This window comes from Diabrotica undecimpunctata, chromosome 2 (assembly GCF_040954645.1).
Source record: "Diabrotica undecimpunctata isolate CICGRU chromosome 2, icDiaUnde3, whole genome shotgun sequence".
Taxonomy (NCBI): Eukaryota; Metazoa; Arthropoda; class Insecta; order Coleoptera; family Chrysomelidae; genus Diabrotica; species Diabrotica undecimpunctata.
Genome location: NC_092804.1, coordinates 59,440,901 through 59,544,708, shown reverse-complemented (window position 1 = coordinate 59,544,708; position 103,808 = coordinate 59,440,901). Strand labels below are relative to the sequence as shown.

Below are 103,808 nucleotides of genomic sequence, written 5' to 3'. Positions count from 1 at the left end.
CAATACAAGACAGGATATAAAGAAATGCATGGAGGACTAGGCTTTAAAACTAGCAAATACTTGAGTATGTTTGAGACTAAACAAACCTTGTGTTGGTCAAAGGAAGTTAAAAAAAATAAAAGTAAAGAGATTGGTCACAGATCTTTTAAACTGTATAGTAAACAAAAAGGAGGTAAAAGTAGCAGAAGCAACAATTTAAGCAGAGACATATACAAATCCATACGATCAACTTGATACCAGCGAAGAAAAAACTAAGATACTTATATAAAATAACAAAACATATAGTAAAGAATGCAAAAAGTTTTAATCAAATTAGTTGCATCCGAAATACAAATACTAAAATATTAGTTTACGAAAAGGATTTTAAAAAGAAACGGAAAAGGAATAGTTTATTAAATGAAGAATTTGACACAAAATTAGTTTAGTTAGCGGAAACATCAACAGCAACGGTTACCAAAATAACAAATGAGCAAGCGGTTCAAGTACATAAAAAAATAAAGAAAGGAAAAGTAGTTAAACCAGTTGATATTCCTGGTGGACAGTATCAAAAGATACACTAGCAAGTTGGCTATCAACGGGAAGTGGAACAAATGACAGGCGAATGGAGAAGCAGTATAGTAGTACCTGTTTACAAAAACAAGAAAAATATACAATGTACAAACTACATCATCATAAAACTCATGCCATGAGAATATTGAGAGAGTAATTATACTTGAAGTATCCGATAATAAATTTGGCTTTAGTCAAGGCAGATCAACAACAGATGCAATTTTTATTACAAGGCAGTTGGTGAAAAAATACAGAAATAAAAAAGCAAACGGTCATATGGTATTCACTGATCTTAAGATAGCATATTATGATAGAGTTCCTTGAGAGATTTTGTGGGGAGCACTCAATAAGGAAGGAGTCCATGATGCATATGTATAAATTGTGAGAGATATGTATGAGGGAGTAACAACTAGTGTTAGGACAGGTATGGGAGAGAATAATAAATTTTATATGAAAGTAGGATTGCACCAGGGCTCGGTGCTTATTCCTTATTTATTCTTATTAGTTTTGGATCAAATAACAGCGAAACTGCATGGCAATATTTCCTAGTGCTTATTGTAGGCTGATAATGTAGTGTTAGTCGGAAATAGTAACAGCGATTTAAAACAAAAAAAAATCGGATGCCTGTAAAGTCGGTTTTACGGGCGAAGATTTTACGTGACAACGTCTTTTTCTCGGTATAATATTTATTGATATGAATATTATTAAATTGCACAATAGGAACAAGGAATTGAATGAAAATAAGAATTGCACAAATTTTAACTATAGAAATATATTTTGTTTACTAAAACATTGTACATGTAAACTTAAACTTAACTAATTTCTATTTGAGTGATTTTGTTGAGGATAGGACGATGATAGGAGAAATATGAAATGAAAGGAAGTGTTTCTGCTGTAATGTGTCTTGAACGCCAAGAACGCTCGAGAAAGACAGAGACACAAGCACGAAAGCACGCACCGATTCAACGCGCCTAATTCTCTAGGGCTGCGCGCGCAGCGGACCGATCATGTTTGAGTGGGAGAGAGACGCAAGGTATTCGCCGGTCCGGCGGGCCTCTCTCTCGTTCGGTGACTCACTGTAACAGACGTGAGCGGGCGTTACACTTTTTCATGAATGACTCCGAGCCACAACCTAATTTAAGACGTTGTCACGTCAAAACTGGAACAGTGGAGACAAGCCCTGAGGAAAAAGGTTTAAGGCTTAGTAGTACAAAAATGCAGTATTTGGAATGTCTATTTAAATGTGAAGTTACTTTTCTCAAATCAATATTACAGAGTAATGGGAAAACAGATGCATGCGGTAGAATTAGAGTTTAATGGATAAAGTAAGTGATGTGCTATGTGACAGAAAAATTCCAATAAAACTAAAATGAAACTTTTTCAAAGAAATTGAAGGTAATACCGAAAAGTATATTTTTCAATAATTTTAACGCAATTATTTAAGGAAAAACAATCATTGCCTCCGTGTGGATGTTGTCTGTCGCCCATCGGACGCGTCCCCAGGTGGTGGATAGGGGAACGCCCTAACCAGTCCTAGGACTGGCGGGTAGGTGAGAAATAAAATACCACCCGTGAACCAAAACAGACTGGCATGGCAACCCAACAGAGTCCCTGGCCCTCCAGGTTGGGGGTTAGGCTAGAGGCTAACAACCTCTTCCTGTAAAAATCATATGTTACGGAACCTCAAGGACTATTAGCCGGACGGAACTTACGACGACGACACTGCAAACGAAAAGTGGAATTAAGATTAGGAACATGGAACACCCGAACCCTGTACCGAGCTGGAGCACTCGCATCTCTACTAGACATAGTGAACATGTACAGAGTAGATGTTTTGGCACAGTAGGAAATGCGATGGACGGGAACAGGCATTCTTGATAAGAGAACCCACTCCATATATTACAGCTGCAATGAAAACCAACACATAGATGGAGTGGGATTTATAGTAAACCAAAGAACAAAAGGCCTAGTTATTGATTTTAAAACCTACAGTCAAAGAATGTGCTATTTACGCTTAAAAGGTAAATTCTTCAATTACAGTTTAATTAATGCACATGCCCCGACCGACGACAAACTAGAAGACATTAAAGAACAGTTTTTCGAAGACCTAGAACAAGCCTACAGAAGATGCCCCAGAAATGACATTAAAATAGTGCTAGGTGACATGAATGCAAGAATAGGACGAGAGCATGTTTTTATGCCGACTATAGGAAGGCATAGCCTACACAACATCAGTAGCGATAATGGATTACGACTGATAAACTTAGCAGCAGCACTGAACATGACCGTCGCAAGCACCTATTTTGAACACAAGAATATACATAAGGTAACCTGGACCTCCCCTGATTTAAGAACAACTAGTCAGATTGATCACATCTTAATAGATTCAAGACACGGAACGGACATAATAAACTGCAGAAGTTATAGAGGCGCAAACATAGACTCAGACCATTGTTTAGTGATCTCAACACTAAGGGCTAGAATTTCAAACTCCAACAAAGAAAAAGAAATAAATAGAAAGAAATGGAATGTACAGAAGCTGAGAGATGCAACTGTTGCAAAACAGTACTGGGAAAATGTTACCAATAGGTTAAGAAATCAAAGTCTAGGCGAAAAAGACCAGAGAGATATAGACTCATTCTGGAACAGGATAAGGGAAGATATTGAGTCAGCAGCACAAGATGAAATAGGAACAGAAACTTGTACCCGAAAAAATCACTGGTTTGACGATGAATGCAAAGACGCAACACAGAAAAAAAATGAAGCCTATGCAAAAATGCTTACCCGCCGAACTAGAACAAGTATAGAGAATTACCAGACAAAGAGAAGAGAAGAAAAGAAAATACACAGAATGAAGAAACGAGACCACTTAAACAAGGAACTTCAATATATAGAAAACCTCAACAGAGAGAAAGAATTCAGAACATTCTATAAGAAAGTTAACATCAACAGAAAAGAATTTAAGGCAAACACAAATCAATGTAGAAGTTTAAATGGCGATCTCTTAACAACAAGAACAGACGTACTAAACCGATGGAAGGAATATTTTAACCAGATACTTAATATAGAGGAAGAAGAAAACCCGGAAGACGAAAGCTGCGAGGTAAACGGAGCAGACAAGAGGGAGGAGGATCCACCAACGATCCTGGAAGTTAAAGACGCTGTAAACAAACTAGCCAGAAACAAATCACCTGGAATAGATAATCTCCCAGCGGAATTATATAAAGAAGGTGGCCACGATATCATAATAGCGCTACAGCAGCTTATAAAAGAAATATGGATACAGAAGTCTCTTTCCAATGATTGGAATATTGGAATACTTTGCACCATACACAAAAAGGGAGATATCTTTAAATGCTATAACCATAGAGGAATTACGCTCCTAAATGCAGCGTATAAAATATTCTCCAATATACTATGCCATCGTATGGCACTATATGCAGAGCGAATAATAGGACAATACCAGGCTGGTTTCAGAGGTGGTAAATCAACAATTCATCAGATTTCAACCCTAAGACAAATTCTAGAGAAAACACTGGAATACGGTGTAGATACGCACCACCTACAAGGCAGCCTACGACTCTGTAAATAGAAGAGAATTGTTTAGAGCAATGATAGACCTAGGAGTACCAAATCAGTTGGTAAGTTTAACCAAACTAACCCTTGAAAAAGTTGAATGCAAAGTACGAATCCAGGGGAAACTCTCTGAATCTTTTAAAACAAATAACGGGCTACGTCAGGGAGACCCACTCTCCTGTATACTATTCAATCTAGCTCTGGAAAAAGTAATACGTACGTCACAAATCACAACTACCGGTTCAATATATAACAAATCTGTGCAAATTTTAGCATATGCTTGTCATCGAATGCCATAGTCTGTGGACTAGTACGTATTTCGATGCTCATCGCCCCGCCTCGAATTTTCCCATTGGGTCTTGGCCTGGAAATCCCTATTTATCGCTCGAACAGCACCTATAAATATTGGCGATTTTCAGGTAAGGCAGGTCAGTCCCTCACGGGCTCTCCGAGAGCTTAGTGCTCTCGGGGCTCTGCTCCTGTTCTATTTTCCATACTCTGTGGCTGAGAGTTATTTTCAACTTTAACTTGGTGTTTTTATTTCGACAATCCTTTGTCATGTAAGAAAATATCTTGTCTTTCTCAAGACAAGCCATCGGAAGACCACAACCTAAATTACCATTTTCGACGAGGAATTTGTTGTGTAAGAAATATCTTGCCTTTTTCAAGGCAAGACACCGAAGATATAAATATTTACAAGTCCATAGAATGGACCCAGTAAATGGACTTAAGTAGAGGAGCTCTCGACGTTTACTCCGAAGCCCTCTACAGGTGTATAGACCCGTATCTGTTCCCCCGAGGTGACATGCTGATGATATCAATATTGTTGGGAGAACGGAAAACGCAGCACGAGAGGCGTACGTAGCATTAAAGGAACCGGCTACAAAAATGGGTTTAATAATAAACAGCAATAAAACAAAATACATGAAAATAGGTACGCAACCACAAACACTACGGCCACTTGTTATAGGAAATGACGTCATCGAAGCAGTTAACGAATTTGTATACCTGGGAACGCTCGTCAATACTGAAAATGACACTACCGCAGAGATAAACCGCAGAATTTGCACGGCTAATAGATGCTATTTTGGGCTTAATCTCCTTTTTAAATCTACAGTTATATCAAGAAATACAAAAGTAAAACTCTACAAAACAATAATACGCCCAGTCCTAACATATGGTTCAGAAACCTGGACTTTAACAAAAAGCAATGAAAGCATGTTAGGATGTTTCGAAAGAAAAATACTAAGGCGCATCTATGGAGCGGTAAATGAAAACGGTGTCTGGAGAAGACGATACAACTTCGAACTCTATAGGATATACCAGGAACCAGATATCGTAAAACACATAAAGATAGGACGTCTGAGGTATGTAGGCCATGTAATGCGGATGGAGCAAACCGACCCAGCTAGAAAAACGCTCCTTGATAGACCTATTGGTCAAAGAAGAAGAGGAAGACCCAGAACAAGATTCCTAGATAACATCGATGAAGACATGAGAAATATGGAAATACGTGCTTGGCGGAGGAAGGCGATGGATAGGGACGACTGAAGAAAAATTCTTGGGGAGGCTAGGACCCACACAGGGTTGTAAAGCCAAAATAATGATGACAATCATTGTCAGAACCGTTCTTCTGTGGCTAAGACTTTAATTAAACATTTTTCTGAAGAATTTAATTAAGTACCAAATATTTGCTGAACTTAAAAAATACCTCCATTACAGTCAATTATGCCAAAAAAGTTTTTTAATTTTCAAATATATGTACACAGAAGTGACAAGTTTTTGTTGCAATATTTGATACAGTACTTGGTTAGCAAGGAACAGCAGTTATTGTTATCATAATTCCCGGGAATAATATTTATTCTTTAAAACCATTTATCATCATTATTTAGCATTGATTTGTTCATCGTTTAAGATAGGCCTCCTCTATATATTTCTACCTATTTTTGTTCTGCGCCTCTGCTATTCAAATTGTAGCAGTTCTTTTAAGCTCGTTAGTCCTTCATGTGAGGGTCTTATGCAAGCCATTTTTTCCACCTGAAGTCTTGTATTCTTACAACATATTAATTTCTTCATTTTACTTCTTAATATTTTCTCTGATATTTTTGTGAGAGTTAAGGTTTGTGTTCCGTATGTGAGAACTGTGAAAACACACTGATTAAAAGCTTTGGTTTTTAAATGGATTGTATAGATCGTAATAAAAGAACGTCTCAAAGTCCAACCAATAGAGAAGAAAATCAAAGAAGCCCAGCTGAGATGGTACAGCCATATGGTTAGGATGCGTAAAGAAAGACTAGTTAAACAAGTTTGGATGCGAGAAGAATCCTGAAAAGACCGATGGGCAGGCTTATAATGACCTGGGACGATGAAATTATAGCCATCCTGTAATTAGCCATTACAGACAAGATTATTATTTATTATTACCTCCATTATAGACAAGAAAGGAGTCACCGCAGAGCAAGCGAAGAACATGGCAAGAACCAAGAAGAATTAGAGGAACTTTGTATACTTTGAAAAAGAGACTGTACACCCAACACCTTAGAGTAGAAGGGTAATTGATTATATATAATAAGTTTTTATATATAATATATTTTTAAAGAATTGCATTTTAAAATTAATATTAAATTAATTTATTTTCAGTTATCTTTGGAAATTCTTGTCAACGCTATGGTGGTCACACAGCTGTATATTTTTTTAGATCAACAATTGAAAGCATCTTAAGTTAAACGTTTATTGATATACATTTAACAACATATACTATTTTATTTTTACTAGCTGTTTTATATTTTTAATAAATGTTGCTTCATGATTAATACTATTTTTTTATTCTTATTCCCAAATGAAGTATTTTACTCAACTGTTTTGTACTGAAAATAAATACTGATAATATATGATCAAGAAAATTCGAGATTTTTTAAAGAAAATTTGTGATATTTGCAGGGAAATTATGAGTTTTTTTACGAACATAAAACCTGTTATAAACCCGTCGTAGTACAGTCATGGAAGACATGGTTGACTGTTTCAGATTCTCTATTACGAATTCTGCAGTTTCGTGTACAGCCCCATTGTATACAGATGTCGTTTGACTGGAGCATCTTCAGCTGTGCTTCAGTCCTTATAATGCATGTCCATCCAATATGTCCTGATATATCTACCCAATTATGCTATGACTTGATCCAGTTTGTTTTCCAGTTCCGAACAGTACTTTTTGGCACTACTACGACCGGCTCTGGACCAAAGTATTTTGTAACTAATCGTTTTCTAGCAAGTTCATCGGCTCTTTCATTGTTGTGTATTCCCAATAAACTTGAACTGTAATCTACACTATGGATATTCCACCAGTCTTTTGAGTTCTTCTAGGCATTTTCACAATAGCCTAGCTGCCTTTGGTGGCTATCTTCTGTATAATATATATATATATATATATATATATATATATATATATATATATATATATATATATGTATATGTATATATGAGTATATATAGACATACAAGGAACAGAATCAGAATCGATAATATGGAATCCGAAGAGTTCATAGTAAATGAGGGTCTACGTCAAGGAGTCGTAGACCCCATACTGTTTAACATTATCTTGGATGACATAATTAAAGAAACTAGAGCAGAAACATTGAAATTATGTGTACATACGCAGACAATCTAGTGATATTTGGGATAAATGAAGAAGCACTCAATCGAAATTTACAAGTATGGAACGCTGCCCTAATTAAACGAAGATAACACTTAACTGAAATACACTTGAACAAGTCGATACTTTATGTTGTGACTGGCTGTATGGCACTTACCTATGCCATTAAAAAAATGTCGATACTTACAAATACTTGGGAGTACAAATAGAAGAAACTGAAATAAGTAACTGAAAGTGCTGCTCGGATGTACCACGCAATTAAAAGTACGTTTTTGTCGAGAAAAAAAAGTATCACAAAAAGCCAATGTGACCATATACAAGACGGTGTTTGTGCCGATTTTAACTTTTGGTAGTGAAAGTTGGAAGCTTACTGATAAATTAAAATCGAAGATTCAGAGCATAGAAATGAAGTTTCTTACAAGAATAATGGGTATAGCCAGGTTAAACAGGATTAGAAACGAGGCAGTCAAAGAACATCTTAAGGTCCAACCAATTATTAAGAAAATTAAAGAGGCCCAACTGAGATGGTATGGACGCATGGTTAGAATAAATCAAGAAAGACCAGTTAAAAAAGCATGGGAAGCTAAAAGACAAACCAAGAGACCAAGGGGCAGGCCAATGAAGACATGGGATGATAATGTAACCTCAATCCTAGAGACACGAGGAATCAGCAAAGAACAAGCAAGAAACCAAGTAAAGAATAAGAAGCAGTGGAGAAAAATTGTACATGCAACTAACTAAAGACATTACACCCGACACCTTAGGGCAAATGGGTTTACGATTATAAATATATATATATATATATATATATATATATATATATAAACGTCTTCAATAAATAGATAAAGTAGCACAACTTTTGTCTTTTTTATCTCCAAATTGACCGAAAACATCCCATTCACTTACGAGTGCACTTTTTTATATTAAATTAAACGGTCATATTCCTTAAAGATGTCTATATGTATATATATATTAGTCAATATATATTAGTCACTACTAATATAAGTTTTTTGTCTGAAAACTACAGACCTATAAGTTTTTTGTCACACTTATACAAATTGCTAACAAGAATAATAACCAACCGCATAACACAAAAACTTGATTTATATCAACCGGTTGAACAGGAGGGATTTAGAAAAGGGTTTGGTACTTACAAACATCACTTACAAACCATCAGAACACTGGTAGAAAAAACCACAGAGTACAACGTACTTCTACATATGGCATTTATTGACTTTCACAAGGCTTTTGATAGTATTGAAACTTGGTCCTTTTTGTCAGCCCTGAGGGATGCTCGAATAGACTCACGGTACACTACACTTATTAAAAACATTTATGAACAGGCCACATTCCACATCAAAATCAATGAAGACAAAAAACTGAAAAAATGCATCTTGGTAAAGGTATTAGACAAGGTGATACTATTTCACCAAAGCTTTTTACCTTAGCATTGGAAAATGTATTCAAACAGCTCGACGGGGGGAAAAAGGTCTAAACGTTGATGGTGTACGTTTTGAGTCATTTGAGGTTTGCGGATGACATAGTATTATTTAGTACAGATATCAAGGAACTGGAGCAAATGCTCAAGGAATTAAATCAGCAGTCAAATAAAATAGGTCTTAAAATGAATCTTCAGAAAACAGAAATAATGAGTAATTTACAAAGTAATATTGTTATTGACAACGTCAGTCTTGAAAATGTAGATCACTACATATATCTTGGACATATCATTAAAATCGGCAAATAAAACCAAATAGCCGAAATAAAAAGACGCATACAATTGTCTTGGGTAGCTTTTGGCAAGTTAAGCTTTATCTTGAAGAATAAAGATATACCAATGTGTCTAAAACGTAGAGTTTATGACAAATGTATCTTGCCTGTATCTTTACAAAGGAAACCTTAGATCAGCTCAGTACAACCCAAAGAGCGATTGAGAGGGCCATGCTAGGGATTAGTGTGAGAGACAGGATTCGAAATATCGACATTCGTGAAAGAACAAAGATTATTGATGTCGCAAAACGTATAGCAAGGCTCAAGTGGCAATGGGTCGGACATGTTGCCCGAGATAATCCCGAAAAATGGACACAGAGATTAACAAACTAGAGACTAAGAGAGAACAGGCGAGGAGTAGGCAGATCACAGAAGAGGTGGGCAGATGATATCAAAAAAAGTCGGGGGCAAGCAGAGGATGAGAATTGCCAAGAGTAAAAATCAATGGAAGCAAATGGAAGAGGCCTATGTCCAGCAGTGGACGAATACAGGCTGAAGATATATATATATATATATATATATATATATATATATATATATAGGTATTTCACGACGAGCTTACACTATCTATATATCTGAAACTACTTACACGACATTTATGAATCGGTTTATGGCGATTACAAGTTACGACGAACTTAAAGAAAATATTTTGACAGACATGCCACTTCTGTTTATACCTGAAGTAAGCAGCTACTGTGATATTTTAAATAGAACATCCTGTATATTATTGCATTTTTAAATTATGCGTACATTCTAGGTAAAATTTGTTTAAGGTACTATAGGTCAAAACTTTATATTTTTTATGTTATTCATATCCAGTCAAAACTTTTGACAGATAGGTAGAGACAAACTTTTTAAAGTTAATAGCTTATTTATTTATAAACACAATAGGCAAAATGGGATCGCCATATAATGGCCCACTGTTAGAGCCTTCAGCAAGATTCTTCTGGGCACCCATATGCTATAAAGTAGTATAAAAGGAAATTTTTTGGCGATAAGTAAAAAATGTATTTTTGTGTATTATAATGTGTTTCCTCGTTGTTTTTTACGTCAATAGACATTTTATGTATACATAATACAAATAAATAACCCAAATTTTAGACCCGTTTACACGGGTTGAGTAATGGTGCAAGTACTTGGTAGAGTAGAGTAACTCTACCTACTCTAGAGTAGTAAGTAGAGTGTATACTACGTGGTAGAGTAGAGTGACTAGCAACATGTGGCAAAGTAACTCTACTCTACTACCACCACCACCGCCAAAATATCCACTCGCCTGCGCACTCTACCCATAGAACGCTGTCAATTCTGGTAGAGTAGAGTAGGTAGGAGAGTGCATAGGGACGCTGTCATTCCGTCTGGAGTTGTGTTTTGTGTAAATAGTGAAAATGAAGTTCACCGAAGATGAACTTCATTTTACTTTCACTTTAAAACTTGTAGAGATGTATGGCGAATACCAGTATTTATGGAATTTAGGTAGTGTACACTACAGAAATAAAAGTATGAGGCAAGCTGCGGAGGATGAAATCTTCGAAAGAATGGCAAAAGGGGGCCTTTGGAGTAAACAAACTCAAGCAAAAGATTAAGAATATAAGGTGCACTTATAATCAAGAGTGTTTAAAAATACAAAAATTAAAAATATGGGGTTCAGGTTCAGCCGATGTATACGTTCCGAACGTGAAATGGTTCACTCCTATGGAAGCAATTATGAAAGGTGCAAAAAGAAACAAGAAAACTGAAGGCTCACGAGCAAATTACAGGTTTTCATTACTTGTTAATAAAAAATACAATAAGAAATAAAAAATTGATTTTTATCAAGATAAAAGAGCTGAGGCCCCGTGTGTATTCCTTCTTTTAAGCCACTCTCTCATATACTCTTTTCTTTGTTACAAAGCGACCTCAGTTACAAATGCATTTGCAACAGTAGCTAAACAATTTTGAATCAATTTTCTTTTTCTTGAATTCATTTTGTACTAAACAAACACTTACTCCACAGTATACTAGCATAAGTACTATACTTGTAACTCTCCTCGTGTGAATGGTATCAAGCCATTTTTGGTAGAGTAGCGAGTAGAGTCGACTCTACTCGCTACTCTACTCTCTTCACAACTCTACTCGTGTAAACAAATCTTATTATGTTTTCAAATTCAAAACCCTTTAAAACATGATGTTTTCTCTTTACATTAAATCATTATGAGGGATCATTTTACACGAAGAAACTGAGTTTAGAGCTAAATAATTTTATCCAGAAAGTGAAGTTGTAGTAATAAAAATACACGTAATAATAGAGACCTTTATTTTTGGGTAAAGGAATTTAAAGCATCTTAATTTAAATCTTTATTAACCTTTAACATCAACTACCATTTAATTTGTAATTTCTGGTTTATATCTTAAAATATTAGTTACCCTTCATTTTTTTATTGTCCAAATAGGCTGAAAGACCATTTATAAAGGAAATAACCAAGTATCACAAAGAATGTAATCTTTACAAATCGGTCCAAAATAAACATTCTGAAAAAAAAGAAATAAAAATTGTAACTGAATAATATGAATATTATTTATATGTAACCAGTTATATGTATTATTATTATAGTAACCAGTTCTTATTGGAAACTATATCGTTAATTACTAATATTAATTATCAGTGTTGTAAAAACGCAAACAAAATAAAACAAGTGCTATTTCCAAACGCCAAATACCGGCAAATAAAAGTCATAGGCGTATCATAAATAATTGTTCGTGATGTATAAAATATTTAATCGTGATACAGGATGGACATAGACAATCCGTTCTTAAATTCAAACAAAGTGAGCAGATCTCCGCCGAGAAGTTCGACTTCAGAAAAACACATTGCTAATCTGCAAATAACTACCATGCAACAACCATCGAGCAACAGAACCTTGTCTAGCGAACAACAAAGGAATGAAAATTGCTCAACCAATATAGTACTCCAAGAGACAGAGTCAACTGAGAATCAACATGAACAACCAGGTAATTCTTTTCTTTCTAATCATGCTTCTTCTTCTTCTTATCTACCGTCACAAATATACATCGCTAATCCACAAGATAGCCAAGAAAACCAAGATCAAGAATGGAAAACTGTTCAAGCCCACAAACGAGCAAGAAATGACAGCCCTGGAGGTGATAAACAACTAAAACAAACAATAATGAGCGATTACTGGCTCAAAGCACCCACACCAACGTCTAATAGATTTGCTAGCTTAGATGAAGTACCTGATGAGACCAACCAAACCAGAACTGATGCAGTTAAAGAAAGTATTCAACCCCCATTCATATTTGTTTCAGATGTAGGTGATATACAACCTCTTCGACAATTGTTAGAAACAATATCCCCTCTGGGATATTCCATCAAATGTCTCTATAACAACCAAGTAAAGATCCAGCCCTCAACTTCTGAATATTACCGAAACATAACCAAAGCACTCAATGAGAAAAATACACATTATTACACCTACCAAACAAAGGAAGAAAGAACATTTCGAGTTGTGCTTCGTAATATGCATCAGACAGCAGATAAAGACGCTTTAGTACATGAGCTAGGATTAATGGGACACGAAGTAACCAACATAGCTAATATATATAAGAATGGATCCAAAATAGCGCTTCCGCTCTTTTATATAGAATTAAAAACTAAGCCAAATAATAAAGACATATATGATGTGAGAGCACTCCAGAATATGATTGTGTCCTTCGAACCACCATATCCCAAACGTCAGGTTCCCCAATGTACCAAATGTCAACGCTACGGTCACACACAAAAATTCTGCCATATGCCTCCAAGATGCGTAAAGTGTGCAAGTAATCATCTTACTTTACACTGTCCACGAAAAGAACGCAGCAATAACGTAAAATGTGTACTTTGTATGGGAAACCATCCGGCCAACTATAAGGGCTGCAGCGTATACAAACAAATACAAAAAGAAAAATTCCCCCAACTCAGAAAGAATCAAGAGACCCACAGAACAGACACCCATGAAATCAATAGTCAAAGAGTAACCCCTGGTGTTTCTTACGCTCAAAAAACTTCAGGAAATAGTCAAGCGGATGAAATCACAAATGAACAAACTAATGTCGGCTCAAAACATTCAACGAAAATTGCCAACCTTGAAAACCTGATGACAAAACTAGTAGAGAGAATGGACACTATGCTTAATCTTCTTATGACTATGATTTCCAAAATGCACTAATGCAACACAGACTTAAAATAGCCGTCTGGAACTCAAATGGCCTAACGAACCACATCCAAGAAATAAAAATTTTCCTCGACGAGAAGAAAATTGATGTTATGCTTATATCAGAAGCTCATCTAACAGACAAAAACTATATCAAAATTCCAAAATACATTGTCCACTACACAAAACATCCAAATGACAAGGCACACGGTGGCACAGCTATTATTATCAAATCTAATATAAAACACCATGAGTTAAATAAGCTCAGTGAAAAGTACCTGCAATCAACTAGCATTGTCATCGAAGACTGGCTAGGCAACCTTACCTTATCTGCGGTCTACTGTCCTCCTGGTCAACCAATCAACGAAAACAACTTTAGCACCTATTTCAGTTCTCTTGGACACAAATTCATAGCAGGAGGAGACTTTAACTGTAAACATCATCACTGGGGCTCTAGGGTAATTACAACAAGGGGTAGACAACTGCTGAAGTCAATAACAGGAAACAACCTACAACACATATCTACAGGAGAACCAACTTATTGGCCTACAGATCCAAATAAAACACCAGATCTCTTAGACTTCTGTGTGATTAAAGGTATCTCTCTTAACTATTTAGCAATAGAATCATGCTGGGACCTCTCTTCAGATCATTCTCCCATTCTAATTGACCTAGACTCCAAAATCATACTCAGAAATAAGCCTCCAGTCCTAACCAATAATCAAACAAATTGGAAAATATTCCGAAGCGCACTAGCAGAACAAATACCAGCGAACTTGCCACTTAAAACAGAATTACAAATTGAAAATGCGGTACAACAACTTACTACCTCCATACAAAAGGCAGGTTGGATTTCTACTCCTGAACAAACAACATGGAAGGAAAGCATAAACTGTTCGCAAAGTGCAAAAAACCTGATCGATGAGAAAAGAAAACTTAGGAAAAAGTGGCAAAACACACACGCTCCTATTGACAAACAAAATTTAAACAGAATTACCAGAAGACTTAAAAATCTATTAAAAGAAGAGAAAAACAGGGGGATCCAAACTTACTTAGAAAATTTGACTCCGTCCAAAGACACCAATTATTCTCTATGGAAGGCGACGAGAAAGGTAAAAGGTCCACAAGACGCCATACCTCCTCTAAAAAATGTCAAAGGTAAATGGGCAAGAACAGACACAGAAAAATCTGAGACATTCGCTGAACATCTTTCTACAGTATTTAGTCCATTTAACAGAGTAGTGCCATTAGAACAAGAAGAACCATTTAATTCTTTTCTTGAGGCTCCATATCAAATGGATCTACCAATCACCAAGTTTAATATTAAAGAAGTAAAACAGATAAAAAAGAATGAGATACAACCCAATAAGGCTCCGGGATTCGACCTCATAACGGGTAAGATCCTCCAGGAACTAACCAATGACTGTTACAGAATAATCACTATGATCTTCAATGCTATGCTTAGTCTGCATTACTTCCCTCTGCAATGGAAAGTGGCACAGATTATACTCATTCAAAAACCTGGTAAAGATCCAAAAGATGTCAACTCATACCGACCGATTAGTCTACTCCCAGTCATCTCTAAGGTCTTCGAAAAACTTCTACTACGAAAAATCAAACCAATATTGGACGAAAAGTGTCTCATACCTGACCATCAATTCGGTTTTCGTAACCAACATGGTACAATAGAACAAGTTCACAGACTATACACAACAATAAGAAGTAGTCTCGAGAACAAGCAATATTGTACTGCAGCCTTTTTAGACGCCTCTCAAGCTTTTGACAAGGTGTGGCATACAGGACTTCTGTACAAATTAAAGAAAAATTTACCTTACCCTTACTTTAAACTGCTTCAATCATACCTTACAGAAAGGAGATATCTGGTAAAATATAGTGAAGCCTATACAAAACTCTACCCCATCCTATCTGGTGTACCTCAGGGTAGTGTGCTCGGACCGATTCTGTACCTGCTATATACGGCTGACTTGCCAATAAGCAATAACCTAACACTTGCAACATTCGCAGATGATACTGCTTTCTTGGCCTCTCATAGCAACCCAATAATAGCATCAGAGAGACTGCAACTACATCTGAACAAAACAAATGAATGGTTTAAACTCTGGAGAATTAGAGTAAACCCCTCAAAATCTACACAAATTACATTCACTCTAAGAAGAGGTACATGTCCACAAGTTAACCTCAATGGACATCCTTTGCCCCAAAAGCATGACGTAAAATACTTAGGTATTCACCTTGACAAACGTCTAACTTGGACCAAACATATATGGACGAAAAGGCTTCAATTGGGAATTTTATACAGAAAACTTTACTGGATGTTGGGAAAAAACTCTCACCTATCGATTGACAACAAGCTGCTGATATACAATACAATAATAAAACCCATTTGGACATATGGCTCACAGCTCTGGGGTTCAGCTAGCAAATCTAATATTATGATAATACAAAGATTCCAATCCAAAACTCTGAGAACAATCGCTAACGCACCTTGGTATATCCAGAATGATGCAATACATAGAGATCTTCAGGTACTAACAGTCTCTGAAGAGTGCAAAAAAACTTCTAAACAATATCAAAACAGGTTGTGGGTGCATCCTAATACCCTGGCACACAATCTTCTCAACAACCAACAAGCGAAGAGATTGAAGCGACATGACCCCTTGGACCTACCTCACCTATCCTGATAGAGCCTACAGCAGTGGGAGTTACGCCTTCAACAGCACCCAGCCATTGTGATCAGTGCCGCTTTTAGTGCTCGCGTATCAGTGTATGTGCGCATCCTACCGGTAAAAAGCCAATTTGTGTCGTGATGATTTGGTCACTGGACCTTACATCTCTCTGTCATGTAAAGACAAAAAATTTTACTTATTGTTTTCACTGCAAAACAGATTGTAAAAATCTTAAATGTTAAGATTAAAAAGTTTAAAAAAAAAATAAAAAAATTTATATGTGTCATATATACTTTATGACATCTGTTTTAAGCTTAAGATATAAATAGCTACGGATATTTTCGTCATAGTATTAAAGGTGATTTCAAGAACTGATAATCCTTAATAAATTTAAAAGGACAAATATACATACAAAAGTTTACAAAACAGTAAACATTGAAAAGTAAAATAGGGTTTCGGGTCTTTCCTAATATTAAAATTTATTTAAGCGATTGTACTTAGAGGTAAGTAGTAAAGATTGTGATTTTAGTCAGAAATGTTTGCATAAATTGTTTAGAATAAGAAAGTGGGTAAATTGTTTTTCTATACAGTCAAACACAATAGATTTCGACATTGGTTATTCCAAATGGGCTATAATGAAGTAAATTTTGCGTCAAGAATAAATCGGTAAATATTTTGTTTGTATAATAGAACTTAATGAGGTTAGAGGAGAAAAGAACATTGTGATTGGCCAAGGAGAAGATTTTAAGGAATGCGTAAAAGAGAAAGCCGAGCAGGGATTTGAAAAAAAGAAACATAGGAGTTTGGTACGAGATTTAAAGGAGAAAAGGTGTTTTTGGTTTCTTCGTAAAATTATAAAAGAAAAATAAATATTATTTTTGTTTGTCGGTAAAGTAAAGTGAGTAGAGTAGTCCTAGTTAGCAATACCTTAAAAGTATTTCTAGATTCTTCATTCAAAAACATACAAAAAAAAATGTTAAAAATTCAGCGGTTAAACTCAATTTAGTTTTAAAACCGCAATGGGTAGGAGAGAAGCCATACACTGTATGCCGTTGATTACTCAAAAATGTTATGAACTACAGAAATACGTATTTGTGGTATTCATTGACTATCGAAAGGCTTTTGCTTGCTTAACACAACAAACAATGATGAACTCAATCAAAACAATTTGATTTATAGAAAAGATCTCCCGATTATATTCAAAATCTATATTGGAATCATTTGGTAAAGGTACGGATCAACAACTCACTCACTATCAACTCAAGAAATGCAAATGACAAGAAAGATACGTCAGAGTTATATTATATCTCCTCTACTACTCAAGGTAGAGCAAATATTCTAGACAGCGATTATATATTATGATAGCATTGATATTACGCCAACAAGTAAATGCCAACAAGTTAGGTTACTTCAGATTCTCTAACAACAATGTGATTAGAATGAACACGTTCGAGGAAATACAAATTATGATGGAGGAAATAGCAGAGAGCTCCCAGTACACCGTGTCGGCCTAAAAATAAATACGACAAAAATAAAAAAATGATAAACACAGACGTATCGTTAGAAATGGTAGTGAGATAGAACAAGTCAGCCTAGACCAAATTCTGAAATTTGACAAAGACAACCAAACTGCAGAAATCACTAGAAGAGCAAGACTGGCAGAAGACGGATTTGGAAAACGTTGGATACTTCATGAAGCTAATTCCCAGTGATTGTTTTGACGCCGGCTGTTCATCGTTTAGGTGGTCTAACTTCACTGGTTTCACCTCAGCCATGCTTTACGCTCTATAATATCCGCGATCCCCGTCTTTCTTCTTATTTCTTCCTTTCTAACCCTATCTCTGAGAGTCAGTCTAAGTAGCAAGCCTTTCATTCTTCTTTAGACTACTCTGAGTTTGGTTGCTGTTGCCTGAGCTGAGGAAAGTGTTTCGGCGTCGTAAGTCATGGTTGAAAGCACACATTGGTCGAACGTTTGTGAAATATTAATAAACTAGCCATAATAGAAAGAGCAATGGAAAAGGCAATGATAGTTATACGACTGTCAGATAAAAATAGGAACGATTGAGTAAGATCAAAAACAAGGGTCGAGGATATCACAACAAAAATTGTTTCAAATAGATCTTTCCAGATCACACTGCTAGGTCAAAATACAACGTTGTAACACCAGAACTCAACATTGTAGACCATTGTAGACAAATTGGAAGTATGTTGCTCGGAATTGAGACCGATGGATGGAGTTGGGAGAGGCCCATGTCCATAAATGAACAACAGAAGGCTAAATAAGAAGAAGAAGTAGAAGATATTATGCCGATGACACTATAATACTCTTAGAAAAGTTCGTGGATTTACAAAAACATCTGATTCATGTCGACAGATTAAGAAAAGTATTAGGCCCAAGAATTAATATTGATAAAACATAAATTATGATCCATACCAGTCAACAAAATAATCAGACCCAGATATTCTTCTTCTTGGTGTGCCTATCGGTAAAGAATGTTGGTGATTATCATGGCAAACTTTATCTTATCTATAACAACGCTGAAAAGCTACACAGATGTTGTGTTGAACCAAGTGCTAAGATTTTTTAACCAGGATATTCTTCTTCTTCTTGGACTTTGCCTTCCAAATATTTTTTTCTTCAAGATGATTTGTAGAGAGGCTTATCTGATTTCATTTTACATAATGTGTCCAAAGTACTGTAGCCTTCGAGATTTGATGGTGTTCGGTATCTCTAGGTTCTTCCGCATTCTTTTAAGGACCTCTTTAATTTTAATTCGGTCTGTCTACGAGATCTTAAGTATTATCCGATACAGCCACATCTCAAACGCTTCTAATTTTGTGTACATATCTTTGTTTAAGGTCTATGATACAGAAAGCGTGTTAAAGCCAATATTATTTTATTTTCAATAGAAGAGGGGCACCATTGCTGCTCTAAATTAGAAATGAAGTATTAAAGCTTAGATTTAAGTATAAGTAGATTATTTACATTACTTAAAGATAAACACCGTAATAGTATCGAAGTCAAAAATTTTATCGTAAAGATTTTTCTAAATTGTCTTTCAGAAGACCAAGAGTAGATACATAAAAAAAAAGTGATTACCTGTATATGCAAACCAAAATAAGAGATAGTATTTTGGCAAACAAAGCCAAAAAGCTATTACAGTTACACCACCGAAAAAGTAAGAAAACGTTGGATGCTGTAAAAAAAAGATACAATAGATAGCAGGATGTTCAACAGTGGCGTTTGCAGTCTAGTGGTAGACCTTCACAAGGTATTCTCCTTACCAAAATTAGTACACAGTGATATGTACTACATAAGGCAATTATCGTGTTACAATTTTAATCTCCATATAAGTGACACGATTTACACCATTATGTGTATATGGTATGAAGGAGAATCAGGAAGGGGAGGTGACCAGATGGACTCATATATTTTACAAGCCCTTAATACAGATATGCTATCAACTATAAAACCTAATCTTGTTATCTGGAGTGATGACTGTGTGGGCCAAATCAAAAACCGCATGTTGGTTTTTATTTATTTTTATCTAATAGCATCAGGGCTATTTCAGTCTTGGTTTCACGAACTTCAAGGCCCTTACAAGTTCTCAGCATGGACAGGTTTTTTACTTTGAAGAGGCTGCCACAAAGTACATCAACACAAAAAATATACGAATTTCTCAATTTTTTTGTCTTAAGACTGATAAAAACCAACCTGGATTTGTGCTAAGTAAGCAAAAGTTTAACGAATTATGTGCTGGGAGAAATTCTATGTTCTCAAAAAGATATTTCTATCACAGACATAGCTTCCGTACAACTTAACACCTTACCAGGAGGGATTCGATTGGCCGAAAAAAAGAAAAAGGATCTCCAGAACATGCTAGAGCTTATTGATGAACCTAAGAGGTAGTTTTGCCAAAAATTGTGTGAAGGCACTTAGATCTGTTAGAAGAACTATATCAATGTACTTAGATCTGTTCATAAAATAGTAATAAATTGCATAAGATTGTTAAGAATTATTGAAACATTTTGAAACATTTTTACATAAGCATATGCAGTTATTGTAATATTTTAAAACATTATCTGTACAAATATAATAAATTTTGGGTAAACTGTAGTTGTTCGTTCACAAAAAGTTTTGTTTTACTAGCATTTCATGTATTTTATATACTGACCCGCAAAAGTAACCAAACATGTAAACTTTTATAGTTTTCTTGTTTTAGTTTTGTTAACATGCCCTGTATAGTAAATAAAGATATTTATCAAAACAAAAGTTGCTTTAATCCATTCGTTTGTGATTTTAAATGGTTAAAAATTTTGTCATTTTTTGTGGCTGAAAATAAAGTTTTTGCAAAATAAAGCTTTTTAAATTGATTTTATTCCTTTTTGGTGTATGTTGACAGCTTTTTAGGAGAGAAGTGTTTTTAATAACAAAGAATAATTTGTAATAAGGCCAGATCAAGTAGCACAAGCTGTTGAGCTTTATAATAAAGGCTGTTCCATTCGATATATCCAAAACATGCTTGGTGTTCTGGTAATTACAATAAACGAAGCTTTAGAAAGATTAATGGAAACTTGTTCTTGCTTGAGAAGACATGTAGAGGGAAGACCAAGGTCCATAAACGCGGAAGATCGGTTTCTTAAACTACAAGTGCTGCGTACTTTATTGGAAGCAGCTCATCGAAGACAACGCTTGGAATTCTGTCGTTCTCATGCAGATTGGGAAATAAAATATAGAGAAACATTCTGTTTACAGCCGAATCTTGTTTTTCGAGATATTTAGCTGATTTAACCGACAAAGAGCGTGGAGAAGGCCTGGAGAACGCTATATCTAATGTTCCTTAACTGCTAGAATACAGTTTGGTGGTAATGGTGACGGCATTTATTTGGAAGCACATGAGGATCTTGTTATGTTAGGGGCAAGTGGCCTTAATGCTGTTAAGTAGGTATATTAGAGAGTATCTGGAAGAATCTGTATTACCTTATATGCATTTTGTAGGTGAAAATTTTTTGCTAGTGGTGGCGCAGCCGCATATAGTCAGGATATCAATGCAGTATTCTATAGATATGTTATACAGCTACTAGCCTGGCCTCCAGTCTTAAACCGAAGGAGCATTTGTGGGAAAATTTGGGAAGAATATTAAGGCAAAATTATGAAGAGTTTGAAACTATGGCAGCGTTAAAACAGACGCTAATAAAAGAGTGGGAACAAATATTACAAAATTAGATTGCTGTTTTGATCTAGTCCATGCCAGAAATGACGATAGTTGTTAGTTATTCGAGCTTGAGAAGGAAATACTTGATTTTAGTATTCATATTTTAGATACATTTTATTTTTGAGTGGAAAAATATCTTTAAATTTTGATTTGCTGTTACATTAGTTAATATTTTGGAATTTAAAATTAATGGGTAAATCCCAGTAGTTGGCTGTATATCATAGTTAAAAAAAACTAATACAGTAGTAAACTTCAAATTTGTATATTGTTATATTTCAATCTGAATCAGATCATCCTCAGTGCATTCTGTTAGTACATGTAGCTAGCACAAAATAGAAGTGGTGACATCAATATATGGTTTACATAATATAGTATTAAAAAAATTCAAAAATAATGCGACACTAGGTCGATTACGTGGAAATCACCTAGAGACAACGGAGAAGACGTTATTATTAGAAATCAAATAGACTATATGCTTGTTAACAAAAGATATCGAAATAGTTTCAACAGTATTAAAACCTACCCAGGCGCTGATATTCAATCTGACCACAATCCTTTAGTGGGCGTGTATAGAACTAAGTTAAAGAAAATACGCGGAAAAACTGTAAAAAAACATGACATGAGAAAACTGAAATGTAGCGAAGTAAAAGAAATAGTCAGCAAAACATTAAATAGAAAATTTAAAGAAATCGATAATACAACGGAAAGCACAGAAGATAAGATAGAATCCCTTAAGAAAACAATAGACGACATTAAAGACAATTTTATGAAGAACGAAGAAGGTAAGAATAAGACATGGATGACGACGGAGATTCTGCAACTAATGGAAGAAAGAAGGAAAAACAAGAACGATAACTCCATGTATAAAACATTACAGCGAGAGATACAGAGAAAGATCAGAGAATCCAAACAGAAAGAACTGGAGAAAAAATGCCAAGAAATCGAAATTCTCCAAAGTAAATACGACGACTTCAACGTGCATAAGAGGGTAAGAGAAATTACAGGTAAATGTAAAAACAGAAGAATAAGTAAACTTGTTAATGACAATGGAGAGATAATCGTGGACAAAGAGAGTATCAATGATACCTGGAAAAATTACATAAGAAATTTATTTTTTGATGAGAGAGAGAACCAGCCCCCAATACCTACGGAAACAGGACCACCTATACTAGTGGCAGAAATAAGAGCAGCCATAATATCACTAAAAGAAGGTAGAGCTCCAGGACCAGACGGAGTACAATCTGAATTTCTTAAACTTTTTGATGATGAATCTTTAAGAGTACTATGTAAAATCTTCAATAATATCTATGACACAGGCAATATCCCAAAAGATTGGCTACTTTCAGAATTTATTACCTTACCAAAGAAACAGGGAGCAAAAAAGTGCGGAGAATATAGGCTAATAAGTCTAATGAGCCATACATTAAAACTTTTTCTTAAAATTATACATCGTAGAATATACAAGCTATGCGAAGAGAGAATACAAGACACACAGTTTGGATTCATGAAGGGCGTAGGTACAAGAGATGCACTGTTTAGTCTACAAGTATTATTTCAAAGATGCAGAGATATGACTTGCGATATTTACACCTGCTTTGTGGACTACCAAAAAGCATTTGATACAGTTCAACACCAAAAAATGATGGATATTCTAACAAAAGCCCAAATGGATGATAAAGATCGGCGTATAATACAAAATTTATACTGGAACCAATCAGCCACAATAAGAACGAATTTTGGAGGTGAACCAACGGAAATGATCCAGATTCTACGAGGCGTTAGACAATGTTGTATACTTTCACCTATATTATTTAATCTATATTCAGAGGAAATATTTAGTGAAGCCTTGGAAAAATGCGAACATGGAATACTTCTAAATGGAGAACGTCTAAACAACATCCGTTATGCAGACGACACCGTTATTTTTGCAGACAGTTTGAACAGTTTACAGCAACTGATAAACAAAGTAAATGAAGTAAGTGAAAGATTTAGACTTCAAGTAAATATAACAAAAACTAAATTTATGATCATCAGCAAAAATAAAGTTAGAGACGCTCAACTACTTATCAATAATACACCAGTGGACCGAGTAAAACAGTATAACTATCTTGGAACAACAGTAAATGAACAATGGGATCACTCACAGGAAATAAAATGTAGAATAGAGAAGGCTAGGAGTGCATTCAATAACATGGCCAAACTCTTTAAAAGCCACAATCTTAATCTGGAGATAAAAGTAAGGCTCCTACGATGTTATATCTTCTCAATATTGTATTACGGAGTTGAATCCTGGACACTAACTGAAGCAATGGAGAAAAAACTTGAAGCCTTCGAGATGTGGCTGTACAGGCGAATTCTAAGGATATCATGGACAGACAAGATAACCAACGAGACCGTATTACGAAGAGTGGGCAAAGAAAGAGAGGTGATGTATACCATTAAAAGGAGAAAGTTGGAATATCTCGGACATATAATGAGAAACAGCACTAAATACAGATTACTGAAGGTAATCCTACAGGGTAAAGTATTCGGAAAGCGAGGAATTGGGAGAAGGAGAATATCATGGTTAAAGAACCTGAGGAAATGGTTCTCCACAACAACAACGAATCTATTTAAAGCATCAGTCAATAAAATAATTATAGCCAGAATGATTGCCAATATTCGGAACGAATAGGCACTGAAAGAAGAAGAAGGTCGATTTGATGACATTGGATGTAAATTTTATTACTTAAAAAGCAACATGGTTCCTTGCTCGACTGGAACACGTGACGTGGTTCATGTCAGTTCCAACGACACAGACCAACAGGCTGAGGTGACAGGAAGTAAAATTCAGGATGACAGCATTGACATGACTAGGTAGTAGTCGATTTTTGGGTATGATCGGAAACCAATATAATTATTGAAATATATAATTTGTAATAGTACTATTTAAATAATAGTATTTATTCTTTTAATGTGCAAATCTCTATTATTGAAGAAACAAGTAAGTCATTAGTTTCTAGATATTAACCTCGCGAAAACAGAGTACCTATCTAAAAGTGAAGAAGACATAGAAGATATACAGATTGACGACAACGTAATAATCAAAGAAAATGATAAATTTAAATACTTGGGGTTTATAATCACGAAAAAGGGAACCATGACCAAAGACGCCATGAGTAAGAGAGGCCTAAACGATGAAGAATGGGACAGAATATATATATATATATATATATATATATATATATATATATATATATATCTACGGCATAAAGTGAACTCAGCCCATGTTAAAATTCAGGTTCAGGTTAAAAATTTGAAGTTTATTAGTTTTATTTTGGAATTTGTTTTTTATTTTATGGTTTGTTATTGAACATATAATAAAAATTAAATTAAATTAAATTAAATTCTTTATTTTCTTTCTGACATAGTTTGTATAGAATTAGTCAGAAATATACATTTCTAAAAACTAAAGACTAAACTAGACTAAACAAGACATGAAATGAATTTAAAAGCTAAATAAAATACAGCTAATATCTAAGATCTAAAAAATTCTTCGACTGTATACATTTATTGAACTAGTGGACTTTACAACTGTAGGTAAATGATTAAACACCTGTAGCCCGTATACCCTGGGCGATTTAAATTTAATGTTACCTTTTGAAAATGGTATATAAAGTTTATTACAATATCTAGTATTGAAATTATGCATATCACCACTCGTTTTAAACTGATGTAAGTTATTAAAAATAAAAACACATAATTCAAAAATGTATAGACACGCCAATGTTAAAATTTCATATTTTTTAAAATATTCTCTACAACTAGTTAGTCGGGAGACACCAGCGACACAGCGCAATATTTTCTTTTGTATGACGAAAATACCATTTGCATAACCAGACATACCCCAAAAACATATCCCGTATCTTAGCCTGGACTCTACGAGTGCATAATAAATCATAATTAGCTGATTTTCCGTCAGAACATATTTTAAATTTCTAATTAGATAGTTAATGGAACTCAACTTCGAAACAACCGCTCCACAATAAAACTTTCAATCCAAACTTTCGTCAATCGTTATTCCCAAAAACTTGCCTGACGACACCGTAGCTATTTGCATGTTGTTAAAAATAAGCTGAAGATTTTCCAAGTATTTTTGTTTATTGTGAAAATGTATAACTTGCGTTTTTTCTGCATTAAGATGCAACGAGTTATCGCAAAACCAAGAATATAAAGATGAAAGAAAATCATTACATTAATGTTGTAGGATTACGTTGAATTTGTTAGATAGAATAATTGACGTATCATCCGCATATATAGTGGAATTTACCGCTCTGTTCACTTGTACGATGTCGTTAATGTAGACTACAAAGAGAATTGGTCCTATTATAGATCCTTGGGGAACACCCATGTTTGTAGTAACAATACTAGATCTACAACTGGTCACACAATCCTCGATCCTCGTCTGCAGGCTCACATGTTGTTGTCTATTGTTTAGAAATGACATAATCCACTGTAAAGAGTTTCCTGTAATACCTATCTGTTTTAGTTTTTTAAATAATATTTCATGGTTGACACAGTCAAATGCCCTACTAAGATCACAAAATATTCCAATAGGACATTCGCCTGCATCGGTCAAACTGGTTAAATGAGCATAAAATGCATGGACTGCCGTATTAGTAGATTTATTTTCTTGAAAACCATGTTGATTTATAGTTATGATATTATTGTTTTTTAGATAACCATTTAATCTCTTTAAATATCCATACTCAAATACCTTTGAAAATTTACTGGGAATTGTTATAGGCCTATAATTGCTGACCAGTTTTGGATCTCCTTTTTAAAAAAATGGGAACTACTTTGCCTGTCTTCAAGTAATTAGGAAAATCCCCATTGCAAAAAGACAAATTGGTGAGATAAGTTAAAGGATTGATATAATAAAAATAATTTATTGGAATTAAGGTTTCTCTAATAATTTTTCTTTTACTTAAAATAAGCTTAGTGTACGGTTACTTTTGCGAAGCAATGTAGTTATCTAATAACTAAGACCTTAAGAAATGTGATATACTTACATTTTCATATTTCTTCTTGCCGCTGGAAGCATATCATCAGTTTCTTTTAATATATGACGACGGCAAGTCAAAAGAGCTTCGGTGAAGTATTTTTTTAAATTAATGTTATCAGCCTTAACGAAATAAGTTTGTAGTTCTCGTTCATTTAATGCCTCTCTTACGGCAAATATTACTTTTGTTTCAAAATCCCAAGCCCGTGTTGCGTAGAATTCGAACATTTCAGTTCCTTTGTTTATTCTCATTTGAATATTGTACAAACTAAAACATACACATAGTTTGTAATATAAAAATCAAAAATTTAGTTTCTTTATAGGTTAATGAATTGAATAAAAATTAATTAAGCCAATTATTTATCACCTGAAAAATGAGTTCATAAAAGAAATAAACTGGTACAATGGAGTATCAAATAACTTGATAATATTTATCGGTTTATTTTATATTGGACGTGATTTTGTTTTTTGCCATCTTGATTTTAATGATACCGATTACGAGATGATGGTCACTTGCGATGTCTACTACTTTTATTACGTACATCAAGAAGATATGATCTCCATCTCCATTTTTTTTGATATGGCGATGTGGTCTGTGCGTACATACATAAATCTATTTGGAAACACCGTTCCAGAGATCAGTGATCGATGATTTACTATATTATAACTAAACAAAAAACAGCATTGACATTCTTTGACGTTAGAGTAAAGAGCGAAGCTAACTGTGTATGCGATCACTACCTGGTAATAGGAACTATAAACCTATCAATAAGAGAGAATTAGCAAAAAGCAAATAAAATAGAGCAATGAATATCGACTATTATAACCTACAAATTCTAGAAAAGCGCTTTTCTCGTACTGCGAAGACAGTGTACTTGTACCAAAGTAGATCAGATGGAAAACTTTTATGACAGCAACTGTTGCTGGTACTGGACATTGAATTAAGAAGCTATAATGAAGAGTACCACAAAAAAATCAAATGGTTAATGTTAAAAAATGAAAAAGAAGGTTTATCCGGGTAACAATAGCAGAAAAAACGAATTGGAATATGTAAGAGAGTCCTAATATAATTTGGATAAATGCTAATGAAAAGTTAAAGCAAAAGCTAAACAATTTATACTTAATGCCAGGACCGAAGATATATAAAATATTCAAACAAAACAAAAAAAGCAAAGATTTTAATCAGATGGGATGTATCTGATATGAAAATAATAAAATAGATGATGAAGAAATTCGATGACAGTTTATTAAACGAAGAATTTTGCAGAAAACTAGTATAACTAACTGAAAGAGTAACAGCAATAGTCACCAAATTAACAAACGAGGAAGTTGCTCAAGTCCTTCAAAAAATAAAGAATGTAATAAAGTTGTGCCAGATGATATCACTGGAAATGTGCAGAAACCTTTAGTAGAAACAGAAACAAATTGGCTAAGAGGTTTGTTGGTTTGTTTAATCGAATTATGGAAGAGAGATAACTGCCAGATAAATAATAAATATATATATATATATATATATATATATATATATATATATATATATATATATATATATGCAATAGCACTAAAGGCCTTAGAGGCCCATGGCTTGAAAAGTTTGTTCTTTCTTTCTTTTCCCTTCTCTTTATGTACTGAGATCTTCTCTGGCCCGATATATGATTTTTCTCCATTCCTTCTTGTTATTCATTTTTCTGTTCTGGCCCTCTTGTCCAATTTTTTTTATATATTTTTCTATCTCTTCTTTCCATTTATTTTTTGGCCTTCCTTTTCTCTTTTTTGAAACTATAGTGTAGTTTAGAACCATTTTTGGAGTCCTCGTGTTCGGCATTCTTTCTAGGTGACCTCGCCATGTTAGTCCCTGTGCCTTTATGACTCCTATTATATTAGGTTGATTATATAATTCCTTTAACTCATCATTTGATCTTCTTATCCATAAACCGTCCCGTATTCTTCCTCCATATATCTTTCTCAGGATTTTCCTTTCCCATATCTCCAGTAAATTTTGTTCATTATTTGTCATTGTCCATGTTTCACTGCAGTATGTTACTATTGGTTGTATAGTTGTTTAGTATAATTATATTTTTGCCTTTCTTGATAAAAACTTGCTTTTCAACATTCCACTAAGAGCTTCTTACACTTCTATTTCCTGCTATTATTTTAGCTTGTATTTCTTTTTTGTTGTTAGGTTTACGTAATATTATTGCAGCTAAAACCTATTACATCTTATAGGTATGTAAATCTTTCTAGCATTTTGAAATCGTATAATGATCTTTCTTCTACTTCTACTTTAAAGTTTTGTCCATCCCTGAACTGATCATCTGTCCACTGCATACATTGTTGTTTTATATGTAAAGTCCCATTTTATTTACTGCTTTTACTATTCTCTGTACTATCTACTGTAGCTCTTTTTTTCCTCTTGCCAGTAACACTACATCATCCGCAAATGCCAAAACTTGGTGTCTTTTGTGATATAGGAGTACTTTTCTATTGATTATTGATTTTCGCTTCTCGCATTATGTTTTCTAGGCATAAATTAAAGAGTTATGATGACATAGGATCGCCCTGCCTTAATCCATGATTGTTTACTTTAACTCTGTTTTCTGTATTCTCTAAAGTAAGATGTAGCATGTTACTCAACTTTTTGCTAAGTCCCAGTTTCTCAACGGTCTCTTTTAATTCCCTCCTCTTAATTTTATCTGCTTGTAATTTCATAGATATTCAAGATCAATTCAAGTTCATAGCTTTCTGCTTGTAATTCTCTGATTACAAATGCTTGGTCCGTTGTGCTTCTCCCTCGTCTAAATCCGCACTGATTTTCGCCTATTATATTTTGAACTTCTTTTTCTAGCTTATCTTTTATGGATTTTGATAGAATTTTATATATGGTATTTAGTACCGCTACTCCTCTACAGTTCTTCGGACATATTATGCGAAATGAATCCAGAGCCTTCAAGCCATACTGCAAGGAAAAATATTTGGAAAATGAGGTCCAGGAAGAAGAAGAACATCTTGCTTAAAGAACCTCAGAATCTGGTTCAATACAACATCTGTGCAGCTTTTCCGCGCTGCTGGAGATAAAATAAAGATTGCCATGATGATCGCCAACATTCGTAACGGATAGGCACATCAAGAAGAAGAAGAAGACTCCTCTGTAATTACTGCATTCTGTTTTGTCTCCTTTTTTGTTAATAGTCAAATAATGCCTTCTTTTCAATCTTCTGATATTCGTCCTTTTATCCACATCCCCCTTATGATCTTGTATATCTAATCATTTAGCAGTTTTCCACCATATTTCATCATCTCTGCTGTTATATTATCGCTTCCAGGGCATTTGTTGTTTTCCAGATTTTTTACGATTTTCTCGATTTGTTCTTTGCTGGGTGAATTATCTTCTATCTTCTAAGTGTTCGATTCTTGCTTCTGCTTCCATACATTCCCTTTGGTTTGACTTATTATTGCCATTTACTAATTCATCAAAATACTCTTTTCATCTTTCGACTATTTCTGCTTCACTGCTTATATTATTTCCTGATTTGTTTTTAACGAATATGGGTTTGTGTTGAAAACCTCTTTTTTCATTTCTAGTACCTTGATATAGGTTTTTTATTTCTTTATTTCTGTAATTCTCTTCTATTTATTTAAGCTTATTTTCTATGTGTTTTGTCTTCTTTTCTCTCAGCACCCTCTTTACTTTTTGTTTTTGATTTTCTTAGTTCTATTTATTTTTGGCACTTCATGTCGAACCAGTCTTTCTTTTTTTTATTCTCTTGTTTATTACATTGTTTTGCTGCTTTGTTCATTACTTGATTATGTTTTTCCATTTGTTCTCAGTTTTCTCTTCTATTTGTATCTTTTTGAGTTCTCTTTCCATTGTTTTCTCGTACATTTCTTGCTCTTTCTTTGTTGCTAATCGAATTGAGTTATTTATACATTTCTTTTCTACTATTTTGTTTTTGATTTCTGGTATCGGTTGCTTAATTTTGATGCCGACCATGTAATGATCTGAGTCAGCGTCTGGTCCTCTGTATGTTTTTATCTTTTTTATATATTGCTGTTCTTCTTTTTCGATGCGCACGTGGTCTATTTGGTTTTTAGTCGTTCTATCTGGCGATATCCATTCTCATTAGTTTCATTGTGTTTACTATATTTTTTTATTGTCGGTCTAAATACTTCTTCCTTCCCTATTTTGGCATTTGCGTCGCCTAAAATAATTTTCATATCATATCTGGGTATATTTGCGATTGTTCTGTTTAATTCACTGTAGAAACATTCTTTGACATCATTGTCTTTTTCTTCTGAAGGCGCATATTTATGAGGGTGATTTTTTGATATTTTACCTTGAACCTGATACTACATATGCGGTGATACTGGTTTAAACTCTATTATTGCTTCTTTTAGCTCTTTTCTTATCATAATACTATGTTAAAATGGAACTTTTTGATTTCGCTCGCTAAATGTTTAAGTTTGCTTTTTCCATATGTGCCTCTTACATTCCATATTCCTAAAAGTAAGTATTCTTTTCGACATTTCTTTTCTTGTGTTTTGGTCCGGTCTTCATTTTTTCCTCTTTTTTCTTTTTTTTGTATTATCGCTAACCTTTTTCTGTGCTTGTTTCGTCAACGTTATTCCAGTAGTACAGTTAGTTTCTAGTTTTTTGATGTTGTTTTGACTATTGCGCCTTGTTTGTTATTCCACTTCCGTTATTTACCCATATTTTTTTTACTCCAATCTTGATTTAATTTCCTTTATTTCTTTTTTCTTGAGCAATGTTTCTAATTGTTTTCTGTATTTCTCGTTCTTTTATGGTTGCATCTTCGTTGATATATACTTTGTACTCTTTAATTTCTTTTAACTTGTTCTTTTTTCCATTATTTTTCTTTTTTCTTCTTGGTTTTCTAATTCAATTAGGCATGTTTTTTCGTCTAACTTGTGAGCATTTCTTATTTTAACCTCTACTGCTATATGTTCTTTGATGAAATTGTTGATAGTTCCTTTTAATCCTGCTTGCTCATATGCGTCTATCCTTAGGCCGTTCATAACTATGTTATTTATTCGTCGGTGTTTTTCCATAACTTTCATGTTTTTTGTTATTTCTCTGAGTCCCTCCTTGATCTATATATTTTCTTGTTTTAGTTCTGCATTTTCTTTTCTCAGCTCTCTGTTTTCCATAATGAGCTTTTTTATTGTTTCCTTGCTTACTTTTTGATTTCGTTTTATTTCCTTAATGTCATGCCATTAGTAATTGATCAATTTTTGTTTCCTTATTATTTTTCTCTGGAGTTTTTGTTGATGTTCTCGAGAACTTCTTGCTCTTTCTGCAAATGTTATCTTCTTCCTCGCTGTCTTTATATCTGTCCTTCCTTTTTGACCCTCCTTCTGAAAGTGTATCATCACTGTCTAAATTTTTCAGATATTTTTCCATTTTCCAGTGCCAAACCCTCCAGCTCAACAGTTCAGAGAAGACAGCGGTTACCGTATTTATTTTAGGTTTATTAACCGTTGTTATTTTTTTGTGTCTACCCCGAAAGTCTATTAACAACGGCAACGTCGCAATTTCAACGGTCAGAGTTTCGTTTCTATGCCTTGATGTTAATTAGGCTTATCAATTATAGCGATCTTACTTTTCATAGGCCTTGGTGTTTTCCGTCGTTATTTCACCGATTTTAAAGTATTTTTCTTAGCACTGTCCTTCATTAAATGTCTTATATTGTTCACTGGATATTTTCAATAATTTATTTCCCGTTACAACTCTCAGAAATTGAATTTATTGCAGACGACAAATAAAATATTTGTTTACGTTTTGGCTACCATGTTGCCATCCCCAGATGAATAAAGAAAGAGTATATTAGTAAATGTTTACAAAAACAAAGGAAATGTACAACAATGCACAAGCTACAGGACCAAAAAACTACACCATGAAAATATGGGAGAGAGTAATTAATAGACCGATACGTGAAGAAACCGAAATATCTATCATTTAGTATGGATTTATACAAGGCATATCAACAACAGACACAATTTTTATAATAAGGCAACTGATGAAAACATATAGAAAAAAGAAACAGAGGCTCGTATTGTACCACTATTGATTGATCTTGAGAAAGCATACTATAGAGTTGGGAGGCTCTGTGGTTCACATTCAATAAGAAATGAATTCCAGGTGTGGGAGAGACTTAGATTTAATCTAAGGGGAGAGACTAATAAATTTCATGTTAAAGTAGAATTGCATCAAGGCTCAGTATTTGGTCCTTATTTATTTTCATTGGTTTTGAATCAGATAACAAGGTAAGATTCCCTAATGTTTAATTTATGCTGATGATGTAGTGTTAGTATAAAATACTAAATGGGTTTTGGAATAAAAACTGGGAAAGTAGAAAAAAGCTCTTGAGGAAACAGGTTTAAAAGTTAGTAGGATATAAACAGAATATTTGATATGTTCGTTTAAAGATGAAGATACTGGAGGTTGTCAGAACTAGATAGGAATTTGAAAACCCAACAACCGGCTTACTCACTGAATACGCAGCAAAATTACCGAAAATTATTTTAATAGGAGAAGTAGACTCGAACTGTTGACCACTTTAAAAATCACCCAGTCGAGTTGCGACGTTCATCCATCTCTTTGTCCCCGAATACTTTTTCTGTCTGCTCTATGTACCGACAAGCAAAATTTCGATAGTAATTCTTAGTCTGGACGAGTTATATTACAAATAAGATAATACCTTTGGTTGGTGAAATTATTGTAAAAAGTAATAGTTTTAAGTACTTGAGTAGCTGATATTGCTTTTTTTAGATACACTTGTTGGTATTTTCTCTATTTTACGAGAATGGTGCGATGCGTTGTCAAGAGCAATGATACATTTGTTTTATATTATTGGTCAGACTATCTTTTCTTTGTCTATTTATCTAAAATCTTTTGAATTCAAAAGATTGACCTGTCTCTGGATATGGATCTGACCATATCTTCATGACCATCTCAAATGCCTAGAGGGCTTTGGAACAAAACAAAGTATTTTATCCTTTTCAAAAATTTAAAGTATTTGTAAGTTTTAAAATTTGAAATATGTAGAATGTAATAAATTACATAAGGGATTTTTTAATTTCGTTGTTAATCCTTCCAAAAAAGCTTGTTTAGATTTGTTTGTTTTACACCACAATGTCGTCTCTGTCTAATAACGTGTGTTTCTTCTTTGGCGTTGGTATTAAAAAGTTTTTTTAATATCCTATAAAATTTGGTCTTCGTAAAATTCTTGGCAAATCAGTGTCATCGTTCACCTCCTTTAAAACCATACCTACGGTGAGTATTTCGTTTCTCATAAAAAAATTATAAATCTGTCTTCTAATAATTGCATTTTGCAGCGAACTGATGAATAATTTTATATTCCTTAATCACCCTAAATACACTTTACTCCAATATCTAACCACTTATCTGGGATTTTCGGTTGTTTCATATTTAAATGCATTTAAAATACTTTCTTTCACTTCAGCGCTAAGAGGACTTTTTGTAGTACCTATGTATTTTCAACTAATTCATTAGTACAATCAATTGACGACATTTTTGTTTTCAACAACAGTAATCATGTATACAGTTTTATACAAGTCGTTATACAGATAAAAATAAATACCTTAGTAGTTTTAAAACGTTAAACAAAAAACTAATATGTCCGAACCTGTATTAGTTGCCGACGGCGAGTAGCAATTTTTCCAGCAAAATAGAGATGGTTATTTCGTTTAGTTTTTGAATATTCTCAGACAATTTTTACTTGGACATTATCTATTAATTATATTACTAACATTATACTGTTACTATTGGAACGAGTAGATAAATTTTGAACATCTTTAACAGTTAAAATACAATTTTATCGTTGTTTACACGCCCTGCATCGATTATTGAAATTTAGTTTATTAAATACATATTTATATAAATCACTGTAGTAATTTACTGTATAGTCCATTTCCATTATATTGATAGCACATTATGTATGCAAATCCCTAAACTGTTGATACGGGTGACTCAATGAAAAATAGATATTTGTCAACAAGTTTACAGAAGTATATAGGAAAACAATTTTAAATTGAGTATGACCACCAGGTATAAAGGTTGAAGCAGAATAGAATACAATAGTTTTGAGGATTACTAATCCCTAAATAAAGTTGCCAGTGTCGGAGTGATGGAGATTAACAGGTACTAATGAATTTGCAAGAAATGTAAGATGTTTATTTTATTGGTTATATATAAAATAATTTGTGGCCGTAACAGGGGCCGATTTATAAAAAAATGAATATTATTTTAATCAAATTCCATTTCAGATTCCCTGCTTTCTTCAGAATCTAAGGAATCTTCAACTCCAATGTTAGTTATTACCGGTTCCAGCATTGCATCAGTCATATTATCCAAATTCCACATTTTATTTTCTTCCTTGTGAGCATGACTAACAGCATTTTTCCAATTTTCTGGAGTTACTTTTGATAAGGAATGTTCTAATAATTGTTGTAAGTCTTCTAATTTAAAAGTTTTGTTGTTGCGTCCGACTTCACCCTTTACTTGAGATCATATATTTCTATCGGATTCAGATCACAGTGGTATGGGGGTAGACGTAAAATAATTACATCACGGTTTAATGCCACTTCATCAATTATATATTTTTTATAAGCTGCTTTATGTTGCCTTACAATAGGTAATAATTCCTTTTTTGTCGAATTCTTCTTGCACTCAATTGCGTGTTTATCCAACCATTCGATTATCTCTCCTTTTTTCCATGTCGGTGTTGGAAATTTTTCTGCTAGTCTTGAATGGTAACTAGCATTATCCATGACTATGACAGAATTTTTTGGAATTAAATTCAACATTTACTCAAAATATTCTTCAAAAACGTCAGCAGTCATTTCCTCGTGGTAATCATTGGTTGATTTTGAGGCAAAACTTAATAATCCACCATTGACAAAACCGTATTCGTTTCCAATATGAGTTATTATGAGTCTGCGTCCTTTTCCAACGGAAATCTTGTTTATTCCAGTAGAGACACCTTCGATGAATGCCTAACGGGAACTTTTCACATTTGTATTAACCCATAGATATGGTACAGTATGACCTTCATTTAGCCAAGTCTCGTCCAAATAAAAAATTGTTTTCCCTTCTTCTCGTTACTTTTTAATAGTTCTTAAATAATCTCGTCTCCAACATACAATGTAATATTTTTCAATTAAAACGGATTTTCTTCTATTCTTTTGCCAACGAAATCCCATCTCTCTCAATAGTCCCCATTATTTCTTGTTGCTTATGATTGGTAACTCTTCGTTTTCTCTAATTAATGTTTGGATTTTGTCCAATGTTGGAAATTCTTTGTTAAAATAAAAAATCGGTTGCCTGTAAAGTCGGTTTTACGGGCGAAGATTTTACGTGACAACGTCTTTTTCTCGGTAGAATATTTATTGATATGAATATTATTAAATTGCACAATAGGAACAAGGAATTGAATGAAAATAAGAATTGCACAAATTTTAACTATAGAAATATATTTTGTTTACTAAAACATTGTACATGTAAACTTAAACTTAACTAATTTCTATTTGAGTGATTTTCACCGATTAAGCGCGCCTAATTCTCTAGTAATGCGCGCGCAGCGGACCGATCATGTTTGAGTGGGAGAGAGACGCAAGGCATTCGCCGGTCCGGCGGGCCTCTCTCTCGTTCGGTGACTCATCGTAACAGACATGAGCGGGCGTTACACTTTTTCATGAGTGACTCCGAGCCACAACCTAATTTAAGACATTGTCACGTCAAAAAATGAGTGGACGCTGCGTCTTATCATGTTTTTATGTATTTCTTCAATTTCCAAGGGTTTACTCCCTCCACTCTTCTTGGGAGATGAAACAGTTCCTCCTTTTCTTTCTTTTATTAATCTATAAATTGTTGCTTCTCCAACCCCTGTCATATTTGAACACATGTTAACGATTTCAAGAAACATTACTTAAGGGGCGTTGATGTACAAGTGCATCGTGTACATTTAATATTATATTTTTCTTTCTTAGACTGAAGGCACCTTTAAAACTACACTTAACATGTACATGAACAATGTACATCTACAAACTAAATGGAAGATGCAAACAATTTCTAATTTATATTATTGGCATAAGCTGTAATGTGGCATAAAAACTACTTAAACTATCATTAGTGAAGCCTTATCAGTAATTCCAGGTAATCGTTCAAAGAAGGTATTCTTTTTGTGTCAGGCGATAACTTGTATAGAAAACAATAATCACCTTTAAATTACTGTTTACATTAATTTATTTCCTGAAACATTGAATTCTCTCGTTACTCACCCGTGTATAATTAACAATAATCGTGTGGCATATATACCGACGTTTTTTACGCACAAAAAAGGTATAGTGAGATAAGTGGACACTTATTTTACAGAAGATTTTTTAAAAGATAATGAATTGTTGACGGTATCTTAAAATATTAATTTTTTTTATTTATTTCAAAACAAGTATAGGGTGACGCCAATGGTTTTTTGACCTGTTGAGGATTTGCATACATAATGTGCTATCAATATGATGGAAAAGGACTTTAGTAGATCTCTTTTCTGTAATATTTGAACAAAATATTTATCCAGTAAATTTAAAAAACTTTCTATTATTTACCTAATGCTAGATTAATGTATTAAAATTAATAAATAAACTTACATCGGTTTATATCCCAAACAAAATAATATTAAGTCTATAAATATCGCAGGGATCAGTTGAAACAGGAAGAAATTAATTTTAGCATAAGTTTTACTTTTGGTCATTGTACCACCAGGATACCATAGAATCCCGTTGAAAGGTATATCCGTTTCAATAACCTCCTGGGCAGTAGATAAAATTGTTTCCCAGTTTTCTTTAAACTCTGTTTCTGGGACACAGATGTTGAAAATGTATGGAGCACCCCTAAAAATATATTTAGACTTTAAGAATGTAACAAATTGATTTCATTCATGAAGAAACTTATGTGGTAGAGGTAATTAATTTTGACAAGAGCTGTCATACCAAAGTAGTACCCAAATTTACGGTTGAAAGAAGTTATACTATCCTTATAAATACGACCGCTCAATTTTATGTGGATTAATTTACTTTACAGTAAAAAAATATGAATTTATTCTATATTTTCAATAAATTAACGTTTGATTTGTGGCATTTTGCAAATTTTATTAATAAGAAATTATGTTCTTTTTATTAAGAGCCGTAAGTATAGACAGAAAAAATTATGCGTAAGTAACATCAATATTTTAATCAATTGATAACCGTTAATCAAAACTCCTTACTTTACATTAAGGTAATACCAAGAAAATACCAATAAACCAGCCACAGCGGCATCCACTGGAATAAGATTTGCGTACGATTTGCTATCCATATACATACATCTAATAACACCTTTACCAGCACCGACAAATAGGCCCATAGGTCCTTGTAAATTATTTGCCCAACCAGGTATTGGATCTTGAAATGAAGGAATAACTAAAAAATAATTATTTGCATATTAGGCTAATATAATAATAGAACTCTAACTCTACTGACTAAACATGACGAACTGATGAAAATATTAAATTCAATTGGTCTAGACAGCAGAGATCGCCGTATAATAAACAACATCTATTACGAACAAACTGCAGCTGTTAGAGTTGGGGATCAGATAACAGACGACATAAAGATAAAAAAAAGTGTGCGACAGGGATGTATACTGTCCATATTATTGTTCAATACATATTCAAAGCACATTATGAACCCAGCGCTAACGGACATAGACGAGGGAATACTTATAAACGAAGAACGATTGAACAACATAAGATACGCTGATGATACTGTCATTTTTGCAGACAGTCTTTTAAAGGTCTGCGGACACTTGTCTCCAGGGTGCAGAAGTAAGTAGCAGGTATGGGCTTGGTTTTAACATAAAAAAACCAAATACATGGTTATAAGCAAAAATAGGATACCACCTGGTCAATTACTAGTTAACCAACAACCTATAACACAAATCACCAACTTTTGTTATCTGGGTGCAAACTTAAATGAACAATGGGACGAATCGACGGAAATTAAGATAAGGATCGAGAAGGTAAGATCAGCTTTCGTCAAAATGAAAAAAATCTTCAACAGCCACGATATAAAATTGGAAATAAAAGTTCGTTTACTAAAATGCTACGTATTCTCCGTTCTTCTATATGGCGTGGAGTCATGGACCTTAACTGAAGCATCACTGAAGAGACTCAAAGCATTTTAGATGTGGTGCTATCGACTTATGTTGAGGATTTCTTGGATAGACAGAGTTTTCAACGAAGAAGTATTACATAGAATGGGTGAAGAGCGCGAACTAGTCATAACCATAAAACGTCGCAAACTAGAATACCTGGGCCATATAATGCGCAGTGAATAACGATACAACCTACTTCGGACCATACTTCAAGGTAAAGTGAATGGGAAAAGAGTAAAGAATATCCTGGCTGCATAAACTGCGAAAATGGTTTAACTTAATCACTACCGGACTTTTCAGGACAGCAGTCAACAAAGTCAGAATAGCCATATTAGTCTCCAACATCCGTAACGGATAGGCACCATAAGAAGAAGAAGAACTCTACTAAACGTTATTTATAAAGCAACTGAGCCAAAAGCATGAAATCCAGTTTTAGACATTTTTTAAGTAAATACTATAAAGTACTTGGTTTAGTTCAATCTACATTGTAAACTATTCATTTCAGGCAATGTGCTTTATATATGTAATATATATTGCAATTCAAAATCAAACAAAAATGCATAAAATCCCATTTTAAGACCAAGCAAACTGACATAAATCCATCATATTTAACCAAACTGCAATAAATGCTTGAAAAATTATTTCTGTGAAAGTTTTGTTCAGTTTGCGGAAATTATCAAAAACATGGCAATCACAGTTATATTCATTTTGTTATGCGGAAGAATGTATTTTGCTTATTTAGGTACTTTAGAAGCAGTTGTTTGATTGTACATTTGCATCAGACACTCCATGTTAATTTACTAAAATTGAAGAAATTAAATCTAATATTTGTGTAAAAGATGGTAACAATGGAAGTCGAAAGGGAATGGCTAAAGTGTCTAAAAGATCGGTTTAAAAAAGTAAAAGGTAAAAACACATTAACATGCACTAATATTAAATTATCTGATATAAGACGATTAAGGCAATATTTTTACGCTATGACTGATAAATCAGAGTAATACACACTTTACACTATAATCTATTTCTAATGAGTGTAGAGTAATAAAATCTCATGAAGTATTCAAAAGCGCTACAGGGTAATCCGTCAATAATCCGTCAATAAATTCCGTCCGCATTGCAAAATTCTGTCGTTCCATAAAGAGCAGGTAGGTATCACCCTGTTTTAAGGGATTAGTCCATTGTTATCGACAGATAAACACTGAGCCAGAGGCGCGCTAGTGGGTTAATTGACAAAAGAATATGCATTCTTAAAAATCATATTAAAGGAAATAAAAATGTAATACAGCAGAACAGTGTTATTAAAAAAATATAAAATGTAACAATAAAATATATACGAACCGAAATCGGGAAATACTCACAAACACACACGAATGAACTTTACATATTAAAACACTTGTGGGGAGTTTAAATCAATTTATTCACAAAAACTACAAAAACTTTACTGGATACGTTATTACAATTCTACATCACTATAGTCTTCATCCGAAGAACTGTCATCATCCCCTGGTGTTATAATTATAGGGTCAACCACCTGATCGACCAAGTTGTCCAGTTCCCACATTTTATCTTCCTCTTTTAAAACATGCTGGATTGCTTTTTGCCAGTTTTCTGATGTGATTTCCATAATGGCTTGATCAAACAATACCTTGACATCTTTTATTTTAAATGTGGTATTGTGCCTTGCAACATATCCTTTAACTTGTGCCCATATAAGTTCTATGGGATTTAATTCGCAATGATATGGCGGTAGGCGTAGCACAGTTACTTTATACTTTTCTGCTACATCTTCTACGGCATATTTTATGAAGCGAGATTTATGTTGTTTTACTACGGCTAGTAGTTCCTTCTTTATTGAATTCGTCTCAAACTGAATACCTTTATTTGGCTGCCAGTTAATAATTTCTTGCTTTCTCCAAGCTGAAGTTGGTACCTTCTCTATGCGCCTTGAATGGTAGCTTGCATTATCCATAACCACGACCGAATCAGCTGGAAGAAATTTTAACATTTCCCCGAAGTAGTCTTCGAAGACATCCGAATTCATGTCCTCATGATAATCTCCCGTCCGACACGACTCAAAGCTTAACAAACCTTCTTTTAAAAATCCTTCTTCGATTCCAATGTGAGCAATTATAAGCCTCTTCCCTTTTCCCGAAGGCACTTTAATACCCGTCGAAAGGCCTTCTATGAAAGCTTGGCGAGCACTTGTTACATTTTTATCTTGCCACATTTTTTGGACTATATAACCTTCGTTTATCCACGTCTCATCAAGATAAAAAATTTTCTTGTGCTCTCTGCGGTACTGTTTTATAGTTCTCAAATATTTTCGACTCCAGCAAATGATTTCATCACTTTCCAGTAATAGTGCCTTTCGATTGTGCTTTTCCCAGGAAAAATTCATACTTTTTAAAGTTTTCCATAAAAGTTTTCTGGATATCAAAGGAATATCGTTATCTTGGCTTATCTCCATTAGTATTTTGTCAAGGGTGGGTATTTCCTTTTTAAAATAAAACGAATGAACTTTTCTTCGAATGTCACGTTTGGTGTCTTCACCTAAGATTTTTATTGGTCTTCCTGATTTTCTCTTGCATGGACTTAACTGGCCTGATATCTTTCTTTCTCGCAATAATTTAAAAATCGTGGACTGTCCAATTCCAGTCATTCGGGCACATCGCTCAACACTTTCTTGCACAGACAAACTAGGGTGATCGTGTTTTATGCAATCATATACATTTAAAATTATAACTTTTTCACTAACAGATAGCGGAGAATTTTTTACACCTCTTTTCTTTGGAGTAAATGTCGCCATTTTATAACTTTTTCACTATTTCTATATCACAATATTACTATACGTTTAATTGGTGTAGTAACAATTACTAACTCGAATGTCGAATGTCGAATGATAATAATAAAATAAAAGAGGGATTATAATGAAAGTGTAAGTAAAACCTCATTACGCGTTATTAGTCTTCATGTTGATTTATTTTAGTTCTTAGTAATATTAGGAGGTGCGTCATACCCTTATCAGTTTCTTCTAATGCTTTTATTCGTTCAGTAAGGAAGTGAATTTGTTTTTATAAATAAAAATGTAATTAGCTTTAATGACCATATAATGGAATACGAGTTTGAAGAATAAGTTAATCGAAAAATTAAATAAAATTGGTTATCACAAAATATCCAAAATATGATATTTTGAGGTACATCAATTTTTGACGACGAAGTTGACATCCGTCCATTTGCCTACGCCCATGACGACACCGAAATTCAGGCAAATTTTATGACACTTCATGATTTATTACTCTACACTCATTTGAAACCAATTATACATGATTTATCATGTGATTTGTCATATGATTTGATCATAAAGTGAAATTTACATGTTTACACTGTGCGATTTGTCATATGATTTTGTCATAAGCACTGTCATGCGGCTCGTCATAGCTTGTCACAGGAGAATAGGACGGTGCCTATTCCGCATGATAAAATCATATGATTTTCGGTAATAATACGGGTAACACAAACATATTTAAATATCGCGCCTTATTCTTATGTCAATTCAGCGACATTCCCTTAGACCAAGAGACAACATTCTTTATTTATTTATTTTTTGTTTGTTGCATTAATGTGTGCTATTGTATCGTATTTTTCTTTTATTATTTATTTAGTTTATTTTATTCTTATTTTAGTGTTTTATAGTCTTCTTTATAATTTTAGTTTAGTTTCTTTATTAATTATTTTTAATTTGGTATAATATCAACACTAAATTTGATATACCCTGTCCACGATTATACAAGCCCAAAGGCGTCTAATCTTTTTCTTCTTACTGCTGTAATCTGTACGCAGTTGTTGCCGGCGTATTATTATTAAAAGTCGGGAAGCCAATGCAATCAAAGATTTATTTTCCATTATAATGGTTTCAAAATCTAATAGTTGATACCTATACTGTGTCTAATATCTCTATGACCATAAACAAAAAGAAAACTCAAGAAAACCTCACTCATTGTCACTCAAATCATGTCATAACTTATCATGCAATATAAACACGATTTTTTAAAACATCATAGAAACGAGGAATCATAACAAATCACTCTTAATTATTTTTAATTTGGTATAATATCAACACTAAATTTGATATACCTTGTCCACGATTTCTTCGTAAGAGCCACCTGCGAGCCCAAAGGCGTCTGATCTTTTTCTTCTTACTGCTGCTGTACGCAGTTGTTGCCGGCGTATTATTATTAAAAGTCGGGAAGCCAATGCAATCAAAAATTTATTTTTCATTATAATGGTTTCAAAATCTAATAGTTGATACCTATACTGTGTCTTGTATCTCTATGACCATAAACAAAATGGAAAATCAATAAAACCTCACTCATTGTCACTCATATCATAAGTCATAACTTATCATGCAGTGTAAACAAAAATTTTTAAAACATCATATAAACGAGGAATCATAACAAATCTCATATGATATTGTCATATGATAAAATCATGTAGTGTAAAGTCTACTTAAGATACAAAACTATTCTATATGATGATAACTGCTGGTGCCGTAGAAAGAAATCAAGCCAAACCCTCGCTCTCGCTCATTTAACACTCTTTATCATGTAACACCCATAAAGGGTACCAGACCCGCAAGAGTTTGTCTAAAATTCTTGTCAACAGCTCTAGAAATTAGTGAGTGAAGAGTAAATACAGTTTGTAAAAAAAAACACAATACTGTTGCACTAAAAGGATGAAGAGGTGGAGATAAATAATTTATTGAAAACCTAAAAGGTTGCGAAAGTCACTTTAACTTTAAAATTGTGACACTTGCAACCATTTGTATATACTTAAATGTACAAGGAAAGAGTACTCTAGTTGCAGTCCTCAGAAAAGAAAATGCCACCGAACCTCTAAGAAGCATACAAACAAACTGAATTTTGATGAAACTGTTAATTTTGAGAGCCCAAAAATATGCAAAAAGTTTGCCACCCCTATCCCCGTGCTTTTTCCTTAAACCATTAAACCAACCCTTGTTGGTGGAGGGAGGAGGAACGGAAAACATAGATTTACTAAGAATCTGGAGGCCGTAGAGAAAAATATTTTAAACAAAAAATTTTGCTGAAATAACATTAAAAAATGTATATTAACACTTTTTCTGTAGAATGAACCGTTTCTCAGAAACAACGCTTGAAGCGACCGGCGATTTCAAATCTGTTACGCATGCGAAATCAATTTTTAAATATAACTTGTATCAACTCGACTGTAAAAAGTTGATATCTTTTGATCAGAGTGGCATATCGACAAAAATTAAAATGGAATGTTAAAGATAAAGAGTGTAGAGTGCTTTCTTACGCAATTTTTGCATTTTACCACAAATAGCAAAAATTTTAAAGGTAAGGGAGAGGCTGGAACAGTGGCCAGTCAGGTACAGTGGCCACTTTTTAAATATTTTGTTGTTGTTTGATAGATACAGACGCGCCATCTAGTACAAACGCTAATAATTTTAGTCACATTTTAGTCGCTTACTACGCTTGACCCCTGCACCATCGTTTCCAGAACCATTTTGTATATGAACCTGTTGGGAGGTGTGTTGTAAGTAGGTAGCAGGTAAGTTTAAACATCTTTTCAACCAATAATAATATACATAATAAATGTTCTGTATATTTTGTGGTATACAGTATAGTATTTAAAACTTGCAGGTGATGCAAATTATGATCTATCTTCACAGTAGTAGATTTTAGGTTATGCGTCCTAAACAATGAGCTTTTGGTACAGTGGTCACACGCTTATGCAAGAACAGTTGCCACTGTTTTTGACAAAAAAAGTGCTGGCCACTGTTCCTACATACGTTTGTAAAAAAACAGTGGTCATTGTTCTTTCTGCAAAAAATATCAAAAATAATTTTGTTTCAGATAGTAATATGCCACGAAAAATACCAAACAATCTCGGTATTGGAAAAACCACAGATGAAAATATGAAAAAGCGATTTATGATGTTTGGGAGGGTGGATTATCACAAAAGGCTGCTGCTTTAAAATACGACATTCCACGCACCACGTTAAGGAGATATTTTAAAAAGTGCAACGAAAATAAAAATAATATAGATTGGACTTCAGATGTTCTTGAGGGAGTTCCAAAATTCCTCAAATTATGATATCAATCAAATTTTTTCTTCAACCGAGGAAAAAGAACTGAGTAATTATTTACAGACGATGACCAAGCTTCATCATGGTCTCAATCCGAAAGGTGCCAGACAACTAGCTTATGATTTGGCAATTGCTAACAGGAAAAAATACCAACTTCATGGGAAGAAAACAAGATAGCAGGCAAGTTTTGGTTTACAAGTTTTATGAAATTAAATTCAGAATTATCATTACGATCAGCAGAAGCAACTTCACTAGGTAGGGCAATGGGGTTTAATTGACCAGTCGTTGCAAATTTTTTTAGTAATCTTATGAAGATTTATGAAAAATATGCATTAACACCTAGTCAGGTATACATTGTTGACGAAACAGCACTAACAACTGTGCAAGATACAGCAAAAGTAATAGCCAAAAAGGGACACAAACAAGTAGGTCATATAGTTTCAAATGAAAGAGGCACTTTGGTAACCATGTCCAATGCAATAAACGCTATACGTTATTCGATTCCGCCGTTTTTAGTGTTCCCTAGGAAATTTTTTAAAGATTATATGTTTAAAAACGCACCTCGAGGTCCCAGGGGTGTGCTGCACCATGTGGATGGATGACAGCAGAATTATTTGAACAGTGGATGATACATTTTGTCAAACATACTAATCCTACAAAGGAATCTCCCATTTTACTAATCATGGACAACCATGAGAGCCATGTTTCTTTAGGACCTATTAAATTTGCAAAAGAAAATAATATAATCTTGTTGACTTTGCTGTCACATACTAGTCATCGCCTTCGGCCACTAGATAAAGCTGTATTTGGACCTCTGAAGAAATATTACTCACATGGTTGTCAAAATTGGTAATTGAAAAATCCTGGAAAGAGGATAACAATTTACGACATAGATTTTGAGCGACGCTTATCCACTTGCTTTCTGTCCCAAAAATGTGGTATCAGCTTTTAAAGCTACTGGGGTATTTCCAATCAATGATAACATTTTTAAACAATTGATAAAAGCATAGAAGCGGAAACAGCAGAAAGAATATCAAGGCACAGTGACATTAAATTGTCTGATGTAGATTCCGACAATGTTAGTCTATTTTCAGAAGTAGATAAAATTTCTGGCGAAGACATATCCTCATGAATGGTGGAAGTGAATTAATTTGTTCTCATGAGGTTTCAAATAAAGAAAACTACAAAATTTTATGTTGCACAAGTTTCAGAAGTTTTTTCTTCCGGTCAAGAACACAATGTAAATTTTCTAAGGCGTCACAGAATACAGTTTTCATTTCCAACAGCAAATTTGTTTACTTTTAAAGCGGATTTATCATCTTATAATATTTGTTAAAGATTAATATTACTTTTCTTTTTTTATGAATTTTATAAATAAAAATATAAGAATTGCAAATAATGACCACTGTACCTTACCTTTGTGGGCACTGTATCATCTAGTTTGGCACAGTGGTCACATTTTTTGAAAAAACAAAATTATTTACTCCTGCATAACCTGTATTTTTTGGGGATAACAGAGTACACTTTTAATTTACTAAGAGCTTTGACGTTGTTTGAGTTGATACTCATTAATATATTATGATTTATATCAAAGTTATCTTGAATTTACTCAAAAGGGGGCCACTGTACCAGCCTCTTCCCAATATAACACTTTTTCTGTAGAATGAACCGTTTCTCAGAAACAACGCTTGAAGCGACCGGCGATTTTAAATGTGTTACGAGTGCGAAATCAATTTTAAAATATAATTTGTATCAACTCGACGGTAAAAGGTTGATAGCTTTTAATCAGAGTGTCATATCGACAAAAATTAAAATGGAATGTTAACGATAAAGAGTGTTGCTTTCCTAAGCAATTTTTGCATTTTGTCCCAAATAGCAAAAATTTTAAAGAAAATTATTTTCTCTTTCTACTTAATGTGCTATTAAATATACATAAAACTGCGTATTAAAGAGTTATAGAACAATGTCTGCGAAAAAAAAAAAAGGAAAAATAGGAAAAATTGCCCAAAAATGGTGTGAGTGGTGAACTTTCAAAATCGTTTCTCGGACACTGTGAACCATATAGACTTCTACCAAATGTCATTTTAAACAAAAAGTTGTTTTGTAATGCAATACCTATACCTATATCCCTGCGGAAAAAAGTTATGGGGCAAAAAAGAAAATCGCGTGTGTTGCTGGTTTTTTGCTTCGTTTTTTGAATATATTTTTGTCAAAAATATAAATATTATTTTAACTTTAAAAAGTAACATTTCGATAGAAAATTTAATTTTGAACAACTTTTATGTAGATGTACATGCCAGAAAATTGCATAAAATTCACCCAAATGCACCCTACTGCATAAAGGAAAAAAGATGTGGGGGTTCATTGCCCATATGAAACAATAAAACCACTTTAACGTTGTAGTTCCTTTCTAAAGTACATAATCAATAGCCTAAGAAAGAGTTGATAATATTGATTTTTTTGTAGTTTGTAGGTGGTGCGAAACAACTGCTTTTATATGTACCATGAAAAATAATATAATTCTGTATTTCCTTATGTGATAATTCAATATAGATTTCAGTTTTTAACTATTCTTGTGGTTTTACTGTGACTACCTAAAGTAACTTTTGTCCTTGTAGAAGGACATTTAATAAATCAAAAACGTAAAGATCTATAGCCAAATTCTGTTTAAAAAGTCTTTAAAAAAATAATGGAAAAAAGCTGGCAAGTTTCAGATTTATATTTGTGTTATTTCTTGTAGCGTGACTGAAAGTGATAACTTACCTACTGCAGGTCGGCAGATAACCAAAGGTATCTTTCCAACTTTTTCGTAAACTAAATTTTCAGCTAAGGCTTTAGAGAATGTGTAAGAATTAGGAATATCACCAAGAATTCTACAAAAAAGCTAAAATTATTACTTTATTTAAAACTCTTTTATTTTCATAGTTAAGTTTCAACTGTGCCTTTCTTAATCCCAGCTTCCAGAGGGAACAATGTGGAATAATATAGGCTAATATCTGCTCCTGTATAAATATTTTGATATTTATATTATTGTTAATGTTAATTATTTAAAATAAAACGATAATCAATCACGATAATCAGGGTAATCAATAACCATTTTACATATGTTTATTATTAACTATTCTTATACAGGGTGTTCATAGACGCCTTTAGCAAAAGAAAACGGCAACATCTGAAACACATTCCTTATAGAAAAATGTACTAAACGACCTAGAGCTCTTTATTGTTGCCCTAACATTGGTTAAATTCAAATATCTTTAAACCATTTGTCTTTAAAACAAAAGGACCCCGAGGATCTTGTGTTAGAATTAAATTTTTCAGCCCACGTTTTCCCCTCCGTGTGTGCTCCATTGTCATATCCTTTACCACTCACATCGTCAATAGGAAAATTCCATTTATCTAATGTTACTGTTATTTTTTCATATAAATAAAAATATATTTCGTTAATCTCCACAATTTCATCGAAGTAAGAATCCAAGCGTGGTATTATTATCATTTGTTGTGTTCTACTGACATCTGGTGTACAGTCTAATATGATTGAATAATATTTACTTTCTTGAATAGATAATAATATTTTATTTCTTATTGCATTTCGTAGCATGTCGATTAATTCATTTTATGTGTCTTTACTTAAGAACTGAGTTCTGTATTTTTTTAGTAAGTAATCTGTCAATTTGTGTCTCCATAATCGGGTCAACTGTTCTAAAAAATACTCGGTCCAATACCAAACTCAACAATAGACAATAGACTTCAAATAACTGCATGTATAAAATACCATGTGAATGCAATAATTTCTATATGGGAGAAAACGTAAGACCACTAAGTGTAAGGATAAACGAGGATGAAACATATATCAAAAACAGAGACTTCGACAAATCACAGATATGTACACATGAATGGGACAATTAACACAGGGTACAATGAAAAAATTCATCAATAAACATGAAAGAAATACACATGAAAAAGTGGAAAATCAAAGGAGCAGCCCTTATCTTACTCAATGAATAAAAATGTCTAACAAATCCATCAGCAGAATGTAGCAGGATTTGGTTGTCAATTTTGGAAGAAGAAGGCAAAAATAAGAACATACTAACAATAGCGGAATAAGCCACTCAGAAACTTGTCTTCAATCATAGATAATACATATGCAACAACCTACACACATAAACAATACACGTACACTCTCTGACAAAAAATCGCTTATAGCACGTATTATATATAATGCAGAACACTTAGAAGAATCAGATATTGAAGTTCACGCTCATATGTTTTTAACCAAAACATTGCTGTTGCCTATAAGATCCTGGTCAAGCGAGTCAATTTTCCATTTTTTAATTTTTTTTATTAACATAACCCCGTGTACAACTTTGGCGGTTATATATTCTCTTCAACAAAATCAAAAACGATTTCCGGAGTGGAAATCGAAACCTCAAATTTTTGTAGTTAAAAATATAATTACCATTAAAATCAAGTGTGGCTTAATCCCATATAAACACAATATTTAACCTGCCACATGCCACAAGAAAACAGTTTAAGAACCTTATTAACTCTTAAGTTAATCTCAAAGTTTGATCTAAAGCGTTTGTTCTAAGTTTCAGTAAGAAGTAACTATTTTCAATTTTTATTATTGAAATCATGATGATTTCTATTTTTCGGTAGAGTCTTTGTACATATTTCGGGGCTTTCTATGTTTTTAACTTGGCTGGGCAGGTCAAGTGTCAAGAGGAAGAAATACATCTGGACCAACGCCAAAGGTAAAAGGGAAATGTGCTAAAAGTTAAAGATAGAAAAGTAAATCAGACTTTAGTAGTTAGTCTGTGTGAGTCAGACTGTGAGGAAGGAGGAAATGCTCGTCTGGGAGTAAAGTCATATTAGGAGCGATCATGGTCTTCCACGCGCTACTTAGAACTGGATTCCTATCAAAAACCAATTTTTGGGACCAAAAAAATGGGACACAAGGAAAAGGGACAGGTAGTCTCTTTGCCAACAGTCTGTAAATTTCTAACATTTCGCTTCCAGATTGCTGGATGACAGAAGAGAGTCTGGTTTAGCAGATAGGCGTTCGGCGTAGACTCGGCGACAAGAGGGCGTTTTAAAGTACCTCGGGAAATATCGCCGGGAGAACGAGGAACGAATCCTGCACTAGGTCAGCTAGATGGCATCCTGGACTGAGATATGTTTTGAAGATTCCAGAACCCCCCTCTGTAAATACGAAAAAAAGGACAAATGTCTGAACTATTTTTGTTTGATCAAATTCATAAACTAGAATTTACTGTCAAAGGTCATAATTTATTGTTTTTAATAGGTTAAGATAAACAATAGTAAACGATTAAGGCAATTTTATATTATTCTTACTTTTTATCATTTATACCATCTTCATCCATCCAATTAAGGCTACTCAGTACCTCATGTGGACTAGATTTAGTCTTGTACTCTGTTTCCATAGTTACTTTGTTATTAGGAAAAGCGTAAGATGATGAAACATGGATAAATAACTAAAAAACAAAATTTGTTTAGATTATTTTTTAATGTAATGATATATTTAGTATTATATTTATTACTATATTCAATATGATATTTAGTAAATAAATAACGTATTTTCTTTTTTTTTTTACATTAAATATTATGCTGTTTGGGGGATAAGGAATTTGCACGTGAAACGTAAAAAGCCTTTATCAGCCTGGTGCCACGACTCTGCTTATACAAGAAATGAATAAAGCTTAAGCAGATATCATTTCTTTACAGGAAATGAGGTGGACTAGCTCAGGCATCCTGACGAGGGAATATATTTTCGCCCACTATCGGAAAAGTGAGCCTACACGTAGGGCTCTAATGATAACGTTCTCACAATCATAAACTTTGCGATGTCTTAGAACAGGGTAATAGCTGGGACATGATTTTTCCATAAAGATATACATAAGAGAACTTGGAAATCTCCTGATAATGAAACCATTAACCAAATAGATCATATTATCATCGATGCAAGATACTGCTCTAGCTTATTAGATGTTGGGTTTTTTAGAAGAGCAAACATAGATAGTGATCACTATTTAGTTAAAACACGATTTAAAGAGAGAATATTTCATTTAAAAAAGGAGATCGGAAAAGGAGAGAAAAAATCGACATTAATAAACTAAAAGATCCCGACATTGTAAATGTATACAGACATCAAATAGAAGATCAAATAAGGACAGAAAACAAATAAGAAGAAGAAGAAGACAATAACCAACTATGGGCAAATATATGAGATATTAAAAAGAACGCAGCATATCAAAAAAACATTGACGCAGGTTGTACATGGAGAAAAAAGAAGAGTATAGATGTCTTAGAAGAGAGGAAAAACAAGAGATACAAAGTTTATTCGATAAAAATGAAACAAGAAAATACTACAAATACTTAAATAATAGCTTTCAAAAATTTGTAAAGACACTAACGGTGGAATTCTACATGATAAAAACTCGGTTCTGAACAGATGGGCACAACATTTCAGCGAACATCTAAATATCAACGATATTGAAGAAGGTTACAATATAGACAATCAACAAAACAAAATCTACAACGTCAACTCCACAGTGAAGACCCAATAAGAGAAGAAGTGTCAAAGCCATCCTAAAACTCAAAGGCAATAAAACCACAGGAATCGATGAAATCTGTTCGGAAATGTATAAAAAAAGGTGGGGATCAACTTTTTGCAGCAATCCATAAACTCATAATACTTCGTTGTCCGTTGCATAAAAAGGGTGATCAACTGGAGTGTAAGAACTATAGAGGCATTACTCTGTTAGCATCTGCTTATAAAATCTTTGGCAATGTATTGTTTGAAAGACTTAAACCTTTTACAAAGGATATTTTATTGTTGGTCAAAACCAATGCGGATTTACTACTGGAAAGTCAACTACACATCAAATTCAAGCATAGTGACATGTTCTAGAAAAGTCACTAGAATATAATATAGATAACACACCATTTCTACGTCGACTTCAAAGCAGCGTATGATAGTATGAAAAGAACTGCATTATATAATGTAATGATAGACTTTGGAATCCAACCTAAGTTAGTTAAGTTGACTTAACTAACAATGCAAAATGTAAGCTCATGCGTTAGAATTGAAGGAGAAAACTCTACGTTCTTTGACATTAATAATGATCTAAGATAGAGGGATGCGCTGGCGTGTCTCCTCTTTAATATTGCCTTGGAAAAGGCAATCAGATAATTAAATATTAGAATTAATGAAACTATTTTTAATAGATCGATGCAAATTCTCGCATTCGCTGACGATATAGTTATAGTGGGCAGAAGTATGAGTGACATGGTGCAGTATTTTAAAATTCTTGCGGACGCGGTAAGTGAATTAAGACTTGTGGTAAACGAGGGAAAAACCAAATATATGTTGGTTTCTAAAACCCCCGAAATATTCAACAGAGAATTCAAATTAAAAACCATACCTTTGAGCAAGTCAAAGAATTCACATATCTTGGATCGCTAGTAGACGCAACAAACACGACAAGCGACGAAATAAAAAGACGCATAGCAATAGCAAACAGAACTGTTCACGGTCTCCAGAAACATTTAAAAAATAAAAATATAAAACTTGCAGTAAAGCTAAATATATACAAGACCTTAATAAGACCGGTTCTGATCTAAGGAGCTGAAACGTGGACCTTACCTCAAAATGATGAAAGACTTCTTGGTATTTGTGAGAGAAAAATTCTTAGAAATATTTTTGGGGCCGTAAATCAAAACATGCTATGGCGTCAAAGATATAACTTTGAACTTATACACCCAACCAGATATTGTGAAATTCGTTAAAGTGCAAAGACATATTTGTGCTGGACACATTGCTATGTCAGATAACAAATACACAAAGAGATTAACATTTTCAAAACCAGACGGCACAAGAAGTAAAGGACGATCACGAAGGAGATGGATTGATGATGTGAAAGAAGAACTACAGATTCTAAGGGTCAGATGATGGAGGGAAGTTGACAGGAATCGACAGGAGTGGCAAGTTATCTGTGAGCAGGGTAAGATCCACAGCAGATTGTCGAACCACCTATGATGATGAAATATGCTGTTTTATTATAAATATATCTCCTGAGGTTGGAGCAGTTAGTTCATGTTGTTGATGAGAAATTATATCTACTCAAAATTAATGAAACATAAATGAAAGAGAGTAATATCTCAGGCTTTGGATGGAAATATAATTTATATCAAAATAATTTTTTTCTTATGTAACCAGTATTATTGATTACCTCCCTGACCTTAAGTTTCTTACCTTTAATTTAGTACATTGTGCTGCTAAATCCAACATATACTTTGTACCCCTAGTGTTTACCGTAACTGCATACTTGATAGTATCATCAAACCTCGTAGTAGCTGCGCTATGAAAGATGAAATCTGTCTCTTTGACAATTAATTGACGATCACTTCCAGATATACCCAAATCCACTTCCGATACATCACCAGATATGGCTATACATTTTTTGGGAGCATCTGGATTTTGAGACAGTAATTTACTGTACAGCTACAATAATATTTTAGAAGTTACTGACACAGAAAAACTTTTAAAGGTGTTCGCAACATTAGTAAAAATATTCTAAATCTAAATTGTTGTTTCTTGGTTAGTTAAATATATTAATAAATATTAAAACCTATGTTTATTTTTTATGACATACCACTAGTTTATGAATGTTAAAAAATATTCTAGATGAATCTTTTAGACAAAGTTAACAAAATTCAAAAAAAAAACCGAGAATAGAGGCCGAAATGGTCACCCAACTCTATTGAGATTCAGAAGATGTAAATGGTTCCACTTTACAATCTAGAAGTCCTACTTTACAATTTGTTTTGTCGTTTCGGAGTTCTCAGAGAAATCCATTCAAGAGGTCGAAACTTTACAATTTATTTAATAGATGTGTAAAATGCTAGGAATTGTGACGACTTAAATCACGCCCCATAATCATCATCACCCATATTCGCTATCGTGACTATATTGACAGCAGCTTTAAATAGTGATGTAGTCAATTTTCCGCACCATTGTCTTAGATTTTTTAACCATAATATTCTTCTTCTACCAGGACCACGTTTACCTTTCCCTGCATGATCAGATGTAAAAGTTCATATTTTTCAGGGTGTCCCATAATATAACCGAAGTATTCCAGCTTACGTCTCTTTATTATATTGACCAGTTGTGTTGCTTGGTTCAGGCGTCTAGCAACCTCCTCATTTCTAACTTTGTCGACTCAGCTTATTCGTAGTAGTCGTCTGTATAACCACATTAAGATAATTGGAACGACTTAATACAGATGTTAATTTGTCTTTATCTAACTTCATCTTTAACGCGCCATATATAAAAAATAAGTAATTTTCTTACATAATATATATATATATATATATATATATATATATATATATATATATATATATATATATATATATATATATATATATATATATATAGAAATGTAACCATAAGCTCCCATACTAACAACCGTTGAACGTTGAACTACAACTGCAGTATAATGCAAGCAATTGCAAATTCAGCATTTCCAACAATTCCGGACAATAAACCCATTTTAATAATTTATAACATTCATTCGATTATCATTATTTGATCAATTCGTTTCATTTATGTAATTAAGATTTTAATAAAGTATTATTGTATTTTTTTTTAAGTAGAATTCTCCGCCCCCAATTTGTTCTCAAGTTACCCATTTCTATCCATAGTTGGGAGATCGGTACACTGTATTTCTCTATTTGTCTGCACTCGTTTTTCCATTGAAATTTTTAATGTGAAAATATTATCCATAGTGGAGCGTCCGGCCCTAAATCCCGCTTGTTCTTCGTGTTGTTTGTCTTTAATATCGTTTTCCATTAGGTTTCGTAGTACTTTTGAGTATAGTCGGCCTATAGTAGCAATCACTGCAATCCCTCTATCCATCTTTGTGCCTTTCTTGTGTATTGGAGAGATATACGATTGTCTCCATTCTTCTGGAATGGAGACATAAGACCTTGTTACATAAAATACTACCTTAAAAAATATATAGTTATATTGTACTTACAATATTTTTAAATATATCTTCTAATCGCTCTTGTGGAGTCTTCCCCTTTTTAGTTCTAATAAGGACATATATTTTTTTAACGTTTGTATTTCTGAGTAGCTTTTCCAAAAGAGCTTTACCAATGAATCCAGTTACACCCGTAATAAATATGGTACGTCCATGAAAAGTATCTGCTATACGATCTGGTATCTCGGTCACAACCATTATGTACCTGAAATAGAAAATACGTCTGTTTATTATGTAAATTTGCAAACGAGTAAGTAGGATTTTTCTCAAATATATTTCTAATTTTACTTAATTTATAATATAAGTACGTATACAAATAAAATGTTTTAATCCAAATAAGAAAATGTTGACGATCATATTGGCAATAAAAACTTTGTTTACAGCGGCTCTAAATAAATTAGCGGTGGTCTCTTGATACCATTCTCGGAGATTTCGGAGCCAGGATGTTCTTCTTTGGCCTGGGGCTCTCCTTCCGGCGATCTTATCATGTATTATGAGTTATGAGAAGGTTATACCTCTTTGGATGTCTCATTACATGACCAAAATATTGTAACTTTCGAGTTTTTATCGTTTTTGTTATTTCTGTGCTCTTTTTCATTCGATGTAAAACTATTTCATTTCTTATTCGATCAACTCCACTTATCCAAAATACTCATATTAATATCCGCAAGATACCTGCTTATATCAATATTTTGCCTGATATTCATTAAGGCTGGTATCATTGAATAATACGACCATATGGTAAAACCTTACATATTTGTTCCAATTTCGGCATGGAAGGCCGGAACAACTAGATAAATACCGAAAAGAAAATCAAGAAGTCACAAAACGTTATAGAAGAAGGAAAGAGACAAAAGATTAGAAAAACATTTTACGGATATATAAAAACCAGCCAACTTGTCAAAGATAATGAGGATCCAATTTTTTCAGTGTATTTGGTATTGGCTGGCAACTTTGTTCGAATTATTAAACTCATGAAAAAAAAAATTACTTACCAAATAAAAAAAAATATATTTTTTAGGAATCCCAATATACCCCACTCTCCCCTACATCTTAGTTTGTTACGAAACCTATCCACGATATTTTGATGATGCGTCTATATAGCCATACCTCAAAATTTTTGATCTTCTTTCAGATAGCGTTGATAATTCGTTAGTATGCGTGCAGAGGGGTACAAGTATACATTTGGTGAAAAATGAGAAAAGTATACCACGCTGTAAAAAACAAGTTCATCTGTGGTTGTGCACAGAGACATAAGTCAATAATAACACCATTGTCTAGATATGAGTTGGTGCCCAATGACTCTAAATCAAAATTTTATCATTCATTGCGTGCAAAGGAGTATAAGACGTGTATCTAATAGCGCCACTAGCGCGTCCCGTACGTTTAGTGATAAGTCGACTTTTGTCTCTTGACATCAGTATTCAGTTAACTTGTACCTGTTGGCATGTGACGTTCTAACCTCAAAATAAGTGTTAAGCTCGTATTTACAACAAATTTTGTTAATGTCCCAGTTTAAAATGAGGTCTTTCCGAGCTAATAAAATTCTGGAAATGTGTGGGAATGTACAATCAAATGAAACAGGTAAGTTATTATTATTAAAATTTGTTTTAAAATGACTAATACCTACAATAATACGTAGATTCCGATCCTGAATCTTATCAACATTTTTCTGAACATCAAGAGGAAGCAGATAAAAAACCAGAGCCAGAAAATAGATAGACTAATAGTAACCTAGGCAGTGGTACAAGTAAGTTCTCGTTTGTTGATTTTAAGAAAAAAATTAATACCTATCTTTTTAGGTTCAAATGCAGCTCCATTTATTTCTGAGTTTCCATCTGACATACTATATGGTCTTGATGATGATAGTGATCTTGATCCTTCTTATGATCCGAAGGAAGATTCTGACGTTTTATTATCGGATGAAGATGACATTTTAAGACCGAAAAAACAAAAAAACCTACCGGAAAATGAAATCAAATCAAATGTGGTTGGTGTGAGTAACGTAAATTTAGAAAACACAGTACACATAACACCAGTGAAACGAAGTAGGAATATTCGTATAAAAAATAACGGAAATAAACTTATAAAAGGTGACACAAGAAAAGTAAGGTTAGAAAATAAATCGAAAAGAAATTTAGGGCAAAGCTATAAAACTCGAAAAGGCAAAGAAGTTGAAGCGAGAAAGTGCAAACCACTAACAAATTGTCGTATGAAATGCCAGGAAAAGTTTAATGATGTTGCAAGACACACTTTATTTAAAGAATATTGGGCCATGGGTAGCCATAATAAAAGAGTTGCGTATTTAGCTAGTAAAAATTTCGGTTGTTAACCTATCGATATCATCTTCAGATTAATGGTAATTTAATACCAACATCTAAGTCGTGCTTTCAAAAGACTTTTGGTGAAAGCAGTAAATTTATTACAAACACTTTACTCCAAAAGGGCGCTTCTAGTTCTGGAATAATACAAGACGATAATAGAGGATCCCATAAGCCATGGCATAAATTATCTGATGAAGTTACTCAAGCTGTTAAACATCACATTTTGTCTTTGCCTGCGTACGAAAGTCACTATTGCAGAAACCAAACAAGCAAAAAGTATCTTCCACCTCACTATACAGTTGCAAAGATTTATGGAGAATATCTTAAACAAGAGTCCATACACCAACCTGTAAGCAGAAAGGTTTACGAAAACATTTTTCACAACATGAAAATAGCTATAAAAGCACCAAAAAAGGATACATGTCAAACATGTGACCAACTGCATATAAAAATTAAAGCAAATGCCGAAAATACTGACGAATTTTGTAAACAACTAGCCACTCTTCAAGCCGAAGCTGACTATGCATACAAATCAAAAGCAAATGACAAAATAAACAATACAAATAACACCTCTACAAAAGTGTACACCTTTGATATGCAGCAGTGTCTCCCAACACCTAATCTAGTTACATCCGTTGCGTTTTATAAAAGACAACTATGGACCTTTAATCTTACTGTCCATGATTGTATTACCGGACAATCTTTTAATCATATGTGGCACGAAGTCATTTCCGGAAGAGGTGCAAATCAAATTGGTTCGTGCTTGTATAAGCATCTTTTTGACCTTCCTACGGATATTTCCCACGTTATATTGTATTCAGATACGTGTGGTGGTCAAAATAAGAATACACACGTTATGACAATGTTTTTTACGTTACTACAAAATAGCCGAAATTTGAAAACCATTGACCATAAGTTTCTTATTGCAGGGCATACACATATGGAATGTGACACTGACCATTCCATGATAGGGAGAACTAGAAAGAGATCATCATACATCATACAGCTCTTTATGAGCCAAAGCCTTCTTCAGAACAATGCTCGATTCGCCCCTGTCTCTGGAAACTCTTCTCCATGCTCTAATTCCGATAGACTTCAAATCATTTTCTAGGTTGTCTTGGTACCTAAGTCTCGGTCTTCCTCTTGTTAATTGTCCGATCGGCCCTCTTCGGTCAAAAACTTTTCTGACTATGGCATCTTCCTCTCGTCTGATTACATGACCTATCCATCTGAGGCGTGCTACCTTAATGAATTTTACAACGTCAGGTTCTCCAAACCTTCTATACAACTCAAAATTGTAACACCTGCGCCACAAACCTTGTTCTTTTATGCCTTTATATATTCGTCTTAGTATTTTTCGCTCAAAACGTTTGAGCAATTCTTGGTCATTCTGTGTTAGTGTCCAAGTTTCTGAACCATATGTTAGCACTGGTGTTATTAGTGTTTTGTATACAGTTAGTTTAATTTTTCTAGTCATTTTTGAGGCCATCTGTCTTCTTAAGCCATAGTAACACTTATTGGCGAACACTATTCTTCTTTTTATTTCTTCACTGACGTTGTTATCTTTGATTAGCAGCGACCCTAAGTATATGAAGGTGTCAACACCTTCCAGTTCTAGGTCATCAATTATTATTCGTGTAGGTGTCGGGTTGCCTGACCTAGTGCAACACATATATTTGGTCTTTTGAACATTTATATTTAGTCCCATTCTGTGTGCAGATGCTCTTAACGACCGAAATGCTTCAGTCAGAGATTCTGTGGACCTACCTATGATGTCTATGCCATCTGCGTATCCGACAATTTGTACTGATTTGTTAAAGATAGTACCATTCGTAGTAATCTGCGACTCTCGAATTATTTTTTCTAATGCCAGGTTAAATAAGAGACACGATAGTCCATCACCCTGTCTTAGTCCATTTTTGCAATGGAAGGGTCTTGAGAGATCGTTTTGGATTTTTACCATGCTCTCTGCACCTGTGAGTGTAAGTTCAGTTAACCGGACAAGATCAAATGGAATGCGAAATTCTACCATAGCAAGTAAAAGTTTCTTTCTATTAACGGAGTCGTATGCGGCTTTGAAGTCAACAAATATGTGGTGGGGGTCGACGCCGAACTCTAGGGTTTTTTCAAGGATCTGCCTCACTGTAAATATCTGGTCCGTTGTTGATTTATTAAGACGGAAACCGCACTGATATCCTTCCACTATTTGTTCGGCGTAGGGGAGGAGTCTTTTGTACAATACGTTGGACAACACTTTATATGCCATATTGAGTAGAGTGATGCCTCTATAATTATCACACACCATCATGTCTCCCTTTTTGTGTATAGGACACAGTGCACCTAACTTCCAGTCTGTGGGTGTTTCTTTCTGTTGCCAGATTGCAGTTATCAGTTTATGCATGTGTTTCATGAGGGGGTCGCCGCCATTTTTGAAAAGTTCGGCAGGGAGATTATCCGAACCGGGAGCTTTATTATTTTTCAGTGTTGCGATGGCTTCTCTAATTTCTTCTTCGGTGGGGGGTGGTTGCCGATCATCTTCATTCATTTGAAACATGGGATCCTCAATCTCGCCATCTCCGTGGTTTCCGCTAAGCAGTTCTTCAAAATGGTCCGCCCATCTAGAAAGAGATATGGAACCTCAATAAATCATCCTTATGACTGGATGCAACTAGTGAGACAAACAGGAAAGGGGAAACCATTTGTCGTGAAAGAAATGAAAAGGGAAGATTTTTATGATTATGCTTCGCTGTTTAAAACTTCTTTACAGCAAAAGAAAGTAAACGAAGAAGGCGAAAAATTTGTTTGGAGGAGTGTAAAGTGGTTACGATACAACAAAGAGCAGTGTGGAGTTCTTTATTATAAAACTTCATTAAATCCTTTGGAACCTTTTAAGAAAGTCAACTTTCAGCGAAGAGGCCGCAATACAGTGTCTTTGACTCCAAACCTTTGTCATGAAGGCCCGGTAGCTATTTCTGATAAGAAAAAACGAAACTTAATAGAATTACTACCTTACATCTCTGAAATTTTTCATGACTTCTACAAAAGTTTACCTTGCGAAAGTAATGTATGTGACGTATATCCCGATTCTGTCGAAGATGAAGATGAATTTGATGCAGATTAGTAGTTTGTAATTAAGAACTTTTATCTTTTTTTGCGAACTTTTAGTAGGTATTATATAGTTAGAATATATGTTTTTTTGGTTGTGCAGGTTAATATAAATAAAATTTATTTTTATTTTTGTAACAATAGAGTAAAACTCAGGTTTACGATAATTTCTATTTTGGTGGATAAAGCGTTAAGTAGATTTATTTTGTTGTGTCAATGGATATAAGTGTATTTATTTTCGAAAATCATTGTTACATCAAATAAATAAAGTTGGCTATTGGAAGTGTCCTATGAATAACAATTAATCCACAGAAATTAAAATTTCGGCAATTAACATAATTTGTCAAACTTAAGTTTGAAAAGTACCGCTATCTTAATCTCCATTTTTCTCAAAACTTCAATTTATTGACTTATACCCCTTTGCACAAACACCAACGAATTGTCAAAGATTTCTGCTCTATACTCTTTATACGTACCAAACAAATCACCCAACATTGCATCTCACCCGTCTAATTTTAAAGCTTAGCTACATCGTGACACCTAATTTTTTTGATGTCATTAAATGTCTTTATATTTTCTACACATAATAAGTGGATATGATTTTGCATTAAACAATATTATTACGTTTCGTTCACTGCTATGTTTTTTTGTTACTCAGTTTTCTTTTATGGCTTTGAAATCTGAATACTCAAAGCAAATACTTTAAAACGCTTAAAAGCCTTAAAAATGTGGATTTGACTAGACTCTTGAAAATGCACTAGACGGATTATGTACGCAATAAAGAAGTTCTTCAAAGGTTTAATAAAGAAAGAGAGTTGATTAGGAAAACAGGTCAAAATAAGTGTGTTATGTTTGCTCGCAGTTAATATATTGAGTAAATAGTAGACGCTAAAAATAATAAATATTTAAAAATTAATGGGAAAATCCCAGTAGTTGGCTGTACACACCATCGTTTAAAAAAACATACAGAAGTTAAAACACTTCACCATTGTATTTAGGTATATATTTAGCAGTTGGTCTGTGTCGTCTTAACTGACAAGAACCACGTGTTAAAAACCGAGCAGGGAGTATTAAATTAATTAAAGTATTAAATTTTATCCAATGTTATCGACCTAGAGTTAACATATAATTTAATTTTGAAAAGATGTAAACCCATATATGGATGTCATAGCCACAAATTCATTGTTAGCTTCAAGTTCATAAGGTACTGAAGATGATCTGATTAGATCGAAAACGTTATGCTAATGTATAAATTTTGACGACACTTGTAAAAGTTTTTGATATACCTAAATACAATGGTGAAGTGTTGTAACTTCTGTATGTTTTTTTAACAGATATTTCTTGAATTTAGCAAAGTAAACTTGCGTAAAATCGACAAACACATATTTTAGACTAGACTGCATTAGATCACAATCCAAGGGTAATAAAATTCGAAGTCGTTTAAACTGAAATGAAAATTTTACAAAATACACAACAACGGTTTTCTCGTCAGTGGATATTGATATTAAAGAGACCTAATCGTGGAAAAAATTAAGGAGATAAGAAAATTACATAAACAGTGGCAAGAACATAGGTAGGATACAAATCTTTAAAACTATACAATTACCGAAAACGAAACTAACAGCTAAAGCAGAAGAATTTACAAATATGTACAATCATCTTGATGTCAAGGAAGCTAAAACAAAGATATATAAAATAGAATACAGAGAAAAAACTATGGAAAACGCACTTTAAGAGTTTATTAAATGAAGAATGACAAAAAATCAGTTGAGCTTACGGAGATAGTAACAGCAATGGTCACCAGAATACCAAACAGAGATATTATCTAAGCACAAGGAAACCTAATGCTTAGATGGATAAGTGGAGTGACAAAAAAAGATAAAATTAAGAATAAGTATACCAGGGGAAGTCTAGAAGAGGCACCAATTAATGCCAAAATAAGAAAGCATAGGCTAATATATTTCAAACATGTTGAACGTTAATCACCAATACAAAGAATTGCTGATTTTCAAGTTTCTAAAAGGAGTAGGAAAGACAGAGTAAAAAATTCTGGCGGGAACGCTTAGGCTGGACATCTTGATGAATAAGATTAATATTGGTATGATCCAAAATAGAAACTTATGGAAGCATTTAATTAGTGAAACCGATCTCGTATCGAGATACAGGCAAAGAGACCGTCGGATTTCTGACGAAGTTCGTCCACGATTTTCCCTCTTATGCATTTGAGAGTATTAAAAGAAAAAATTAAGGAGAGTAAAATATGTGGAAACTGTTGGGTTTCCTGGGGAACTCTTCGTTAAAATTGAATTTTCTTTTGGAAAAAAAATTTCTTTTTTAAAAAAGATTACTATTTAAATAAGCCACAATTAAAGGTTAAAGTAAGTTTATCGACGTTTCAATTTCTACTTCGGAAATCGTTTTCAAAATACAAACATTAGTAAATTTGTAAAAATGTAATTTTTAAAAATAAACAAAAAAACAAAATTTGTTTAATTTACTAATGTTTGCATTTTTAGAACGATTTCCGAAGTGGAAATTGAAACGTCAATAAACTTTTTTTAACCTTTTATTGTGACTTCCATCCATCCAATGGCACTACAGCCCAAATCGGGCCTTGGCCTCCTTCAACAGGCTTCTCCAATCATCTCGATTTACCGCTGTTCTTTTCCGTGAACGCGTTCCCATTCAGTTCCTGGCATCCTCATCGACTTCGTCTTCCCATCTCTTTTTAGGTCTTTTTCCCTGCATTCTTGCATTTAATAATTTTCTGGGGATTCTATTCTCATGCATGCGGACCACGTGCCCTGCCCACCGTAATCTCTGCAGTTTAGTGTGTTGTGCTAGAGTTGGTTCGCTATATTGCTCGTATATTTCTCTATTATACCTAATTCGCCAGTTGTTGTTTTCACTTATTGGGCCCAGGATCCTACGTAACGTTTTTCTTTCAAACACATCTAATGCATTGGCAGATTTCTGTGTCACCACCCATGTTTCACAACCATAACTTACTATGGGTCTGATTATTGTTTTATAAATCCGGAGTTTTGTTTTCCGGTGTACGTCTCGCGATTTGAATATGTGGCCCATCGCGAAATAGGCTTTATTGGCCAGCATAAGCCTTCTATTTATTTCCGGTTCTTCTTTATTGCTTGCAACCAGATCCATTCCTAGGTATGTGAATCTATTTACATGTTCTATATCGTCAATAAAGTGTTGTTGCACCGGTCTATTTGATCTGGTTTGTATGAGTAGTTTTGTTTTATTTGTATTTATTGCTAGCCCTACTGCTTCTGTACTCTGTTTCAACTCAACGTATTTTTCTTCCGCTGCATTCACTGTTCTGCTCATTATGTTTATATCATCTGCGTATGCTGCTAATTGGATAGACTTGTTTGTAAGTATGTTATTTCCGCTCACCCTCAACCGTCTGATTACATATTCAAGAACAAGATTAAAGAGCGTTGGAGCTAGTCCGTCGCCTTGTTTCAGTCCTTGCGTTATCGTAAACGCATCAGTGATCTGTCCCTGAATACATACCTGTGCTTCTGTTTCTGTCATTGTCATTTGCACTAGTCGTATTAATTTTAATGGTATGCCAAATTCTTCCAATATATTAGGTAGAAAATGTTCTATCTATTGAATCATAGGCTTATTTAAAATCTACAAAGAGATTGTAAACGTCAATGTCATATTCCCATGCTTTGGCTAGTATTTGTTTAACTGTAAATAGTTGGTCAATGGTAGATATATTTTGCCTAAACCCTACTTGATATTCCCCGATGATTTTTTCCGTGAGAGGTTGTAGTCTTCAATTAATGATGTTTGTGAGTATTTTGTATCACGAACAAAGTAAAGAGATGCCTCTATAATTCTGACACAACAGTTTGTCTGCTTTTTTATGAATAAGGCAGATTATACTTTTCTTCCATTGTTGGGGAATTTCTTCTTCTATCCATATCTCTCGTATTAGCTGGTATAAATGTTGTATCAAATTCCTTCCTCCTTGCTTGAGTAGTTCTGCTGGTATTTTATCTATTTCCGGTGCTTTATGGCTTTTTTGTATGTGGATTGCCGTTTGAACCTCCTCTAGCGTTGGGGGTCTAGTTAATTTATTTTCTTCCTCATCTTCCCTCAGTTCTTGTTGTTATACCTCCTGTCGTGCCTGCTGCTGCCTCTGTTATTGTAATGGTGGTTGTGTCCCTTTGTTTAGTAATTCCTTAAAATATGTCATCCAGGTTCTCTTAATTTCGTCCATATCGCTAATGATTTCACCCTTCTTATTTTTGTAGAGGCTAGTCCTCGGTTTGTATCCCTGTCTTAGATGTTTGATAAATTGGTATGCGCTACGTGTTTCGTTTTCCTTAAACTCCCTCTGTGTGTTTAGTATCCGTTGGTTTTTATACTTTCTCTTTTTCTGCCTGCACAGTTTATCTGCTCTTCGTCTTTTGTTCTCATGTTCTGTTTTTATCTTTCTAGTACATCTGAGTATGTAATTCTTATGTGCTTCACTTCTTTCCTGTATAGCTTGTTTGCATTCTTCATCGAACCATGTTTCTTCTCTCCTTTGTGTCTTTGTTCCTAAGACTTCTTTCGCTGTGTTGAGTATGATACTGCTTATGGTGTTCCATTGGATTTCTATTAAGGAGTCTGCTCTGTTTTCTTCTAGTAATTTTTCATTCACTGTTCTCTCAAATCTTTCTTGTACCTCAGAGACTTTTAGGTTATCTAAGTTTAGTTTTTCTTGTTTTGGATATTTTTCCTTTACCTGTCGGCTGATTTTGCATTTAAACCGTGTCTGTACTAGCAGATGGTCTGGGTCACATTTTGCGCCACATCTGCTTTTTACATCTAATATACTCGTCGCCATTCTTTTTTCAGCCAGTATATGGTCTATTTGATTGATCGTATTTCCATTTTATTTCATTTAAATAGTAATTACTTTAAAACGCCACAAGAAAATAGCTTCAGAACAAAATTTTAAAAAAGATTTCTCCCTTATGCCATTTTACATAATCAATCAATATTGATTATATCTTTAAAAATTGTGGCATAACGGCTATACATATATATATATATATATATATATATATATATATATATATATATATATATATATGTATATATATATATATATATGTATATATATATATATATATATATATATATATATATATATATATATATATATATAAATTAAGGATCACTCAGAAGAGTGGTGAGTTTTTTCGGTCAAAAGGTGAAGAAAAAAGACAAAGTTAATGGCTACTTCATCTATTTATTGAAGACGTTTCGCTTTCTTAATCGGAAAGCATCATCAGTTCATCTAACAAAAACAATATGAAAAAACCACACAAGCATGGAAAAGTTGTTACATGTGTTACCTTAAAAAGATATGTAGCAGTCAGTGATAATAAAGTTGTAAAGACACTTAAGTAAATGGACATTATACGATTATGACGTATAAACAATAATATATATATATATATATATATATATATATATATATATATATATATATATATATATATATATATGTATATATATATTTATATATATACATATATAAATATGTATATATATATAGATATATATATATATATAAATAATATATATATATATATATATATATATATATATATATATAAATATATATTTATAATACAGCTTCGTACTTTCCACATATTATTACTGAATTTATATTCGAAAAAAATAAATTAAAAATTATTTGGATAAATAAATCATTGGAGTAAAAGTTAACGACAGACCTATCAATAACACAAGATATGCAGATGATATTGTAATAATTACAGAAACTATACCCCTGGATATGGTAGCCGATAGTAGCGAGAAATTGGATTAACATTAAACCAGACATAACAAAAACGCACTTAAATATAAAAATAGTTCCAAGAGAAAAAGTTAAAAAATACAGTTAGGTACAGTAGTCACATTGGTTTACAATTAAAAATAAGAATTGTTCTGATGCTATTTACTTGTGGCATCTAAATGTAATTTACTATTTTTGTTAGGAATAAACCGCAATTAAAAAAAATTAAATTTTAAAGTAAAATTTTGGCTTATTGCCAACAAAAATAGTAAATGGCATTTAGATGTCACCAGAATGCCAGAAGATTCGATATGGTTAAAAATACAGGATTGTAAACAACACGGCGCAATGCATTTTGCAAATTTGGTTAATTGAAAAGATCTGCCTTTAATGTAACTAACAAGTATGTCTCTTTCCTATTAATTATTGCAACATTGATGTGGTCTCGTCTTAAAACTGTACCTACATTCCTAAAATTAAAACATAATGATAGGGACAATATTTGTCATTATATTATATGGGTACCTTAATATACCCGAAAAAGACGTAAAACAAATCACTCTAAAATGCACAAACTACACTGGTCACGAAACTAAATTCATGCACTGATATATTGTAAAAATTATAAAACAGTACTGAAAGTGAACTGCTATAAAATGAGCGTATCACTATTTATTGATTTACGCAGTTTGTTAAAAAAAACTATTTAAAAATTAACACTTTTACTTACCCATTTATACTAACAAGGCAAAGGTTACTAAGTAACATTAATTAAATATGAAATTGTCAACTTTAATGAGAATAATAATTAAGAGAGCTTCTTTGGTCAACATAATTTTACTATATTTAATATTCAACAGGGCGCGTATCAGCAAATACTGTTATTGATGTGTATATTTTTGATACCTTTGATTTATTTGTTAATTGTATAAATATTTTTATCATAACATACAAATTATACAGGGTGAGTCATGAGGAACTTTACATACTTCTACCATATGTAGAGTCCCTCAGGGAGCATATCATGTGGCCACTAAAAAATGTCAACTCCTCTTCTTTATTAATTAACAGGGTGATTTGTGTAATTGACCATTTATTTCATTTTACTGTAGTGTTTATACGGCTCATTTGATTTTTTAAATTTTTGCATGATACAGTACACTACTATCAAGCATTCGACTGGTATTAGCTAAACTAAAAAATTCCAGGACTGTCTTTGGAAAAATTAATTTAGGGATTCGTATTAAATATTACACCCTGTATAATTTTTTTTTTAAATGCAATAAGTGATTTTTAAACTACATAAATAGCCAGTGAAAACGACATATGCGACAATGTTGTCGCACTTTTATTAAATTTTTAGTGAACGATCAAATCTTACCAAAAATAGAACAACCATAATGAAGTATCAAATTATAAGGTATTAATTTAAACAAATGTTATAAATTTCAAACATTTTAATTAAAATGAGTTCCTACAACATAATCTAATACGTAGAAAATTAACATCTTTACTGTCACTTTGTATTATCTCTACAATAGAATCAATTGTTTTTCAATTTTAAATTTTTACTCATAGATCGTATTGGGACATTATTTTCGATAAATAATAAATTACATTGATTAAAAAGTCAAACCTCTTGTATGTGTTAGTTTTTGTTGATTGTAAATGATTAAAATTTTATGTCAAATAATAATAGGTACATTGCACTAAATAAAAATAAATCTAAAAAAGTTTAAAATGAAGGTTGGCGTTGACCGTTTGACGTTTCTTGATATTTTATACCCATTGTCATTATTGTCATTATCAATTGTTATTTATGTGTACAAGAATGCATATTTCTTCTGTCATATCTACGTTAAGTACATTGTGTTAGTTTTGGTAGAGCTTTTGTTACTTTCGTTCAAAATGCCACATCAGTTTTCGACCACAGAATATGCAGACATAATATTTGTTTATGGATTCTGTAGTGGGAATGGTAGGGCTGCTAGTAGAGAATATCGCAGGAGATTTCCTAATCGTCGAACTCCCAGTCATCCAACATTTGGGTCAGTTTTTAATTATTTGCGAGAAAATGGCACTTTTCCTAGTGGAAAAACAGAGCGACATGTAGATGAAGCGCAGGAAGATGACATTATGGACGCCGTTACTATGAACCCTACAATAAGCACTAGACAAGTAAGTCGAGAACTCAATGTTACTCAATCAAAAGTAAGTAGAGTCTTACAAAAAAATAATCTATACCCATATTCAAATGGTTCAGCGACTACATGCTGGAGATGAGATTGATAGGTTGGAATTTTGTAGATGGATTAACAATAATCGACCAACGCTATACAAAACACTATTTACAGATGAAGCCCAATTTACCAGAGACGGGATAAATAATTCACGAAATTCACATGTGTGGGCAGAAGAAAATCCCCATGCTATTCGAGAACGTCGTTCTCAGTTAAGGTTTTCGGTTAACGTGTGGATTGGTGTCATAAATAACCAATTAGTAGGTCCTCACTTTTTTGATGGTCCTTTAACAGGGCAGGTCTATTTGAACTTTCTACAAAATATTTTGCCGAATTTGCTTGCCAACGCGAACGTTGCTATCCGAGGGATGTATTTTCAGCATGATGGGGCACCCCCACACTTTTTACTGGCAGTGAGACAACATCTCAATAATGTTTATGGCAGCAGGTGGATAGGACGTGCAGGTCCTATTTCGTGGCCTTCAAGATCTCCTGATTTCAATCCCTTTGATTACCATTTTTGGGGACGATTGAAGCAACTAGTTTACGCAGTGAATATTAATAACCGACAACAATTAATTGATAGAATTATACATTGTTGTAATACTATTAGAAACGATCCCCAGAGTATCCGTAATTCAATACGTCAATTAACATTTCGGCAATTAAAATGTGTACAGGCTGCAGGGTTCCATTTCGAAAATCTATTTTGAATTATTTTTATTTTGTTACCATTATTCTATCTTTTCCAGTTCTAATTTATGGGTTTATCATAACTATATACATATTTTTAGTTTTTTTTTAATTGTTCTTCGTTATTGTTAGTAGTTTATGTTTTTTGTTGTGCAGTGACTCAGTTTATCATTTCAATTAAAATGTTTGAAATTTATAACATTTGTTTAAATTAATTACCTTATAATTTGATACTTCATTATGGTTGTTCTATTTTTGGTAAGATTTGATCGTTCACTAAAAATTTAATAAAAGTGCGACAACATTTTCGCATATGTCATTTTCATTGACTATTTATGTAGTTTAAAAATCACTTATTGCATTTTAAAAAAAAAATTTATACAGGGTGTAATATTTAATACGAATCCCTAAATTAATTTTTCCAAAGCCAGTCCTGGAATTTTTTAGTTTAACTAATACCAGTCGAATGCTTGATAGTAGTGTACTGTATCATGCAAAAATTAAAAAAATCAAATGAGCAGTATAAACACTACAGTAAAATGAAATAAATGGTCAATTACACAAATCACCCTGTTAATTAATAAAGAAGAGGAGTTGACATTTTTTAGTGGCCACATGATATGCTCCCTGAGGGACTCTACATATGGTAGAAGTATGTAAAGTTCCTCATGACTCACCCTGTATACATTTTACCTTTCACTTTACATATTTTCACCATGAGTTTGTTAGTTAGGAAACATTCTTTGAATAAAATCGAAAATAAAACCTTTAAATGATTTTTTTGGACTTTCTTTAACTCTATTCGGAAGGTTTTAAGAAAGGATTTCATCTTCAGTACTTCTCCAGATTAGTGTCAAAATGTAGAAAAGGGCATTTGAATCCAGTTAGTATTAGTACTGAGTTTTAGCATTAAGTATTAGTTATTATTAGGGGTACGGAAGTTTCGCAAATAAAAAACATGAATTTCGCATTTACTTTTCTTATAATTACAAAATTTCGCATTTAATTCGCATTTATTTTTAACTACGAGTAAAACAACAAAAAGACATTAATTAAAAGCGAACATCATTGTAATTTCGACATTCGACTCTTTAAGAGCTGTTCTTCGATCTGTCACTACAATATTATATTTGCTGAAGAATCGTTCTGCGTCTACGCTTTCCATTGGACTCCAGATGGGATCTTCGTTCCTTCGTATCGATCAAAGGATTAATCTATGAAAGTGAGTATATCCATCTATGTACTTTAATTATGTCGTTGTTCTAAAAAAAGGAATTTTAGAAAAGCTTTCTGAGGGTACACTCGGGTTCACAGTAAAACTTGCAGCTATGCATGGTTTAAATAACTGTCCAATGTGTAAGAAAGCCTCGTTTGTGTCGTTTAAAGTCATATGCAGAATTAGTTTATTAAAGGCTTTGTCGTTTGCTTTCATAAGCATTTCCTTCAGTGTATAGTCAATTTCTTCGTTTTCAGTGAGCAATCGAGATGTTTTTACTTCAAAATAACCTTGATAAATAAGAGAAATAAAGAAATTGCTGGTGTGGGAACGTAAAATTCTTCGAATGATATATGGCCCTTACAGAGACAGCGTGACAAATGAATGGAGGGGCAGATACAATAACGAGCTAGAGTCTCTATTAGGAAAAGAAAATCTAGTCAGATATATAAAGGCCAATAGACTCAGATGGGCAGGGCATGTGATACGCAGTAACGACAATCGCCTTATAAACAATTTGTTCTGGGAAAGGCCAGAGGGAAGAAGGTCTGTAGGACGGCCTAGAAAAAGGTGGAAAGATGCAGTCAAAGAAGATCTAGAGAAAATGGGAGTGCGACAATGGGAATTACTGGCACAGGACCGAAAAACATGGAAGGCGATAGTAAACGCGGCAAAGACTCACGAAGAGTTGTAGTGCCATTAATGATGTCTGAAAGTTTTATTGGCGTAATTGTCTTTGAGATATTTAATACTGGAATTTTTATTCTCCCACACATAGAAAAAATTGAGTATGTAATTAAGATATTCACTTAGATACGACACTGCTAAAAACCAAGAGTTCCATCTAGCTAAAACTGGTGCTGGATAAAATTTTGCTAGGAGTTTGGGCACATTTTCTTTCAAATAATTCAAGTAAGAAATCCTGGAAAACTTTTGTCATTTTAAAATTTAACAAAGAGTTTTCGGCAGATCAAATGGCGGGGATTTGTTATGATATGTAAAATCAAGAAAATATTGGTTTGTTTAAAATATTTCAAAGTTCAACAAAAAATTAAAATAATTTAGGATAATATCCAACAAACATTTCGGAGAAGGAAAGTTATTAAATCCTTGAATTACCTGTACCAAACAAAATGTAAGCTTTACATCAATCATTTCTTTGTTATACTTAAGTGACCCGCATAAGTTTAAGTGAAAGCCAAAGAATTGAACGGGGTTTTTCAAAATCCATTAATGCAGTGATTAAAGACAATAGAAGGGATTATAGAAAGAGGTTTTTGTTAGTTTTTAAGATTTATAGAAAAATATTATTTGTAAATAAGTTTTAGGAAATTTATAATTATAGGTAAAAATTTGTTTGTTATCGAAATGAAGAAATGGGGGAATTGTGACGAGTTGTGATTGGCGGAGATTGAAAAAGGTGGGATAAGTGTGTGGGAGAAAGTTTAGCGAGATTGAGGAGAGAGAAAAGATATGGTAGTTGGTTTCCAAGTCTTCAAGAAAGAACAGTGTTTGTTCTCTGTCGGTTCCCGAAATGTAGCAAGCAGTAGTGTTGAATGTTAGTGAGTTTTTGTGGAGTTAGTGTATCTGACAGAAGCTGAAACAACAAAATATTGTAAGTCATATTTCTCTACTTATATTCCAAGAGTCACTGTTCAGGCCAACGAGAGATTCAGTTTATCGTAAAGAGAAGATATTCCAAGAGTCAATTTTTCACTCGGGCCAACGAGAGATTCAGTTTATCGAGAGGAGAAAGGCTATCATAATTTGAATGATTTGTGCTTTTGAAGGAGATCATTAAGGACGATATACTTGCAACAATCTGATGTAAGATTGCTGATTACATAGGGAGCGGTTGAGAGGAGATAATATAATCTACAAGGAACAAGGATTTGGACCACTCATCATCAGAGAGAGATAATTTTGTTTTCTGCAGTTTTTTCTTTTATTGATAACACAATTTTTACACGTAATTTAGAAAGGATATAAATATTTGGATTAGGAGAGTTAGAATAGTTTGGGATTTTGAGATTTCAATTAATATTGTTTGTACCATTAATTTTTGATTGTTCACGTACGGAGAACAAAATTTTGAGAATCCTTATATGAGATTTGTTTATTGAAAACTTTTGAGTGTGAATTATTTCATTATTTTTATTTCAATATATAGTGTTAGATCATATGTGTTTTTTATTGTTCCGGTATTCTCTGGACCTTACCTTTCACATGTAATAGCATAGATATAGAAGCACGAATTGAACCCTGAGATAAAAGAATTAAAAATTGTGATAGAGTCATAATCATATCATTTAAATAATATTAATTATTAAAACAAATTAATTAGCTAATTATTGCTTGGCGCACCAAGACTTTAAATATCACAATAATATATATATATATATATATATATATATATATATATATATATATATATATATATATATATATAAAATATATATATATATATATATATATATAAATATATATATATATATATAAATATAGTATATATAACGACGCTAAGAATACACTTATTTGGCAGGTAACCTTCGGGTGAAAGCGTCAGGTGAAGGATTGGCTAAAGATGGTATAAGCCTGTTTGGCGAAGAACTTTATTCTAAATGTGAAACCTTCATCAGCACCTAAATGGAAAATTTATTTAGTACAAGTGGTGGAAGTTAACATCTAAAACTTACATTGAAAATGTTCAGTTATTCCTTGTAGTGAACATTATCTTAAAATATGTTAAAAAACATTTAAAATTTTTAAATAAAAACATTACAACATAAAAGGGTATTTTTACAATTACAACCCAAAAACATCTAAAAAACAAACAAAAACCACAACTTCATGTCAAAGGCACTTCAAGGGGAAGAATTAGAATAGAAGAATTTTTCTTTTATTTTGTTGAAAATCTTGTCATTCTTCTGTCAACCTCTCGATGTCACATGTAATAAGGTTATATTCACATCTACTCCTCATGCAACAAATATGGAACCCACAGCCGGAACAAAACTTAAAAAATACAATCAGCCGGGAGATGAAATCTGTTCTCAAGTGCAAGTAGTTCTTCTGTGTATGTTATGATAAGTTGCCTCCATATTCCAGTCTGTTACGTCTTGTCAGGTCTTGTTGAAGCAAAAATGAGTAAACACAACTCAAGTTTTTCACATCTTTCTTACAGTTCATAGAAGAGCTACAGTCATGGATGTAGCACATTTCTATGAAATTTTTTTTGAATTGGTTGTCCACCTTTTTTAGTACTTCCACATTGTCATAGTTGGCAATATGTCCAGTATTCTTAATATGTTGGCTAAAAGCTATACTTGTGGGTTTCCTCACAACATCACTCTTGTGCAAAGCTATTCTTTGTGATAGTTTCTGACTGGTTTGACCGACATACACTTCCGAACAGGAACCACATGGAATATAATACACTACATTGAAGTTATCCAGTTTTTACACTCTTTCTGTCAGGTGAGGGAAGTATGTCCCTAATCTTTTATACACTGAATTTGCTATCACTATGTTAAACTGTCTGAAAAGGTTTGTGATCTGTGGTGATAGACCCCTGATGTAAGGCAATCTTCCACAGAAAAGTTTTAGTGGTTCTCGTTCTAATGCTTGTTGTTGCTGTGTTCTTGCCGTTGTCATATCTTGGAAGAGCAGTTTGTTCAGCAGCATCTTAGGATAGTGATTTTTTTTAAGAATCGCATTAAGCAACTTGATGTTCTTATTGTAGTTAGAAGGGTGAAAAATTCTTTTTATTCTGTTTTTCAGACCTTTGATGATGTTAATCTTCTGTTCATCCGGATGATAAGAGTGAAAAGGCACATATCTACCTGAGAATGTTTTCTTTCTGTACCAATCCAACCTTACTGTATTATCCTCATGTCTGGTTACATTAGTGTCGGGGAATGGCACCATATTATTTTCTTCTGTTTCGACAGTAAATTGTAGGTGAGTATTATAGGAGTTAAATATGTTAAGAGTGTAGTTGATTTTGTCAGCTGGGACTGCACATATGACGTCGTCTACATATCTGTAGATGAATGGGAACTGGAAATCAACTTTTTGAATATAGTAGTGAAGTAGGGAGTTCATTACAATTTCTTCCAAAGATGGGGATATGGCTCCACCCATGGGTGCTCTTTTTATTTGGACATAGAAATCATTTTGGAAAGTGAAATATGTATTGTTGTATAAAAACGTAATCAGTTTCAGGAACAGTACTTTGGGAATTGTACAGTTTGGTTCAATCAGATGGTTCAATCTGGATTCAATTTCAGGAATCATTTTTCGTGAAAGACAAAAGACTGACGTGAACTTTTGCTGTACACAGATTTAACTCCTTGAACTCTCCTACAAAAACATCACCAACAAAATTAACTTTATGAGCCCAACACTGGTAATATAAGATATGTGGCTTTATTCGAATTTTTAATAGGTTAAAGCAAGCAGACATGTATCATGACTATGCAAGCAGAGCTGAATCTGATACCAGGCCTTTATCTTGTGAATAATCAATTTCAAAGTCTTTTAATGTATCTATAATTGCCTGTGAACACGTTGGTGCGTTGGCAGTATCAAGGAAGTTAACACTTGCTAAAAAACATTATTGATGTAGTACAGAATCTATGGTCCTAAAGAGAATAAGAAAAATACATCTTCCTTGTCCATCCGAGGTTTCGTCTGCTACTGTTAGAATGGGCTTGTATTTCAGCTGTTGCTTTGTATTGGCTTTTTCAGACAGCCCACACCGTGTCACTACCTTTCTCCTTAAAGTGTCCGCACATGGAGGAGCAGAAGAATGTTGGGTTTCAGACACATACTAACTGTATTCTCCACAAAAGTATCATTTTCTTCTTTTGCTAGTTTCTGTCTCTCAAAGCCACTAGCAGTTGACATTAGTCGCTTAGTTCCTGAAGTAGATGCTATAGATTTTTTCTTATTAATGTGGTTAGCCGACTTCACATGTTTCTGCAGTGTGTCCTTTTTATCACCTTCCAAACGAGTATTACAATACTTACACATTACAATATTTGTGTCACGCAGATATAGGCCATCTGTTCAAATTCTTTGACTCGATCACTCAAAATTGTTTTAGGGCGTCCCATTTTAGGAGATACTTTAAGTAACTTTATTTTATTATGAAAACTTTTTTGATAAACTATGTTCCCACTCAGTAAAAATTGATGGAATGAGCACTGATTGTCCTGGTTGACTAATTTATATGTTTAGAAAATAAGAATTAGCCGACTTTTATCCCTACTCAGATTTTTACCAATACAAAAGACCAAAATGCAGATAACAACAGTTGGCTAATTTTATTTCTCAAAGAGTCAACATTGAAAAATATCAATTCCTTATCTTATCTTTATCTATTTAATGATGAACAATGAAAGATCCTTCTGTTTCAACACGTGTTACAACAATAAACAATCCTTTAAAAAATTACAATAGAAAACTTCCGTAAAATCTTTCCATACCTTCGTAACTACCTACTTATTTAGGGGAGAGTTGAGATATTTCACGGAAATAAACAAAAACTCCGTATTTCGCATTTATCGCATTTATGTTCAAAATTTCGCCGAAATTCGCATCTATTTCTTCTTCTTCATGTGCCGAGCTCGATTATCGAGCGTTGGTTATCAAATTGGCTATAGTAATTTTGTTGACGGCAGCTCAGAAAAGAGATGCAGGGGATCTGTTAAACCTATCTCTCAGGTTTCTAAGCCATAACGTTCTTCTTCGACCTGGCCCTCTTCTTCCGTCTACCTTGCCTTGTATTATTAAATTGAGTATATTATATCTCTCCGGGTGGCGCATAACATGACCAAAATATTTAAGTTTGCGATTTTTAACTGTTTTGACGACTTCCGTAACTTTTCCCATCCGATGCAAAACAACTTCGTTACGAACTCTATCCACCCAACTTATTCGTAGGATTCTCCGATACACCCAGATTTCAAAGGCTTCCAGTTTCTTGAGAAGTGTATCCGTCAAAGTCCAACCTTCGACACCATAGAAAAGAGTAGAGAACACATAACATCTCACTAATCTAATTTTCAGACTTAAAGTAATATTGTTTCCACATAACAGTTTCTTCATCTTAAAGAATGCAGCTCTGGCCTTCTCTATCCGTATTCTAATTTCTTTGCTCATGTCCCAGTTCTCATTTAGATTACAACTATTTGCATCTATTTCGTAAAAACGAAAATTCCATACCCCTAGTTATTATTAGTATTTAAATTTATTATAAAATACAGTAGAATCCGGTTATAACGACGGCCAAGGGACCTGTGTCATTGCGTCGTACTAACCGGAAGTCGTTATAAAGATATGGCAATTTTGATTTTTGTTTTTTACGACATAATATTTACATATTAATGTTTACATGATACATTACAGAAAAAAAGACATTCAAATCAAAATATTTATTTCTAATAGGAATGAAAAGAAATGAAAAAATAGTTTCACATAAACTTTGCCAAATACATATGTATGTACCTACATATCTATACACATATAATACGTACATACATATATAAATATGTATAACTAAAAGTGAAATACCTAGTGGAAAAAGTCTGTAATCTTTGACTGTTTTTGATTTTTATAAAAACAAGTACGAACTGCATTATGCAAACGAGACATAAGACTTTTCATATTGTCGTCATTAAAATTAGAATGCACAAACACATTCAACACTTCTGCAGCTTTGAGAGCTTCATTTACACTCGGAAACGTACAATTTTCTTCCAGGCAGTCATCTGTATTATCGTCGCTATCTTGGCTGTTGACGATAATATTTTGTAGAATATTTTCGTCAGTAGGCTCCTCACACGTTGCGAGATCATCATCAACAGCAGAATATTGTTCAAGTTCTTCATTTGCTATAGGTAGTCTTTTATTCAGAGCTCTCGCCCAGAGAGACAGCGGAACCTGATCATCATCGTCGTTGTCGGCAGCCACTGGGACACTGGGACTATCTCGAACAAATCCAGCATGTTTATAACAGTTGGAAATCGTCGCTGTCGTAAGCTTGTTCCAGGCATCATAAATCATTAGAATGGCATCCAGTATTGTGATCTTCTGAAACTTGGCACTCGTGTCTTCATTTGCATCAAGACTGACGACAATTTTTAGAACCAGATTTTTACGAAAGTTTGATTTTAATGCTCGAATTATTCCTTGGTCCATAGGTTGCAACACAGATGTTGTGTTAGGAGGCAGGAAAGTAAGAGTTATGCTTTTCAAGTCACTGACTGAGGGATGAGCTGGACAATTGTCAACCAGAAGCAGGATTTTTTTCTTATTTTTAGTCAGTTCACGGTCCCAATCGCGTACCCATTTGATAAAGATATCAGATGTCATCCAGGCCTTGCGATTGCTCTCATAATATACCGGCAGAGATTGTACATTTTTAAAACATCTTGGGTTCTTTGATTTGCCGATAATTAACAACTTCTTTTTTATCGTACCACTCATGTTAGCTGCAACCATCACAGTTATTCTGTCTTTCGAAAGTTTTCCTCCCGAGCATTTTTCCCCTCTAAATTTTAATTTTTTATCTGGCGTTAGTTTATAGAATAATCCAGTTTCATCTGCATTAAATATTTCGTCGTCACTAAATTTTTCGCGCAACTTAGGCCAAACTTTGGTTAGCCATTCGTTCACATCGTTCTGCTCAACTGACAAAGACTCTCCAGTAATTTTTCCGCCGACAATATTGTGTCTATTCTTGAAACGGTTAATCTAACTTGCCGAACAATCAAAATTAAAAATGTTTAGCTCTTTACCAAAAAAATTTGCCTTTTGTTGAAGCATAGGCCCATTTACAGGTATTCATCGATTACGTTGAAGTTTAAACCATTCTAAAAGTGCACAGTCAACTTGTTTTTGAGACGACACCCTCACACGTTTCGGTTTTAAAACATTCGCATTGAATAAAGATTCTATCTTGTGTTTATTTTTCTTAATTGTCGATATTGTGGAATGATTTACACCGAATTCCTTTGCAATCGTTATATTTGACTCGCCAGCTTCTAAACGTTGTATTATTATACTTTTTTCTTCAATGGAGAAACATTTTCGTTTTCTAGAAGCCATTTTTGTATGCGTAACCACTAATAATCGTCTGCGAATTACTGTCGAATAATAAACAGTCGCATTCCAGTTAGCGACGTTGTGGTAAAGAAGGTGCGTGGGGCGGAGACAGCTTCTTATCTACGATTTTTTTAATGGGTTGTCGTTGTAACCGGACAATATTGTTTAAAATTCCGTCGTTAAAAGCGGTCGGTCGTTATAAGCGGAGTCGTAATAAACGCATGGCTTTTCATGTTGGCTTATGGTGGGTACACATATGCGAGCCGAACTGTTTGCGAACTGCTCGTGAGCTGTTCGCGAAGAGTTCGTCGAAAATATGTTTATGTTCAGGTTATCCAATACCCTAACTATCTAATAACAAACCAAGAATTAATTTACTTCGTTATTCTAAACATTTCGGTATTTTGTTTACATTATCTGTTATTAATTTCTCTCGCTACTTAGATAAGCCGCGCTCGTTCAGCAATTTTGTTTAACAGAATGATATCATCGCACACTTAGCAGAAACAATTTATAGACACAATTTATAGTTCTGCGAACATTCTTTGTGTTCGTCCCAAAAACCGACATGCTGTGGTTCCTGACGAGCAACGAACGAACAGCTCGCTAGCGGTTCGTCCCGTCGTACAAATTAACGAATATAGCGTTCACAAACGGTTCGCGAACAGTTCTGCTCGCATATGTGTACCCGCCTTTAGATTAAAACCAAACATTATGCCTTATTTACGTCGCTAAAAGCGGTTAGTTGTTATATGCGAAGTCGTACTAAACGGACTACACTGTATAATGCATTTCAGCTAAAGCTAGGAAATTGTAGAAGATTGCATTCTATCTATGGAAATGATAATTTTAATAAAATTTTGAGCTGGCACACACACACGCACAGACACACACACACACACACACACACACGCACACACGCACACACACACACACACACACACACACACACACACACACACACACACACAAAAACTTAGATTTAATAAATGGCACTTTTTTGTGATAGATAAATGCTTTATTATTTTTTTTTAGAAAGTTATTGTGTTCAAGTATGTAGTCAACCATTCACGATATAAGTGGATTCTTAGATTAGTCAGTTTTCCAAACTTAGTGTGTTATAAATAAGGAAGGAAGCATGTGAAAGTAAACTTTTAGTCAACAGTTTATTTTTATCCAAAGTACAAAAGATCTTACAAATAATGTGTATATGTTTATATTAATTCCTAAATTCTAAGTTCATCTGGGTCCTTATCATTAAAATGATCATTTTCTGCAGCACTCTCGTTGTTATTTGTACGCCATTACCTATTATCTTTTAAAATATGAGATCTGGCTGGTCTCTTCAATTTTCATCAAAATTTCTAAGGAGAGTGTCTTTGGACGATTTATCTCCTTTTAATGAACATCCAATTTGTTGTAACGGTTTCAATAAAGAAATTTTTTTCCCTTTTCGTATTATAGACTGGCTGAACCCTATATCAGAAGGATAAAATATTTCCCCCCTTACCGTGGCCATATGATCTTTGTCCTTAGAAAATATAAATCTTTTCGATGCATTTTAAAATGCCACTGGGAAGGTTTTTAACAACAACGTCACTCGTCTTTCTCCAGCCTGATATCTGTCAGTTTTTACCAAGTTTCAGCACCTTTGAGTGTTTTTCAATTATGTCTTCATATTATTTTCCGTTTATTAAAACGTTTTTCTTTTTTATCTCCCTATCTATCGTACCGAAAATTATATCTGGTGGCAAAAAGGAATGACCAACAACAGAAAACGTAAACTCCACTTCCTTAATGTGACCAGGTGCTTCATAAACCAACAAGGAGATTATCATAGACATCATCGTGCTATGTTTGTTCTGTCCACCACACCAATCTGCAAATAGGTGAACTTTTTCGATATGATTTTTAAAGTTAAATATAATGAGAGTATTATGTACAGCAGAGGCAATAACATTTAAATCTTTTGAATGTTCATACTACACTTACACATATGACGTCACATTTGCAGAAATTAGATGGGATATCGAATTTCTAGCCATGATGGTGAAATTATAAAAATTTATTTGCTGCGACAAATAAGCCGCCTAGTCGGGAAGCATTGGTAAGGAAAGATTTTTTTGACAATCAAAAGAAAACATTTGTTTATTATGATTTGATTTGGTTTTCAACAAAAAATAAAAGGCTTTAGCTCTTAACGTATGAACTCTCTGTTCTGTTATAACCTGTAACTTTTCTTCTTCTAAATTTTCTTTTCTCAAAATTTCCTTCGTTCTGAGACACGCAGAATAAGTATCTATTAAGTAAGGGAGTGCCGAATGATATGTTGTAGTGTTTATTAAAGTATGTTCGGAAATATGATAACTTTACATATATTATATCTGTACCATCTGTGAATAAGTCGATAAATCAAAAATATAAACTTTTCAGTATGGCCATTTTAAACATTTTAATAGTTTTGAAGAATAAAAAATTTAAGTTTAATGTCGTTTTTATAGAAATTAGTGGGTAATCATGCAACAAATGACGTACATATGAGCTGTGAGTATATCACTTACGCTTAAAAAAATCTAACTTACCCACTTCTTCACACCAAATTTCTGTGTTCTTATTGAGTTACCGACTTATTGTACTTACTGTACATAAATTCCAGGACAAAAAATTAATCAGTTTTTTATACTTTATTTCTTTATAACACGCAACATCAACTTTAATTGGAAAAGGCAACTAAAAAACTACTGATTATCTGCATCAAACTCTTCACAATCGAGGTCCAAGTCTTGCATATCTGTAGTGCGCAAATTTTGGTAAAAATTATAAAAAACTTCATAAATAAGCGACAAAAGATAAAGTAGGTCTTTCTTTTTCGCCTTATTAATTGGCAGAAGCTTGTCTGTGATATGGAGCAATATGCTTGGTACAACGTGTTTTCCTCTTCTTCGGAAATTTAGACAGATTTAAAAGGATTGAAGACATCTAAACTATGTTTATATTTTACTATTTTAATATTACTATTATATTGAAACCACTACACTGGCTGCCACAGGAACTTTTCTCAATCGGTGTTAACTTTTTAACGATTAATGCTCCTTTTCCTAAACTGCTGAAATCCAACATTTTTTCTTGTTTTATTACCACTACTTTGAATGGTTTCTTCCTTTTGCAGGATCTTACCAGCTGATACCAGTCATTGGCGTGATTGATCTTAATGTGTGTTTTCTTCGTTTCTTTTTCTATAAGAGCATGTGTTCAATTTTTTCACATGCGAAAAATCATGTCATTTTTTCGCTGTATTACTAGCTACCATTCTACCACAATTTAACAATTATTTCCCGTTCTCCAACCCTTCCTACTCACATTTTAACCCCACTCCATTAAAAATACATTCAGTTGTAAGATAGCAAAGAAGAAAGACTCTATTCTTCCCTGTTGTCTCTCGATGATAACGGATACTCTCTCTTGACTGCTGACTGTTGCTAGAAACAGTTGTCCTCTCTTTCGTCTGCTGAGTCCTACTAGGCATACGTATAATCTCTCTATCGCTACCTATCGCTTGGTACAGACTTACCACGCTTTTTCTCCACTCAAATTATCTCTCTCGCTTATAGTTACGCGAAAAATACCGCAAATACTATTTTAAATCGTGTACAGACGCAAATGTGCTATATCTCCTGATCTCAGTGTTAGTACCGCGAAACACGTGTTCAGAAACCGGTAACCGGACAGTTTCCCCGTATGAAGAACAACCGCGACTAAAAGCCTCTAAATACCGCGAGTGTGTGTATGTGCAGCAGAAGCATTGGTAAGACTTTGTATAAACATAATTTGCTATAATCTGTATAACCTTTTACCACATATCCTAATTTATTTGAACCAGCCCTATGTAATACAGTCCTCATTAACTGAAATTATATTCATAATTTCACATATGTACACCCTTTTTGTACAGCATGATCCGTATCACACTCCATGTGAGTATGCTCACTGACCAAAAACTTAAACCACTGATTTATAACTTTGAGATTTGGTAGTTTTGTGAAAGCGAAAGTGAACATGAAAGCGACTTTCTGGTTCTTATTTGGCCTCCGCAAGTATCTGAGTAGAAAGTTACCTCTTCCATATCATATTCCGAGAAAAGGAGGTAAATACAAAATGGTATCTGATTGTCACCTCTTCCAGCAGTTGATTCGTCCCACATGAAACATGTAACTTCATTTATTGTTAAATCGTGAACGGTAAGGTTAAACGTCCCCATTTGTCGCTTATAAAAGACAAGGTTTGCTATTAAAAAGGGGGTTGGAAGGCACTGGTAAAGATCAAAAGTGTATGCTCTTTTTTTAGTGTCTGAAGACGCAACCTCCTTATCCACCTGTTTTGCCTTATAAGCATCATCGTTTGCGAGCTGATGGTGTTTATCCCTCTCTTGTCTCAAGTTGTCTTTCTCCTCTCCTTCCTCAAGAACTTTTAATTTTGTTTCGAAAATGTCACATTTAGAGCAAGTATCCTGTTTAGGTTTTTTAAATGCAAATACCTAATAGTCGTTAAAATACCGGCTCGGATGTTAACTGCATAATCTTAAAACTAAAACTGACGGACTAGTCTTGAATATGTAGTTACTCCCTATTCAAATGTAAAACCCGCTACGGGTTTATGGTTTTAACATGGAATTCATTATAGAAATTTTTTTCATTAATTGTTTAGTAGTTTTCTAAAAAATGGCTTTACTATATAATCAGAATAGCCAATTAACAGCATATTCCCATTAGCGCCATTTAAACTTTTTATCAAATAAAAAATAATTTATACTACCTGGTAAGTATCTACAAAAACATATACAAGAAGTATCATAAAATTTTTATAATTTAATATCAATATTCCTTATATTCTATGGAAGATTTATTATAAGATTTGAGAATTTCATGCTACACTATGGATACTTTGTATACTTGATAATGATTTATAACTACGTGTCCTTTTTTACAATTTATTGTATTTTATAATCATTAAAAGAATCTGACAACTTAGGTACTGTTATTATTTAATCAATAGCACCAATATCTCTTGAAAAACGTTAATTAATCCGTTTTTTTTTTAATCATTAAGATTGTAAAAACATTGAATGCTTAAACTAAGTGAAGAAAAAGAGGTGAAATACTTTTATAATCTTTTATTAACACCTATTTACAATATATTCCCAGAATATAGATCTCTATCGGTTTACTTAACCTAAATCTCCTAAAAATGTCTTTAACATATTTTTTACTTTTCAAATATTATATTCTCGCCCTAAATTCGTAAACATCATACTTTTTTATTTCGTTAAATCTTCTAATACCGTACTCCATGTCTCTCACCCACACTAAACACTAAAAACCAATATTGAAGTTATATTTTTGATTTCGTAATAACCTACAATATTATAACAAACTACAATAAACACAATTAATCTTTTAGATAGATAACTTCTTATTGGGTACTTTATTTAACAAATAAATATTTTATCTGTCAGATAAGTTTATTCATGTCAGTTGGTAGTTCAGATTTCTTTCCTAGATGGAGGCTAGGAGTTTAAATATAAACTAACATAAAGATTTAAATTATTTCGCTTATTAAATATAATCTTAAAATTACAGCACTCATCATCATCTTTGGCTCGACAATCCTTTGTGGATCTTGGCCTGCTCTAAGATTCGTCGTCATTCTGTTCGGTTTCTGGCAATGCCATCTTCTGATTTTTAATAACCATAAGTCGGTTTCAACTCCATCTAACCACCTAATTCGCGGTCGGTCTTTGCTTATTCTTCCTACAGGTGTTCCTGTGGTTAGCTTTTTAGCAATCGTATTTTCTGGCATTCGTATTCTCTGTCCAGCCCATCTAAGTCGCTGTGTTTTAATGAACGTTATGACATCTGGCTCATCAAAGAGCTGATACAATTCAAAATTATATCTTCTGCGCCACTGCCCTTGGTCGTTTATAGCTCCAAATATTTTGCGGAGTATTTTACGCTCAAATATTCCCAAAAGTCTTTCATCTTTCTGCGTTAGAGTCCATGGTTCTGCCCCATATGTGAGGACCGGCCTCAGCAATGTTTTGTATATAATAATTTTAGTTCTTCTTTGAATGTTTCTTGAGAGGAAATGCTTTTGGACTCCATAGTATGCCCTATTTGTAAGATTTATTCGTCTTTGGATTTCTTCGCTTGTTTTATTGGTAGCAGTCAATAGCGACCCAAGGTATGTGAAGTTGTCAACACGTCCAAAGGTATGACTTCCAAAAACTGTTTCTCGTTCCTCATTTGCTATCGGATCCTTTGTAACCAAAATGTACTTGGTTTTGTCTTCGTTGATGACTAGACCGACCTGTTTCGCCGCTGTTTTCCAATTCTAGGAGATATTGCTCAACATCTCGCTTGCTACGCCCTATTATGTCAATGTCATCAGCATATGCTAAGACTTGTATCGATCTATTGTAAATAGTACCGCCATCCCTAATTCGTGTATCTCGGACTGCCTTTTCTAAGGCAATATTAAATAGGAGGCAAGCCAGAGCATCCCCTTGTCTGACTCCATCCTTTATCTCAAAGGATCTAGAATTCTCTCCCTGTATTCTAACACTCAGCATTATATAATTATATAAACAATACTTTTTTCAATGATCAGCTGGTACATAGGTACATGAATGTGAAAGCTGTGTAATGACGCCAATAGATAACTCTAAAATCCATGCTAGCAAATAAGATTTCTCAGAAGAGTGAAAGGCATTATAAGATATAGACAGAGATAGAAAAATGAACATGTAAGACCAGAAGCGAATATCGACTCAATGAAAAAAAAATAATACCGAACAAAATGTAGAAAACAAATAAAAAATGGATAAAACTACTAAATTACAAACTGAAAGAAGCAAAATGTGTAGAACTATGTAAAGACGAAGCAATTAGGAGATTAGGATTTTTTAGAAGATGTTTGGCACATTTAATATTCAATAGTATATTACTTTTAGTATAAAAGTTCTTTTATCTTCGATATAAAAATAAGATGACTGTTGTTATATTGGAAGCAGATGCTTAATCAAAAATAAACGTGTTTGATTGAATATTGTTCGAAATAACTGAAGGTTGAGGTCACTTCTCATGAAAAATTAAACAAGAAAATGTAAACATAATTTTAGAATATTTAGCTCCTCGATATACGTCAATTACGTTTATTGGTAGCAGTCAATAGCGACCCAAGGTATGTGAAGTTGTCAACACGTCCAAAGGTATGACTTCCAAAAACTGTTTCTCGTTCCTCAATTGCTATCGGATCCTTTGTAACCAACATGTACTTGATTTTGTCTTCGTTGATGACTAGACCGACCTGTTTCGCCGCTGTTTTCCAATTCTAGGAGATATTGCTCAACATCTCGCTTGCTACGCCCTATTATGTCAATGTCATCAGCATATGCTAAGACTTGTATCGATCTATTGTAAATAGTACCGCCATCCCTAATTCGTGTATCTCGGACTGCCTTTTCTAAGGCAATATTAAATAGGAGGCAAGCCAGAGCATCCCCTTGTCTGACTCCATCCTTTATCTCAAAGGATCTAGAATTCTCTCCCTGTATTCTAACACTCAGCATTATATAATTATATAAACAATACTTTTTTTAATGATCAGCTGGTACATAGGTACATGAATGTGAAAGCTGTGTAATGACGCCAATAGATAACTCTAAAATCCATGCTAGCAAATAAGATTTCTCAGAAGAGTGAAAGGCATTATAAGATATAGACAGAGATAGAAAAATGAACATGTAAGACCAGAAGCGAATATCGACTCAATGAAAAAAAAATAATACCGAACAAAATGTAGAAAACAAATAAAAAATGGATAAAACTACTAAATTACAAACTGAAAGAAGCAAAATGTGTAGAACTATGTAAAGACGAAGCAATTATGAGATTAGGATTTTTTAGAAGATGTTTGGCACATTTAATATTCAATAGTATATTACTTTTAGTATAAAAGTTCTTTTATCTTCGATATAAAAATAAGATGACTGTTGTTATATTGGAAGCAGATGCTTAATCAAAAATAAACGTGTTTGATTGAATATTGTTCGAAATAACTGAAGGTTGAGGTCACTTCTCATGAAAAATTAAAAAAGAAAATGTAAACATAATTTTAGAATAATTTAGCTCCTCGATGTACGTCAATTACTATTAATTGCAGTAATAATTGAAAATAAATGTTAATAAGTATTGGGTAATTTCTTAAAAATATATTAGTGTTATGAATTAATAGAGCAAAATATTCTCGTTAAACTAATTATGTCACAACCATTAAAAGCTATGAAAAATATATCGTTAATTGCATTGGTACTAGTAGACGTGTATATTTATATAATATTTGTCAAAAAGTTAAATTATAAATATTGAAAAAATTTAAAGAACAATCTAGTGCAGCCTCTTATAGGGCAAATTAATTTATTAAATTCGAGTTCATGCCAATGGTAAGAAAGCCTTCAGGTACCGAAGAGTAGCAGATTATCTTAAAACGCGATAAATATTCATTAACTCCTGTAACGATCTCTTAAATATTTAGCTAAAATAGATAAATGTTTTTATTTAAAATAGCTGTTTTTAAACCATCTGAAAACGTTAAAAAATAACTTGTCAGTAAAATACGGCAAAATAAATACACATGGATAACGACGAATTCGGCACGGATGACGAAGCGAAAAGGAAAAGAGATAAAGGAATAACACCAGAAGTTTTCGAAAATAGCAAAAAAATAGAAAAAATTTCAATAAAAACAGAAAGACCTATTGGAACGGCTATTGAAAGAAAGAAAAGAGAAGTTAAAAAACAAGAAAAACAAAGAGAAAAGAAAATATAATTCTCAAAAATGATAATAAAATTATAAAAAAAAAATTGGAGAATCTAGGCAAAACGAGAAACAGTAAAAAATACAGTAGAAATTATGGATAATCCCATAATATACAATGTCATAGTACATATCCTAACAATCGTAAGAAGCTGCACTAACACATTAAGCGAAGGAATATAAAATATTTCCAATAAATATTTAGGGGAGAGCCTCGTACCTTGGGCAGGATTTTTTTAAACAGGTATTACAAATACAATATTGAAGTTATATTTTTAAAATTTACACTGGGGCAGGTATAAACTATTGTAGTATGTAAAATAAAAATAACAACTGATTACATAAGTTAGTTTTCTTAAAAGAAAAAAATTCCTGAACGCCTTCAATTTGCCCAAGGTACAATACATATTATACCTTGGTCCACCAAAGGTTGTACCTTGGGCCACTGGTAAACATAATTACCAAAACGTTTATTTTAATAATTAACAGACACATTTAAAGTTACATAGGAACAAAATCCTTTAAATATTCGTTTTATTAAGTTTTGTTTAGAATAAGGACCATTTTAAACAAAATAAGTTACCAATAATATCAATCAATGATTTATTATTATTAAACATAAGAACAAACAATTTAAATAACGTAAACTTTACTCAACCAAATACTTTTCAAAATCCAAGTTAAAGGTATAAATATCCTGTTGACGTTTTGAGGATCCATCTTTATTGGGAACTTATACGACGTTTTCAATGATGTCTTCCTTTTCGATTTCATGTACCTTTATATCAGTCAGAAGTTTTTGGATAAGCGGATTCTCTTCAGGTAACTAACCATTATTGTTGGAGTTAGATACTATTTTTGCAACATGAAATCGTACGATCCTCTTTCCAATAAGCTTTGTTAGGTAGAATCTACCAGTTTCCAGTGAAAACTCTGTTCGTGTGTCTGGTTTGTTATTTTTAGACATATGTCCTTCATAATCTATGTCTGACCCATGCTCAGAAGATGGATCCGAACTATTATCGTAAGAGATGCTTTCGACGTCGTCGTTGTCAGAAGATGATGAATTGTTGAGATCCTTCGATTGGGGAAATAATAGTTTAGTCTTTTTAATTTTATTGCCTATTAAATGATGCTTTCTCGGTTGGGTGTCCATAACTTTTCTTTTCACAGCTGTTTTCTTCATATTTTTGTTCATTCTTTCCTGGTGCTCGTTTTCCATTTTATTTTTTTTCAGGTGTATCAGTTAAGTCTCGACACTTGCCCCTTTTACGACCTTTTTGTATGTTTGCTCTTGGAGGTGTCTTAGGTAAAGGGCAGACTACTTCTGGTGACTTGCATGGTAGCTCAGGTTCTTCAGTCTCAACAGTTATTTTATGAATATTAATGGGGGGTCTGAAATAAATGTCTTTATTGATATTAGCAGGATTATCTCTATCAGTGACCGAAGAACTATAGAACTCGTGTTCTTATACATTTTCATTCACTGGCCAGATCTCTAAAACTCTGAATCCAGATTCAATATTTGTGCGATTAAATGCTAGTTTATATGCCTGACCAGAAATTTCAGCGACATCGTAAATAGATAAGGGTTTTTCTGGGTTTCTTATCATCCATTCGGTGCACGAGTTGTTATAATAAGTTTTATATGGGCCAAAAACACTGCGATCGAGGGTTTGGAGCTTATGGCTAGGATGAGGTGGAATAGTCAATATTACGATCTCATGTTCTTTAGCTAATTTGATGGTTTCGGGGGTAATATGACTTTCATCATCATCGTCATCATCATGCAACCTCTTCTGTCCACTGCTGGATATCTCTCCCATTTTTCGCCACTCTTCACGGTTCTGTGCTTCTTTTTGCCATTTCTTGGATATTCGTCCAATGTCGTCCATCCAGCGTATTGGTGGTCGTCCTCTACTGCGTTTGTCTTGTCGTGGGCACCAGTCAATTAGTTTTCTGGTCCATCTTGTGTCTTTAGGTCTCGCTATGTGATCTGTCCAATTCAATTTCAGCTTGGCTATACGTTCGACGACATCACTGATACCTGTTCTTTTCCTTAAGTCTTATTTCCTTATTTTGTCTTTTTTTGACTTTTCTTATGACTTTCATAATTGTCTAATATTACTTATATTTTATCATCGACGAAAGGCTTTGTGATATATATAAAATGCCTTAAATATTCTAAGAATATGACTCTGTCGGATTAACCACTAGGATGAGCCGTTCAAACCGAATCAGCAGGTGCACCTTTCAGCATATAGGGCTTAAAATTCACTCTGGGAAATATGTACATATGGGGAATAGCATTCCCTGAAGCACTTATAGCAGCGATAAATGTTACATTAGTACCCCTTTCTCCACTTGTAACGGAACCAACTTATTTAATACCCTTGCAAGCTACAATTTTTCCAGTAACGTGAACATTAGTGCTACCACTCTCATTAATATTGTATATTTTACTAGGTGTGAAAGTTTGCTTATTAATAACTTCTTTTAATTAAAAAAAATAATAATGAGACATTGTGTTTGTTGAAGCTGGTTCCGCGAGATAGGCTAGTAGCTTGTGGCTTTCTTAAACTAAGTTGCTTATGGCGACTCATAAAGTCAAGGAACCACTGTTTTCCGGCACGATAATTATTATTCCAGGACGGTGGGACAGGCTTATTGTTGGCTTTAGCGTATTCAAATGCTAAAATTTGCAAAGAGCGACGTGAAAGTCCATAGTGAATATGACTCGCTTGAGTTAAATTCTGACCTAAGTCATTCTCCTCATCAGTGGAAAATACTTTTCGGACTGCGCAAGCACCATAAGAGAGAAAATTGTTGGAACCACTGACCAAAAATCTTTGAAGTGTCGTCCGTGACACATGGAATTCTTTTGCAGCTAATCGGATTAATACTTGCTTTTCTTGAATTACATTGTATGCTTTTAATAGGTTTAATAGGTTTTCATGATCTGTCAGAGCTCTTTTTACGCCGGTTTGGCTTCTAGGCATCTGTAAAGAAAAAAGAACTGTTTTTTCCTCTTTTTATGTATCCACCTACAAGAGATTGTACCTTAGGCCGCGGCCCAATGTACAAGACGCGATAGTGGTCCAAGGTACAAGACTCGGCCGAAAAGAAAACTAATATGAATTTAACCTAAAAAAAACTGTTTTGTTATATTTTGCCACCCTGTGATTTAATTTACCATATCTGTTAACACAAAAATTAAAAAAGAAAATTATCTATCCTATAAATACTTACTTTTCACAAAATAATTCACTATATTTTTAAGACAGCTGCAAATGATTTGTGGTGACGTTCAACAACTCACCACAGAATGATGACGATTGTAGAAGAGCTTGACATAAGAAACAGAGAGAGGTCGCGCGCCAAATTAAAAAAATGGGTTGGCTCATGGTACAAGCTGGCCCAAGGTACAAGCAAAGAATATAGACAAATATAGACGAAGAATATATTCTTTGTTACAAGCCTCTACATATAAGTAAAAGCTAGTTAGAGCGTAGGCGCAAATATTTTACGGGGCGACTCGACACAAACTCTCCTACCCCTACTTGTGCTTTCTTTACATGGTAAATTATGTATAGTAAAATTCTCACTGGTATGGAGGCTTTACAACTGTCAGTATCTAGTTTATCTAGAATCGGCTTAGCACGTGCATTTCTGTGAAGGGCTGCGTTGCCTAGTTATTATAAAGGCTTTATTTATTTCTTTATTTGCATAAATTAAAATATAGGACATTATTACAAGAAATGTGTTAGTGTAAAACGCAGAAATAGATGGTTAGCTCAATTGAAGTCAGTACATTTTTACATAAATCAAATTAATTACTTTTGTATTTTTCATAATAATTTTATATTTAAATTGAAAATATTATAAAATTGATCGGTAAACCAAGAATTTTGGCATGCAATTTTATTTTAGTTTAAAGGAATAAACTATTTTTTGGGTTTTTGTGGATTGTATGTTTATTGGTATCACTGCTAGCATTGTAGTAAAAGGTCTACATTTTAATACACTATTTAATGTTTTGTACCTTTTACTAACTAAAAATTATTCAAAACAGAACTTAAAACGAAAACAAACAAAAGATATATAAAAATGTTATAGCTAGGCGTATATTTGGTAGTTGCTACTTTCAGTAATGAAGCTGCTTTAAGAAGCTACATTAAGTAAAGCGCGAGTATCAAATGATTTATTACGTTTGTCAGAGATGTCAACTAAAGCACCTCAATAATAAAACTGGATTGGTTAAAGTTCACCGATTAAAAATCTACTCTCTCTTGCTGAGAGCCACTGTTGTTTTTGTTCCGCTATTTTTGCAATTTTCTGCGTTACAATTCAAATTAAAATTTAGCAGGATATTGTGCCCATCCCTGAGATAATTCAAACACAGATGTTTTACCTTTACTGCTTGTAAACGCTTATGTATAAGTGCCAAACGATTTTGGACATAATGTTCTTGTTTACAAAATAAACAATTAGGTTTTATAATCGTCTTTCCCGCTAAAAAGTATTTTTGCAAATAAATCATCTACAGTCCGAAAAATAAAAGATTACCCATAACCGATCGTATTAATCACTTATTTTGTATTTGCTGCCTTTTGCTATAACAAACATTTGTTATTTATAGAAAAAGACAGCAAATACAAAATAAGTGATTGATATAATCCTTCATGGGTAATCTTTCATTTTTCCGGCTGTACATGGTTTTAAAGGTTTTATGAATATACTTCATCTAATTTACTTACCGTTGCACGTCATCCGCGTCATAGCCCGTGAGGTCACATGATACCAACACGAAATATTTAGGCGGTAGGTGTATTTTTTAGAATCACTTTGCCGAGTACACTGGCATTACAGCCACTAGACATATTTTATTATATACGCTTAGAAATAATATTTAAAGATTTCTATTATTGTTAACTTAAAGAAATACACAATAATATGTTTCATTTAATTTGTATAAATGCATTATAAAGCGTTTTTTTAAAGAACATTTGTTTGGAACACACTGTAACTCTAATCGAACGAAGGTGATATTTTGGCATAAATTGGTAACACTTATTTGACAGTTGCGGTGTTGACACTTTTGTACTTTATTATTTTGAATTTTAAAGTGAATACCTCTTGTTTTATATTGTTACCTATTTATTAAAATCTGTTCTTTTTAGAACAAAATTAGTGTGTTTTATTTCAAAAATGACACGTAAGAATTTAAATAGTCATTGTAAAGAGATGGTAGCTTCATTGATTCATATAATATGTATTGTCATGATGTTTTTTTTGTTTGAATGATGAGCAATGAGTATTTTTAATAATATAGGGTTTTTATCGCGGTTCTCAAAGAATTAGTTTGTAAGTACTTTTTTTAAATTATCTTTATTATAACTATTATGGAACACACATATATATCTAACCTAGCTAATGTAAATTTAAAATAAACTATCTTTAAATTGATACTCTTATAAAACTGATTAAATTCTATAGACAATGTAAAATTTAAACAAACTATCTTCAAAATTGAAATTGTTATGACATTAACTAAATTATATTAACAAAATTTTGTACCTTTCTTTCACTGAATGCCTAAATGAACTGTTTTCCACTATATAGATTCTAATCACCACTGAATGTCTTCGTACTTCGGTTATCCTTGTTTTTGTGAAATTACTTTTTTCAATTATCAGCTTCTACCAATTTAAGATATAGTTTTCTTCACCAGCATTTATACACCACCAGCAAACACCATTTATATTTATTTTTCTTTTCAATATACCAATATCCAATTATTATAAGTTGATTTATACTAATCTCCAATCATAATATAATTTTAATTCCTTCCAATGTCCATCCAATATTCTTCTAATATACTTTTATAATCTTCAATAATTATTTGTGTATAATTATAAATGTGCATTAAATATATGCATAATTTTTAATCTTCATTTAACTCACTATATTAAACAATTGGACTATTTGTACTTGATTCACTGACTCCAACTAACTTTCATATTTCTTATTAAACTGCTTGACTGACTTACTAAAACTGTGAACAATTGACTTCACTACTTATCTACTAACTTTCATAATAAACTGCTTGACTTCTGACTAAAAACTGCCATCTTGAATCCAAATCACGGGTATTTATATCTTTTGGATATTCTAGAACCATCTCGTAAGATATCATGTTCTATTTAGTTCTATTTAATACATGTCTGAATTTTCTGGAACAAACCATTTCGCAAACATGGCCATCTCCGGTGATCCAGAGAATTCCATTCTTTTCTATTAATAATTTTGTTGACATTTAGGCTTTTCAGATCAGAATAAACATTCAAATTAGTAACTAACACTCTAATTTAATAAAATACACATTTCAAACAATATAACCCCACTTATATTCGTAAAATTCTTAAAATGACACTTAGGAATGGAGGGTATAGTGTGTTGCCTAGTCACATGGCTCACTTAAAAATATCTACAAAATCATAACTACTAAAATACAACTTTTTACAATTATTATATGCTAATTTCTTAAAATGCCCTCACATAAATAATTTTTATAAAATTCTCTAGTATATAACTTATTTAAAACAACCAAATATCTAATATTATGTAGTATATAACTTATAAATTATTTTCTATAAACCCTAATCGTATCAATACCCCAAAATAATATTTAAAATAAATAATTTACTTATTATTTTTTTAAATATTAATTTTCTCATACCTTATTAAATTTAATAAATCAATTTTTTTTATTTAAAATGTGTTAAATACATCCCTGTTCGCTGTCTATGTCAAAACAGAGAACAACGGAGCACAGTTCGGCTATTCTATGGTCAAACTGTCATGTCAAATGGAGCAATGGATGCTATATCAGAGAATAAAATATAACCTTAATTAAAAATATAATCTATATTGTGTTCTGTTTATTTATAGACAAAATCTAGGAATTATTTCCATTCAAAATAACTTTCATCAATATAAATTGGTAAGTTTTTTTTACTTTATTATATTAGAAAGACATTTTTATAGCAATTATAGTATCAATTTTGTGTCTAACCCCAAATTATGATTTTTAGGGTACAAATTAATTTCCATATATACAAAATTCAACAAGTATGATGTCAAATTGATTCAAAATAATGAAATCTACCATCTACCATTTAACAAATCAAGTCTATTGAATAAAATGGATATATCAGTAAGTTATTAGTGTTATTATATTTGTGTTAAAGGTATAGAAATCATTATTCAATCTCTTCATGATATTGAAAAATGTCGTTGATATGAAATATGCCTCTTAGTCTGTTCTCTGCATCTATTAACACATAACTATTTAGTCCATTCTGATTTTCAATTGTATATGGACCTTCAAACATTGGTTGTAATTTCTTACAACGGTTTTCTTTAACATTACTTTTTCTAAGTGAACGAATTAACACTAGGTCTCCTTTTTGAAATGTGATTGGTTTTTTTATATTTCGATTTTGTCTTCTGATATATTTTTCAGCTTTCCTCCTAATTCGGTTATTCACTTTCTGCATTACTTGTTCTAACATATCCTGATTATATTCACTAATCCACTTTCTGTTTCCTATATGGCCAAACATTAAATATTCTGGTACTTCCTCTGTATTCAAATTATGTGTATTATTTAAAAAATACTCTACTTATGGTATATGTTGCTGCCAAGTTTCGTGTTGATTTTGGCACAGTATCCTTAAATATTTTATAACTTCTTTAATATATCTTTCTGCAGGATTTGCCTGAGGATGTCTGATACTTGTAAAATGAATGTTGATTCCCTTTTTCTCACAAAATGTCCGAAATTTTTGGTTGTTAAAATATGTAGCATTATCTATTATGCAATTTCTAAATGGTCCTATTTCTTCGAAAAATTGATTAATATATAATTTTAATGTTTTAACATTTGTTCTGGAGCAGGGATATAGTTTAATAAATTTTGTATATAAATCAACTATCACTAGTATATGCTTTTTTTCTGTTGGACTGAGAACTAAATTTGAAATAAAATCCATGGAAACTGTATTGAGTTTTTCATATACAACATTAGATTTATATGTGTTCTGGTTTTTGAAATTCTTTTCTTTGTTTAGTTGACATATTGGGCATTGGGTAGTAATTTCTTTTGCTATACTTATGTCATTCTTTGCAAAATAATTGTTCCTAAATAGCATCCATAGCTTTCTTGAACCAATATGCATATAATTGTTATGTAAATTTTTCAATATTTTCTTTGCTAAAGTTCTAGTTATTACATATACTTCTATGCCATTTATTATTTTATAATATACTCCATCTTTCCTAAGGACTTTTTGTTTTTCACTCAAATTGATCTGATCTCTTATAATTTCTTCTTTAGAATATAATCCAGTACTTTCTACTAATTGATTTAATCCAATTTTTATTGTTCGCTGCCCTTTTTGTGATGTATTTTCTAACCTTGATAAAGCATCTGCCACTATATTGGATTTTCCAGAAATGTATTTGATTTCAAAGCAGTATTCACTAAGTATTAGACTCCACCGATGTATTCTACTGTTTCCATAATTGTTATTTAATATAGACGTTAAAGCTTGGTATTCTGTTTCTATTGTAAATTCATTACCCAACAAATAAAATCTTAATTTTGTGACACAGTGTATTATACTTGCTAGTTCTAATTCTGAAACTGAGTAACCCTTTTCATGTGGCTTTGTAATTCTTGAAATGAATTGTATTGGGTATTCGACCCCATCATGTATTTGTAATAATACCCCTGATAATCTCTCTATTGATGCATCTGTTCTTAATATGAATGGCTGTGTGTAGTCAGGATAGTATATTTTCAAATTTGACAGAAAAATGTTTTTAATTTCTTGGAATGCTAGTTCTCTTCTCTGATCCCATCTCCATTTTACACCTTTTCTCAGTAGTTCAAGTAATGGAATTTCTTTTATACTTAGATCTGGTATCATCCTTTTATAATAATTAATTATTCCAATAAATCCTCTTAAAGTTCTTAAATTGTGTGGTGTTTTATATTCCTGAATGACTTGTGTCCGTTCTGGATCCATTTCGATTCCCTTAGTGTTAAGTTTATAACCTAGATATATGACTTCTTTTTGAAAAAATGTACATTTTTCTTGATTTATTTTTAGTCCAACTTTGTCTAATCTATTTATTATAATTTTTAGGTGTTTCTCATGATCTTCAGCCGTTTTAGAAAAAATTAATATATCATCAATGTAGTGAATTACAAAATGTTCATATTGATCCAAAATATCATGAAGACATCTACATAGAGCACTGCAAGATGATTGAAGTCCAAATGGTACTACTTTGAATTGATATACTACTCCATCTATCTGAAATCCTGTATACTGTCTACTTTTTCTTTCTAGAGGTATTAACCAGAAACTATGCTGTAAATCGATTTTAGTGAAAAATGACATTCCTGTAATTCTTCCTAATATTCCATCTATACTCATTGGTGCTTCAAATTGCTTTTCAGTGATCTTGTTAATATTCCTTGCATCCAAACATAACCTGATTTCACCTGATCTTTTTCGTACTACTACTATAGGATTTATAAAACGTGTGTCTGCCTTCTCAATGATCCCATCTTCTAACATATTATTAATTGTTTTGTTTACTTCTTCTCTGTATTTATATGGTATTGGGTATGATTTTGTTTTAAAATCTTTTTCTTCTTTAACTTTTATACTATGGATATAATTTTGTGCAATTCTATTTTCTTTATTGACAAGTCCCTTGTGTTGCTGCAATATGGAAATGACTATTGATTTATATTCTTCAGGGCAATTTAAAACTTTTATCATATCTTCTTCTTTACAAATAAAATTATTCTTCATTATGTACTCATTATTCCTTGCTTCCAATTTTACGCACTCCGCCTCGTAGGCATCCATCTGCTTAAAATTTCCATTCCTTAAATATTCACTACAATAATTATTCTTTACATTCTTTTGGGACATTTCCCTATCATCAAAATACATTTCTTCTTCATAAACATCATTATTTTCTTTTAATAATATCCTATCAACTCTTATTCCTTCTTCTACCTCATCTTTCTGCATAAATTTAATTATTTGCCCTTCCAAAGTTACCATTTTTTCTTCAAAATCTATCTTTACTTTCTTCTTTTCCAATTCATCATTTCCCATTAATATATCAACACATAAATCCTTGACAATAAATCCTTGCATATTATTTTCTTTATTAAGAATATTAATTTTAAAATTGGCTAGTTTATCAATTTCACCCAACTTCTTATTATTTGCACCAATAATTTTAATTTTTGGAATCTTTATTATATCTGATAGTTTTAATGTATTAAAAATAAAATTCTCCGAGACTAAAGTACTTTCTGAACCAGTATCTATCATCATTTTAACCATTTTATTTTTGGCCAAAGCATTTATATAAATTAAATTAATAGATTCAATAATTTTCTCTTCATCTAAAGAAATAAATTCAGAAGGTTTTTCATAATAGCAATGGCCTAACTTGTAATTCAGAAAGTTTACTGCACAAAATTTTGATTATTAGAATTGTCAGATTGTATCTGACCACTTGAATCTGATGTCCTATGTCCTTCCCTACTATGACTTCTACTCACATTTTCCTGCCTTGTAGTACTTCGTTCCCTGTCTTCGCAGCTTCTATTCCTTCGAACACAATTTACCTGTCTGTTATAGTTAGGTCGCTCTGTATTTCTTCTATTGTTAAAATCTTGTCTATTATTATTAGTACTGTTATTAAAATGTTGTTTATTATAATTACTGTTATTATTATTAAAATTTTGTAAATTATTACCATATCTATAATTATTATATGATTGTCTATATTGTTGATTATCATTTTTATTATATTGAAAGTTATTATTGTTTTTTCTGTTGTTATTATTACTTGTCATATTGCCTCTTTGTATTCTTTGAATAAAATTAATAAAACTATCTATTGTTTGAATATTTTGTACAGTTACGGTTTGCAGAACATCAGCATCAAAATGTCTAGATACATTTAAGACTGTTTGATCCTCTCTAAGTGGTGGTTCTAAATATTTTGCAACTGTTATCAATTTCAATGCATAATCTACCATATTTGATTTTAAATTTTGATTATACTTTCCAAAATATAGAATTTCTCTAAACTTTGCTTGCTCTAATTCACCCCAATAATAATTTAAAAATTTATTTTCAAATGTTTGAAAGTTATCTAAATCATTTTCAATACTAGCAAACCAAGTTGCTGCATTGTCATTTAATGTCATTCTAATATAATCTTTAATATCATTAATATTATTCACAAATCTTAATTTATGTTTTAAACTATTTATGTATACTCTAGGATGCAAATTTTTTATATTACCAGAGAATTTAATCCCAGTCTCATTTGTTAAATTTAAGTAAGGTCTCCCTATGTCTCTCATTTGTGAAATATCATCTATTCTCTGTTCCACATTTCTTATTTGATTACTATTTATTTGGATATTTTGTTGTATATCGTCTAATTTTTCTTCTGTGTTTCTCCTGTCTTCGTTAATTTTTACTTCTAAGTTACATTTCTGTAACTCTATTTTCTGTTCTATATCTATTTTATTATCTTGAATAATCCTCTTTACTTCTGTCCTCTCATTGTCTATCCTTTTCTTGTAGTCATTCCGTATACTTTTTATTTCATTTGCAACTTTTTTCTCTGCAGCTTCAAGTTTTTTATCCATTTGTTTTTCCATTTGTTTTACAATTTTATTATTATTATCTTCTATTTTCTTTTCTAATTTTCTATAATTCTCTTCCAATTTCTGTTCCATTTTTTTCATGTCTTCTTTGACTTCTTTTGAATTCTCTTCCAATTTTTTTATGTCTTCTTTGATTTCTTTTGAATTCTCTTCTATTGTCTTGTTCATCTGCATCATTAATGACATCAAAGCTGCCATATTGACATTTTCCTCTCTTTCTGGATTCATTTTTGCAGTATCTTGTGGAACTTGAACTAAACTCTCCTCTTGTATAGGTTGTGTTTCTACTTCCACAGCTTCTTCATTCTTTTTGCTTCTTGTACCTTTCTTTCCTTGAGACATTTTGAGACTTTACTTGTTCAAATATAATTAAAAATAAAATCTATAATTTTTTCTTTCTACTGATAATTAATTTAATTATATGAGAGCACTTATCTTCCCAAACTAATTCTTTTAAATAGAGAGCCACCGCGTTGGGTGCCAAATTGTTATGATGTTTTTTTTGTTTGAATGATGAGCAATGAGTATTTTTAATAATATAGGGTTTTTATCGCGGTTCTCAAAGAATTAGTTTGTAAGTACTTTTTTTAAATTATCTTTATTATAACTATTATGGAACACACATATATATCTAACCTAGCTAATGTAAATTTAAAATAAACTATCTTTAAATTGATACTCTTATAAAACTGATTAAATTCTATAGACAATGTAAAATTTAAACAAACTATCTTCAAAATTGAAATTGTTATGACATTAACTAAATTATATTAACAAAATTTTGTACCTTTCTTTCACTGAATGCCTAAATGAACTGTTTTCCACTATATAGATTCTAATCACCACTGAATGTCTTCGTACTTCGGTTATCCTTGTTTTTGTGAAATTACTTTTTTCAATTATCAGCTTCTACCAATTTAAGATATAGTTTTCTTCACCAGCATTTATACACCACCAGCAAACACCATTTATATTTATTTTTCTTTTCAATATACCAATATCCAATTATTATAAGTTGATTTATACTAATCTCCAATCATAATATAATTTTAATTCCTTCCAATGTCCATCCAATATTCTTCTAATATACTTTTATAATCTTCAATAATTATTTGTGTATAATTATAAATGTGCATTAAATATATGCATAATTTTTAATCTTCATTTAACTCACTATATTAAACAATTGGACTATTTGTACTTGATTCACTGACTCCAACTAACTTTCATATTTCTTATTAAACTGCTTGACTGACTTACTAAAACTGTGAACAATTGACTTCACTACTTATCTACTAACTTTCATAATAAACTGCTTGACTTCTGACTAAAAACTGCCATCTTGAATCCAAATCACGGGTATTTATATCTTTTGGATATTCTAGAACCATCTCGTAAGATATCATGTTCTATTTAGTTCTATTTAATACATGTCTGAATTTTCTGGAACAAACCATTTCGCAAACATGGCCATCTCCGGTGATCCAGAGAATTCCATTCTTTTCTATTAATAATTTTGTTAACATTTAGGCTTTTCAGATCAGAATAAACATTCAAATTAGTAACTAACACTCTAATTTAATAAAATACACATTTCAAACAATATAACCCCACTTATATTCGTAAAATTCTTAAAATGACACTTAGGAATGGAGGGTATAGTGTGTTGCCTAGTCACATGGCTCACTTAAAAATATCTACAAAATCATAACTACTAAAATACAACTTTTTACAATTATTATATGCTAATTTCTTAAAATGCCCTCACATAAATAATTTTTATAAAATTCTCTAGTATATAACTTATTTAAAACAACCAAATATCTAATATTATGTAGTATATAACTTATAAATTATTTTCTATAAACCCTAATCGTATCAGTATATATGCATATATATTTATAATCAACTATTTGATTTAAAATGGATTTAGGATTTTTTTATACTTTGGCAACTATGTCAACTTCGATCTCTGTCAATGATAATGACGCGCAACGGTAAGTAAATTAGATGGACTGTATGTAGTTCATAATCCATTTCGCTATGCTATTTATTTTAAATAAATAAGTAATAGCAAATGCTGCGAATATTACCGAAGTAATAGGGATGAAGCGATAAGAAAACCAATAAAAGATATTAAATAAGTAAGTCATTCTTTTAACCGCTTATTTACTTATGTAACTATTTAATTTGGACTATTATAGACGAGCATAGTATTCTGGAGAGGCAACTGAAGAAGTATCAGAGATAATTATTAAGTAAGTCATATTTTTAATTTTTTAACATTAAATTATTGAATTTAATGTAATTTCGAAGAATCTGCCGAGGAGAACATATTAAAGGAATATTCAGCTATTACGTAAGTTTTGTACCAAATATAAAATGTATTTAATGTGCAGTAAACTTTTAAACATAAGTAAATAATTTATATACCTTTTAGACAATCTGCTTCAGATTTAAAGGAAGAAAAATTGTTAATTTTCAATATTTAATTAGGCAAATACTGCAATTCCTTCACCACGGATTGTTCAATTACTCTGCAGAAGATATTACGGTGACTAGTGAAATACAAAAAGGATTTTATTCCAAATGCACTCTCTTTTGTCCAATGTGTCGCGTGAAATAAAATAGAAACTGAAAAATATAAAAAACTATCCTTTAACGTCAATTCTGCAGCAGTAACTGAAATACTTAGTTAATCATGGTGGAGGATACACGCAACTAACTGAATTAATGTCCAGTTTACATATCCCACCTCTTTCAAAAAAATATTATTTATATATTTAAAATGATCTAATTAACTTATACAATGAGAGTTCTTGGACATCAATGCTTGAGGCTGAACAAGAAGAAATAAAATTAGCAAAAGAGCATGGAGATAATAACGAAGATAGGAGGCTATCTTTTTATAACTGTTGTGGCGGACTGCTCTTGGTCAAAGAGAACATATAAAACAAATTATAACACCAATTCTGGAGCTAACTAGAGAGACGTGCATGTCTTTAACGACCCCTGAGCATTAATTAGTTAAACTAGTGGAAACAAGTTCCTAATAGAGCTTAACCCTTTCCGCTGACTTATTTTATACATGGGGTTGGTCACACCATTTTTTGATTTGTCCCATGGTCAGACTATGGGACAAATAAATCCTACTATAAGTAAAACCAAAACTAAGTAAGTTAAAACTAAGTTGTTAACTAATTGTTAACTTTATTGTTCAATTGTTCCATTCAATTGTTCAATTTATTGTTTATACATCATAATCGTATAATGTCCATTTACTTAAGTGTCTTTACAACTTTGTTATCACTGACTGCTACATATCTTTTTAAGGTAACACATGTAACAACTTTTCCATGCTTGTGTGGTTTTTTCATATTGTTCTTTTTAAATGAACTGATGATGACAGCCTGCATGATTGCTGCTGTTTATTCGGTATAAATTGAAATTTCATTCATTGGCCAGTATTTGTTTTAAGGCTATGTTCACATGGTCGCTCGACAACGCACGTTTCAAATGGTCGCGCGTTTTTTTTTATTCCGAGTTTGCGAGAACGCAGCATTGTAGCGTCGTAGTCGTCGAAAATGGAAGTTGATGAGGCAATCTGTTTATGGGAGTTGTATCGGAGGTTGAAACATCGACGTCGACGAAGAGAAAGAAGATATTGGGTGCATCCTATTTTAAGCGAGAGAACCAATTTGAGTCTATATATTACCTTATATTTAAAGCTGAGAAGACATGAAGATAAGTTTTTCAACTATTTCAGGATGTCGGTCACGTTATTTGACTGTTTCTTCTTCTTCTTCAAGTTCCGCTCCTATCGGAGGTTGGAAATTATTCTGGCAATTATAATTTTGTTGGTTACGCGCCTGAATAGTTCAATTGAACTGCATCCCAACCATTCACGGAGATTGCGTGGCCACGAGATTATACGTCTTCCTACGGTTCTTCTGCCTTTGATTTTTCCCTGCATTATATTCCTTAGTAGTTCGTATTTTTAACCTCTCATGATGTGCCCCAAGTATTCCAATTTCATGATTTTTATTGAATTTAAAACTTCACTTTGTTTTTCTAGTTGTTCGAGAACTTGTTCGTTTGTTTTGCGATCCATGCATGATATTTTAAAAATACAAAAGGGTAGAGAAAATATAACATCGAAGCATTCTTATTATTTTATTGTTTAATGTGCATTATTGAAAACGACTTAAAGTGCAGTGATAATGCTATGAGGTACTGCATATCGCCGAAAGAAAAAGTCATTGTTACGTTAAGGTAAGCTTTTAATTAAATATAAGTATTAATATAGTAAATAAGGCATACTATTTTATTACAAATCAAAAACATTTTTACACTTGTTCGTTAAGTACTGTTTTCATCGCTGTTAAACAAATCAAGTTCTTGAGTTTCTGCACTAGATAGTGGTGATGGTGTGTGTATATTGTGAATTTGTATTTGTACTCTCTGTTTGAGGATATGCATCATTACATGCTCGTGGAATAATATACTGTTATAGCTACATAATATTTTTTGTTATTTCATACAAATTCCA

The 103,808-nt window shown here is 32.9% G+C and overlaps 2 protein-coding genes across 3 annotated transcripts; both read right to left on the bottom strand.

Moving 5' to 3' along the window:
- Positions 1-11,820: 11,820 nt before the first annotated feature.
- LOC140433318 (putative fatty acyl-CoA reductase CG5065) lies at positions 11,821-67,193 on the bottom strand. Of its 2 annotated transcripts, none has more exons than XM_072521348.1 (9): positions 67,082-67,193; positions 55,090-55,300; positions 53,304-53,552; positions 50,384-50,523; positions 47,792-47,901; positions 37,976-38,168; positions 37,359-37,601; positions 26,689-26,946; positions 11,821-12,052 (listed from the first exon to the last, which is right to left on the bottom strand). In XM_072521348.1, exons 1-9 carry the CDS (start codon positions 67,117-67,119, stop codon positions 11,959-11,961), a joined length of 1,536 nt encoding a protein of 511 aa, XP_072377449.1. In that variant the 5' UTR covers positions 67,120-67,193; the 3' UTR covers positions 11,821-11,958. The 2 variants fall into 2 exon arrangements, with proteins under 2 accessions (XP_072377449.1, XP_072377450.1); XM_072521349.1 differs by lacking the exon at positions 67,082-67,193 and adding an exon at positions 66,877-67,042.
- Positions 67,194-73,959: 6,766 nt separating this feature from the next.
- Positions 73,960-74,796, bottom strand: LOC140433696 (uncharacterized). The gene has a single exon (XM_072521674.1). The coding sequence runs from the start codon at positions 74,794-74,796 to the stop codon at positions 73,960-73,962; it is 837 nt and encodes a 278-aa protein (XP_072377775.1).
- Positions 74,797-103,808: the final 29,012 nt, after the last annotated feature.

Excerpts from the sequence above, each read along its gene's own strand:
- LOC140433318 (XM_072521348.1), bottom strand. The coding sequence starts at position 67,119 with ATGTTACTTAGTAACCTTTGCCTTGTTAGTATAAATGG. Across the intron at positions 38,169-47,791 it reads TATCTGCCGACCTGCAGTAG|TTATTCCTTCATTTCAAGAT; the intron begins GTAAGTTATCAC and ends ATTATTTTTTAG. Across the intron at positions 37,602-37,975 it reads TGGTATTACCTTAATGTAAA|GGGTGCTCCATACATTTTCA; the intron begins GTAAGGAGTTTT and ends ATATATTTTTAG.
- LOC140433696 (XM_072521674.1), bottom strand. The coding sequence starts at position 74,796 with ATGATTCCTGAAATTGAATCCAGATTGAACCATCTGATTGAACCAAAC.